This window comes from Setaria viridis, chromosome 4 (genome assembly GCF_005286985.2).
Source record: "Setaria viridis chromosome 4, Setaria_viridis_v4.0, whole genome shotgun sequence".
Lineage (NCBI taxonomy): Eukaryota > Viridiplantae > Streptophyta > Magnoliopsida > Poales > Poaceae > Setaria > Setaria viridis.
Genome location: NC_048266.2, coordinates 32,268,179 through 32,382,671, shown reverse-complemented (window position 1 = coordinate 32,382,671; position 114,493 = coordinate 32,268,179). Strand labels below are relative to the sequence as shown.

At 47.0% G+C, this 114,493-nt stretch overlaps 15 protein-coding genes and 1 pseudogene across 18 annotated transcripts; 7 read left to right on the top strand and 9 right to left on the bottom strand.

The window, feature by feature from the left end:
• Window positions 1-3,839: 3,839 nt before the first annotated feature.
• Window positions 3,840-6,979, bottom strand: LOC140222651 (zinc finger BED domain-containing protein RICESLEEPER 2-like). The gene is made up of 4 exons (XM_072293474.1): window positions 6,785-6,979; window positions 4,060-6,196; window positions 3,936-3,977; window positions 3,840-3,862 (listed from the first exon to the last, which is right to left on the bottom strand). The coding sequence occupies exons 1-4, from the start codon at window positions 6,977-6,979 to the stop codon at window positions 3,840-3,842; spliced, it is 2,397 nt and encodes a 798-aa protein (XP_072149575.1).
• A 2,300-nt stretch (window positions 6,980-9,279) lies between these two features.
• Window positions 9,280-11,241, top strand: LOC117851219 (uncharacterized). Its single transcript, XM_034732989.2, has one exon. It carries the CDS (start codon window positions 9,896-9,898, stop codon window positions 10,271-10,273), a length of 378 nt encoding a protein of 125 aa, XP_034588880.1. The 5' UTR covers window positions 9,280-9,895; the 3' UTR covers window positions 10,274-11,241.
• Window positions 11,242-20,316: 9,075 nt separating this feature from the next.
• Window positions 20,317-20,992, top strand: LOC117851979 (protein GLUTAMINE DUMPER 4). Its single transcript, XM_034733897.2, has one exon. It carries the CDS (start codon window positions 20,393-20,395, stop codon window positions 20,735-20,737), a length of 345 nt encoding a protein of 114 aa, XP_034589788.1. The 5' UTR covers window positions 20,317-20,392; the 3' UTR covers window positions 20,738-20,992.
• Window positions 20,993-25,899: 4,907 nt separating this feature from the next.
• LOC117853316 (phytosulfokines 1) lies at window positions 25,900-27,312 on the bottom strand. The gene is made up of 2 exons (XM_034735710.2): window positions 26,807-27,312; window positions 25,900-26,305 (listed from the first exon to the last, which is right to left on the bottom strand). Exons 1-2 carry the CDS (start codon window positions 26,978-26,980, stop codon window positions 26,165-26,167), a joined length of 315 nt encoding a protein of 104 aa, XP_034591601.1. The 5' UTR covers window positions 26,981-27,312; the 3' UTR covers window positions 25,900-26,164.
• A 3,991-nt stretch (window positions 27,313-31,303) lies between these two features.
• LOC117852257 (uncharacterized) lies at window positions 31,304-32,799 on the top strand. The gene has a single exon (XM_034734271.2). It carries the CDS (start codon window positions 31,989-31,991, stop codon window positions 32,523-32,525), a length of 537 nt encoding a protein of 178 aa, XP_034590162.1. The 5' UTR covers window positions 31,304-31,988; the 3' UTR covers window positions 32,526-32,799.
• Window positions 32,800-37,659: 4,860 nt separating this feature from the next.
• LOC117852256 (uncharacterized) lies at window positions 37,660-39,024 on the bottom strand. Its single transcript, XM_034734270.2, has 2 exons — window positions 37,822-39,024; window positions 37,660-37,741 (listed from the first exon to the last, which is right to left on the bottom strand). The coding sequence occupies exon 1, from the start codon at window positions 38,886-38,888 to the stop codon at window positions 37,968-37,970; it is 921 nt and encodes a 306-aa protein (XP_034590161.1). The 5' UTR covers window positions 38,889-39,024; the 3' UTR covers window positions 37,660-37,741; window positions 37,822-37,967.
• Window positions 39,025-39,379: 355 nt separating this feature from the next.
• Window positions 39,380-42,754, top strand: LOC117852255 (amino acid transporter AVT6A). The gene is made up of 6 exons (XM_034734268.2): window positions 39,380-39,622; window positions 40,290-40,736; window positions 41,166-41,318; window positions 41,417-41,620; window positions 41,701-42,166; window positions 42,252-42,754. Exons 2-6 carry the CDS (start codon window positions 40,313-40,315, stop codon window positions 42,382-42,384), a joined length of 1,380 nt encoding a protein of 459 aa, XP_034590159.1. The 5' UTR covers window positions 39,380-39,622; window positions 40,290-40,312; the 3' UTR covers window positions 42,385-42,754.
• Window positions 42,755-56,440: 13,686 nt separating this feature from the next.
• Window positions 56,441-61,385, top strand: LOC117854235 (uncharacterized). Of its 2 annotated transcripts, XM_034736537.2 has the most exons (7): window positions 56,441-56,958; window positions 59,013-59,049; window positions 59,174-59,410; window positions 59,481-59,528; window positions 60,257-60,690; window positions 60,802-60,883; window positions 61,027-61,385. In XM_034736537.2, the coding sequence occupies exons 1-6, from the start codon at window positions 56,630-56,632 to the stop codon at window positions 60,869-60,871; spliced, it is 1,155 nt and encodes a 384-aa protein (XP_034592428.1). In that variant the 5' UTR covers window positions 56,441-56,629; the 3' UTR covers window positions 60,872-60,883; window positions 61,027-61,385. The 2 variants fall into 2 exon arrangements, with proteins under 2 accessions (XP_034592428.1, XP_034592427.1); XM_034736536.2 differs by having other exon boundaries at window positions 56,442-56,958; window positions 60,802-61,385.
• Window positions 61,386-62,000: 615 nt separating this feature from the next.
• Window positions 62,001-65,679, top strand: LOC117853192 (uncharacterized; annotated as a pseudogene).
• Window positions 65,680-66,658: 979 nt separating this feature from the next.
• On the bottom strand, window positions 66,659-69,529 carry LOC117853191 (nuclear intron maturase 4, mitochondrial). Its single transcript, XM_034735570.2, has 2 exons — window positions 69,329-69,529; window positions 66,659-69,220 (listed from the first exon to the last, which is right to left on the bottom strand). The coding sequence occupies exons 1-2, from the start codon at window positions 69,405-69,407 to the stop codon at window positions 66,849-66,851; spliced, it is 2,451 nt and encodes an 816-aa protein (XP_034591461.1). The 5' UTR covers window positions 69,408-69,529; the 3' UTR covers window positions 66,659-66,848.
• Window positions 69,530-73,031: 3,502 nt separating this feature from the next.
• On the bottom strand, window positions 73,032-76,856 carry LOC117852673 (nudix hydrolase 2). 2 transcript variants are annotated; one of them, XM_034734871.2, is made up of 9 exons: window positions 76,560-76,856; window positions 75,659-75,870; window positions 75,085-75,150; window positions 74,666-74,803; window positions 74,407-74,484; window positions 74,261-74,311; window positions 74,114-74,148; window positions 73,657-73,765; window positions 73,032-73,512 (listed from the first exon to the last, which is right to left on the bottom strand). In XM_034734871.2, exons 1-9 carry the CDS (start codon window positions 76,786-76,788, stop codon window positions 73,303-73,305), a joined length of 1,128 nt encoding a protein of 375 aa, XP_034590762.1. In that variant the 5' UTR covers window positions 76,789-76,856; the 3' UTR covers window positions 73,032-73,302. The 2 variants fall into 2 exon arrangements, with proteins under 2 accessions (XP_034590762.1, XP_034590763.1); XM_034734872.2 differs by lacking the exon at window positions 76,560-76,856 and adding an exon at window positions 76,350-76,497.
• Window positions 76,857-78,012: 1,156 nt separating this feature from the next.
• LOC117852672 (protein STRUBBELIG-RECEPTOR FAMILY 8) lies at window positions 78,013-83,753 on the bottom strand. Its single transcript, XM_034734870.2, has 16 exons — window positions 83,176-83,753; window positions 82,958-83,090; window positions 82,273-82,344; window positions 82,117-82,182; window positions 81,973-82,044; window positions 81,809-81,880; window positions 81,217-81,288; window positions 81,068-81,133; window positions 80,906-80,971; window positions 80,501-80,820; window positions 79,947-80,212; window positions 79,470-79,741; window positions 79,227-79,362; window positions 78,965-79,104; window positions 78,714-78,870; window positions 78,013-78,507 (listed from the first exon to the last, which is right to left on the bottom strand). The coding sequence occupies exons 1-16, from the start codon at window positions 83,267-83,269 to the stop codon at window positions 78,361-78,363; spliced, it is 2,151 nt and encodes a 716-aa protein (XP_034590761.1). The 5' UTR covers window positions 83,270-83,753; the 3' UTR covers window positions 78,013-78,360.
• Window positions 83,754-85,809: 2,056 nt separating this feature from the next.
• On the bottom strand, window positions 85,810-90,451 carry LOC117852518 (plant UBX domain-containing protein 4). The gene is made up of 4 exons (XM_034734627.2): window positions 89,779-90,451; window positions 87,451-87,739; window positions 86,507-86,602; window positions 85,810-86,410 (listed from the first exon to the last, which is right to left on the bottom strand). The coding sequence occupies exons 1-4, from the start codon at window positions 90,372-90,374 to the stop codon at window positions 86,051-86,053; spliced, it is 1,341 nt and encodes a 446-aa protein (XP_034590518.1). The 5' UTR covers window positions 90,375-90,451; the 3' UTR covers window positions 85,810-86,050.
• Window positions 90,452-91,076: 625 nt separating this feature from the next.
• LOC117852519 (uncharacterized) lies at window positions 91,077-94,026 on the bottom strand. The gene is made up of 3 exons (XM_034734628.2): window positions 93,019-94,026; window positions 91,741-92,047; window positions 91,077-91,642 (listed from the first exon to the last, which is right to left on the bottom strand). Exons 1-3 carry the CDS (start codon window positions 93,913-93,915, stop codon window positions 91,506-91,508), a joined length of 1,341 nt encoding a protein of 446 aa, XP_034590519.1. The 5' UTR covers window positions 93,916-94,026; the 3' UTR covers window positions 91,077-91,505.
• A 5,331-nt stretch (window positions 94,027-99,357) lies between these two features.
• Window positions 99,358-102,630, bottom strand: LOC117852974 (triacylglycerol lipase 2). Of its 2 annotated transcripts, XM_034735303.2 has the most exons (9): window positions 102,360-102,630; window positions 101,361-101,604; window positions 101,145-101,285; window positions 100,957-101,070; window positions 100,738-100,881; window positions 100,607-100,647; window positions 100,187-100,266; window positions 99,979-100,074; window positions 99,358-99,889 (listed from the first exon to the last, which is right to left on the bottom strand). In XM_034735303.2, the coding sequence occupies exons 1-9, from the start codon at window positions 102,380-102,382 to the stop codon at window positions 99,567-99,569; spliced, it is 1,206 nt and encodes a 401-aa protein (XP_034591194.1). In that variant the 5' UTR covers window positions 102,383-102,630; the 3' UTR covers window positions 99,358-99,566. The 2 variants fall into 2 exon arrangements, with proteins under 2 accessions (XP_034591194.1, XP_034591193.1); XM_034735302.2 differs by lacking the exon at window positions 102,360-102,630 and having other exon boundaries at window positions 101,361-102,297.
• A 239-nt stretch (window positions 102,631-102,869) lies between these two features.
• LOC117852975 (oxygen-evolving enhancer protein 2, chloroplastic) lies at window positions 102,870-104,095 on the top strand. Its single transcript, XM_034735305.2, has 3 exons — window positions 102,870-103,178; window positions 103,279-103,562; window positions 103,653-104,095. Exons 1-3 carry the CDS (start codon window positions 102,941-102,943, stop codon window positions 103,911-103,913), a joined length of 783 nt encoding a protein of 260 aa, XP_034591196.1. The 5' UTR covers window positions 102,870-102,940; the 3' UTR covers window positions 103,914-104,095.
• The last annotated feature ends 10,398 nt before the right edge of the window (window positions 104,096-114,493 follow it).

Here is a 114,493-nt window from a genome sequence, read left to right as displayed (position 1 = left end):
AGGGGGATCCAGTTCCCCCTCAGACACATCAAAGGGGAAAACAAACCTCCGACTTGCAGCACCAGGAACATCGCCGGAGCTGCACCGGAATATAGACATCCTCGCCGCCGAACGCGGGAAGCCGCCGCCGCCGAGGAACAAAAGGCCCCACGCGAGCTCGTCACCATGGGGAAAACCTAACTACACCTAGAACTAAACTACCCTAGGCTAGTATAGACAGCCGGCGGTCGATTCCCCGCTCCCCTTCTTCTCCGGCGCCGGAGAGGTCACCGGAGAAGAGGGGAGCCGCCGGAATCAACCCCGGATCGGGTTTCGCCTCTCCTGTCGCCCCTCTCGACTGTAGCTTGCACATAGTTTCCTCTTGTACTTGGCTATAGAATCAGCTTTGTATGAAAGTACTAATAAATACAAATCAAATGGTACTAAATTTGTATTGTAACTACTATGCTATTACTTGCATTGGTCAGAGGTTAGAATTTTAAATCCGCCAATGCGTTCGCGCCTTAAAAAACAAACCGCTTTGTTAGAATTTTCTTAAATAAACAATATCTTTTGAGTGTGCATGAGAAATTTCTAAGGGTTTTGTACCAACTAAAAATCCCAACGAAAAAGCCATCGGCCGTTCTCGGATATAATGTCTTAATTAGGCTTAAAAACACTTAGTACTAGATATTTGAAAAAAAAATCTTAATAAGACAAGTAACTGTCGACCATCCGGAGCAGTAGTGTAGTGATAGGGCTTAGCTGTACACATTGGAAAGTTTAATTTGTGTAGTGGTACAAAGTTTTATGCAGGATATTCCATAGCATAATTCAGAGAATTTTGCAAAGTGACAGAAAGATCCGTTCCTCTCAGTTCCTTCTCGTAATTCTCTTCCACATTGAACCCCCATAGCAGTAGTGCCAATATGATAATGCAGGTCAAGCCACGTGGACCCGACCTGCCCACTGCTTGCGACCGGCTAGCCTGGAAGCGGCGCCTCGACCGCGCGGAGAGTCGTCGTCACGCTCACGCTCGTCGCCGACAGGAGTGAGTGGAAGCCGAGTCATGAACCAGGGGAAAAATTGGGTAGCTTGTACTCCCTCGATACCAAATTACTATTTGTTTTTGTTGCACCTATAAAAATCAGAACAAATAGTAATTTGGGATGAAGGGAGTAATGCCCAATAATGGTCATGATTACCTCCACTAATACACAGTACAGAGTAACCAAATCCCTTCTTTCTCCACTGCCGTGCAGGATATCCTGGAGCATATGACTCCCCAGTAATGACTCCGATCCGTCCAGGTCGCAACTTTGCGGCTGTCAGCCGTCTCGCCCACGGAGAAAACATTTGGACCCTGATTGGTGTTCGTGTCTCCCAGGGTCCGCGCGGCAACGATGTAGGATTTTCCTGCTTGGTACTAGACGTTACTTTTTACTAAGCTCCTTTATTCAGCTTGGAGATTGTAGCTTTTATAAGATAAACGAGCAGCCTTTCTTGTATCGGCCGGGTTACAACAGTCCATCACGGGCTATAACTGTTACAGTACAACGATTTGCTTCTCTTAGCTTATGTAGATTGATTGAGAGAATGAAGTTGCCTTAGTGCAGCTAGTCTCTGCGCGCAGCAAGCTGTTTTTTCTACGTAGCACAATCTTACAAGCATGTCCTACGTGTTTGATCTCCACCTGTGTACTGTCAAACTGAGCACCTGATGAGGTGCTTCCTGCCAAGCAAGCCGACACGGAACACCTTTTGGAAAAGGCCCTCGCGCGCCGCACGATGGGGAGAGGTTTGATCGGTTCACACGTACAGTGGACAAAGCCAGGTGCCGCATCGCTCTCACGCACTCCCGGACGCTACCCATCGATGCTCATGCGTGGCACACCATACACACGCATCGCGTCACCAACCACGTCCACTGATCGCCGCTGCAGCAGCATCCATGGATAGCTGCTCATCCTGATGACACAGGGTGATCAGGCACACATTTATCACGTCAAAAACGCGCCACCGCTTAACTAATATAAAATGGCACAAGAAACTAGCATGGAAACTTCCCATCAGCTCTCTGCTAACATTGACCTCATCATCATGCGAAAGATCTATCCGCGTAGGCCCACGCACAGAGAAAGACAGTGTGGAACGCGACAGGGATGTGCGCTGCGATTGTTAGCTCTAGTGCTGTTGTTGTAGTGCCCATCGATTCACCGCATCGCAACGACCAGATCCCCTGAGAATGACGGTTCCTCGATTTGTCAAAACATATACTTTCAGGGGGCTGGTGGTGGGCACTAATAAAGGGTCGTTGGCTTTTGGCCGAACGCAAATAATGAACGGAAACAATCAAGAAGGGGGCACTAGCTTGATTTGATTATGCTGCCACGGGCCACCCTGCGCAGGAACATAGACCATTAGAGCTGCTCCTTCCATTTCAGATTATAAGTCATTTTGACTTTTCTAACTTCATAGGTGTTTGTATGCATGCTATTCAAATCAAATTATAGGTCGTTTTGATTTTTCCAGATTGATAGGTGCTTGTATGTCTAGAAAAACTAAAGCGATCTGTAATTTGGGATGAACAAAGTAGTAAAGTGCACGTCCACATGTATTTTACAATGGTATGTATGTACATGCAAAAGGTTGTTGATAGCGGGTGCGCACTGCACCGGCCGCTAGGCTATGTTTCAGTACTATATATATTATGTAGGTTTCAATCTCTCACACATGATCCAACAAATTTGAGCGCACGATGTAGACCGCTGCTTTTAGGATTGAGTTTGACATTCATGTTTCTGTTTATGAACTCACAACAATTATTGAATGAAATTGGATGTACGCAGGTTAAGTGAAGAACCAAAATCACCGATACAACGCTGCTACTGCTAACACACAACATTTGCAAAACTAATCACCCAAGAGTAACAAAGGGGTATCAACTGTCACGATCTAAAATTCTGAAGTCTGAACCTGCAAGTCAGCATATCGGATTCTATTGCCAAAAGCAGTACAATTACTATAGAAATTATCTAAGATACTATAAGATTTGCCAAGGAAAACCATAAACATTAGTACCATATGTGATATGTCTCTGCAGCAATACTTGGGCACCTGCATTACAGCTGCAGCCAATACACTGCCATATTTACTAACTGCTAAAGTTTTTTATCTCTCCCGCCTCCTTCCTTCCTTTTTTTAGTATTCAAAATCATCCAGTATAACCTGAAATAGAGAATAGTTTGAAGACCATTCATTGCATGCTAAATAAATGATATGTGACATGCTTCTAGAAAAAGAATGCTGCCATGAAGATATACTTCCAAAATATCATTGTAAAGAAAACTGTTACCAAACTAGCAAAGAAAAAAGAGCCTGTTACCAAACTAGCAAAGAAAAAAGAGCCTATCATGTCATGAACTTCTTAACCTAGATAGCATGCTTACTTTTAGCAGATAATTCCACATAGCAGTTCCACACTATCAGTTCCAAAAGAAAAGAATTGTGTATGACGTAGTTATACTAATTTAGCGTTTCAACAGACACTAGCAGCAGACTTTAGTAGCCTGAACCATTCACTAGCAGCAGACTTCAGCATTGATACTCATCGTTTCAGTTCCACAAGCTAATTTTAACATACTTAAGTACACATGGACCATTCATAGCTTGCACTAGCAGCAGCCTGAAATTTACAGACCATTGCACGACGCTGGAAGAATCAGTTTACCAGGTCACTGCAATCTCAAGACAAATCAAGGCTTATTGAAAAAGTGAACCATCCATCCTGTGTTAGATTCAGACCCTACAGACAATCACCATACCTTGTCAGAAACATAGTAGGCTTCTTTTCAGAAATTGCTATGCTTCCAACTCAGTTAAATCTGCAGCAAAAGTCAAAGTTACATACCAATGCAATGGAGCAAAGGAGCAAAAGTCACAGATAAAGGAACGTACCAATGCAATGTTGATTATCTGTGCGGTCCTTTGAAAGAAACTCTGTATAAAAAAGGAATAGAATGTTGCGAGCAACTTTAACAGACTTAAGGTGGCGTTTCTACTAAACTATGAAAAACTTTACCTTCTCTAATCTCCTCATATGTCTGAACCTCTTCAGCCGCCTCTCTTGCACTTACTTTGCTATGAGATGTATGTAGCCAGCTTTGTGCGCAGATTAAAGCTTCTACTGTGCTAGTCGATAGGCTACAGCGAAGTGGATCTATAATGCGTCCACCCGTGCTAAAAGCTGACTCCGAAGGCACTGTGGAAGCAGGAATAGCTAGCACATCCTTTGCCAAGAGCGACAGTACAGGATACTTATTTGAGCTCATGTTCCAATACTCCAGTATGTCAAACTCTTTAGCCCTCTTCTCATGCTTCTCAGCTAGATAGCTTGTTAATTCTGAATCATTTGGTTCACTCTCAATCTCTTCCATGTGTTGCTCAAATTGAGATGCTAGCATGTCCCATGGGTTCTCTTCATCCTCTTCATCTACACTTATGTGAATTGGAGCTTGATTTGAACCTCTGTTGCTAGAAGAGGCATTAACAGTTTTAATATACCAACAGAACAATTCATCAAGAGTTGATTCAATCTTCTCAGCTAATTCCTTGCCCTCATATGGTCCATACAGAATATCTAAGCAGAATTTCAGATACTGAAGCTTATACCTAGGATCTAAGATGACAGCAATGAATAACAAGTAGTTCAGATTGCCTTCTTCCTCCCAATACTTCTGAAATTTTAGTTTCATGTGATCTGCCATTGAAGACAACATCTGGTCCTCTCCTCCAGCAATCTCAATTAGTTTTGCACGCATCAGCATTATATCATGAAAAACAATGCTTGATGTTACATGCAGTGAAGCGGACAGACGAGTGGTGACCTTTTCAAATAGTTTCAAGAAGCACAATATGCGCCTTGCTATTCGCCAATCGTCTGTATTGGGTGGATCTTTGTTTGGGAAGTATACTTTGAATGGCATGTACTCCTTTTCTAGTCTTGCAAAAGCTCTCTCAAACTTTTCTGCACTCTCAAACATTAGAAAGGTAGAGTTCCACCTGGTCTCTAGATCTAAGGTTAAAAGGCTCTTGCTTGAAATTTTCTCCAATTCTGCACATTTCTTGAATACCTTCAGTCTTGATGGTGAAGATCTCACAAATTTTACTGCTATTCTGATTTTCTCAATAGACTCATTATGTTCTTCAAGTCCGCTCTTCACAACCAGGTTAACAATATGGGCACAACACCTCACATGTAGAAATTTGTTATTTAGCACGACTCCTTGCCAATTCTTGCATACACCCTTCAAGTATCGAATTAACTTATCATTAGAAGATGCATTATCAACTGTCACTGTGAATAGACGGTCAATGCCCCAGTCCAATAAACATTCTTCAACCCTTTTGCCAAGTGTCTCTCCTTTGTGGTCTGCTACTGAACAGAAATTAAGGATCCGTTTTTGCAGCTTCCATTCATCATCAATCCAATGTCCATTGAGACACATATAGCATAAATTTTGCTTAGAAGTCCAAGTGTCTGTTGTTAGGCAAATTCTTTGATTTTTCAATACTTTCTTCAACTTGGGTTTTTCTTCAAAATATCTCTGCATGCAGTCCCTTGCTACTGTGACTCTAGAGGGGAGGTCAAATCTCGGCTGTAACACTTTAGAATATCTTTTGAACCCTTCACCCTCAACAGTTGTGAAGGGCATTTCATCAATCAATACCATCTCAGCAAGTGCTTTGCGACAGTCTTCAATGCTGTAAGAATGCTTGGGTGTTCCTTGGTTCTTCCTTTGCAACTCCTGACCCTTTAGTGGTTGCTGGGGGCATAATATCCTTAGGTGGTTCCATAAGATGCTTGTCCCATGAGTTGATGGATCACAATTATATTCTTGACCACAATATCTGCATGTCGCAATAGGATGTTGACCTCTTAATCCCGTACTGAAATGCTTCCAAACAAGTGATTTTTTTGAACCGGTTCTTTTATTTCTCTTGTGAACAGGAGAAACTGGAGTAGGAGAGCTAGCTGACTGAACATTTGATGTATTAACTGCTGAAGTTAGTCTTATTCTCTTTCTCACTTGAGTTGGCAATGCTTCCCTAGTTGCTTCTGATAACCTTTTCTGCATAGCAATTAACCTATTCAATCTCTCACTGCTATCTTCAAAGGGTCTTGCAGCAGGTACCTCCAAAGATTGGTCTTCACCATCCTGAAATAGGTCCAGGTAGATTAAAAGATGACAACAATTATCAGCTGGACACAATCCAGATTGCTCAAATTGAGATGCTAGCATGTCCCAGATATAGCTGCCAACCCAGTTTTTACACAGATAGTTGGCCTATGTGAAAGGAGTGTTTGCACAGATAGCTACAGATATGTCAAATTTGTATCTTCCTATGACACAGTAGCACAAAGCTAAAAGATATTGATTCATACGATAGCTAAACTGCCAGTATAAGGCATGGAAATATGTGGCTCAAACAGAAAGAAAAGAAACCACAGAGAAATTTTCAAAGAAAATAATGTAACCTATTACTTTGGATAACCTGTCTGATAGATGACTTAAACAACCAAATCTGTTACTTAAAGCCACTGGGAGTTGCTATATCAGAATCCCACACCAACATTGCTAGTAAATTCAAAAGGAATCGAACCACACTGTAGCAAGCACACAGATCACAGGGTAGCAGAAACTGAATCTGAGCTAGGGTTCAAAGCTGAATCAATCCGAGAAATAAGCAACAGACATGGAAAAATAGAATGGAAAACAATGAAACAAGAAGGTATAGAAGGCCACCTTGTTCAGCCTGGATGGATTGGGAGTGAGGATTGACCCATCGCCGATGAGCTCCATGGTGAGAAGTGGCAGCGAGTCGACGTCCGTATTGAGGAACCCATCCATGGAGGCAACCGCTTCCCGCAGCCGCGATGCTGATTCGGCCGCCAGCACGGCCTCCAGCTCAAGGCCTTCAGCGACACCGTCGCGCTGCATCTTCGCCGCCGCCGACCGCCGCCCTATTTTCTTTTTCCCTCGGCCTCGATGTTGGCCTCGGTGGATTTTGACGGGTTAAAACCGGAAACCAGCTGCCCCCCGCTTCCTTCATCTGGGTCCACACGGGTACGGGTCCAACCCGCGCTAGGAACCGGATTGACGGGTTCAGCAGGATTGGGTGCGGGTTGGTTCCCGGTTTCCCTTGACCCATGAACAGATTTATTTTTTTTCCTTTTTGGCTCTTATTGTTATCTAAAACTTCAGTCATCTGGGCATCTATACTATTTCAGATATAAAAAATTCAACTTGACCATTGTAATAGAAATATATATGTTTCAAATAAGAGATTGTCTCCATCGTCTGAGCCTAAAAGAAAAACTACAAATTTATAACTTATAAATGTGGGAAAATATATCCGTGCCAGTTTTGTAGAATACACCGGCAAAGATAATAAGCAGGGACGATCTATCTACATGGAACTTTTTATTTGTTATTAAAACTCTTTCTCTCAACCTAAAACGTTACATCCTATTCCACTACCAGGATTTTTTTATTAGACCAAACCATTACGAATCTAATAGAGTTTTTTTATAGATATTCCTCCATTCTAAATTGTAGGTTGCTTTACCTTTTCTAAGTTCATAGATGTTTGTATGCATTAGACATATACTATATTTAAATGCATAGTAAAAATTATGCACCTAGAAAAGTCAAAATAACCTACAATTTGAAACAGAGTGAGTAGCCATATGTGCCATTGCGTAATACAAGTCCGCACAGATAGTCACTGTGCTGGTTTTATAATATAAGTATATAACACTAGCCTCCAGCTTCGGTTTGCATTTGAACACCTTTTTTTTTTTTGCTTTTCCTCCCGTCCACTCCAGATGATCACTACTAGTATGGTCCCCTTTGCGGTCAAAATGAAGTTTCTTCATCGCAGGGTGAGTGAAACTTTGGAGCTGAGAGCATCTGGCGAGCATCCTAGTGCAGGATGTTAATTTAATTGCCGCTCCACTCGCGCGCACCTAATCTAACTGTAACAAAGTTGTAGTGGACATGTGCCGTGGCTGATGTCAAAAGCTCAAAACCATTCCATGACGACGCATCACGAAGCGACTTACTGACTGACCCCGGCGGCTGCTTGCTGGACTTCACCCCTGCTTAACTTGCTCGGTTCCTATCCTATCTAGTCTCTCCACTTTGTTCCGTTCGGCGTTAAGCGTTGCGGGTGTTTGCACCAATGCAGCCGGCAGTTGGTAATACATAAGATACAAGTGAAGCACCTAGGCAACTAACGACCCTTTCGCACCTCTGGTAAGAGTGTGTTTCGGTGATAAATGACAACCGTTTACTTGTGACTAACCTGTGCGTTTTGAAGTGAATCATAATTGGTTCTTATGTCATAAGTTTATCGAAGTACTCGAGTCTTAGTGGCTTAGGGGAGCAAAACCCTTAGTCGGTGCTCCAACGTGGATTAGGGGGAGCATCAACTCTTTGATACCACGGGAAATAATCCGGTTGTCTCGTGTCCTCAATCTTTACATTTCAGCACTTTTTTTTAGCATTTACTTCCTGCAATTTACTTGTCTTTTTACTCTTGATCAAGTTATACTTGCTTTGCTCATATCTTGCCTAAGGAAATGATAATCTTGTTACTGTGCTCTCCTTGCTAGGTTCTTTAATTGCTAGTGTGCTTAGTTTCTAGACTTAAACCTTGTAGATTGGGCAATATTAGAAATTTAGGCTAAGATTTACTTTCTTTGTTCTAAAAATTTGAAAAAGTCCTTGTCCATCCTTGTTAGGCCACCGATATATCCTTGCAACAAGGCACGAACACGAAACATGCGTCAACCCTCTATCGTCATCATGGCCTGATGCACGTGCGTACGTCGGTGCGTGATATCTCTCGTACGTCGTCTCATGCATGAAATCCCGGGCTGCGCATGCCACTGCATGCTGCTAGCGCTAGCTAGGCCGCCGGTCGCCACTCGCCACGCGTCGGCTAGCAGCGACGTGCATGACACATGGACGAGATGACACGCCCATGACGGTTTCTCCCAGCGGCGGCGAAATCCGGCGGCTAGCTTGGAACGGAAACGGAGCCCCCGCACGGGCGGGCTTTGCTTGGAGGAGCACGCATGCGGGAAGCCCTTGCCTTGCGTGCCGTGTGCGCAGACACCTCCTAGCTAGGCTCCTAGCAGTAGCAGCCTGGCTGCTTGGTCTCCGCCGGTCGTTACCGCGAGAAGCTTCCACACAGCTAGCATGGCCGGCCGTGTGTATGTGGCGTCGATCGAATTGAGCGCCGGATGCAGCGAGTCGAAACGAAAACCGCCGCCGCCAATGGCCCGTGGTCAAATACTACCACCGCTCGATCAACCGCGCGATGTAACTGGACGTGCGCGTGACTAGGTTCAGTGAACCCACTCCGTTCCCCATCTGCTACCCTTCATCAAATCGTGTAACAGGGCACAGTACAGGTAGCATAACGCATCTTTTCGATTCGTCGCGACACCTACGGTGGGCTGGCGTGGCTCCCAGATCCGTTTACGTTTCCCCGGCCCGCGCTCCCCATCTGCATTCCTGTCCAAAGGCACAACCGGCAGCTACCGCTAGCGCCTAGCGGCTTCGTTCTTCACCATGCGTTAGAAGTTGAAACCCGGCAGCTGGTTTCCACAATTCCACCGCAGGGGAACACGCAGCCGCACGGCAAACCGCAGCACCTGAGACCTCACCGTGGGGAGGCGCAGGCAAGGCAAACTCTCCACTCGGCACAGCAAGCAACCCACTGCCGCCCCTATATATACCCGCCTCATGTCTCCATCCTCCTCTCATCACTTCATCAATAGATGTCAGTCAGGCAAGCAAACCACCATACCCGATCCACTGTAACAGGAGCGTGTGTGTGTGAGAGAGATGAGGTCGGAGAGAGGAGGAGGAGGCGGAGAGGCGGTGGGGCAAATGCCGGGCGGCGGCGGGCGGCCGAGCCTGTGGGCCACGCCGACGCCGTACCTCTTCCTGGGCCTGTCTGTCATCATGAGCGTCATCGTCGTTGCGCTGCTCGTTCTCCTCTGCTGCACGCACCGCAGGCCGTCGTCGTCGTGCACGCGGCAGCTCGAAGAGGCTGGCGAAGGCGAGAAGGCGGCGTCGGAGCGAGGGGTGCTCGTGCCGCTCGACCGGGAGGCGCCCAGGGTCGTCGTCGTCGTCATGGCCGGCGACGACGCCCTGCCGTCCTTCCTCGCAAGTGCCAAGCCGCTCGCCGTCGACCCCACCGGCGCCGCCGCGGCCGTGTAGGCGCGCGCGCTCGCGTACGTGTTGGATCAAGCGGTCACGCGAAACCAATTTTGCAGAAAGATTTCCTTTGTTTTCCATTGGCGGCATGTAATTAATCCGGTGATCTGTGAAACGAGAAGGTTTGGTTTGTTTGTTCGGGCAAAAGGCTCTTCCGACTTCAACAGACGCGCACGGCTTGTTTGGCTGCCGTGGGCCGTTGGATCGATCAGTGCCATTGATTTGGCTTCAGCTTCGAGCAATTTTGAGGTCGCATCATATGGCATCACTTTGACAACACGAGACCACGAGACCATGTTACGTAAAAATTAGACCTCAAGCTTCTACGTTGAACAACATGGAGGATCTAGGATCTAGATCTTCTTAACTCTAGTGTAAGCTCCAAATCTGCTCGTGAAGGTGCAAGGCGTGCCAGACAATTTGACCTGAAAATTGAGAAGGTAAACATTAAATTCATGAGCCGATCGACGGTGAAACCTTTCGAACGGGTAGACATTCTTGAAATAAACATCACAATGGAGAGGTATTCAATGTAATCATGCGGTGTGAATAAATAAAACATTAATGGCATGTGCCATAGGCTATATGAGCCAACGGGCTAAGATAGAAGCATCGTAAAACAACAGTCATAAAAGAAGCCCTTTGCTAACCATGTGCACATCAGATAGACTAATAGATCTAGTCAATATCTTGATAAGTGTAATTGAACTTAGACAAGGTAATACGAATGAGAGGGTATTGACATCAATTTATTAACCTAAAAGATTAGAACACAGTAACAAGAACCTCTTGCCTACCGCTTACAAGTTGATTAAGCTAATGGATCAGATCAATGTCATGATAAGTGTATTGAACTTAGACAAGGTAACACGAATGAGAGGATATTAACTTCAGCCCATTAACTTAACAGACATGCTTGCGTCAGCAAGGCCTCATATGCGTACCTATCGGCTCAACGACGTCATCACGCTTCTGTGAGATATGGATGATATCCAGCCGATGCATCGGCTCTCAACAGTAGCATTTTGACATTAAGGATCTGACAGCTAGCAATAGGAGGGGTAGGGGTAAAGATCTATCGGACCTAGCATATGTAAAGTATTAAAAGCATGCGAGGTCTAACCAGCCAATACGATTAGATAACTGGTGAACGCTTAAACAATGTCAAGGAGCCGATGAAGACAACCTAACCAGATTTAACCCATTCGATAACTGTGAGCGCTTGATAACACTAAGAGATCGATACGATGCAACTTAATAAAATCAAACAACTCGATAATTGTGAGCAATGTCGAATACAAGCAGAATATTGGATAAAGCCTAGAAAGTTCTACTTGAAATCTAAGATATCTCGATAACTAGCCACACAACTGAATATCCGAATATAAGACTTAACTTAGAAAGTTCTGATAGAAGTTGTAATAATCGGGTGACGGTACTTACGTCTAAGATTGAAGCCGATGCAACCATGTGTGCAAGAAGGAACTCGTCGAAACTAATCTACTCCTACTCCTAGGGTTTTGGCAGCGTGGCGCTGAAATGTTGTATTGATTGATTGATGATTATTCGTTACAAGGCTCACGGGTTTATATTTATACCCTGAAGGAAGCTAAAATTCTAGTCGATTACGACATGAACTATTACAAACTAATTAAATTACTAAAGATATACCTCCACGCTTTCCCTTATTTGGTGGAGTCAATTTCGCTTTGGATTGGACCTGCTCCGGTCTTCTATCGGCTTTCTAGACCCCTGGTCATCCGCGGCTAGTCTTGATCAACGCGGGTCATCAACGGGTTCTCTCTCTTCCATCAGCTATTAAAATTTTATCCACAACGATTGACTCTGGTCAAAAATTAATGTCACCATACCACCATATCTCGTCATCCGGAGTGGCGCGTGCACTGACTGACCGGCCAGGCGGCCACAGGGTAAGCTGCTACTGAGAGAGTTCAGTACACCTGCTGACACACATCACTTGTTACCAAACAAGGCGCCCGTCACCAATGCTAGCATCTAGCTATATATCCCTGACAGTGATGAACCACATTTATTAAGGCACAATTGAAACACGCAATTTTTCAGGTCACGATACAAAGTATAGAAAATCCCCAGCAACCTAGTTCTATCTTGGATGGTCCTTTTTGGAAAAGAAACTATTCCCGTACCATCGTGCAATAGAGCAAACACACGCCTCTCCACCAGGGCCGGTCCTAATATTTTGGGAGCCTAGGATGAAACTTAAAACCAGTTCTCTAATAATATTCATACTAAGCAGCAATTTATACATGCCGACTAATAATATCTTAAAAGCTTCTTATTAGATTGGCATAGAAACTTTTTCCAGCTTACTAAAAGGTTAGTCTAAAAATTACAAAAAACCATCTGCTATATAAGAAAACTGTACATGAATGATACTAGCCAAGGGAATTAGGCAATATTTGGATTGATCAGTATTCCGTAGATCGGCAGTGATTGGGAGTCGGGAGATGGTGATCGTGATCCAAAGATGAACGCACGGACAGACATGATTCACAATTCATAGAGCCACAGGGAGACAGCATCCTTGGTGAATTGTGGTCCCGGTGTTGTGGCGTCGGACGTCCGCGAGCCTCCGGCGGCCCGCCATGAATTTGATGTGTGGACGCGTAAGCGTTGTGGCGGCGTGAGCGCCTTCCTCCTCTAGCCCTGGAGTCACGGTTCATGAGAATTGGGAACGAGAACTCACCAGTTCGACCAACGATTTGCTGTTTACATGATCTATAGCAGGGTATACACGGACATGGACTTACCTGGTGGGACCCTCCAGCAATCGGGAGCCTAGGAGGCTAGGATAGCCGCGCCGCTCGCCCCCCCCCCCCCAGGGCAGTCTCTACCCGCCCCCCCCCCCCAGGGCAGTCTCCACCCAGTGACATCGGAAGAGAAGACCACCACCTCCCAAATGGCAAAATGGGCGGTCCGACGCTCACTCCACTATCATGCACTATTGTTTAATTGCGCCGTGTCATGTTGACCTTCTAGTCCAGACACTCACTATGCTATTTTCATATCACTATGCTATTTTCATATTGACGTGCTAGTACTATAGGCCCGGCGGCCCAACGTCCCCGGTCCTAACAGTATGCATCTATGCTCGTTATTGACACACTTTTAGTGTCATTTAAGTAGTGTTTTCATACATATTCTTATACTAACCCGCCACTTGGCATCTGAAATAACCCCGTTTTTCACATATGCATTGTATTTTGGAGGACGTTCTGTTTTTCAAGAAATTAGACCTAAAAGCATATTTTTGGATAAAGCGTTGAACAAGCAACGAACCTGTCAAAGACGAAGGCCAGCGGGCTCAGAAAGAGCCTAGGCCATTCGGCATGGTGAAGCCCAAGTCGATCAACCAGGGGTCTTCTAACCCCCTCCGACGCTCATTTTTGGTAAGCACTCCTCCAAGATTACTTAATGGCTAAGATTGTGAAGATATGACAAGTATCACTTCGGGATCAAAGAGGAATTAAAGAAGATTAAGTGGAGATTTCAAAAGTTATCAAAGATCAATCTCATCCTGAAGCTATCAACATGCCAGGCCCACATGCATACAAAAATAAGGTTCCAGAACATCAGAGGAGACTTGGTAATGAAGTTGGGCGCGAGAGGATAAAAGGAAGGGCCAGGCTTTCCTTGCTCCTCTCGCTTTAAAATTTCTGCCACGCCCTCTCTAGACCCTAGCCGCCATGGTCATCCCTGCGCGGCTAAGCCATGGTGGAGTTCTAGAGCTGAGCCTTGTGATCATCAAGGCTTATGTACATACGATGGTGATATCAATCTAATCTTGTGCTTACTTTGATCTACTATGATGCATGCTTATTCTCATATGTTTAGCTAGCATATATTCTTAGTAGGAATAGATGTAATCGTGGTAATTAGTCTATATCTTGCGGATACATCTTAGCAGTGCGTAGGAAGTCGGTGTGATTACCTTTGTGTGGTGACAGGATGCGGGGAAGGGAAAGGCCAAATGATTGTGTAATGTTGAGTAGGATCGATGGCGAGTATTGTGGGAGTCATTTGAGGTAAAACTTTGGGAAACCGGAGGCGTTAACACACACCTCGCAGTGGCGACCATAAGAAAGTAGGCCGCTTGCGAGCTACCTTTCTGAGAGGTGACTCTTTATCAAGGTGTTACATAGATTGTTACCACTTTGGTTGGAACTACAATAAGAAGACAATAGGTTCATGCTACCTTTAGTTGTGTTACCTCATATATATGGATGTGATCTATTTACCTTATCTATAATACTTATCTCACGATTGAGTTTACCTTTATATGCAATTCATGCTTCTTGATAGGATTAGATCCATTTGTGCTTCTTGATAGGATTAGATCCATTTAGCTAGATAGAGAACCCTAGTCAGTTCGTTGCTAATCCACGGATTGATAAACCTTGGATGGAATACTCCAAGGGAAAATCTACGATGATCCGTGCGCTTGCGATTCACAACTTAGCGTGTTAACTACCGTCAACAGCTTACTAGGCCAACGTGCATGCAGAAACAGGCCGAGCGAGCTGGGCCTCGCATGGGAGACAGGACGAAGCGAGGCAGAGGCGAGCTAGGCCTTGGCGGGTTGCGCGTGTGCAGTCAGGCCGAAATAGAAGATGGGCTAGTTATGAGGTTGATGGCGGGTGCTGCATTAGATGGTTTCTTATTTGTTTGAAAGGGGGTTTTAAGTTCAAATTTGAAGGGGTTTGAGATGTAGGTTTGGTTAAGACTTGAAAATGGGCCTTTGAAATGGGTTTGAGATTAAAAGCATGACATGACTAGGATCAATGAGGGTTTGTATTGGGGGTTTGATTTAGAAGTTAATATTTAAACTAGATTTGAATATTAACTCTTAAGATTTGAAAGAAGAAGAATTTGGAATTTCTATCTTCAGGTTTTAGAAGGGAGGTTCTAAGGAGAGCAAGCAAGTGCAACACTCATGCTAGGATTTATGCATGACTTATTTGTAAAAAGGATTTTAGATATTTCGGGAACGAAGATTATATTATAATTAGAGAAAAATTGTAAAAAGCCCATACTTTTAAATGTTCTAAAATGCGGGATGTTACACGTATGCATGGTGGCTCAAACACTACCCTATGCATAGGGTCGCACCACCCTAGGCACTATTGGCATGGTGTCGGATCGTATTAGTGCCGTGCTTTTTAGGGTTGTGCTTCTACCACCCATTGGGCCTGGACTATCCGGCAATCTAAACACGTCGGACTGTGGCAGAGTTTAAACTATAATTGAGGAGGAGGCAGCCGTTCGAAGACAATCCACTATACAAGATAAGGGCATCCATTTTTGTGCTTAAGCTGAATAATAATATTTTGGGGGGAGGGGTATATAGCCCCTATTAGTCCTTAGGGCACCAGCAATGTATAGGTGCACCCCTAGTTCTAAGGTGGGACCCAGCAATGATTTGATGTTACATGTTGTATTAGCTCCAATGTATAGAACCAGGTTGAATCTATGAACATGGGACCCGCAGCCCTCCATCTCTCTCTTCTCTCTCCCATTTTCCCTATATTATATTGCATGGGACCTGGTTCTATGTATGGAATCTGGTTCCATATAGAATAGAATCAGCTTCACAGTGTATAGGACCTGGTTCCATAAGAGAGAGAAAAACATAGGACCAGCTAAGAACCACAATGAGGCCCTTATTAAGCTCCATCCCTGCCTCTGGGTTAAGATATGGTACCGTTGGAGTCTAGAGTTGCTCTTCTCCACTAGACCTAGAATTCTCGGCAGCTACCACCACGGGGTGATACATGCTGTGGATTTGTTGGCGGGTGGTGTGATGAGCTGCTAGCCATGGCGGAGGCAAGCGAGGTGGAGGGAGGTGGTCAAGGGGTCACGAGATGTGCTTATCCCGCGATGGATAGCACGTTAACATGGTTTTCTTCTATTTTGGGTCTAATATTAACGCATGGTCAAGTTTAGGGGGTGTTTGGAATCGATTCTCCAGCCGATTCTCGTGAAAATAATCGTGCAAGATTCTCATCAAATTCCACACGAGTCGATTTTTACAGCAGCAACAAATGAACTGGGAGAAGGAATCAGTGCAGTTGTCGCTTGGGAGAAAATCTTGCCGATTCTAACAACCGGTTTACTGAATTGCCCCACAAGTTGGGACGAAACTACTCGCTCCTTGGCACCGTATAAATAGCGCATTTTTAGATTTCGGATCGTCCCTCCTCCCACAGCCCACCCTCATGAGTGCCGCCGCTCAGGGGCGCGATCCCTCCCCTCTAGGGCTCCACGCCCCTCTGCTCACCCCTCCCCTGTTGCAGCTACTTGCACCTCTGCGCCTCATCCGGCCACCGAGTCTGCCGGCCCCCGCGCCCATCCCCTTCACCAGGACCTCGTTTGCTCGCCCAAGCACGGCCGTTGGGAAGGGGGCTCCTTTGTCTGCTGCTTCGCGCCGCCCTTGGGCTCGACTTAGGCCGCTCTTGCGTTCACCCCTCTGGCCGCCACTCGGGCCTCCCTGCCCGTTTGCACCAGTCCTCCCCATCCCTCGGCCAAGCATTGCCGCTTTGTACCTCAACTGCAGAATTCAGATCTCGCATCCCTTCATGCGCCCCACTGATAATCGCATCAGAGATTTGCTACCATGTGCTTATCATCAGACTTTTCGATTCTTGTTTTATGTTTCGTCCTCGTCAGAGTACTAATTTTTGTGCTACAAATTATGATATGGATGTAATAAGAATAAAAATTGAATTGATTTCCCAGGTTGCTTGCGTTGTGAAAAAAAAAGAACTTGGTGCTAAGAATTGAAGGGAGAAAATATAATCAACTTTGTTATAGTCAAATTGTTTACTTACATAAATTAATACTACCTGAAATTTAAAATATCAACAATTTGTGCAAAAAACACCACACTTATTCAGCAAATAAAAAAGAATTGCCATAACCTTGAGGGCAGACATATCATCTTATACTTAGGACAAAATCTCGCTATAAGAATCAAGTTTGCCAAACGCCCAGATTCTCCAAACAACGATTCTTTAAGAAGCAGTTTCTTAGGAAATCCTAATTCTTAGAAAATCGATTCTCACATAAGCTATTTCAAATAGGACCTAAATTTGCTGCCCCTTCCAAGCAGCAGTCGGCTCAGCTCACCTGCTCTGCCTCCTTATCACCAGCGGAGCTACGTGGGGGCTAACGTGGGCCACGCCCCCCTGGCCAAAATAATTTTTTCACGCTTCTACATGAAAGCTGGAGACCCGTAACATGATAGCCTAGTAAACTGGCTAACAATTGGGAAAAGAGGTCCATGGTAGGGCATCCTGTAGTTCTTTTGCAATCAGTTTCGCTACAGCAGTCACCCTATAGTTGGCCGCTAGAGCATGTGGCCATATACGTTGCTGGCTCGCCGCTTCGCCCGCCTCCGCTGCTCTATGCTGGCTTCGCGCTCTTAGCCTGCCACACCTCCCAATCGAATCCACATTTCATAGTGTGAGCATATTGTTATTAGCTTCTTTTGTAATTTTGTTCTCCTCGCTTCTAGATCTCATGAGCAAGATGCATCGTTAGCCATATTAGAAAGCAACTTCCAGCTCTTGCATACTATAAGTTAGGTCCTGCAACCCAAACTGAAGAATTAAGGCTTCTAGATCGAGCATCAGTGCCATTTTCAATTCAATTAGTTTTTCCTTCTTGGTATGAGTGTTCAGAGAGCAGCCACCGTGCGTATTGTCTTCTTTTGTGATTTTGATGTCTTCACAAATCAAAGAACAAGGTTTTGAGTGATGGAATAAAGTTCATATTAGGCAAATTGGCCCCCTACGTTCCATTCCTAGCTCCGCCACTACTACTTATATTTCTAGAGCTACCGCACTACACATTAACCCTTCTAAGCAAGTTTTTCTCACATTCCTCCCCGTATTATCTTTGCCACCTTCGTCGGTGACGTCCTTGCCGCCTGCTAGTCTCCCGATGCCACCCGCCAATCGCTCCAATGCAGTGTTAGGCTTCCCTGTAAACCTCCAAATCCTTGACCCTAACTAAATCTGAAATCCTTAGATCCCTATAACTCTCTGGAGGCTTGATTTGGTGCAGTGGAAGGAGAGAAGGGGGTTAATAGAGTTGGGGATGAAGTGGGAATTGAAGTAAAGAAAAAGTTAAGGTACCTCGAGGCCAATACCCGAGTGTCACATACCGCAGCTCCAGGAGCGATCAAGATTAGATAGACCTCATGCATCGTTAGTCAAAGACCTACAGTCCTAGACTAGTCCTAGCACCAGCAGTAGTCATTGTTTTTTATGAAGTCGGAGTATCTTGCGTTAAGCATCCGAATCATTCTGCCCAACTCAAGCATCGTGCTTAACTACAAATACTCTCGATTTCCCCTACACTAGTGAACTTTGCTTGAAAAAAACACTTGTCTTTTTTTTTTCTCGGTTTGGCTTTGCCCGGCCCGGCTGGGCAGTGGGCACTACGGAGCTACTAGGACGAAACTAGCATCCGGCCGTTTCATATTGGCAAAGCCCCTGGTGCATTCTTTCTTTTTATATGCATATATATATAAACAATAATGTGCTGGTGGCGCGGTGATCTGCCTTTTTAGCTACTCCATGTTTTATGCGCGCTATTAGCTGGTAGTCCTCAATCTATATATCTAGAAGATTGAAGTGAAGATATACAACACGCTCCACGCGGAACGCGTGAGTCATGCGTGCGCGCGCGCGCGCGTACCCTCTGGCGAAATCCCTAGCAAAAATAACCTTTTTTTTAATGATGAAACTAACGTAACAAATTTAAACAATACCGAGTAGTATTCCACAGCCTCATGTCACTCATGCGTGGCAGCCAGCAGGGCGCAAGCCTCGCGCCGCCGCCCGACGCGCGCACGTACCTGCAGGCTGCAGCAGACCCCAGCAGCCTCGACGGGTAGGCTAGCTCGGACCCGATTCCTCCGGCTTGGTGACGCTGGGACGTGGGCCCGCTGACAGGCCTGCCGCGAGAAGTTTCGACGACGTAACGTAACCGCGTACGACATGGGATTGAATGCGTGACGCGGCGACTCGGAAACGCCGCACCCACCTGCCGCCGCGCGCCGCGCCGGACAGTGCTGCCAGGCTTGACAGCACCTCGTCCATCAATCGCCGCCGCCGCCGAAGTGACGCATGGCCCGCCTCCTCGCCTCACGTACACTACTCTGCTGCTACTGCTAGACTGCTACCCCTGAGGAGTACCCTAAACTAATTTCCTTGTATGCTATCAAATCCTTGCGTGGTTCATCCGATCGTCCGTAGCTCGCGCTAGCTCGGATCGAGCACTGTAACCACCAGCTGGATGCGTGCATGGCTAGGTTCGATGAACCACACCCACTTTCCCACGAACGCGTTCCAGGTTAGAAATGTCCATCCCAGCGGCTGGTGCGCGGTGAATTAACTTAACTGTTTAGCTCATCATCACGTAGACGCCGCCAAAACAATGTCGAGTATCCGCTTCTCATCCACACGTCCCTTCAATGGTCTCTCTTCTCTCGAGAAGGGATGTGTGTACAAGCACTACTAGCAGCAGACCAGCAGTATGCGCACCGGCACGAGCGTACTCCGATCCTCCAATCGCTTCCCATTTTTTTTCACATCGTCACGCTGGCATCAGGCTTTCGAAAGCTGTAGCGTGACACAATTCATTTGTTAATGATATGCCAAAATGACCAATGACCGAAGAGGTTAAAAGAAAACCTTCCAAACATGACGACAAATTCGATCGATCGGCAAAGTGGTGACTAAATGTTTTTTTTAAGGAAAAGAAAACCATGTCGATCTCCTCGATCCCTCTCGTGCGCATGCGGCAGCTGGCCAGCATGAGTTGATGTGACCGTGTGGGAGAAACAGAGCACCCAGGCACCCAGCCAGCCGCCCGCCGCACCATCACACAGCACCTGCTGGGACCTGGGGCGAGGCAGAGGCGCATCGGCAAAGCGAGCAGAGGTGGTCGAGCGCGGCTTCTTTTCCCCGCTGCCCCCCGGCCGCCTATATAAACCCTCCTCCCCGTCGATCTCCACTCGCAGCGCAGCCAGGCAACCATCGCAGAAGCAAGCTCAAGTGGCACTGTGGCAGAGAGATGAGGCCGGGGAGAGGCGGAGGCGGTGCGGCCGCGGAGCTAATGGCGGCCGGCGGCGGCGCGCGGCCGGGCCTGTGGCGGACGCCGACGCCGTACCTCTTCCTGGGGTTCGCGCTCATGATGGGCCTCATCGTTGTCGCGCTGCTCGTGCTCATCTGCACGCGCCGCAAGCACTCGCCCTCGCGGCGGGAGGCCGAGAAGGCGGCGTCGCTGCACGGGGTGCTCGTCCCGCTCGACCGGGAGCCGCCCAGGGTCGTCGTCATCATGGCCGGCGACGATTTGCCATCCTTCCTCGCCAGCGCCAAGCCGCTCGCCCTCGCCGCACCACGCGACGCCGCCGTGTAGGCGCGCGCGCCAGAACCCACCCACCCGCGCGGCGGCGACGCGCGCGGGCCGGGCCAATTTTGTTCGAGAGATTTTCCTTTGTTCTTTGTCTCGGAGCGAGTTCGTTCGGGTGGCGTGAGCCGTGAGAGAGCACCCAGCCGCCGGCGGTTGCGGCGGCGGCCGCGGGTTTGAAAATCTGTGAAACGAAGTAGTTTGGTTTGGTTTTGTTTCGGCAAAAGCTTTCCAGCTTCAATAAACGCGTACGGCCTTATTTTTCGTTTTGGCTGCGTTCAGTGATCAGCAGCAGCTCAGCTGGATCCCGTTCCCATCGATTTGGCCGATTTCGCACGCAATTTTCTGCCGCTCGCATCATGAATGCCTGTGTTTGTCCCTCCCAATAATCGTAGGCCGTCCATGAGAACACAACAGAACAGATCATATGACACCATCACAATTCACATCAGCGACGACGACGACGGGTCTCCTAGCTTGTTTCTCCAGCTGAGGCTGAGTCATTGCGCACTGACTGGCCGGCGCCCGGCGGCCCGGCAGCAATGATCATCAAGACGCGCGCATGCAAAGAAAAGGGGGCAATTTCTGCATTTCCTGAGGGGCTTGTTGCGAAAGTATCTGTGAAAATCCGCAATGCATGCTTGCTGTAATCCTGGCACTTTAGCCCCTACGAAAGAGAAACGATTATTCCTCCAAAAGGAATTAAAAAGAAACCATCACAGAAAAAATAGTAATTAAAATAGAAAATTTCACGTAGGCAATGCAAACCCATGCAGCCGCGGACATCCTATTTGTTTGAGATTATAATCCACCTAGATTATAAGTTGGATTATGAGTTATGGGTACTATGATCAAAGATAATTTTGGGACCATAAATAATCTGAAGATTATTTGTAGTCCTAAAGTGATCTTTTACCACAGTACCTTTTGACTATAATCCAATTTATATAACATATACCCTGAATCAACGTAGTCGTCCTCTGTACGAACGGCAGCGGCGGCTTGAGGATCGCAGAGTGCAGCGGCTTTCGACACGTACGCTTGTTGCTGCGGACGACTTATGCAGCTGGTTTATTATACGTGGTTCTGCTTTAGCAAAACAAGGGGCCATCAACTTGAGCTCGCGATTAGATTTTGTCTAAGTGAGAAAAATAAGTTTTTTTAATGTGCAAGTGCAAATAAAGCTAGGAACTTTCCTACCCCACTTGTACGACGACCAAGTGCTTCCATTTGCTTATACTAGGCTTGTACTTGTTGGTTGTTCTTGCTGCACCTGATTTGTTGCTAAATTCGGTGGATGAGTGGCAGCTCAGGGGCATCCACTAAAAATTAATAAATTTGCTAGGGTGGAAATGAGCTAATTAAACGCTAGCCGGAAACTTTTCTCGATAAAAAACCACATCTAGAACTTTGTTATATATTTTTTAAAATGTCATCTTCTGGCAAAACTACATTTTGAAGCCATGCATGCATTATTTCAAAATTCCTACCATGGGCAAGATAAGAAGGGAAAAAAGTTTCAAGCATGTACGCATCCAAAATTTGTAATAACGAGTTTGAGGCGTACATATATATGCAAAAGAGGATTAAATTCAAGCCATACGGATCAAAAATTTAATTTGCGCAGCTGATACCAATAATCATGCGTCCTGCTAATGAAGTTCTAGCTAATCTAATGCACTTCACCTATCCAGAACTATACTTATTTGGTGTTTGGTTCTTTAATTCAGACTAAACTTTATGTCATATCGAATGTTCGGATGTTAATTAGGAGGACTAAATATGAGCTAATTATAAAACTAATTACATAGATGGAGGCTAATTCGCGAGATGAATCTATTAAACCTAATTAATCCATCATTAGCACATGTTTACTGTAGCACCATATTGTCAAATCATGGACAAATTAGGCTTAATAGATTTGTCTCGTAAATTAGTCTCCAACTGTGAAATTGGTTTTATAATTAGTCTATATTTAATACTCCTAATTAGTAATATGACAGGAATTTTAGGAGCTCCTAAAGAACCAAAAGGGACTTTGGATATTGTCCACTTTACCAAAGGTGCTTTGATCAGCTCCTCTCTGTTTTGATGAACACCAAACATTCCTCAGGATAATTCAGCAGGTGAGTTTATTTACAAAGTGACAGGACGATTCCTTCACCGTGGTCCCCCTATATCTTTTTCCCTTCAAGAGTGAACAAAATCCTTCTTTATCAAAAAAAGAAAAGAAAAGAAAACGGAAGAGGGAATGATCGAGAGGTCCAGTAGCAATAGCAGAGCAGTGGCAATATGGTAATGCAAGTCAAGCCACGTGGGGCCGGCCTGCCGGCTAACTTTCCAAAAGGAGGCGCCTGTTGCGGCTAGCCTGGCCTGGAAGCGGCGCCTCGAGCGCGCAGAGGGTCGTGTCGTCGTCACGCTAGCTCGTCGCGAAAAGAGCATCCTCTCCTTCTTTACCACCAGGTTCTCATCTAGAGATCGAGCCAACACGTAGGAATATATGCTGCGTACGGCCACTACTCCTACCAGCAGTAGCAATGTGACTTTTGAATAAGGATGACACAATCTACTTTCTCCGTTCCAAGCTATAGATCGTTTTGTTTTTTTTAATTCATACATTTCGCTATGCGCTTAGATATACGCGACGTTTAGATGTATAATAATATCTATGAATTTAGAAAATCCAAAACAACTTATACGGAGGGAGTATTATTCCGACTCAAATGTGAAATTTTTCCTTGCCACTTTGCATAAGAGATCATTTGATCGAGTCACTGGAAGTGATTCTAGAACAGAAAATCTTTCAAATTAAATCAATAACGAATAATCCTGGAATAAAAGATGCATGCAAATATTTTTTTCAACCATTTCGTTAGTGGTGTATAGTAGTTTTTTTGTACCATCATATGAAGGAGACAAAATATGTTCTTTGATTAGCCAGGTGGAATACGTACAAGTACATCTGTACTCTCGCAAGCTTGTACGACAATTGTACTAGCATGAATGGCACAGTAGCATCCGTTGGTAGTGGAAGCGGCGCATCGTGAGTGCGTGCAGCAACTTTATTATGAGAAGTCTACAAGCTGTGGGCGGAGCTTTTTAGGAGTTGGGGCCTGAGTCATCCATCAACCAAAGGGCAGGGAGAGGGAGCAGCTTGGCCCCGGCCATGGCCATGATTGCCTCCACCAACGCATTTTTTCAGCACCAAACAACAAACCCTTTCCGGCTTTCGTTCTCCACTGCGCCGTGCAGAATATCCTTGAGCATATGACGACTTCGAAATGGTGCCAAAGATAATGGCTCGACTTTGCGGCACTAGCTCATCATCGTTTCCACAGAGAAAATCTCTAGACCCGGATTGGTTCGCGTGATCGTGTCTCCACCTAGCTAGGTCAGCAAGGGACACCATGCATGTGTGTGTTTTCTTATGAGGAAATTTGGCAATGAATTGTGGTGTCCGGCGAAGAAGATGCGCAGCGGGGGTGATGGTGGTCGATGTGATTGGGCTAAACATTCCCCATCAATCTACTAGCATCGAATGATTAGATCTCAGAAGGACGATGGCACATTCGCGGAGGATGGTTGGTATGTAGCTGAGGCTTGCTATGCTTATTGTGATCATGTCGTGTTCTGCAGCTAGCAAAGTCTAGTACGATCAAGCTCAAGTTCTCGTACCGTTATCCCAGGAACTTCCCAAATTTCGAATGAGATCCTTACTTTAGGACATTTAAGTTTTTTCTTTTGAGTACAAGCTAGACCATTTAGGGCGTCTCCAATGATATAAGTTAGCTGGTAGTTCATAATTGATACGGATCCCATATACATGGCAGCTTTGGGAGATCGTGTTGTGAGGGAGAGTTGCATCGAAAAGTGAGCGAGACTATCTCTTCACTCCACGTTAGCCTCATCGCACTGTTTAACTAGTAAGCTAGATCATTGGTTACTATTGGAGACGCTCTTAATAAGTGCCCCCCGGACTCATACGCAACGTGTGGCCGGCCTGTGCGGCGTTTGGGAACTTGGAAGCATTATGCCCACGAATATTCCGGCCCGTTTTGGGATCGTCCGATCCTTCGTTCAGCCTTCCCTGGCCTCTGCTGCGAACGAACAAAAAAGCCAGCCCTGCGAGCGAGTGAGAGGGTAGCTGCTAGGCATAGTTGGCTAGCGATAGCTGCCAGTTGGCGATCCTTCCAATGGCACTACGGCAGTAGTGGTGGCTAATGCTGTGCGACTGCTGTGAGGAATGAGGTCATGAGGATGAGAACGCCAGAACGGTGATGAGTATGCTGCGCGTCAGACCATCACCAGCTAGCAATGGTCGTTGCCGCCTTTCCCGCTTTTGTCATCTGTTTGACAGTGCTAGTAGCAGCTTTTCCTTCTTCAGCAGTTCAGCTGCAGGAAAAGCTATACGTACTATGTGCGTGCCATGATCGGCACTCTCACACCATGATGTCGACACACGCACGTTAACTAGTTGCCGAATCGACACCGGTCGATCGGCCGCCCCGTGCGCTGCAGCTGCAGCACTCAGACCGTCCGTTTCAGTTCGTTCCGGCCGACCCGCTTCAAGATCTCTAGTTCTTATCTGTCCCTCAGGTAGCTAAGCGACAGTATGGATGTGAAATTGACATCCTCACGATAACACTCCTCAGGCTGCTACTCTAAGAAAAAGGCACTGAAACACTGACTCCGAGTCGCTGATCACAGGTGAGGTGACACGGCGAGGCGGGGTACAGCGACAGCAGAAAGAACACAGGAAAAAAAAAAACGTGACATTTAGTGGGCCTCCTGGGCTGAAAACCTGAAACTGAAATAGTGCGTGGGCTGTTGGCATTGGGCCTCCTATAGCTACAACTAAGCGGAGTCCCACACTCCTCTGCCTTTGTAGCACTAGTAGCTGTTGTTAGTTCCTAATCAGTTACGGCGTCTCTTTCTTTCATGAAATCTTTCATGGAATGAGAGGGAAAGAAATGACATAACAGTGCAAACGTGACCACGATTCTTTTCTTATGAGAGCACAATAAAGATGCGCCCACTCAGCATATACTACTAAAACGATCCATCGATTAGTTGGTTCGCACCACATGCCAACAAGTTTATTTTTTCAAGATCGGCATGTCAACGTTTTGGACCAGGAATTTCACCATCGTTTCCGGGGCAAAAAAGAAAAATGCGCACTCAATATTCCTGGGAAATTTATAGAAAAAGGATAAGCTGGTTAAATTACAAGGGCATACATATTGTGGGTTGTGTACGCTGCCTGGCATAGGGACCAAAGGCTTACTGAAATACATGCACTATTTCACTAGCACATTCCTCTACTTACTACTGACTAATCATACACCCGTACGGCACTGAACGCAAAAAGCCTCCAAGCTAGGCTCCCAACAAAACTGACGTTCAGAAACTGCAGACGAGCCGACACCAGGTAGCAGTTCATGGGTGCTTGACGTCTTGGGTGTAGATGTAATCCGTGTGCATCTCTGCCCATCTCGCCGTCTCACACCGCGCCTCGCCAGTGCCTGCGCTCCCTCTGCTCCCTGCTGATCCCCTGGCGCCGCCGCCGCCGCATGGCTCCTGCAGATTATTCAGCAAACAGAACAGCAGTTATTTTATCAACTCTGTGCATAACTGCATATTCATCGGGGTAGTGTTTACAGTTGTTAAATACTTGTGCCATCCAATGGCATGTAAAAACGTGGAGGGTAATAACATGCCTGTGCTCCGTTAATCATATGGTTTTATACGCGGATTAGCGTGCGGAATCGTTATCGGCTGCATCAAGAATGGTGACACTGTTGTGGGTGCCACGCCATGCGTACCAGGGAGCTGCTCCCCATGCTATTGCCCTCCAAGCTCTCAACACAAGCAAAGGTTAAAATAGCAGCTGCAGCAGCTGAACGATGCATTTTTTTTAATGCACAGTGGAAGCGTATATCCCAGCAGGAAGCAGCGCTCTGTCCTCAAGGAGCAAAAGAATGTGCGAAGATACATGCATCCGCCTTGGCGCAGCAGTTGCAGAGAGATACTTTTAGCAGAGAGTAGCTTGCAAGGTTCAGAGATATGCTCATCACTCACCGGAGTTGCTGCTGTTCCAGCGCCATGGCTGCTGCCGAGGCTACCGGGGTCCTGCTCCTCCTGCCCCGTCCACAAGAGCTTCCTGGACTGAACACCCTGGGCCAGCAGCAGAGCCACAGCCATGCACAGAAGACAGGCCACCGCCATGGCCGCTGTTCTTCTCCCGTGCATCATCGTTGTGCCTCCACCAAAAAAAAACGAAAGATTGCCAGCTGCTCCGGTTTGATCTCCTTCCTAATCCTATCTGTGTTTCTACCAGGCTCTCTCACCACTTTCTCTGCGCTGACTGCTGCCGTGGCCAACAGAACCAGGAAGAACATATATATAGGCGATGGCAATGGAGGTTGGGGAGGGAGGAAGCGCTAGACGATTGGGGTTTCTTGGGAAGATATCTCTCATGCGCCATGCGCATGCCCTTGCCCCGATGAGATAGCGGTAAAACAAAAATTTGGTACGTGTGCATCGCCTCGGGGTGCTGAAACATCCACTGTACGCACTCTGATCCGATTAAGTAGCTTAGCCCAATAACCCATCCAATCCAGTAATCCGGATTAGTACAACTACTTCCGTCGTAGAGACTCTGACTGTGTCTGAACAAGTACTCAAATTGCGCTAAGAAATCATGGATTATACTCAAATCAGCATCAATAAGTTCCCGAATTTAAAATGATCCGACAGCCCATCTACCCGGTGCGCCACCACCGCAATGCTCATGTTTGACCTTTTGCAACGTTCGCATGCACCCGAGCATCTTGCCAGGACACGACCCGGGAACGAGGCTCCTCTCCTCCCCCTGCACGCCCAGCCCGAGAAGAAAATTTAACGCGGTTGACCGAGCGGAGGAATGAGCGAGGGGAGACACGAGCAAGGAAGACTGAGACGCGCAAGTAAATGGCGTCTCGGGGCTCGGCGGGCCTCCGTTCGCAGGGGAGAGGAGAGGAGACCTCTCCGTCGGGAGCCGCGCGATGAGCGGCTAATCAATGGGTTCCGATCCGAAGTCAAAGTCTCAAATCAGGTGCCGGCCGTGCGCGAGCTTCCATCCCCTTCTCCCTCCCAGGGATGGCAGCGCTTGGACATGGTTGGGGAACGGGACAGCAGTGCCCTTCCCACGGGAAACCAAATCAGCACATGTCTATGCACCCACACGTGTCATGGGTGAAGTGTAGGGCATGCATATGGTTGAAAGGCAGCTCTTTTTTATTTTTTTAATTTTTATTTACTATAGTAGGGTCAAGTTCTCCTTCTGGATGTAGAAATTGGGAGGCAGGATAGGGAGCAACTCAAATTTATGGTGTGCAAAGGTTTCATGCGGTTGATTTCCTACAGCACGACTTCCCACGTGGTGCGGTTCCCCGTCCATGTAAATTAATAAAAAAGTGATAACTTTTTGAAAAAAAGAGTTGGAAAACAAAGTTCGAGGATAAGTTTTTTTAAAAAAATTGGAAATAAAAAGTTTGTGAACAAAAAATTTGGAGGGAAAAAGATTTTCAAGACAAAAATTGCAAAAACAAAAATTTAGAAAACCAAAATAAAAAAATTACAAATTTTTTTAAAACAAAAAGTTTGTCAACAAAGTTTTGAAGAAAAAATTCACAAGACAAAGGATCTGAGAACCAAAAAATTGGAAGAAAAAACTTTATATAGACAAAAAAAATTGAAACAAAAAAATAGACAACAAAAAATTAAAGAAGGGGAAGATAAAAAGAGAGAGAAAAAAAGAAGAACACGGTCCCGTGTCCCTAGCGGAGTTCATCACGTCGGACAGGAGCAGCTCGCTGCGGTCCTGGTGGAGCTCGTCACACCGGCTGGGAGGAGCTCGCCACGGACCCGGTAGAGCTTGTCGCGCATGCCGGGAGGAGCTCGCTAGGATCTGTTGCCCTGTGCGCCTCATGGTCCCCGTGCTCCTCCCCCACACATGCAGATAATCCCGCCACCGTGCCCCTACGGGCGGAGCCTCGCTGCTCCCTTGCCCCACCGCTGGTGCGCTCACCATTGGTCGGAGCTGCCCCTGGCACATAGAACTCCCTCGGTGGTGGATCTCGTGGAGAGAGAAGTGGAAAAGACAAAAGGAAGGGGAACGGGAGGGAAGAGAGTGAGAGCGAGAGCGAGGGGAAAGAAAGTGAAAAAGGCAGGGCCCGCATGATGGGTGGACCGATGGTGTCACCCATGAGGACGAGAACGTTTGGTTCGGTCGACTGTAGAATTGACATCGTGGCAGGATAGTCTAGTGACGGATGGTGCTTCGTGGATGTAGCGGTGATGGCGTGGGATATTTACGGACGCGGTTGCGTGCCCGCTAGTGGTGGCTAGAGTCTGCAGGTCACGGTTGAAGGAAGGAGGATGCGGAGGGATAGATTGCTGGGATGGTGATAGTAGTGATGGCGGAAGGCGGGGCAGGTGGTATGATGCGGGTGGAGGAAGGGAAACTAGAAGATATGAAGATGGCAGCACGAGAAGAAGGAAGCTAACTAGAAGAGAAATTGCACGATCATTTCAACAAGGCTGCCGTGTTCTTATTTTATATCTATTTTTAATATGCATTTCTTATTTATAGCATATGTAAGAAAAGAAGTTCCTGCACGTCTAATACCATGATGTAAGTAGGAAAGGAATAGAAGAGAGAAATAAACAAACGTGACCCTTATGCTGCTTTAACTTATTGTAACCCACTATCACGTCCTTAATTTCCGTTTTATGCTAGATATGGCTTCCCTTTCAACTGTTAATGGACTGTTTCTCTTGAACTCACCACGCTAGCTTATCATGTTATGCTACAACGGGATTGCCCATCGCCATCCTATTCCTATATAGGTCACTGTACCTTTTGTTTCCCTTATTAGTAATCTTAATAACAAGGAGCAAAGACATTCTTAATGTCTCCACGCGATTGCTTTAATTTTAATTTGCTTGGTGATGACGTTTTGCAGTTATTTTGTTTTAATTTGACCTTGCAAGCGTCACAGATCGAAAACCATGGCTGTACTGAAAGCTGAAGGCACTAACAATTGTGGATGACAAAAGGCATTTAGCCAGCTAACCATATCCATATCCTGCCCATTTCTATATTGAAGGTCTCTCATCTATGGAAGGCATCAGCCATTGGCGTCACTCAGAACTGTTTCCCATCAGCTGAAAACCGAGGCAAGGAAGGATAGCAGGAAGCTACGGTAGTACTCCCTCCGTTTCAAATTGTAGATGTTTTAACTTTTTTAGATTCATAGATATTATTATTATTATGTATCTAGATGTACACTATATCTAGGTGTATAATAATATCTATGAACCTAGAAAAGTCAAAACAACCTATAATTTGGAACGGAGGGATTATTTTACTGTCAAGAGAATTTTTGCATGGTATATTTTCATGGCCAAAAAGATACGATTGAAGTGTAGATTAACGTAGGCTTCATTGGCGTCGGTAAAATGTTTTCTTCTTATTAATATGTGCCGGAATCTTTCCGAGTCTTTCGAAAAAAGAAGAAGTGCAGATTAACTGAATGATTTAGACACCAGCAACTGTCATTATTCCTGAATATCTGATGACGACTTCTTAGAAGCGTTAGTTTCTAGATAACATAGCTATCAATCAAAACAGCGTGGTGGTCGGCAAAGTACTAAAGCAATGTTTGGCTAAGACAGTAACCTGCTGTTGTGCTCATGGTGATGGTGGTCGTTGGGGAAATTGGGTAAGACAGAGCCTGGTGTTTCAAAAGTTGATGGTCAGCTTGAGTCGCCATAAACAACCATATGCCGTCTGATTTCTAACCTCTGCTTTAGATAATTGTATACATACTGTCCTAAACTTCTGTGGCACCTGCTCAAAAGAATTGTTTTTCTGTGGTACTCCATTCCACACAGTACAAATTTTGCTTTAGACAGCTCCAGTTGTCTTAGGCATACACCATACTGGACCAGAATTGTATATTGTCACTAATGGCCTTGGCAGGTAAGCAAATAAAAACTTATTAATTATGGTATGCAAACTAGGCCTAGGAGGCCTAGGAGATATCATATTTGTGTAGATTGTCGGTTCACAAAAAATACCATATGAATTGGCAAAAAAAAAATTGCTGCTGTTGGAATCATGCAGAGATTGATGTTGCAACCATCATTTTTCAGTCTGATGATGTCTGTCAGGGAACTATGCTTGTGTGTCTGTGACTGTGTGTAAGCAAAACTAGCTCTCTAGTCTTTACAAAACTGAATAAAATATATGAATCAAATTAAAGGTCCCTATGTGACGCCAAACTAAAGGATTGACCAAACAGTACCAGAAATATCACAATCATGCAGCATGCATGCACCCAAATCACCAAAGTGCGCCAAACAGTTGGCTTATTACTGGCATTATTTGGTTTTTTTATTTACCAAGTGTTTTCTTTGTGGCGTCACTATATGAAAACATATTGCTGTCATATCTTAACGCGAAAAGGAATAAAGGCAACGTCATCGCTGCCTTGTCACAACAAGTGCGCAATTCTTGTCCTCTTGCTTACTTGAGTAAAATGTAAGCTCTGAAACATGACTACATGAGATCGAGAGTTAGCTCACCAAAAAGGGAAAAAAAAGACGCAAAATTTGTCAAGCCCATGCTTGAGGCTCCATAAGCAAGATCATTTTCCAAAGCACTCGCACATACCTGAACCTGATTGAAAGCATGCATACTTTGCGTGCAAATTTCCGGTGAGAAAGTGGCAGGAATTGAGGTGACTTCATGGCAGAAATTTCCACCCGCGAGGAAGAAGAAGAACATTTCTGAATAAAGGCTTATCTCCTCCCTTTATCAGCCTACGATTATTGGCGTGTGGTACTTGTGACAGATAGAAATTTTGCCATCAGAGGACAATGACGTGTGCCGAAAAAATCGACAGGATAATCCTGCATGAAGACGCAACAGGACGCAAAAAGACAGGTTATCGCTCTCACCACAATGCCTGTTAGCTTTAGCGCCCTTTTTTTGAAGTTTAAAGGAACTCACTCACCTCAAATCTCCATTCTCCATACATCATCTCCCTCCCTCCATTGATCGAAAGACTCAACCTTTAAATACGGCAAAGCTCTTCCCAATCATCTCCTCCTCATTGCAACTTTTGCAGAGCTGCCTCCTTCTTAATACAACGTATTCTTCTCGAAAAAACTTTTGCAGAGCTGCCTGCAACCGCTAGAGCTAGCGCGTCCAATCATGCAGAGAGACATGGCGACGTTGGCGCGCCACCCGCTCGGCGCGGCGGACTTCGCGAGCTTCTACTTGCTGCCGCACGGCTACTCGGGCGGCGGCGGCGGCGATGGCCTGTGGTGCAGCTACAGCTGCCACGGCGCGGGTGCCGGCGGCGGCTCCGTGTCGAGCGTGGGCGTGGGCACGGGCGAGGTGGAGCCGCAGGCTGCCGGTGGCGCTGCAGTCGCGGCCGCCGCGCGCGACGGCGAGCGGAGGGCGAGGCGTCAGGCTTCGAACCGAGAGTCAGCGCGGCGCGCACGCGCGCGGCGGAGGGGCCAGCTGGACGACCTGTCGTCGCGCGTCGCGGAGCTCCGCGCCGCGAACGCGCGGCTGGCCGTGGAGCTGAACCGCGTGGCGGCCGCGCGCGCGCGGGCGGCGCGGGAGGGCGCGCGGCTCAGGGAGGAGGCGCGCGCGTTGCGGGAGAGGCTCGACGCCGCCGAGGCGGCGAAGAAGGCGAAGGAAGCCGGCGACGAAGGAGAAGCCGGGACGCCGCCAACGGACTAGACAAGCGTTGGGCCCGACGGCAGAAGAGAGGATCATCGCCTTTTGTGCATAGCTGACTATGGTGAGAAGAGACAAGTGATCGTCGAGCTCCTGAGGTTGCTCACTCTCTGAATCGATCTCGGAATCACCGTCCATGCTTTTGTTGGATATATACATGATCTGACCGATCATAAGGTCAGAGCCTAGTATGAGTTACTATAGCAGATAGATTTGGAGCCTTAGACGCTGGTTATTACACCAGTTTGCAATGCAGTAAAACTCTCTATTCGAATTATATATTGTTTCATCTGAAATTACCACGGCCATTGCGTATATATACCAGTGCAAGGATCGGATGGTAGTTTTCTGCAACACAGCATGAGAGTAGCCGCCGGCGACCAGCGCCGGCCGCCGCCGACCCAAAGCTTTCTCGAGGACAGGCGAGACAAAGCTCTGGTCTTGGACACCATTGGCCAGCAGCAGCTTTTCCCCCCCGGCATCAAAGGGCCAAGTGTAGTATCGTACAAACAGGGGCCATGACAGGAGATTGGTCATCCATGGCTCCATTGTTCAGAGTTCAGGCACTGAAACGTCACCGGTATCCGTCCATCTGCATTCCTATTCGTCATTGCACGGTGCAAAGTGCAGTGCAGGCATCGGTGCAAAGGTTGTGCAACAAAAAGCCACATAGCTCATGTCAGTAGATAGAGCTAGAATAGAGAGGCTGCGGATGCGGTGTATCCTCGCTGCTAGTCCAACCAAAAACCACTACTACTGGTTGCCAACCACCACGAGGAACACCTGCTGGAAGAATCAAAGCTGGACAGGCATGACACGACGCACCGCGGCACCGTGTCAATATCAGCTAAAGTTGGTACATGTATCAAAACGAGGCCGGTTCAAGTACTACCTCCGCCCTTAAATGTACTATAAGGTTTTTGCCAAAAAAAACCTATTTGTTCGAGATTCCTAGCAACTTCGCAGTATGAAAAATCAGAAGGTCAAACAAACAACGTATTTCTCGTGCAACTTCTGAAAAAGTTTATATGGAAAACTGGAAAGCTCAGTTTTAAAAGTTGATGTTAAACACATCTTCTAAAAGTTAGTGTTGACTTTTCGGGAAAAAAAAGCTAGCAGCAACTTTTCAAAAAAGCTCAAAAGCTGCAAGGCACCCAAATCAAAACTCCTAGCTGACCATCAGTCTGCCCCTTCAGAGTTCAGAGATTTTTTCAAGAGACGAACCACAGGAGGATTCACCTGATCACCACAGGCGGCTGCAGCTGCCGAGCCGTTAGCCATCGCTATTATTAGCACCAAAGGGAGTGAAAAAGATTTGCAGCAGTGTCTCATAATTCCAGTGTAACCATGCTTCATTTTGCTGACTGAACTATCGAACAAGGTAAACGCTTAAATATTGAACAGGGTAAGCTGCACAGACACACGATTCCTACTTGCCTAATTGCGGCCTTGCAGAATTTGTCGCATTTCTTTCACGGCAGTATATCATATCTGACCTGAGGCATGGAACTTGTATCAGTTACTTGATTTGTATAGCAGAAGTCGAGCTGCAATCTCATCCGCGGTGGTGAAACATAGGGCCAGTTTGGCAGGAATCCAGCTCCAGCTTCTCCTGCGGCTCCAGCTAAACCTCTACCAAATCGTTTGGTCAAAAACGGCTCCACCTTGGAGCACTAGAGGAGCCGGAGCCGTTTTATATGGAGAGCCAGAGAAAAAAAAAGTGGCTCCTCAGAAGCCGAAGCCGTACCAAACTGGCCCATAGGGCCTGTTTGGTAGAGCTCCAGCTCTGAAAAAATAGCTCCAAATCCATAGATCCAGCTAGCTCCGCCATAGAGCTGCTCCACCGTGGATCTAATATCTCAAAAAGCGTTTGGTACAGCTCCATTCTTATCTTTATCTCACTGGCAATTTGGGCCCATTCATCAGAATAAAAAAATATCTCCTTCCTGACGCTGTAGCACGCATGGTTGAGGTGCTGGCGGGCACGACCTCGCCGGCGGCCTCGCGTGCGCTGGCGGGCGCGGCCGCGCCGGCGGCCAGGTGCGGGGCGGGGCTTCGGCGGGCGGGGCGGTGCTCCGACGGGCGGAGCGGGGCGGCGGGCGGGCGCGGCCTCACCGATGGCCGGGTGTGGGGCGGGGCTCTGGTGGGCGGGACGGCGCTCCGGCAGGCGGCGTGCTGGCAGGCGCGGCCCCGCCGGTGGCCAGGCGGGCGGGTGCGGGGGGCTTCGACGGGCGGGCGGTGCTCCGACGGGCGGAGCGGGACGGCGGGCGGGCGCGGCCTCACCGGCGGCCAGGACGGCGCTCGAGCGGGAGGGGCGCGCGGGCCGCCGGCGAAGCGAGACGGCGCTCCGGCAGGCGGGGCGGTGCTCCGACAGGTACGGGGCGGCGGTCCGGCGAGCGGGGCGCGGCGGGGCTGCGACGAGCGGGGCGCGGCCATGGCAGCGCGAGAGGAAGCTGTGAAGAAATAGAACGAACCGGTCATTTTCCACTAATGAGTGGCAGTGGTCGGTAATTTCCTCCAACTCCACCAAATTTGATTTCGTGGAGCACACCCTGAGGTGCTCCACCAAATCCATGGATCTGGGGGTAGATCCACCGTTTTCGTGGAGCAGATCCGTGGTGGAGTTGCTGGATCTAAAACCATTTGGCTGAAAAATTCTAGAGCAGAGCTATTTTTGAGGATCTGGAGCTGCGTGGAGCACTACCAAACAGGCCCATAATATCACTGACAGGCATTTGAACAGGACCATCAGCAGAAAATAAGGGGAAATAACCTTCAGGTATACCTCAAGTAGAGCCCGAATCAGGAGAATACAGAAGATCCACTATCAGTTGAAAACTTGGAAACAAAAAGTGGAAAAGCTTGAAACGACCATTATGGAACAGCATGGACGTTTATAGATTTATAAACTACTTCTACTGCTACAATAGAAGTGGGAAAACATAAAGCCATAAAGGAGATCTAAAAGCCAGAACTATTGAATATAGCCAGCAGGATGATGTTTATATCAAGATTAGCAGTGATCAATAATGTTAACTTAAAAATGCTCACAGCTGGCAACTAGATTAATACTCAGTAGTAAGCATTAAGTTGTAATGTAACATCAATATTATGCCTCCTCATTTTTATTCTTGAGGCATATAAGAGAGCTTCATCTAATGTAATACTCTAGTAGCAACAAGACTGTTCTGTTCCAGCATGTTCCTACAGGTTGATACCATTGTGTGAAAAACATTGCATTATGGGCCTATTTGGATTGACCCCTGGAAAAGTTACCTGCTCCAGGCAGCACTCCCAGGCGCTTGATTCCAAGCGCCTGGTGCTGGATCGGTCTGCCTGGGCAAGTGCTCCCAGGCCAGGGAGACACCCAAACAGCCCCTACATGCTAGTTAGTAGTTACAGAACATATTGAAGTCAATAACAGTTGAAAATCAAGTATTTTGCAATAACTATTTTAAATTCAAAACAACCATCTACTGCAAAACACTGCTGCTATAACAAGTATTATTAAGTCACCTGATCTGACATTAGTTGTCTATTAATTGTCCAAACAGTCAGGGGGCACACAGATTACTGAACAGAATGGATGGCTACTAGTACTCTAGAAAAAGGGCACATTTGAAGGCAATCCAAAACTAAAAGACAGAACTATTGAAACAGTAAGCAGGCTGACGTTCGTATCAAGATCACCAGAGTAATATAGCTAGTAACTAAAGTTTCTTAAGAGCTATTCACCACATTGCAGATACTGAGTAAAAATGGTAAGCACTAAGTACAGTTTAATATATAATCAATGTTATGCCTCCCTCTCATTTTTTCCCTGAATAACCATAAGAGAACCCATCTAGTATTCTAACAATTTTTTTTTCTCCCAGCATCTAACCATAAGTCACCTGATCAGACATTAGTCATCTATTAATTGTCCAAATAGTCAGTGGGCACAGATCACTGATGGTTACAAAGTAGTACTCTAGAAAAGGGCACACATGAAGACAACCCAAAACCAAAAGCCAAAACTATTGAACAGTCAGCACGCCAAAGTTTGTATCAAGATCACCAGAATAATGTAGCTAGTAACTACACTACTACAGTCTACACTAGTGACTAAGGTTTATTAAGAGCTATTCACCCCATTGCAGATACTGAGTGAAAAATGGTAACACTGCCTCCCTCTCATTTTTTCCCTGAATAAGCATGAGAACCCATCTAGTATTCTAACAATTTTTTCTCTCCCAGCGTGTTCCTGCAGGTTGGTCTGCAAATCTGCAATAGGTATCCAAGTACCAAAAAAACATAAATCAAGCATACCATTTTAAATTTCTGACAACCATCTACTGCTAAACAGTGATTGCATACTTCATTTGCCTACTTTCCTTTCAAAACACTTGTAAATTGGTTCAGATATCTTTTGGGGGGTAAACTGAATTTTTAATACATCAATTGGGATTATGCCTATGCGAGAATTGTACCACCTAAGAGTGGGTCAAATGAGTTCACATAAGAAAACTAACTTTGTATCAAGATCACACAGAAAAACGTATCTGGTAACTAAGGTTTCTTAAGAGCTAGATTCACCGCAATGCAGATACTGAGTAAGCACTGAGTACATTTTAATATAAAATCAGTGTCATGCCTCCCTCATTTTTTCCTGAATAAGCATAAGAGAACCCATTTAATACTCTAACAACACTGTTTTCTTCCAGCGTGTTCCTGCAGGTTGATCTAGTTGTAATAGGTAACCATGTGCAAAGGACACTGCAGAAAAAACATAAAATCAAATGTACCATTTTACATTTTTGAACAATCATCTACTGCTAAAGTGACTGCATACTTCATTTGGCTACTTGCCTTTCAAAGCACTTGTAAATTGGTTTCAACTTTTTTAGAGGGTAAACTGAACTTCAATACATCAACTGGGATTATGCTAACTGGAGAATTGTACAACTAGTAGGGCAGCCTCTTTTTTTTTTTTTTTTTTTTTGCGGCGAGTAGAGCAGCCAAGTTCACATAAGCAAACAATTACATAAAAATATAAATAGCAGTCTAAGCAAATCTTAGCTTAACATACACACTGTTGTTTCAGTTGAAGCCAACAGATAGGCTTGGCTAAATTGAGACCTCATGCACAGAAAACAAGTAGCTGCAATGTTTATTCTGATATTATGATGGATGGCACTCGCCGAGCAAGCAACTACCAGCAAACATTCTACGATCAACCTCTGAAAAACAATAAGAAAGAGTTTGCTATATTATTGGAGCAACAAGATGTATTTACAAATGTTACGACAATTGTTCTTACCATTCAACTCCCAAGAACAAACAGCTAAATCCTGAAAAATCTCATACCATACAAGTACTGCTATTGGCGTGCAATCAATGAGTGAGGTTTCTCACTTCTGTGAAACAATGGAATTGCATCCAACACCTACCACAAATCCACCTTGTTCACATTTGCATCAGGCCACCCAGCTGTGCTGTTGAGATGGAACGGCGCCTCGCCCTCCGCCGCTCGTACTCAGGGTCATCAGTGGGCAGCTCGTACCGGCACACCGGGCACGAGTTCCGTATGGCAAGCCACGGCCCAATGCAGGCTCCATGGTAGAAATGCGCGCACGGCAGCCGCGTGGCGAGCTCCCCCTGCGCGATCCCGTCCTTGCACACGGCGCACCCCTGCGCAGCCTCCTCCCCTCGGACGGCCACCACCTGGAGCCGCTCCACCGCCGCGCGCGCCGCCGGCGGGGCTCCACCCACCGCCGCGTCCGCCAGGTGCCCCGGCAGCACCTCGAACTCGTCCTCATCCAGCGGCACCGGGAGCAGCTCCCAGCCGACACCGCCCCGGAAGATGCCGTCGAGCTCCGCGTCGCCTTCGCCGAAGTCGAACGGCGGCCCGTCGGAGAAGATCGAGTCGTCGTCCCCGCTGTCGATCCCCTCCATCACGCCCAGCATCTCCCGCTCGTCGACGAACCCGAACACGTCGGCGTCGAGGTCGATGTCGACTCCCAGTCCTCGCCCTCCGCCTCCACCACCGCTAGCAGCAGCTCCACCCCTGCCGCCGACGCCAGGGGCAGCGTCGGCGATGTCCTCCCACTCGAATCCGTGGTCGGCGAGCTCGGCCTCGAGGCAGTCCCAGAAGGGCGGGGAGGGGGGCTGCGAGGGGGAGAGGCCGCTGAGGTCGGGGTCGGAGTCGAAGGAGAAGGGGGAGCCCGGGGTGGGGGTTAGGGTTCCGAGGTCGAAGCCCCCGGGGGAGGGGAGGTTGCGTGGGCAGGCGAGATCCTCCTCGATGGACTGGGAGAGGGTGACGTAGGAGAGATCGCCGAACCCGTCGTCGCCGACGTCGAGGAAGAGCTCGTCGCCGAAGTCCGCCATGGGAGGCGGGCGGCGGCGGCGGCGCGGCGGTGGGGAGGGGAACGGATGGGGTGGTGGTGGTGCGGCCGTCGCCGTGTGAGGCGTGGCGTCCCCGTCTCGAGTTCGGTGTGTTGGGTCTGCCCACTCCTCACGCCGTCACGCGGACCGCGGACGCGGTCAGACGTCTCCGCCTTCGAGGTGCCTTAGCAATACGTCTTCCTGCTTTGTTTACGTAAACGTTGAATACGTCTTCAGGTTGCGTTTGCGTAGGCCAACTGGCCAAGCCTCGCAGGCTCGCAACAGCAACCACATCCACACTGTAGGCGAACTGCGCGCGGGAGCGAAGAGCGACACGGCGACGCGGTCAGGGAGGAGGGGAACTGCAGGCCAGTCGATCCAATCACCTGACGCCACCTCGTCCGCAAGGTTCCAAGGGAAGGGGGGGGCCAGGCCAGTCGGTTCTTGCGTCGACATCGACGGGGGGAATCACCGCGGGCGGGGGGAAACTGTAGCGCGTGGACAGTGGACAGCGACAGGATCTGATTGGATCCATTGTTTGGCTGGGCTAATTGCATCACCTGGATGCAGCTCTGCGTTTCCTGGCTATAAAGCGAGCTGGTCTGTGCAGACCGGAGAGAGGGGGAGAGAGGTCTCCCCAAATTCTGCCTGCTTGGCTCTGGTTCAGTTCAGTGGTTCATTGTTTGGCCTCAGATCCGGAAGGGATCTCATAATTCAGAGAATTGAGTTGTGGCAAGGTTTGGCCTTTCCCTATCTCTTTCCATGATTCCATCCTCTGTGCGTTGAGTTCGTGGTGAGGAGCCGATGGTTCTTCTTGCTTGGGTTGGATTATGGGAGAGTCCATTTCCTTCTGTTCTTTGTGATTGTACTGGGTTCATCTGAGGTGAATTCGGTAGAGGATGAAGGTTGTTCTTATTTCACTAGTAGTTTGTAGGTTCCGTTCGAGTCCGGCAATTTTAGGCCAATAATGACGGTGTATTTGCTAGTTGCCATGGTGGGTTGTCTCGAGTTTTTTGTTGATGTGATTATGTGAATTGTGTTGGAAAGATTGGAATTTGGGGCATGGTTTAACTGGCCTACTACTTTTGTTTTAGGAAAGCTTATTTTGTCTGCTTACTCTGACTATGAACTGAAACTTGCTATCAGTTTTTTTTTTTCTCAATGGATCTGTATTGATTTAACAAAACTGCACATCTACTTAAGGTAATTAGTATGGCTAAATAACGTAAGAAATGGAAATGAAACTGAGTGTCCCACTCAAAACAAGATAAATTTTTTTTTTGAAAAAGAACAAGATAGATTTCATTATAGGAAACATATGAGCAAAAAGACATGTATATAATTGGTCATTTAAATCAGTAATCTATTGCACTGAATTGCTGACTGGAAATATTTCCCATCCAGGAGAGTCACAGAGATAAAGAAATATGGCGATCGGAGATGGATCATCAAACGGGAACCAGCAATCAGCGCGTAAGGAAATAAGAGATGAGACCACACCACTTCTTCCAGTCAAGGTGGAGGAGGATGATGGGTTTCATGAGTTCAATGGTGCTTCATTCTCAGGGGCAGTTTTCAATCTGTCGACCACCATAGTTGGGGCTGGAATTATGGCCCTGCCAGCAAGTATCAAGATGCTGGGCATTATCCCGGGAATTCTGATGATCATCATTGTGGCACTGCTCACAGAGGCATCCATTGACATGCTTGTCAGGTGCAGCCACCAGGGCAAGATTACATCATATGGGTGGCTGATGGGTGAGGTTTTTGGACAGTGGGGGAGAATCGCACTGCAGGCCTCCATCATCATAAACAATGTTGGCGTGCTAATTGTTTACATGATTATCATAGGTACTCTTAAACCCAGCATTCGGCCCTCTACTTCTAATATTACTTTTGAACATTTTGAGACGTACAGATGAAATGACTAGGTATGAGAAATGTAGTTCTCCAGGTACACTTAGTAGTCCTTTTTAAATGAGATGATGACACAGCACTTTTTGGGCATGCCTTTGGAGCCCATATAATTCCAATTTTTACTTAAAACTTTCAGATAGAATGTATTTTCAAATTCATGTGACCCAGCTTTTGATATGTGTTTCCTTAGTATATCGCTTTCTGGTTAATTCAAGAAACTTAGTTACCGCCTTGCTGACAATAGTTTCTCTCCTGCTGAAAAAACAGAGAAGGAAATTTTCCTGTTGAATAACACGTTGTTCCTTAAAATGAACTTTATATGCAATGAACCGCAACTGACACTGGTTCTTAAACTTTTGATAGGTGATGTATTGTCTGGAACAACATCAGCCGGTGTTCATCATCGTGGCATATTGGAGGGCTGGTTTGGAGCTCATATGTGGAATTCGCGTCCTATTGTTCTTCTTGCTACAGCTCTTTTGGTGTTTGCTCCACTGGTGAGCTTTAAGCGTTTGGGTATGTGTACATGTTTGCATGTTGTGAAAAATACCCTTCATCATATTCCCTATTTTTAACTGCATGTTAATAAAAATAAATCTTGTTATTTCCCACAGATTCATTGAGATACACATCTGCGCTATCAGTTGCCCTGGCAGTGGTTTTTGTTGTAATTACTGCTGGAATTGCCATCATCAAGCTTTTCAATGGAACTGTAGCAATGCCCAAACTTTTTCCAGAATTAGATGGTCTAAATTCTATCTGGAATCTTTTTACAGCTGTCCCTGTTCTTGTTACTGCCTACATCTGCCACTACAACGGTAAGCACTACCATCGAACAGATACCTTTCTGATTCTTCAAAAATTCAGATTCTAATTCATCCTATTCATGATTCTAAAGTTCACAGCATTGACAATGAACTTGAAGACAGAACACAGATCAAACCGATCGTGCGAACATCGCTGGTCCTGTGCTCCAGTGTTTACATTGCCACAAGCTTTTTTGCATATCTCCTGTTTGGTGAGGGCACACTGGATGACGTGCTTGCCAACTTTGATGCAAATCTTGGCATTCCGTTCAGCTCAGTCTTTGATGATATTGTTCGAGTGAGCTATGCTGCACATGTCATGCTTGTCTTTCCCATTGTCTTCTTTGCCCTTCGGCTTAACTTAGATGGATTGCTCTTCCCCACGTCGAGGCACATTTCTCATGACAACAAGAGATTTGCCATCATCACCATCACTCTCCTCACAGTAATTTACCTTGCTGCCATTCTTATACCAAGTATCTGGGACGCATTCCAGTTTACTGGTGCCACAGCCGCCGTCCTTATCGGTTTCATCTTTCCTGCCATGGTTATACTCAGGTAAATATATGTGTACTCTTGTGTATATTGCCTACTAGCTGATGCATTTTACATGACACATAATAACATGGCTTAATTTTTGCAGGGATTCTTATGGAATTGCTACCAAGCGTGACAAGATCCTTGCTGTGACCATGATCGTGCTTGCTGTTCTCTCAAATTCCGTTGCCTTATACAGTGATGCGATGAACATCTTCCGTAAAAAAGAGGTAGCCTAAACTGCAGACTTAAAAGGAGAACTGTCGTCGATGCAAGAAACATGGCTTCAAATTGCAAAATTCAGATTTTATGAAGGAAGATGATGATGCACTTGGATGCATGAACGAATACGGTCTCTTTGTCCGCAGTTGAGAATCCGATCACTTGAAAGAATGGGGTGCTTGAAGTTGGATGGTCTTCTGTACACAAACCGGCTCAGTGTCGAATTGAGCCACTTGCAATGTATGTATACGTTATGTGCTTGTATTAGCAGAGAAGAGAGTATGGTTCGGGAAAAGCTTTCTCCACAATAATGTACAGTTGTGCCAGTTTAGTTGAAATTTGTCAACGTGGATGTCTTGATTAAGAATAAAATGATTACCGTTCCCACGTTGCCATCTTTTCATTTATAGAGGAAGTTGCAAAATTCCTTAGCTGCCGGTGATGTTGCTGAAATTGCATTGCCGCCATTGAGGACCACTACTGAAACATACAAAAATTGTTATTTTTCTTGCACAGTTCCTTCCCCCTTCTGCAAATAAAATCTTCTTCTGTTGCGATTCTTAGCATCCAAGCCGGCCAATGGGTGCACTGGTAGAATCGTTGGGATCTCTGATTTCGATAGGCTTATCTTTCCGTCACTGTCAACCTGCTTTTATCCTAAAGAAAAGATGAAGAAGAAAGAGACTAGCAACTCGTCTCAGTACCAGACGAGTACCCCTAGAGGCCTAGTGCACGAGTAGGATTGATGTGCTGCCTATTAGTTTTACGGTAATCCTAAGACTCTGACGGTCCGAAATCTAAAAAAATCGGACAGTGAATCATTGATATTGCAACTCTTATTTCCGTATGTGTTTCACAGTGAATGTTGCATGAAACATAGTGTTTATATTGCGGAGAGAATTTTTCAATATTGCAATTATAGATTTTCGATGTTGCAGATGTTTTATTTTCATGTTGCAACGGAATGTCTGATAGGAAAATTCCCGTCCGGATGCTAGCAGTGCTGTTAGTTTTATTGCTGATTGATGAGTTTGGTTTGGAGAAAACCCGGCACATAACGACAGTCCATGAGTCCAATCAAACCAATGACTATGAATATATGATAGATTAGTTGCAAATGGGGCTTGATTAGAGCCGCAACTTGAGACGCTGAGACAGGAGTCAACAGAGAATGATTCGCTGATGGACCCTGATGGACCCAGATGTGATTTTCAGCTTTGGTTAACTTTGTGATTTGCAAGGAAGCCGTGAATTATTTGTGGTCCATAATTCTTATAACTCCACAGTCTACAGCAGTTTAGTTGGTGAAAAGATTATACGGGCTCGCTGATAGGAGTAAGTCGCTTGCACAAACAAATGCTCGCCCTCGCCCACTTTGCCCACCCTTGTCGGTATGACTGTGTTTTAGCGCTGGGTGTTTGTTTTCGAGATACCAAGGTTCATCGATCATATGCCAAGCTTCTTTCATAAAATGAGCCAACCTTGAAGAAAATAGGTAGTTTTTCATTAATTAAGAAAGAAAAATAATAGGTACCTAAATTCACGCTACAGAGAACTCAAACGTGATGGTTAGGATGCATGACCATACTTCCCATCCTAATTAATTGGACTAAGTTTATTCCGGTATCATTAAAAAGATTGAGCTAGGCCCACTTTTTCATGTCATAAGGAATGGTGCCGACCTGTATTGTGCTCAACACAGTCCACAGCCCTATACCAGTGGAGCGCGTCGTCCTGATACTATGTCAATAAAACATTGATGAGCCCACCCATTTCCCATGGGATCCACTGGCAGGGGACGCCGCCGCTGCAGATACCGCGACGGTGACAAGCGGTGCAGCTATGGACAGCTGAGCAGACCGGCCAGCGACCAGGGAGCATGCGTCCCGGTCGGCAACGGGGCAAGGTAGAGAGGAGTCGTGTACTCGTGTGTCAGGCCGCTGTGTGCGATGAAGCAGAAGTCGAGCGTGTGGAAGATTGTACAACTGTGCACCTGATGAGTTTGAACAGGTTGGAGGCTTGGGCCCACCAATGCATTTGCTTGCGAGCACGACGGGAACAACCTCATGTTTGATGTTTTCTCTCAAAACAGTTTCGTCGGTGAAGCAAAAAAACCTATTCTTACCTATAGTTTCTAGTTTATTTTCATCTTAGTTTGCAAAATAGCTTCACACTATGATATCTCAATTTGTACAAAGCCGATAGAACTCCTCCCAAACAGGTCTATAGTTTGGTTGTGGCATAAAAAAAACTTAGTTTAGTTGTTTGTATATCACTATGCCGGAAAACATTTTCATTGGCGGCCAAAACCAATTTGTGCTGGTGGGTCTGACTGCCAGCAGAAATGGTCTCTTTGCTAGCGGGTGGACACCCGCCAGCACAGATACGATTAGTATTGACGGGCAATTAGAAATCTGCTAGCAATGATATTTTAAGAAAAAATTAAAAAAAATGGTTGTAGCAGCTCTCCGGCAGCACCGCCGCTTGTGTCGCCTGGGCTGCCCACGCTGCTTGCTACAATCGCCCGCACTAGGCCGCACCCACCGCCCAAGGCTGCCCCGCCGGCGACGACCATCCACAACTGTGCCGCAGGCCACCTGCACCGACAGGCCGCCCGCGCCACCCGAGCCGGCCTCCCACCAAGCATCCCACGCCGCCTGAGGCTACTCCGTCGGGCGCCCGCACCGCCCGCCCAAGCCCCAGGTGCAGTTGCCCTGCAGGAGAAAGAGATAAGGTGAGAGAGGAAAGAGATAAGATAGAGATGTGAGGGTGCAGAAGAGAGACAGGAGGAGGAAGAGATAAATACCAAGGGAGCTGGGTCCACGCGTGCGTGGGGCATGCCGCGCCACCCGCGGGCCACCCGAGCTGGCCGCTTGAGGCTGCTCCGCCGGGTGCCCGTGCCGGCATCCCGCGCCGCCCGCCCAAGCCCCAGGTGCAGCTGCCCTACAGGAGAAAGAGATAAGGTGAGAGACGAAAGAGATAAGATAGAGATGTGAGGATGCGGAAGAGAGACAGGAGGAGGAAGAGATAAATACCGAGGGAGCTAACTCCACGCGCAAAATGCATTTGTGCTGACGGGTGACATAACCACCCGTTAGCACAAATGAGGCTATTTGTGCTGGCGGGTGGTTATGTCACCCGTCAGCACAAATACATCTGTACTGACGGGTTATGGGCTGGCCACTTGATCATTTGTGCTGGCGGGTGGTAATTTTACCCACCAACACTCAAAAATCAAGGTGCTAGTACAAATCATTTCTGGCGTAGTGTATACAGCTAATTATATTCTTTCAGTGGGCAAGACATCTACGAAAACCCAATGTTAGCATTGAATAGTCTAGTATGCGGTTATAAGAGTAGGGTATGTGTATATGAACATCTATCTATACCGTGTTTTTTAGCATTGAATAGTCTAGTATGCGGTCATAAGAGTAGGGTATGTGTATATGAACATCTATCTATACCGTGTTTTTGAAAAGAAAAGTACGTGAGCTAGTGCAACAAGAAATCTGATTCTTGAATGAGGGCAACATGGCTATGACACATGAATGCTTTTTCTTCCTCTCGACCCCATTTCTCTCATAGCCAGCCATTCCGTGCCAGTGCCATAACGTAATATATCTTCACCCATGACGTTATTGAACTAATATATCTCCTTTTGGATCCCCACCCTAGCACCATCAACCACCCTCACCTATCTCAAATAAATCATATGTATGTGTCTATTGTGTTCGTTCCCAAAGGGGGATTGTGCCCCCGTATCAGCATGTTTTATTCAGTAACGTAGGTTTCACGTGTAAATGGTATACTTCACATCCCATCACCGTGGCAATAAAACAGGTTGATTGTGAAAACTGACATCAATAAAGTATTGTTTAAAGGTGGTTAAAGCATTGATGTGTAAGCTGACATCAAACAAGCGGTTTTGCATGAATCTGGTCTATGGGATCTTGCTAACAGCTGAATTTTGATTTTCCGCTAGAAATACGCCTTCCTTCCGTGTTTATGGCTTACTATCAGCACGTCTTGAATTTTGCTCTGCTATGGTTCGGTTTGAGATCCTTGATAATACCTTCTTCAAGTATCAAATGAACATGCACCGCCTGTTGTCCAATTGATGCACCATGCTCGCAGCCGATCTACCTCCTCACCGTACTCAATGCTCCCAAAGAGGTGATTGAGGAGCTCGACCAAATCCGTAAGCGCTTCTTCTAGGCTGGGGATCAGGCTCTAACTAGCGGAAAGTGTAAGGTGAATTGGCCAACGGTTGGCCAACCACTGGAACTAGGCGGATTAGGAATTCTTGATTTTCACCTCTTCGCAAGAGCACTTAGACTGCGTTGGCTATGGCAGGAGAAAGCGGACCCAAACAAAGCTTGGGTGGGGCTTCCCATCACATGCTCAGACAAGGATAAGCTGTTGTTTGTTGCTTGCACGACCATTCAACTGGGGGACGGCGCCCGCACATCCTTCTAGCACTCTGCTTGGGCACAAGGAAGACGCCCTAAGGACATTGCACCTAAGATTTTTGCTGCTTCCAGGAAAAAGAATAGGATGCTAAAAGAAGCCATACGACACCACAATTGGGTGAAGGACCTGAATGTGCTTGAGTGCTTAACGGTGGGCCACCTCCAGGAATTTTTGGAGATATGGACTCCTGCTCAAGAAGTTCATTTGCAACAAGACACATATGATCAGGTAGCATGGAAGCTGTCACCCTCGGGCCTTTATTCAACAGCATCGGCTTACCGTGCTCAATTTATGGGATCCACATCCTGCAATCTCCGACAACTGATCTGGAAACCGTGGGCGCTGCCCAAGTGTAAATTGTTTGCATGGCTAATAATTCGCAACAAAGTATGGACGGTAGACCGACTGGCTACACGAAACTTGCCAAGAAATCAAGTCTGCCCTCTATGTAGGAGTCGGCCTGAGACAGCCCACCACATCCTCGTTGACTGTCGGTATTCTAGACGGATTTGGTCCATGGTGGCCTCCTTGATCTCCTATAATCAAATCAACCCAAACCAGTGGGCACACACGTCAACTGTCGAGTGGTGGACACACATGGGCGCCATGCTGGGAGTTCCCCGAAAAGGACTGCGGTCCCTCCTCCTGCTCGTCCGATGGCATGTTGTGGCTCGAAAGAAACGCTAGAACGTTCCAAAGAACCGAGCGTCCTGCCCATGCTCTGCTATCGCAGATAAGGGATGAAGTTCGTACCTGGAAGAGTGCCGGCGCGAAACACCTGGCAGACTTACTTGTGGGGGTATAGCCTTATACGGTATACATAGTATAGGCGGGCGCTTTGCTGGCGCCGAGTTTTCCTTTACCCTTGTTTTTTAAATAAACCTGTAAATCTCTTATATATTAATAGAAATAGCACAATCTGTGCCGTTCGTTCAAAAAAAATTGATGCACCATGCATACATAAATCATCTAGTTGATGAATTTGCTTAGAAGCTCTTCACCTAGGGACACTACGAATTGATCAAATGCTAATAATCCTATTCTTGAACAACAATTTACCTCTACGTTGTGTTTCTGCACTCTGCAGGATTGATCCAACCGGCATTGGACGATGCACTTTCTGCGAAGCTTGAAAGAAACCATTTCCCAGGTGCTCGTCTCCTGTCTGAAACTGCTTGCTAACGTTTGGCAGTTGAAGCAGCTGCAGTTGAACTTGAACTTTTCAGGTGGGTGTTTCAGAATTCAGATGTATTACCGCGCATTTCGCACACCAAATTTCATTTACCATCCAGGCATCCAGCTTAAGCTTCACGTTTGCACTATCTTTGAGATCAACATCTACAGGATGCTTAGCTGAGCTTGAGCTGTTGTTTTGCATGTGTTCGAGACCAAAATTAGCATCATAGGAACTTGCTATCTGAATCTGGGCAAGCCGGTCTATAAACCGGTCAGACCGGTTCTATTAACATTATCAAATCTCTGATTGGACTTCACCATTGCGTATATCTCGTTGAGACGATTAAACTGCATATGTAGAATGTCCATTTTGGAGTCCGGATGAGAGAGTAATGGCTCTGGCAAGATTCAGCCCTGTGCTGATCATTTAGATCGGTTTGGATGCGCAGTCTGACCGGTTTGACCATCCTAATCTAAGTTAGGAGTTGTATTTTGGCATGGAATTTGTATAACCTTTGACTCCTACTGGGGCAAGACCTCATCACCCTATAAATATAAAGGGCCACGGCCGATTGAGGATATCCCAATCGAATCGATTTACTATGCATTTACTTTTTATCTTCTAAACTCATTTTCCAACCTCCATTCTGTTTGTCTACTGATCTCCACGACCAGAGATGGTGTCCTAGGCTTGCTATTCAACCTAGGGCACGCCGGTGATGTCCAAGCCGTGACGGGGTCCCTCCCGGGCGAGAGCATCGACGGCCTTTGCTAGTTTGCTCGTAAACTAGTCATTCTTCATCATGTAAGTGTGTTGGTTATCTTTTTGCTAGTTTGCTCGTAAATCTAGCCGTCCTCCATCACATAAGCGTGGTAGTTATCCTCCCGAACGATCAATTTAGGCTAAACCCTAGGAAATCGATCTGACCAGGTTGCTGGACCGGTCTGACCGGCCTATGCAGCATCTTTGCTATTCGGTCTATTCGTGACCCGCACGCTTTAGTGCTTTTTTGTGTTGGCACTAAATTTGCACCAACACATTTTGGCGACTCCGCTAGGGAAGAAGATCTGGTTCCTAAAAACCGTTCTATCAAACCCTAGCTATTTACTTAATTGATTTACTATTTTAATTCGCCACTATTGTTGCATCTGGTCTTTTTGGATCGATTGCATCTATAATTGTGATATTGCATCATGCTACTCAAGATGATTGCATTGTGTTTTGCTTGCTCCTGCATATTAAAAATTAAAAGAGAAGCAAAGTGTTGGTTATTGATTGCTTGGATTATCAAGGATATCTGGATTTGTTCCAGAAGATCAGAAGCATCAAGACCTATCATGGTGGGCTATTCTTATGTTCCACAACAATATCACTACAGCGAGCCCAAGGTACAAGTTGCAAATACATTATTATTTTGCAAGTACCATGAATCCTCATGTTGATGTTGCTAGATATGATACTAGTAGGCATATTGCATCGGCTAGTAATTGTTCAGATGGAGTTACTTATGCAAATTATAATTCTGAATGTTATACACAAAAGCCATTGTCAAATAATATGCATGCTTTAAATTTTAATGCCACTAGCAACATACATCATTACTCTCACACATCGGCTGTATAACAAGTTCAAGAGCCGGTGGGCAATTATCAAGGCCAAACTAATATGGTGAGTTTGACCAATTATTTTGAGCCTTGTATGCAGCCTCAAACCCATGATCAATTGGCTAGGACCGGTTTGAAGTAGAACTAAGGGGCATAAAATATCAAAATCCATACCTTGAGCATAATTCAGTTTTGTGGCCCTGGTTTTAGAATACCTAATTTTGTTAAATTCTGTAGAAAGGATGGAAAATTTGTACAACATATAAAATAATTTGTCATACAATGTGGAGAATCTAGCTCTAATGAGATCTTGAGATTAAGATTATTTCCTTTATCATTGTCTGGTGGTGCTTATGTTTGTGCTACTATGTCACCAAATTTTAGTCGCACATGGTCTCAGTTAGAGCAGATTTTCCACCACTGGTTTAGAAAGGCTAATGAGAAAGATTGTGACATAAGTTTTGTGTACAATACCATGGATTATAATGTCAATGCTCGCAATTTGGCTCCTTACTCTAGCAATAGTTATAGCCAAATTAGTGAGACTTCAGCAAACATGGTGGTAAATGAGAAAATTGGCCATGCTAATTCTAGCTATTCGGCCTGTTATTCTCAACCATCGTATGCTGCACAACATGCTACTAGGGTGGAGGTTAAACCTACAATTTTAGCACCATATACAAATGCTAATAATCATAATTTGGCTCCAAGTGTTATTCATAACTATAGCCGAATTAATGAAAATTCAGCCGAATTAATGAAAATTTAGTAAGCGTGTATTTATCTCCACGTGTATAAAATCATGCAACAATTGTCGGATCGGGATGTTCTGTTTTTGAAACCAAAGAATCCAATTTTCTAGATGAGATGCACCAAGAATTGGAGATGATTCTTGCACAATTCTGACAAATTTTTCTTTCTCAAAGGGCGATCACTAAGGGAAAGCAAGATACACCACCAATCATTGGGAGTGGTAATGGAAGTAAAAATAATTCAGATTTGAGCAATAGTTCGGTTATTACAACAACTGAACCAAATAATGTATATTCTGAGTTTGTTACACCAAAAGAGTCAAGCTTAGTTGTAAAAGAACATGTTAAACATAAGAAGACAACTCTATTTATTTTTCCTGAAGCCGAAGGTGTCATGCGTTTTTCTAGTGATTATCGCACCATTAAATGATAAGTTCTGGCTGAAAGTTTAGAACATCGAACTATTTAAGAACATCACAGTGGAGGCAAGAAGGAAACATTGGCATGTCAACACAAGGTGATTTCTAGCAACTCTGGAAGCACCAGTCTGACCGGCCCTATAAACCGGTCTGATCGGTCCCTTCAGAATATGAATGTGGGCTACCATCAAGAGGAGAAGTATGATATCATCCACATCAAGGTTTCTCGCCTCTCCAATATATTTGACAAGGTATGCTTTGCAAGTAATTCACAATCAGATCATATATCTTCAGTTAATTCATCTATTAGTGAAAATTTTGTGAATGATTCCAAACGATCAATTGAGGATGGTAATTTACTTGCTAATCGTAGTATGCCTTCAGATTGTCTCAACCAATGCATTGTGAAAATTAGAAAGGCAGGTAATAGTAATACTTTGGCATTTAAATTTTCTCCATGTTCATTGCCAAAGTTTTCTCTACATGGTTTGCTTACGGTCATTCTGGATTTAAAAGTAAAAGATCAAAATCGAAAGTCATTATGAAATCCGATGCTAATATGGTGATAAGCTCTAAAGCATGGGGTATGAGAAGCACAAGGAAAGGTATACATGAATGGATCAGTGAGAAATCTGAACCATTTGCTTGCTTGACCTTAAAGCCTTCTCCACAAAAGCAGCGTTAGAAAAATAAAATATATTTTTGATTTGACTTCTTGTGATGATTTATTTGATATCTTGCTAGAGAATAATTTTATTAAGCTATTTGATCACAAAGTTATTCCATCACCTCTTGAATTAGAGGATCAAAAGTACTACAAGTGGCATAATTCATTTGATCATAATACTAGCAATTGGAATATGTTTCGCCAATTCATACAATCAGCCATTAATACCGGATGATTTAGATTTTCTCAAATACAAGAGGATGACTAGTTGACTACAATTGGTCTTGAAGACAAAGGATCATTAAATCAGTTAAAGTCAGCCGGTTCATTTAAAGATCCAAACTTAATTGCCAAAGAGGAAGATTTGAAGCTCCCAGGTGATGAGAAGGACATCGTCCATGACTTGCAAGTTCAAGAAATTATCGAGGATGATGAGCTTATCAAAATTCTAGAAGTTACTTGTGGGCAAATGGATTTTTCTCCATCGAATCAAGAACCTGTTACTCCTGCTGTGTTGGGTGAACAGGTCAGACCGGTTGGGCAAACAGGTCTGACCAGTTTGGACCAACAGATCACACCGGTCTCCCAAACCGGTCAGACCAGTTCAAGTCTGAAAAGTTCAGAAATGTTGAGACCTAAGCGTCCTGTAGTGAATGGAGGTAAAGATCATGTTAAGTACAATGGTAAAAAGCTGAAGCTCACTTCGATGAATTTCTGGCTAAATATCAAAAAGATAATGAGGCAAAGCGTGCTAATCGGTCAAATAATATTAAGCCATCAAGTTTACCTCGTAAACATAATTCTAGGGATTGGAATTGGCAAGGAGAAAGGTTTCATTCAGCAGCATCATATCCACCTATTGGGCCACCAATGCCAGTTCCATATGCTCCACATCCCACTAGTTTTCATTCTTACTCATCATGGGATGGAAATGATCCATGGGCACATACTCCTTCATATTTTAGACCATATCATGTAGAGTATGCAGCACCAAGAGAACCATCATGTGCCACGCAGCCATATGTTGAAAATGACCGTTTTGAGCAAAAGGATCGGTCTAGTGTTCAAAAGAAGAAAAGGGTTGTCAAGCAAGTTTATCAAATGAAAAAAGATGGTTGCAAAGATAAGAGTTTAGATCTGAATTCAGTCAGTAAAAAGCCAATTAATGTGTTAAGCACTTTGGCTACCAATGGCAAAGGAAAGGAAAAATCAGCCATTGATCCTCCAAGTGCTAAATCTGAACAAAATAAGTTGAAAGCACCAAAAAACAAAAAAAAAAGAGTGCTGCTGTCCAAAACTGAAGCAAAGCCAAGCCATCCACTTGGTTTATCAAATTGGTAGAAGAAGAAGCTACAAAAGTTTGGTGCTCAAGAGCTGAGAAAGAAGGGCATGGCATGGGTTCCTAAAGGAAGTATTCAAATTCAAAACAAGAATGATGTCCAAGCAAATGGTGCAGCACAGTTGAAGGGGAAGAAAAAGTCTGAGAGACAATCTTCAAATATGAGGTTTGTACCAAATCATCAGAATTATTGGTCATTACATCATCCATTTGCTTTACAAATGTCATATGTGCCTATGTCTTTGAATTCATTCTTAGATATGTTTGGTTATCCTTCATATTCTTATTTTGATCCTTGGATGCCACATGGGTCTTTATATCATGGAGATTTATCACCAAATTATTATGCATATTGATTAATTGCAATAGATGTTGCTGTTAGTTTTTAAAAGCCGAAATATGTAGATCATAGAGATGATTTTTTGTTCTTTCATATGTATCATTCTCTAAAATTTACTTCAGCTATACATATTTTTATGGATGGATTCATTATGGATGCTGCTTTTTTATTGTCCTTGGCAACATATATGGTTGATGAATCTCTTTGATCATTGTCCTAAAGCGATAACTTCCCGATCAGAGATCACTTATGACCTTATTGGTTGTTTCAATGCTCAGGGGGCAAGATGTAGCAAAGCATCGAAATTCAGGATCAGCGTTCTGGAGTGAGGAGTATCAGGCTGCAATGTCCAAAAAGACATTTACATGAGAGAGGTTGGTGCTTAGCAAATATCGGAGGGCACATCCTGGACAAATCGGTCTGACTGTCATTGAGACCGGTTTGACTGGTATGGCTACTACTTTGGCTATTGAAATTTTAGAACCTGGTGAAGCCGAGGTTAGTAGTTAGAAAAAGTTTGTTGTTGGATATTTGCATAATCCAAGATGTATCAAAAGAGAAGGGGAAAACAAACAAGAGGGGTTCAAGAGTAATCTGGCCATCATCAATTCCAAGGTAATTGTGTCATATTCACCTTTTGGGCTGATTACTCACCTACTTTATTCATGGTCAAATAATCTATGGATGCAATTTTGAATTGTTCTATATTTCTTCATTCTCATTTGAGAAGTATTGCAATGACCAATTGACATCATAGCAATTTGGTCGCTTTATATATCCACAATAGATTACAAGTGTGAGAATGACTTTGAATTAGTATCAAGAATCTACAGTCGAGGCAGTATGTACTTAGGCTTGTCTTACTTACTCATACAAGATGTATAAACAGCAGCAATAAGCTGAATTCTTTATATTGGGCAGGATCAAGTAATATGGACGATAGACACTATTATCCTTAAAAGTGGAACATGGTTGATGCACTTGTGCTCTACATTATTCCTATGGAGTTTTGGTTCTAATAAATGTTTGTGGTACACAAGCTTTACCAACAAATAGGGGGCATGTGTTCGAGATCAAAATTTGCATCATAGGAGTTTGTTGTCTGAATCTGGGCAAGCCGATCTACAAACCGCTCAGACTAGTTCTACTAACATTGTCAAATCTCTAATTAGACTTGACCATTGTGTAGATCTTGTCGAGTCGATCATGTAGAACGTCCAGTTTGGAGTCCGGATGAGAGAGTTATGGCTCTGGTAAGATTCAGCCCTGTGCTAACCGATTAGACCGGTTTGGATGGGCGGTCTGACCGGTTTGACCAGCCTAATCCGAGTTAGGAGTTGTATTTTGACACGGGATTTGTATAACCTTCGACTCTTACTGGGGCAAGACCTCCCCACCCTATAAATATAAAGGGCCACGACCGAGTGAGGATATCCCAATCGAATCAATCTACTGTGCATTTACTTTTTATCTCCTAAACTCCTTTTCCAATCTCCATGCTGTTCATCTACTGATCTCCACGACCAGAGATGGCGTCCTAGGCTTGATGGTCGACCTAGGGCACGCCGGCGACGTCCACGCCTTGATGGGGTCCCTCCCAGGCGAGAGCATTGACGACCTTGCTCGTAAACTTGTCGTTCTTCATAACGGAAGTGTGTTGGTTATCCCTTTGCTGGTTTGCTCGTAAACCTAGCCGTCTTCCATCACGTAAGCGTGGTAGTTATCCTCTCGAACGATCAATTTAGGCTAAACTCTAGGAAACCGGTCTGATCGGGTTGCTAGACCAGTCTAACCAGCCTGTGCAATATCTTTGCTATTCAGTCTGTTCGCGACCCGCATGCTTTAGTAATTTCATGTGTTGGCCCTACCTTTGCGTCAAAAGCATGTGAAGCGTCGTCTTATGCCGTTGACAAGTTCTTGCATTTCCGATGAGATGTAGTATTAATATGCAACCCCGTGCCTTATGCTTCACATTGCGTATTTATATATGAATTGAAATCTAGCTTCCGAATCAAACTCCTTTTCTGAACGAAATGCGCAGCAAGCGAAACCTCGTTGCCAGCCTGACATTCTTTCCAAAAGACACAAGCTGTTCCTGTTTCGGAGTTCACATGAGACGATAAAAAAAAAGGTGAGGGAAGAAAAGAAGTGGCTTAACGTAAGCTAACCAGGCGTCTCTCTGAAAACAAAAAAAGGCGTCAAGAAAGGGTACAAAGTTAGTTAACCTGTCTGCCAAAATCAACTTCCAGGTGGGGCCCAGCGCACCCTGGCCCCGCTTGCCAGTGGCAGGCGCCGCCCGTCACCTCGAGCCATCAGCAAAAGCGGAGGACGCGCTTTTCCCGAAAGCAACGGCGTCCCTGCCGCCGCCGGCAGCGCTAAAGCGAGCGGCGAGCCGCTTCACATGTTAGCTTTCCGTGTCCTTTAATGAGGTGGCGCCAAAAACTTTTCTCCCCCGTTTCCGTGAGGATGAATCCAAATTTGCCCCGAATTTAGCGCGGCTTTCAGTTTGGAAATTCGAATCCAGCCAGGCAGATGGACCCATGTTCGGATGGAAAGTTACGTGGGTAGGACCATCCCAATCCACATGAATACCGCAGCAGGATTGCGCACACGGCTGGCGCGGGAAGAGGTAGGGGCGCGTGGTCGCTGGCGCGATGGGAGAGGTAGGGCGCGCGGCCGCCGGCGTGGTGGCCAGTGCAGGGGAGAGGCAGGACGAGTGGCGGCTGGCACTGGGGAGAGGGAGGGGCGCGGGAGGGGCGGAGGTTGGGGAGAGGGAGGGGCACGCGGCGACCGGCACCGGAGAGCTCCGCCAATGGCTCAAGGTGTGGGGGGAAGGTAGGGGCGCGCGGTGGCCAGTGAGCTCGTCCACCGGCAGGCGCGACGGGGAGGAGCCGGGCGGCGCGTGCGGGGAGGAGCCGGTGCGTAGAGCAGGGCGGCGCGCGGGAGGAGCCGGTGGGCAGAGTAGGGCAAGGCGAGGAGGAGCTAGCAGAGCAGAGCAGGGCGCGACGAGGAGGAGCCATCTGGCAGAGCAAGCGGCGGCATAGCGAAGGGAGCCTGGGGAACAGAGGAAGAAGATAAGATTCGTGAAAAAATAGAGGACAACATATATTCCTCACATATGATAGGTGGGATTCATTAAAAACTGATGCTAACGGTGTTAAAATAACATCCACATTTCTGTAAATTCGATATTTTTTAACCAAACACGAGAGGAGTTGGATCAACTTAACAATCACAACCACACAATGTAGGATGGAGCCTCTTGACGACGGGTCCCAACTCAGTTGTTTTGTCTTAACAAACAAACCACCACCCCCCGCCCGCTGCTCGGCTGCTCCGCTCCGTTTCTCCCTTTCCCCTCCGATCGCGGCGGCAGCTTCCGCGAAAGCCTCCACTAAAAAACCGAGCTCGCCACGCCACGCGCATCTCCTCCTCCTCAACCTCGAGTCCCGCCACCCGGAGCCCTACTTGCTCCCAGCCTCCCAGCGCTCCCGATGGGCGCGGTGGCGTCGACGGTGGCGGCGCGGTTCGCGTTCTTCCCGCCGGCCCCACCGTCGTACGGGGTGGAGCCGCCGCCGTCGCCGGCGGCCGCGGCGGCGGACTCGGAGGTGGTGGAGCTCAGTGGGGTGCCCGTGGCGCGGGGCCGCGGCGTGGAGGCGCGCCAGCTGCCCACCAAGCGCGGCACGGAGGTGGTGGCCATGTACGTGCGCCAGCCCGGGGCGCGACTCACGCTGCTCTACTCCCACGGCAACGCCGCCGACCTGGGCCAGATGTACGAGCTCTTCCTCGAGCTCAGCACGCACCTCAACGTCAACCTCATGGGGTACGTGCCCGCTCTGTCTCGCCGCGCCTTTGCTGATAGGACTGGATACTCTTCGACGAGATCCTGCCTGTTGCGTGAGCAGCTTATTTTCATTATGATGTTAGTATCAGGCTTCTTGATTTGATAAAAAAAAGGAATACATCTTGTTAGGACTGTAATTACTGCCAGCAATGGGAGTCATGTATGTTCTAGTTTAGAGCTTGCCTGCTTGCTTTTGATTATTCAGGTACATTTGGGATCTTGCAATCGATCGAGCAATGTTCGACTCTGTAGCTGCTTCGTAACTTAATTAGATGCCTTATTTTCACTAGTAGAAATCTGTTATGTCATTTTGATAGAAATTGTAATCTAGAATTGAATTTAACTTGATGGGGAGAATAAGTGTTCAAGGTCGCCCACGCAGTTGGATTGTATATCCGTGGAAGGTTACTGTTAGATTCTGTATATGTACTTGTTTTGGAAGTTATGCCATGGGGCAAAGGGTGGGACATTATGTGGTCTTAATTGTTATATTGGTGGGAATGTCCTGGGCTGCAATAGTGCAGCTTATCTGTATGTGTGGTTCAGAAAGTTAGCGGTTCTGAGCACAGTGGGTGGGTTTCATTGAAGTTGGTAATTGTTTGATAGTGCATACTTAAGCTGACTGGAAAGTTTGGATGTTGATGTGCTGTACTATTGATTGAGGGGCACGTCTGCTCCATTGTCATCAGTACCAGAGTTGTTTGGAACTTCTTGGATCCTGGGAAGGAAGACCGGCTATATTGGAGATTTTGGTTGTGAATCTTGTTTGACTTGTTGTTGAGTGTTAAATAATCCCGTTGGTACTACAGAACTGCTACATTAGTTGTAGTTGTAGTGGGACCCATGTTGCCTAGGTAATCTTTGGTTAGAATTTGAATAACATCACTAATATATGAATTCTAGCTGTGCCTGATTGAGATTGACTATCCATTCACTTAACAGAGATACTGGAAGCTGCATATGTAGGGATAGAATCATGCTTAATGCTTACTTATTACTCCTTGTTTGTTCGCGCTCTACAAAATTTACTAGCTATTACCTCCCCATGGCTTGCCTAAAATAATCTAACATAAGCTGCATTCTGCCTCGCTGGTCCCCATGCTGACACACTGTCATTGACAGCATGAACTTCAACTTTCTCTGTCACCCATCGTATTGGGTAAAACCCTTAGTAACAAATTCCTTTGTCCAAATGAAATGTACTACGAGCATGCTTTCTTGTTAGCGGTGTCTCTCCTCTTTCCCCTTGACTCCAGCAGTTAGCCACTGTTGAAATTTGTCGACATTGCCCAGCTAAAGTCCATTTTCTCAATTTAAAAGTTTTATACGTTCGAGTTGTAGGTTTGAAATCTTTGTAGTACTTCCTATTTGGTTACACTTTGGCTATAGTAGTTGTCCACTGGCTTCTCTATATCCAAGTTTTGCTATTGGATTTAATTATGGAACTTTATTGTAGCTTTTGTTCTATAGAGACATTTTAGTTATCAGGTTTTGCTGAGGGGATTATGATTTCTAGTTTGCTGGCTATATTTAATAATGAGTTGGGATGAGCTGTTGATTTGGTTGGCTGGAACCATTGAGTTGTACAGTTGATCTAACACTTCATAACCAATTTGAAATCTTTTTTTTTAACGAACTAACCGATTGAAATCTTGTGGTATGAAGTATCTGGTCAGCTCCTCCCACTTAAGTTTTCTTATTTTTCATTTGGTTTCTTACTGGATCAACATCTTTTTTTTGCTATATTAGTGCTTTTATTATCCTAGTTTACCTTTTCTGCAGTAGTATGGTAGAGACCTGGTTACAATTTGATATGTAGTTTGACTTTTTAGCTTGTCCACCTATCAGACTGTTGCCTTGACACAATGAAAGTTCAGTATAATTTATTATTGTGCATTATCTCTGGCTTGTTTTGAACTTCCTATTGTGCTCATGATATATTTGCTTCTCATTTTGATGCCTCATCAGCCATGAACTTTGTGTGCCTATTTCACTCCACATTAGTAATTTCTGAATTGTACATTTTCCTGCAGTTACGATTATTCTGGGTACGGACAGTCATCTGGGAAGGTATAAATTCACATTTTTCTAGGAAAGTACTTTCCCTTTGCCCATTTTCTTTCATGCTGTTGTCTGAGTTCCAGCTCCCCAAATATAGCATGTCTGACCTGTTTAATTCCATTTTATTCTGCAGCCAAGTGAGCAAAATACTTATGCTGATATAGAAGCTGTTTATAGGTGTCTTATAGAAACTTATGGAGCCTCTGAGGAAAACATCATTTTATATGGCCAATCAGTTGGAAGTGGCCCTACTTTGGATTTAGCATCCCGTTTATCTCATTTGCGAGCAGTTGTACTACATAGCCCAATATCATCTGGTTTAAGAGTGATGTATCCTGTGAAACATACATACTGGTTTGACATATATAAGGTCATTACTTTACTTTAGTCCTTCTAATTTGATTATATACCTGATCTAATCACTACTAATTTATTTACAGAACATTGACAAAATTCCTCTGGTCAAATGTCCCGTCTTAGTAATCCATGTGAGTATCCGTCTGACAGCATATTTTAAAATAATGTTCAACTCCATGTGCGCACATGCATGTGTGTTTCTGTTGTCATTAAATTCTGTCTTGCAGATAGGGAACTTGGGTTCAAGGCTTTACATTTGATGATTATTTATCATTTTCGTACTGTGTTATTTTCAAAACATGTTCCAAGTTCCAAGTTGTTACCACTGATGTCCTGACATTTTTATTAAACTCTGCACATTTTGTGCATCTCAGTGGAGAGAACTAATGCAATTTTGTGCATACGCAAAGTTACTACACAGGGCAATGATATACTTTTTTGGGATCAATTAATTGGTTTACATATTACACAATCTCTCTGTACCACCGTACCTTCTCCCACTGTTGACTTAAGGAATACATTATTCTAGCACTGTACTTGAATACTGTTTTTAGTTTCCAGAGTTCAGGCCATAAGGTCCTTTTGCCTGGAGTCTTGACTGAGATGTCACAAGTTCCTGCATATAAAATGCTGGATATTGGTGTCATACACGAAGGACATAAGTATTTCATAATATTTCATCACTGTTAGAATGTCCTTGTGCTTATGTGATTGTTAATGCCATTTAGAAGGCAATTTTTCTTTTTCATTTTAGGAAGAATAGTTGGTCCAATTACTGTGTTACAAGATGTTCTGCCGATTGGCTACATAAATTTTTTCTTTTTACCACTTAAAGGCACTAAACGTATCTCATGTGCAGGGTACAGCTGATGAGGTTGTTGACTGTTCTCATGGGAGGACACTGTGGGAGCTATCTAAAGTGAAGTATGAGCCTCTGTGGGTCAAAGGGGGAAACCATTGTAATTTGGAGCTATATCCAGAATACATTAAACACCTGAAAAAGTTTGTCACAGCGATAGAGAAATCACCACCAGTGAAAGATGAATCTCTGGAGAGTTCAGGTCCCTCAGATCCTAGTGAAACAGGATCCGAAGGCACGGAGAGCTCAAGGAGAAGCACAGATATTAGGGACAAACCGAGGTCAAGCATTGACCATAGACCAAGCACGGATCGACGGGAGAAACCTAGGGGCAGCATAGACCGGAGAGATAAAAGCAGAAAAAGCGTGGATCAACTTGACAAACCACGGGCTAGCATGGATCAACCTGACAGGCCACGGAAAAGCATTGACCGGTTTGTCCATACGCTTCTATGCATTCTGTTTTATGTTTTATTGTGGATTTCTGTCCCAAGAGCTGTTCTGTTTTATGCCCTCTTGACTCTTGCAACGCCTTGATGTGGCAGATTTGGAGGGATGATGAGATCAGTCAAATTGTGCAATATTGACTGTTTCACTGCAGCTTCTGGGAGCTGAAAGTAAGGGAAGGTTAGTACCTGGTAGTCATCTGTATGTATTACATTTTGTATACTTTTATTCACTTGGTGTCTTTAGCGTGACTGGAAAAGGCATATTGGTTTGAATGAGGGTTTGTATTCTTTTTTTGTTTTCCCTGAATTGTTTCTTGAAAGGTTTTTGGAAGCCATTCACTTCCTAACTGATGGTGAAAAAGTTCGAAGAAAAGCCCAAGGCCATGGGGGGCACTCCTTTTGCGTAACTGTAAATATTTTGTACTATTGCACTTTTTATTTCTGTTAAACAGAAACGGCGTTCATAGAACTTTATCGAACTTCAATTGGGAGTTTTGTTTTCCCTGCGTGGTCAATTACACTATCCTGACCTGAAAGAGCGTGGTTTTCTGTTACTGCTTTGCATCATGTACTACCGTACCATGGTAAGCAAGCTGCGCAGGGATCACGCTGACATGTATGATGTAGTGAAGACTTGGAAAACTGACCATGAATGAAAGATTACCTTCCACCTTTACTCTCATCACTGTTTTTTATCTGATCCGAGGGATCCGCTGTGTTTCTAGCAAGTTTATCAACCATATTAGTGTCGGTGGGACTGGGAGCCTGGGACGGCCGCGACCCACGTGGGGTGGCAGCCTGCCTGCCGCCATGGCCAACAACGGGCTGCCTGCCTGCCCGCCTAGCCAGTTTGCTCATCCATTCGGCCCAACTAGCTTACCCAGCCTCTTAATTTGGGCTGGTCATGGTCGAGCTTTATAGGCCGAATGCAACTGGGCTGAACAGCGCCTGACCTGCTGCAGTTTTTCGCTCGGGGAAGAAGAAAAAAAATCTGTTTGTGAGTGTGATACGGACACGTAGGGATGGATAGTAGGAAGCTGTACTAGGAATAGGATCTGTGCCCAACAAAAACTTGAAAGTCACTCGTACAACCCTCGATCCGAGCCGCCGGCTGCCGCGAGGAGGAAAATGTGTCGCCGGCTGCTGGAGCCACGATCGGAGCGCGGGGAGACGGGAATCGGACCTCGCACGCCCTCGTGCTCCTCCCCACACCCCAGTAAGCAAATGAATGCAAATGATGATGCGCCCGCCGGAGCCCGAGGTCCCCGGCGCACGTTCGCCCGCTGCGCCACCCGATGCTTCTTCATCGGTTCCCTCACAGCTGCCCGGACTCCGGCTGGGGCCCAGCCGGATCGGACCCCGTAGCCGACCACCGGCGCGTCCAAACGCTGTTCACGCTGGCGGCGCTATGGCACGTTGCTCCGTTGACGCTCTGCGAGATGGCGACGGTTGCTCTCTCACTCTGTCGATTTTTTTTTTCTCACAGTTTCGTCGGGGTGTGTCAGACTGCCATGCCTTCGTTTGATGCATTCAGTAACAACCAGTGTATGTTCAGTTAGACAGTTACTGAGTACAGCCCTTGCATATGAAAATATGATGGTCTCCATTGTATTGTATTGCAAGAGTTCTGCTTTCTGGCTACATCATGCAGTTGCCGGGTCGCTCTTGTACGCAAGCATCACCTCCGGCACACGGATCCAAACAGACTGCAGAGCAAATCTGCGTCCATCCTTCTTACTAATGATTCAGAAACTTCTATTACTGGAAACTTCAAATCTACAACAGTTTATGTATCTCCGTGAAGGGCCCAAACTTAGAGCTCTTCACATCACAGTGCCTAGAAGGAAAACAGAGATTTCTTCAGTTCAATGATTCTATCACAAACACAGCATGACAAGCAAATCGCCCAACATCCGAGTTCGGATGGCCTCGGCCTGGCCAGCTCTGAATCATTTCACTTCAGATGCGCGAAACAGGCGAACCGCAAAGCCGAGGCATGGGCCACGCAGCTGGTACGACTTGAGTCTCGGAAGACCGTGTTGACTGTCTGAGAGAGTACCATTTCAGGTACAGTACCATTTGTATGAATCTTCACACCAGGCGCAGAGAGGCCTAGGACCTGTGTTCCCCAGCTCATGCGCCCAAGCTGCCAAGCAGCGGAACCGAAGCTCGAGCTGGCATCCTGCTCATGCTTTTCGCGGCCACTTGTCATGGCCAACACCTGAAAAGAGGAAAAACCGTCTTGTTAGTTTACGCTCAAGTCATGTGCTAACTTCTAAGAAGCGGAGCAAATTCAACCAGCTGAAAATGAAGATGATTCTCCATGCGTTCACTCTCCCAAGTCCCCCTAATTCATTTTTCAAAAAAGTCCCCCTAATTCAATCCTACTGACAGTGGCGGTCATTGTCGAACACAAGGCGTGCCCTTGCATGCCGAGGGCGTCTGGTTCACGCCCACCAATTTACCACCAGTTAAATTTTAGGCTACCACCTAGGAGTCTGATGAATCAATACGGTTTAAGGTACATATGGGGGCACCAAGAGCATTACTTAAGATCAAAGGGAGGTGAAACTCTAGGTTCCGGCCTTGGTCACCGGAAAACTTTCTAGTTGGCCACTAATTTTTGCCTCTTCTTCCTCACTGCATGCATTGGCAGCAGCACTGCGGGCAGAGGGCCCAAGGCACTCCAAATCTTCTATCCCAAGCAATTTGCCGATCCTTGGAGCACTTTTACAATGCATTAGATCCTTGGAAACTGCTGCTTGGCAAATGGCAATGGACAAACTTTGAGTAGTTCCAAGCTCATGAATATACTCAAGCCAATAAGAAAATGCTGAGGCCACAGATTATTGTATGGATGAAAAGTACAGGTGCAGCATTCTATGGACAGGAGATATTGCAACTCTACTTTGACCAATGGAGGGCTCATGTCTCTGCAACCCTATAAATCTAACCTTCCTTTTCTCCTTCCCTTTCTCTTAGTTACAAGACAGACATACCTAAAAGCAGGGCTAGACAGTTAGTTATGCAGCCGTTAAACTGTATAAGCTTCTTGCTCGGGCTGGCCATCCTCTCGGCCACCCTCGGCCCCTTCGTCACCATTGCACATAGAGGTAGATATCAACACTTCTCCTTTTTGTGTTTGCTTACTCGAGCCAAGTTTTTTCCTCCCAGCTCATTCCATTCTCGGTGTAAGTACAGATGTTTGACAAACTGACACACCTACTGCCTGTTCTCAGAATTGCTGATGGTAACTGGCAGCAAGAGCGGAGCAGAAATCAAGCTGGTAAGAATCGTAAGCACTGTGAAGTTATAGAATCTTGTAGCCTCTAGCCAGGACTCATCCCTGAATACAGTAACTAATGATGTGTCAAATCCAGGAACTTAGTGTCGACAAAACCAGCACACACGAGGAAGTTAGAAGCAATGTATTGACAGGACGAAAGCTGGCTTTTGGAGACACAGCCTGAAGCAGAAGGATGCACAGAATTCTGGAAGCAAAACAAGCTCAGGTGCAAAACATTCTGTTGGAAAATGCGGGCACGGAGGAGGGAAGGATTTGAGTGTGAACTGTTATTTTACAAGTAGAAAACCTCCACCAAAGGTTTACTTTGATGGACACATTCCCTTCACTGCTGATTACCGTTCACCCCGGAAACACCCTCCCAAGAACAACTAGAAGTAGATAGGGTACAGCCAAGTAACTATAACTAGCTTTTTTTTCATTTCTCTTCTGGTTTGCCATCATATATGTCAAATATGGCTTTCCTTGTTAGATACACGTGTTTAGTTATGATAAAACAATAATTTGTTGTCTTTTTCCTTATGTCATGATAATGAAGTTTATGCTCCTTTTGGGAAAAGGTCAGCATTTATGCACCATTTTATTCAAGATATACTAGTAATTTTCAATTTTCTAGCTGTTACAAGCTTTGCAAAGAAATAATATTTCTATACCAAATAAACAAATAAAACAAGGAAATCCTACATCAACATTTTCTGTTCAGTTTGAATATTGTTACATTCTTAATGCAGGAGAAATTAAGAATTACTCAACTAATTCAAGTGCGCCTTCAAACCTTAAGGTGATTTCTTCCTCCTTCCCAACATCCTATATATACATGTTTTCTTGGTCAAAAGCTAGCATAAATTTATATTTTATAGTAGTTACATGAAATTTAAACAAAAATGCAATTTCATACTTCCACATTTGCTGGTATCGGAGTATTCTTTCCAGCAATATATGGACATGAGCATGAACATGTCAGATAGAACAAAACTCTACACAATATTGTCAGATAGTAAAATACCAAAGTAATTTTGAGGTATTACATCATAATCTCAACTTTGAAATTCATGAATACAGCTTTATAGCAGAAAGATATTTTCTAGGAACCACTGTCCAAATATAGACAATCTGTCCCAGAGAGCCATCATGGCAATGACAATCCATCCAGATTTTATTTTCCCTGTTTTTCCTTGATTAGTGGATTATGGTCCGATACTAATTTCCTAGTAAAATATCTCAGGATAGTAGTAGCTCCAGGATTCAGGCAGGATCATCCACGAAAAGAGTAAAACTAGAAGGAAGCACATCAGTGATAGCACTCAACATTCCAAATACTCAACATATCAGAACATTGCATTCCAAGCATTCTTCCAGGAACTCAAAGGCAGGGTCCAAACAAGAGCTGAAGGATTCCATCGTTCGCAGCACATTATATAGAATTAATGAGGATTCAAAAGAGAAAATGCTAGAGGCCAGTGATGAAGTTCTGAAATTTCTTAACAAGGATTACCATGCCTCTCCCCATAAGAGGAGACCTGTTTATAATTAAGAAAGGGCAAGGCACTTATGCCAAATCCTAGTCTTTTAACCTAAGTTATTAATGCTCTGGTGGTGATCCAGTATGGTCTACTGCTGTTTCCCTTTCTATTGTGTTGTAAGGAATAATATGCCCCCATTCATGCTAATCCACGGTGTGTCTTTTCACTTTTTTATATAAAAAATCCAGTGTGCCCTCTTGAAAGACAACATTCAGAGATAAAATGGCATAGTCACGCCCACGAAGTAACCATCTTATGAAGAGATCACACGTGACATATATAGTATAAGAAGTAACTAACTCATGATTTAGAGGACAGGCTAAATAAAGAAGCATGCATGAAGAAAACAATGATTCAGAAGAAAGCTACCTTTGCCAAGTATATTGCCGACCGGAAATGCAAGTATGCAACATGTGTTTGCAACCGCATCTTGTGAACCTGAGTGCATTGTGCACTTCTCCAAATCAGGTTCTCATTGGATCAGATCAAACCAATCCACGTTTTACATCAGTTCTATTGTCCATCATTACACAGTTTGCTGCCTGATTCAGTTAGGAGCTTATCGCAAAACAACTCTGAATACAAGTTACAATCAGTGAGCCAATCCAGCAGGGAATCCAATGCAAGTCTGTCAAACAAACTTGAGTTTTAGCAGTCACATATGTATATACCGGAGAGCAGCAGAACTTTCTCAAAAGTAATTGTCCATAAATTGATTGGTTTCCTGGTGGTATGATAAGAGATGGTAAAAGTTTGACATACAAAGTGCCCATCACAACAACCAGAAAGCACCAGAAGCGCTCAAAGCAATTTTACGTTCCGCCACACATGAATGCACTAGAGCCGTTTCTATTTTCTTTGAGAGAAAAGAGATTTAAAACTAACAAATTATTTTGTCTAAAATAAGTGCAACAAATTTGCACAAATTTTAGAAATGCTATGATTAGAGTAAAGTTTAGCAGCCATCTAGCTTATCTAGCAATGCCTACCACCTAATCACCATCTAGCCTAGCTATGCAGTGCTTAGGCGCCACCCCACGGTTCGCCTAGTGCTACGCGCATTTTATAAAGTTGAAGAATTACCAACTAAAACTGAATTCTGTAAGTCTGAACCACTCACCGAAAAGGAGCCGCTTCAAATTGTAGGCTCATTTTCAATTTGAAGTAGTCCACAAGCATACCAGGTAAGTTATCTCTCACCAAATGATACTACGATTAGCAACAACCATGTATTGGTTTACAAGCACTGAACCTACTGCTCTGTGAGTCAGTAGAAAGCCCCTGACTATTAGAAAACCACAGGTATCATCTTCAAGTCATCTGAGCAGGGAACCAAAATCAACTGATTGAAGGGAGATGTGTCCCAGATATAGATCTTTAACATGCTGGGTGCACAATCCAATTCGTTTACCATCCAAACTCCCATGAATTGATGACGAGAAACCTGTCCTCCATCCAGGAAAATGTTGTTTCTCCTTCACATGAAGCACATACATACTTGGTGATGCAGATTGGCAGCCCATGACAAAGCAGTTGAATTGTCGAGTAGGGACTCTAACCCTTGACAGTGTTAGCACAAATAAACCACTACTAGAAATGCCATACATCAAAGCTTCATCAGTGGAAGCCAAAGAATAACTAGATTCTAAAGGTTTAATTATTGCCTCAAAATCCTCAACCCTTGGAATGCCATGATCATCAAGTTCAAACCGCTTTTCGGTCAATTTTTCATACATCCGATACTTTGCAGATAATGTCCTGATGCAGGATTTTCTGACACATTCAACAAACATAAGCTGAAGTTCTTTATAATTGTCAACCTCAGAAAACCATCTTATCCAACGATGAATTATTCCTGCAAACCAACTTACTATTAACTCATCATCTTGCAAGACAAGGGCTGAAACATGCCTAGGGAAACCTTTGAGATTAATTAGACCATAGCGATGAAGGCACTTCTGAATATAGCTAAGAGGAGCATGAATTTTAATGATACCACCATCAGTGCAGGTACTAATTGATTCCTCGCTCTTTAAACTGGACAACAATGCCTCAGTAGCAGCAGTTTCTGATGAGATGTAATCTTTAGCTTGCTTCTGAAAGTTGTAGAATGCATACCTAAGGTCTTGTGCAAGTGCTGGTTCAGCAATGTATTTAGATAGGAGAACATCCTCATTTAGCTCTTTCTTGGCATTGACATCCTGCATCCATACCTTTAATAAAGTTTTGAACCAGTGATCTGTCTTCATGCCGTCTTTCCTATATTGTGCAATGTGATCGAGTAATGGGGTGCTAAGGCCAAGTGGCTTGATCTCACTCTCTTTTATTCTTCTCAAACCATATGCCAACCACTTCTTTCCTACTCTAAGATTCATAGCGTCCCAAATCTCTTGCTTCTGAGAAGCAAACAAACCAATCTTCTCCTTCAGTTTATGCACAGCTTTCAGTTTGGCGTTTTCCTTTGTTTCGGCTCTGACCACAACACCGCAAAACTGTAATCCCCGCAAATTCCTTTTGACTGGCATCAGACGCAACCTATTATCAACTTCCAAGTAAAGTGATTTGCTTAAGTAAGCAACAATTTCAGATTTCAAATCTTCTGCAACATCTCTGGATCCAGAAACTGCAACAAAAATCTCATCCATATATCTACAAGCATATAGCTTTATCTTTGTCTGACAATCTGTTTGTTCTTCACTATTTTCATCTCTCCCCTTCAGTTGGCTCCGAAACCAGCGACGCAAATTTGACCCATGGTCTTCTGAAACGTTTGTTGCCTCTGAACCAAGGCCTTCATGTTTCAAGCAAATCCTGAACACCTCATGGTCAAAACTGTCAAGATATATGTTCATCAGGATTGGTGCAAGTACGCCTTCTTGGGGCAGCCCATGGCCCTTTGGGTACCCACCAAATACCAAATTGATCACCTTGGCATCAAACATATTTTGCATGAATGCAATTAACTGGGTGTCCTCAATCTTCTCCTGTATCAGAGAAATAAGCTTAGAGTTTACATTGCTATCAACCTCTTTGTGCAATGGGACAGTAAAGCACCAATCTGGAATCCCAATTTCATCTGATATGAACCTGAGGGCTGAGTGATACCCTCGCCCACTGCGGCAACCATGTGATATCTTTGAGAATTGAGGCCTGTATACAACCTCCAACACCACCCTTATCGCTTCCTGAACAACTTTCAAGTTCAGCCTAGGAAGAACAAGGCACCCTTCTCCCCGTCTCTTCGCCACCACTGAGAAAGCATTTGCTCTGACATCAAACTCCCCACTCCTCAGCTGCTCTGCCAGCGTAACGAAGCAGGCATCATCCTTCGCAGACGCTAGATCAACGTTCGAATTGAGACGGATAATGTCGTACGCGTCCTCCAGCGTCTCGACGGTCGCCACGACCTTACGCATGAGGTCGTAGAACCTGCCGTTCAGGTACTGCGCCTTGACCCTCTTCTTGATGCGGAGCTCCGCCAGCCGCCTCCGCTCCATCCGCATGAGGGGTTTCCTCTGTCTCTGGACGGCCTCGGCCGACTCCTCGGCGAGAGAGGCCAGACTCTTCGCCAGAGAAACCGGCGGCGACGACGGCAGTGGCGGTTGGACGGCTTGCTCCGCGGCGTCCTCAACTCCATCGAGCGGGAAGTGATGCGCGCTGAACCGCCGGACGAACGCGGCGTGAACTCCTGGTTCCAGCAAACAAAACGACAAAGACATTAGCAGTCGGCAGCCGTTTCGGCTCGGTCGCCGGGGTTGGCGTTGGGCGGTTCGGGTGAGGGAGAAGTGAGGAGCACCTCGCCGTTGAGGCGGCGGCGGGCGCCGATTGGAGAGCTCACGGAGGAGGCGGCCGCGACCGAACGCCAGGAAGGACATGGCGTCGGGCGTCCTGGTCTAGTGGGGCATTCCGTCGAACGGCTGATGTGCGCTGCGGAGATGAAGCGTTGTATGCCTCGGCAGCAGAATGAATTGTAGGCAGCTCCGCGCGGGCCTGGTCGCGGCCTTTCGCCCTTTATAAACTGGTGGGCCCTGGTGCGGAAGAGAGGAGAGAGAGAGGGAGGATACGGCCCGGTTCAAATCAGTAGTTCAATCGCATAGTAAATTAATCATATATAGCCATAGAATAACTTGTCGTTTCCAAGTAAGATCGTTCACTGAGGCATAAAGTACAATTAAAAAAGTAATAAATCTTTATCTTTACCTGATATTTACCTAATATTAATATTTACCTAATATTAAAGGGATTAACGCTTTTGCTAAAATAATTTCGTCCGTCCCGACAAGCCACTTGTCACAGGGCTTCCATGCCGCCCCGAACAAGCCCCGGCCGCGCTGCCTCGGCCCCGGCCGCCTACGCCACCCGCCACGGCCGCGTCGCTCGGCCTCGGCCTGGGCCACGCCCGAGCTGCCTCGGCCGTGCCGCCCGGCCTGCGCCCGCCGCTTGCCTCGGCTGGGGGAGAGGGAGGAGGAGCCGAGGGAGGGAGGGAGGGATACGGAAGGGGACGAGGCGGGGAGCGGGCGTAGAGGATGGAGGCCGAGGAGTGGAGATGCACGGCCGTGAGGATGTGGATCTCGGAGCGGAGGTGGGCGGGGAGGAGGGTGTGGAGCGGGAGCAGGAGAGTGAGGGGCTAATTTTTAGTTCGGGTCACATCGGATGTTTGATACTAATTGGAAGGACTAAACGTGAACTAATTATAAAACTAATTGCATGAACGAGGGCTAATTCGCGAGACGAATCTATTAAGCCTAATTAATTTATAATTAGCACATGTTTACTGTAGCATCACATGAGCTAATTATGGACTAATTAGGCTTAATAGATTCGTCTCGTGAATTAGCCATCATTTATGCAGTTAGTTTTATCATCATACTATATTTAATACTTCTAATTAGTGTGCAAACATCTGATATGACAGGGACTAAAGTTTAGTCTGAGGTATCCAAACATCCTGAGAGGGAGATGAGGTACGGGAGAGGGTGCTGCGGCGCGCAGGAGGAGGTGCAGGGCGCGGCGGACGGATGGAAGGAGACGGCGGGTGTAGGGTTTCGATCGGACGGGATATTTATTTGATGAGCGGATCATCTCAGCCGTTAATTCCATCCAATGGCTAAAAGTTGTGCACTGTTATGGGTCGAAGGAGTTAGACGGCTCAAAATCAGGCTTGTCTCAGCAGACTTCACTAGACTGGTCGTGCGCTACTTGCTACTTGTACGAATAAACGGATCCACGCCTACTATGTGCACCCACCATGTTAAGGCAGTAGCGGTGCTTGTTTATAAACTGTACCATGTGTGAACATAGTCCTCGCCCATTCCAACCAGATGGTACAATTAGAGATGTGGTCGTGTTATATGGTATAATATGATTATAACTATTTTTGTCACTAGCAAGTCTCTTTCTTAAATAAAAAGGTAGAAATGTAATGAGTATTTGAGCAGAAGGAAATATGTTAAGTTAAAATTCTACTGATTTTCTAGAGTATAATAAAAATTGAAAACTTTATAAGCTTTTAAAATATAGTAGATTTCACCGTAGCAACGCACGGGCATTGCTAGTACAAAATAAAATGCTTGATGTTCATTTTAGTTCCACCCAACACCTCTTTAAGATTGAAATCACATAGTCATGTAAAGATGGAATACTAGCATACTTAGCAAACAAAAATTTAGAAGACACACAGCATACGTGCCGGATTTAGTGACTGACAATCCACCAGGGGTTACCCAAGTGGTAGATTTGTAGCCAGGGGAGATCGTAAGATCAAGAACTCGAATGGTAACACAGGACATAAGGTTTAGAAGTTCGGACCTCCGGAGAGTAATAACCTACGTCCTGTATTCTTGTGGATTGTATTGCTGATTACAGGTGCGAAGAGTTAACATGCGGTACCCTCAGGGGGAGTCCCTAGCCGCCTTATATAGGCTGACGACCTAGGGTTATAATCGGATAAGATCTAATCCTAGTTGGTTGTTACATGGAAAGCAATCTGAATCGGTTTACAACAAGTATCACGTGATATCCGAGTAGAATTTGTTTGCCCGGCTTCCGAACTTATGCTCTACGTATCTTCATGCCTTGACCTTACGGCATGGTTGGACGGGCCCACCTGTCAGAACCGACCAGTATCCTAGTCGGTGGGGACCCGTGGGTACCCTTGTCCCTCAATACGGTTTTCTACTTGGAAATAAAATCTGAAATTTAGTAACACCACTCATACCTCTTAGCAGTTAAGTACGAACTACTAATGAGGTATCATATCAATATTGGTAAACCTTGAAAAATTTTTTTGTTTGGGGGGGGGGTGTTATAGCCCCCGGTAGGCCCGGGTTGTCTCACTGGTTCCTGCTGGCCTTTGGTTGCCTCTGTCCTTGGTTCCGAAGGAGCTGGCATCGTAGCTGCAGATGTTTCTTGGAGCCAAATTATCACATTGGACATTGATGCTCTATCTCTCGAATTAACTTGAGTACATAAAGGTGCAATTTGTAGACACTTGCCATATAACACTCGGTAACACTCGACAAGTACATGTATTTTCGAGTACATAATTTGAGTGACCCTCGGTAGCACTCGCAAGTCCAAAAGTCTGATTATTTTAGAATCTGCCTCTAGCAATATGTTACTCGGCTTTTAAGTCTATGTGGATAGCTCTCAAACGACAGTTATTAATCTCGTATAATACCGCAATATTTACATAGACGAAAGATCCACATATGGCAGGGTGGGGCACTACCCCCACCAACCGGGGTAGAGGAGCCCCCTCCCTCCTAGCTCCAGCCTCCGGCTCAGCTCACTACAGCATCGGTGCTCAGCGATGACTCGTTGCAATCTCGCGGAGAAGATGAATAGCTTCCAGGCTGGGGGTGAGCTCCTACACAACTTATGGACTAGTTAAACAACATAATTTTAAAGCCCATTACACATATTTAGAAGATGAACTCAACATTTCGACAAAGTAGGTTCAACATTATTTAGAAACTAGATCAACATCAAAAATACCAAATTCAATATTTTCTAAAAATAGATCAACATTTTGCAAGAAAATATTGCATTCAACATTTCTATTGTCCAGTTCAACATCTTGACAAAATAGGTTACACATTTTCTCAGACAATAATCAACATTTCTAATTGTTTTTTTCCCTTCTTCGGCGGCGGCGCATGGGGCGCGCGCGGTGGCAGCAGCCTGGCCAGCGAGCCAGCGAGGAGGCGGCAGTGGGGCTAGCGCGGGGGCCGGCGGCACATGGGGCCGTGTGCGCGAGGTGGTCGGCGCGCCTGCAGCCGAGGGCCCTGATGGCTGCTGGTGGAGTCATTTTTGGAGGTGGGCTAGTAGGCCAGGAAACAACGGTCCAATAATCAATCTCTTCACTCATTCTGTTTTTTCTCCTTTCCTTTTCTAAACCTGTGACACATCAATCATCTGTGGATCGATTCATGAGTCATGACACTGACACATATACCATATGTATGAATCAGGAGTCAAGAAAAGTGACACGTTAGTAATTCTGTATAAAATTTTCTAATTTCAACAAAAGTCTCCTGTCAAGCCCAACCAACATTTTATTGTCTGTAAACCTACAAATACAAATTCATAAGTGCAACAGTTTCAGCTATACGTTTGCGTTGCTATACCTCCTTTGAATCATAGACACGTCCGGCAGACAACGTTCGGTCAAAATCAAATGCCCAAGGCCCCAAGCTACCAATTGGTGAACAAAACAATCAGGTACTGTATGAATGATTCAGACCCTTTTTTCACAGACCAAAGTGTGCATTACTGTTTGCTTGATCCTGAGGCCCTGTCAAGGTCCCTCCGGTTCAAGTAAAACAAGGACAGTTTGTCTGTGAATGCTGATTTTATGGAGATTGGCGAAAACCCTGCATATTCCTTGTCAACTTTAGCCAAACTGACTTCGAGGATGTACTTCACGAGTTCGTGTTTCTGGACGAATGGTTGTGCTGCAAATTCCTCCACTGGCATCCACTGCAATTGAGAAGTAGAGTGTGGACAAAGCATTTGGTCAAATGCTGCTAGAAGAACTGAAATAAACCCTTTAAGAGGTGGGGGTTTTGTTTTTTGTTGAGATAACCATTAACAATTCAATGTTGGAATTTTGGTTCCAAGTACCTGGCATGCCTCTATTTCCGAGTCTTGCTTAGTAATGTCATATGAAAGTGGTCGTAGCAGGCATACAAAAAATAGGTCCGATTTTTCAAAAAAGGATTTGTGGCTCTGCCTGCAAATGATAGAGAGATGCTTTATTTCAACTAAACACTTAGCCATCGCGCCAGATTGCATCAACAGAATGAAAAGAAAGGAAAATAGACTCAGGTAAATTTCATATCAAATGGAAATGCAAGCTATTTTTTCTTTTTTGGTTCTCTAGGATCACAGCAGCAGCAGCAGCTAGGAACTAAAAATATCTGCACATAAGTATGTTGAACAATACTTCTCTTTCTTCGTGTTGGTATATATATTGGATAAATGGGAGTATGGGACAATAAAGCTAAGTGTGACAAGATACCTGGTAAGTCTGTACTAGATAAATATAGGAAAGAACTGGGATCAGGAGTACAGTCGTTACCTGAAAGCTAGCACTTCAACAAATTCTGCATCAATCTGAGATGTGATCCAGAGAGGAAAAATAAATGAGTATGAGCAACCATGGCAGCATTTTACAAGACAAAGTCTACTAAAAACAACTTGAACTTTAGTTTACACTAATACATACCCCTGTCTCTTCTTTTACTTCTCTTACAGCACCGACATTTATATCTTCCCCCTGTATATACCAATATCTTGTGAATTATAATAGGACAACTTGGTAATGAATGTACTATGAATAATATCTCTGCATGTTCAGATCAGAATTTTTACCGGTTCAACTACGCCAGTTGGAAATTTCCATACACCAAGGCCTCGAAGTACACCGCTCTTTTCTTGTACAACCAAGACCTGCAAAAGTAAGAATTTCAGGGATAAGGAAGATAGAAAACTGTCTAAGGATGATGCTTAATAGAATATCCTGTTGTCGTAACTGATAGGTAATTGATTAACAATGTTTTTTAGGATCCGTAAAGGAGGTAACAGAACAACAAGAAGCTAAATCCTTAAAGTTATCACATTCATTTTGTACCTCTCTTTTGTCATTCATTATAAAGGCTCCAACACCCACACGGTGGGTTGCATTTACTGGTAGCGTATGTGTTGTATTAGGAAGCCAGTATGCAAGCATCAAGTATGTTTCCTCTGCATGATGGTACCAGAAACCTTCCTACATACACAATGAAGTAAAAGCATTTCAGAGATAAAATCAAAATGAATCCTTCCATACTGTTTCAGTATAGTACACAGTATGATCCCCTCAAACTATTTCTCTTCAAAAGATAAAAGGTCATGGGAAAAAAGAGTTATCAAACTGTGACGGTTACCAGCTACTATAAAAAACAATTGAATTAAGGTGACTCAAATATTGTATTAAAATACTTCACTTTTGAATGTACAAGTTACATCAAGTGATACAACTATAAATATTGAAAATGTGAGTTTAATTACCTCCACAGCTGGTGTAATAAGGTTGGAAAGGGTGATGGGCAGTTTGATCCATACACCTCTTATTCCCTATAATAAAAGAAGTACAAAATAAATTACAACCATGGGGATAATAAATGTAAAGCCCTTACAAGAAATTCTATTTCAATGACAAGCAAGTGCAGGATATGCATTGTAGCTGCATCTCTCCCCCTTAAGGTACCCATGAATAACTAAAACTATTTTTTTTAAAAAAAAATTGGCTGGTGTTGATAATCTGCAAGTCCAGTAATGTCAGCATGTCTATGTCAGATGCCTTAGATATGGTTTGTGGCTCCTCAGCCTCATAGAAAATATACACTGTACTTAACCTTTAGCATAATCGTTATGCACGGCACCAAAATTTTTTTTAACTTCCTGATCCTACTATACACAGTTGCCACCATGGATCTTTGCAATAGAGCATCAACAGTTCAAAATTTTAAATGTTACGATATTTATTTGACACATACGTTGTCAACATGGAGGCTGATGGATTTTTAACAAGCCATCACAGCATGAAAGAACACATGGTGAACACAGAGGTTGAGGGGGTCACCTGCTCCCTCCATTTCGCCAATGCTGCTTTCAGTGAAGCTGAAAACACTCCAGGATCCATTGGCACCACCATCTCAATAATAACACCCCCATGCTTGTCATTCACAAAAGGCAGCTGCTCGACAGGCACCGTCAACTCCGCCGCTACAGTTGAGTTCGTCGAACCTGACATAGCTCTGCGGACTAGCTCACCTCTCCGTCTTCTCCCTGCACCTGCGAAAGGTTGATGAAATAAAATCATGAACTGCAGCATTTTAGCATTGACAAACAAAGCTGGGCGATTTTAGCACAAGCACAGATGGGCGAGATGGACGGTGTGAACAGTCTTGGTGATTTTGGCTCCTTAGCCCGCCCCGTACCATGCCCAAGCGAATTGACAAGATGAAATGAAAGGCGAAGGCGACTAAATTGTCATCATGCCCTCTCTTTCACTGTCCATCATGGTCACCTTTTCTCACCCATCCACCCGTTCTCGTTCCCTTCTCCTAGAAATGTAAAAATTCCCGTACCCCAGAATATGGGAGTGGCGCGGTCCACGCCTACGGACCCGTACCGTACACCCATCCCATTTTGTCAATCTCCGTGCGAGCTGAGGAAATTTCGCGTCGTGGTATCAAATCACATCAGGTAAACAAGAAGAAACTAAGGCACCAAAACTAACATGCGTCGATGATCCAAAAGTCAAAACTAACATGCGTCGAAGCGATCGTTCGGATTCGAAGCGTCGAAAACGCTGACCGATCCAGCGCCGAGGCTATCAGGCTCCCCTTCGTTCCCTACGGAGTACGGGTACTGAACACCACGGCAACCAGGCGGCCGGGGCATGGCCGCATGGGCCGCGGCGGTGCTGGGTAGGTGGGTGCCGTGCCAGGGTGGACGGGTCGAGAAGGAAAGGAACGCACCTCCGGTGCCAAGGAGCGCGGCGCGGGGGCGAGGCGGGCAGCCGGCGAGGCCGAGGGCCCGCGCCCGGGATGAGGCGGCGGCGGAGGAGAGGCCTCGGTTGGTCTGTGGCGGGGCGGCGGCGAGGCGGCACGGGTTGAGGAGGAGGAGGAGGAGGCGGCGGAGCGCGAGGGGCGCACGCGAGCGCGTGATGGGGAGGGAGAGCGAGAGCGAGAGCGAGTGGGCGGCCATCCGGCTCAGCGCATCCCCGGCCCGCTTTATCCTGCGCGAGGAGGTGGTGGCGTGGAGCAGGTGGCAGCAGCTGCCCCGACCCCGAGGGAGGGAAGGGAAGATACCTGCCGCCCTGCCGGCCGCGGGCACAGTGGCGCGGCGCGGTGGAGGCCAGGAGGAGAGTGGGGGTGGGGGCTCGTCAACTTGCGCGGCTGCCGGCTGGGTTGGCTGGTTGGTTTGCTACGAGCCAGCCAGTCGACGCCTGCTGGTGTACGGCCCGGCGTGGTCACTCGTGTCTGTGTGGCCCGGGTGGAGCGTCCGAGAGCCAGGCGCGTGGGGCGCGGCGCGGCTGCCTGCGTGGGAACGGTTTGGGCAGGTGCGGCGGTGAGTCGGGGGTGGGCGGGTGGCGCCGCGCCGGCGACGCTGCTGGCCGGGACCGGGTGGGACGGGAAAGCGACGGCGGCTCGGTGGCCGTGCTTCGCTTGCGTGGCCGCCGTTCATTCGCCCGTCCGCACGCCGCGGCGGCGGCGCCACCCTACGCGTGTAGGTGTACCCAGCGGTGGGAAAGGAAAAAGGAATGGCTACCCTACGCTCTTCCGAGCATAGTAGGCTTTTTCGTGTGTGTGCAAGCTTGGCTGACGGGACGTCGAACCTCTCACTCTCGCCTGTCCGGTCCGGACGTGACCATCTGACTTTTGATCCGTCGTTACGCGCCACTCCAATCCTCCCCTACCAACCCATCACGTTCCATTATTCCAACAATAAACGGAAAATGCCCCTCCACCTCTTCGTGTCCATCTCTCGGGTAAGCCACGATAGAGAGAAAAAGTGGTCTTCATGAACCTATACGGCCTGGCTCAACATTACGAGGGTGGTCCATATAGTTGTCAGTAAAGGTACTCGTATCTTTCTCCTCTCTGCCGTACTTATGTGGGCAGCGGAGACGAATAAATGAATGATGATGAAGATGATGAGGTGATGATGACAACGACCCCAACCAATATCCCAATACCATCGGCATCGAGCGGATCCTATCTTATCTCGCGTTTGACATCGAGTCGGCGTCGTCCACTGGACCCAAGTGCTCCAGGCAACAGCGCAGCCGGAATCGCCGCACCGCCGCGAATGAGAGAAGCTTGCCTCGCCGGCAAGCAATGCAACCACGCAGCGCGTCTCAGGTCGCCGTCTGCACCGGAGAGGTGACAGCATCAGCCAGTTAAAGAGGTCCAAGCACCAACAGTCGTCTACCACAGCAAATTCCACTTCTTTTCCTTTCTACACACACTAGTATATCTTATCTACCAATTGCCCGAACGCACACTATAGATACATGTCCCACTCCCAATAGACAGACAGACTCTTCCTGTACTGTACATCTCAATAACACAGCACAACTGTAGTCTGTAGAGGACACGAGAAAAATAAAAATTTGATGAATAATCCAGCACCCAAAGGCCAAACGTGGCCAGATCGACCCTGTTCTTGGCTTCTTGCTGAATGCTGATGGATGGGGCTCTGCCTCGGCAACAATTTGCCTTTCTTTCTTCCGAGCACGGTACACCATCTGAAAAAAGAGCTTTTGATCTCTGTCCCTCAGATGGCGTCGCCCGTGCCGCCTTCGGGCACCCTGTACGAGTACCCCAGATCATCGGACTGCCGCCGGATGATGCTAGCCCTCTGCATCAGCCGCACCAGCTGCTGCACCACCTCGGACATCGGCGGCCGGAACTCCGGCTCCGACTGCAGACATGGCATTGGTGATCTTAGTCTACCTCCAAAGGGAGTGATTTGGCTCGTATTGGCAGGCGTTTTAGCCTATTTTATGACTGACTTGCTGGATGACTGGACGGGGTGGTTGCTAAATGCTAACTTTGGTTGTTCTTGTTCATACCTAACCAATGCAGATAACGGCGAGATATGCAGAGAAAAACAAGTAAAGAATGTACCTGGACGCAGATCGCGATGATGTCGGCGAAGCGGGAGAGGGATTTTGCAGGGTACAGCCCGTCCATGGCAGGATCCACCATCTTGGCAAGCAGGTCGATGTCGTGGAGCTGCGGGGTCGCCCATCTCACTAGGGACTGCTCTGACCTCTCCCTGGAGCTGCAAAACACAGTTACCCCAAATCAAAACAAGAACAAGTTGAATTGTCATCTTGATTTCAAATTTACCAGGTCAGAAATGGCGAGCACATTACCTATCCAGAGGCTTACGGCCTGTCAGCAGCTCCAACATCACCACTCCGAAACTGTACACGTCGCTCTTGGTGGTGTATGTTCCTGACATGGCGAACTCGGGGGCGCTGTATCCGAAAGACCCAACCACCTCAGCTGAAACCTGGCGTGTTTAGCATTGCAGAGCTTTCTTTAGACCAAGTATACTAGCAGCTAGTAAAAGTTAAAGATCACGTTTAGGAAGTAATTAGCGTTGACGGACTTTGCCGCTACGTCGCTTGTTACCTCTCTCTCAGGATTTGGTGACAGAGCAGCAAGGCCACAGTCAGAGAGATGTGGACTGTACTCCTCATCAAGCAGGATGTTGGACGACTTGAAGCTCCTATGGACGACAGGGGGCATGCACACCTCATGCAGGTACCTAGAGAATTTGATGTCAGTACATGGTGGTATGATATGTAACAGATTACCAGAACAACATGGGGTTCTCATGGAATGAAAATGTTAGATTGCTAAGAACAAACATACTCTAGAGCGCGGGCGGTGCCCAGTGCTATCCTCACACGGGTGTTCCATGTGAGTTTCTTGCTCATTCCATCAGAGAAGTGCAGTATATCGTGCAGCGTTCCGTTTCCAATGTACTCGTACACGAGAAGCCTTTGCCCATGTTCAGTACAGTAGCCTGTAAGAGGCACAATGTTTGGATGTCTCAGCCGGGAAATGTTCGAGATAACCTCAAGGAAATTTTCTTCTTCGTACAGAGACAGTGAGGCGCTGTCTATCTTCTTGACAGCAAGTACCTGTTATCACAAAACACAATTCAGTTTCAGGGTAACGATGAAACAAAAGAAATAAAAAAAATAGCATAAAAAAGGGGGATTGCATGGCTATGTCAGCAATGCTCTGTGAACAGATTTGTATTGGGCCATATGTAACCAATGATGCCAAAAAACAAATGACAGCTTACAATTTTCAGTTAAGTCAAATATTCGAATATGCTATTACCTTCCCATTGGGAAAATCAGCCTTGTAAACACGACCAAGCGAACCCTCGCCTAGGAGAGAGTCTTGACAAAAGCTGTTCGTAGCAACTTGGAGAGCAGCAACTGTATATGAAGTTGCCGTCACAGGGACCTTTGCATTCTTTGCAGTAGAACCATTTGTACCATAAACTCTCTCTGGAGTCATTTTTCCACTAGGTTGGAGATCTGAAGTTGCTACAACAGCATTTTCATGGATGTTATTCGGGATCGGGGTTTCCCTATTAGATGCTGCAACAGAGAAACACTAAGGAGTGTGAAGATATGAATTACAGAGTAGCGATAATTTAGTAATTTAAGTCGGGCCTTCCTCATCTGGACATTTTTACGTTTTAGTAAAAATCCTGATGACAGCCAGATTCACATTTTCTAGAAGTAGATTTTTTATCATTTCCTATTCATTAACCAGCAATAAGAGAGCAATCTCATGATTTTTATCGATGAATTATGAACAACTAAATGACAAGAATGCTAATATGATAACAGAACGCTACAATGCACAAAGAAATAGGAGCATACCTCTCTCTATGTTTACTGCAAGGGAACCTAAAATATCTTTTGGTTCACTGCTCGCATCATCATTTCTTTTCCGGGTCTTGTGAAGGCAGAATACCAACGCGAAAAGTACGCATGAGCCAACAGCTATTGAGCCAACAGCTATCCCTACAAGAGGACCTGTTTGCAGCTTCTTGTCGTCCTGATCAATAGGAGTCTCAGGGACAATTGGAGCACTTATAGGTCCTTGAGGATGGTTTGGCTGATCACGTGTATTCTTTGGAGGTGGCGTGAGAGTTGGCGGTGGGGAGGCAGGCATATTGGCAAATGAGTTTCCTCCAACTCTATGGTACAGTTGCACTAAACATCAGCATGCAATTTACAAATGATTTCCATAAAGAAAGGGAAGTAAAGCATATTGGTGCATACATCAAATTTGGAATCGAGCTCAATTCTTGTGGTATCGTGCCGCTGAAATTGTTGTTTGCAATATTTCTGTTTGAAGGTATATCACAATACATTATAATTTATCAGAGAAAATACTGTGAAGGGAAAATTAGCAGTCATATTGATATGTGGGAAGTCACTTACAGTGTCGCAAGGCTTAGGTTGCTGAGGACATCAACTGTGCCTGATAGTTGATTATTTTGCATGTAACTACATAGCAGGTTAGAACATAACTATCAGAAGTTCAGAACCATGAAACTGAAATACAAATGATGGAAGATCTGAATACTTACAGGCTAGAAACTTTTGACAGAGAGCCCATTGAAATTGGAAGACTCCCCGTCAGGTTGTTGAAAGATATGTCTCTGAAAGGATATTAAATATCATAAGATAAATTCATGAAACTGTGGGAAAGAGCATATTAACAGTAACAAAATGCTCATCATCCACATTTGGACAATTTAAATGATTCTGAATGCATTTCTTAAAAAGCTAAAGAGTCAGATATTATCTTAAAGCTCTGTATATTGTAGATACTCCTCACTCACTCCAGTCAAAATACGAAATTGCATTTCAATTATTTGCGAAAGGATATCAATTGCTAGAACCCTCGAAAGTGTCACCCTACAGAATCGATGCATTAAAACTACTTTAAATTTGACCAAGAATGCCTCTATGATTGTCAGATTGGCCATATTAAAATGATATCAGTATTTATTTGATTCTGCAAATATGTTACAATTTTAATCAGTGGGTAAAACTATATTTGAATATTGTATTTGCGCTAAAATCTATACCTATTTGATAATGAACAGGACATCCAACACTGAATAACTGAAATAGGGTGTCCATGACTAATAATTTCAATGGCTTAGTAGACCTTACAGTTCTGAAAGTGAATTGAGGCTTCCAAACAGTTCACCAATTTCCTGAAATAATGAGTTGTGGCTGAGATTGCTGCATGCAGTGGTTCTCTTGCAGTTAGATTGTGTCAGCTAAAAAAAATCATTATAGAACGAGTTACATCTTTGTAACGTGAAGCAACTTACAGGTACTCAAGTGAAACCATGGTGGATATGGAGTACGGAAGATTACCAGAAAGGTTATTTTTCGCCAAATTCCTGTAATCACTTTGAGTCAAATTGCTAGAACCAAAAAGAAGGAATCAACAAGTACAGGTTGAGAGAGTTTACAGATAGGTAAGGTTTGATGGCAACTGGTAAGGAATTGAATCATGCAAGAAGTTGTTACTTAAATCCCTGCAAGTTAAGAAATGAAAGACATAAATTATGAAAATGACACTAAACGCTGAAGAGTTGTAATCGCAACTCTTGAGTGTTAGATCATACATTGTTTTCAGTGCCTGTAGACTGGACAGTTCGTAACCAAGAGTACCATTCAGCTCCATACCAGAAAGCTTGCTGCAAAGCGTCGAAAGAAACAGAACAATTCAGTGTGCTTTTTTCTCATAACTTTTTAGATGCAATTGTGGTGAAAAGGTTATGAATTTCAGTTACAAAGTTATGCTGGACAACATTTACTATTTTACCAGAGCAGGGTTACACATTCTACAATCATGACTGCCTTCATAGCGACATGGAAAGGCAGTGTACACTATATCTATATTATCCCATGGACCGATTCAGTATGATGATTGCTCTTATAATATTAGTTTGGCCATAACAGCTGCTGAGCTGCAGCAGCAACCCTTCTTTTTGGGAAAAAAGCAGAGTAGCAGCAGCAGTGGATGTGCTACTTCTAAATGCTAGGCAACAGTAACGAACTTTTCAGCAAGCATGAGAAAAGAAAAGAAAAGATTCAGATTCATCAGAGCCTTTCCGCGCCCATTGCAAGGCACTCACTATCTGAAAACCTCCACGGATGGGAATTGCAGTTGGGGGAGAGAAAAGACCAAAAACCGACAGCTCGGATTTCATCAAATCCGAATGTGCCAGAACATTTAGTCGTTTTCATTGCTATACAGTTTTTAGACTCAGTGAGTCTGTGAGATTATGTGAGTGAGAGTATCTTTACATTGAGGTGACGGCGGTGCCCGAGCAGGTGACGCCCGCCCACGCGGCGCCGCAGGGGTCGCCGCCGGCGGCGGACCAGCCGGTGAGCTGCGCCGGGCTGTTCCAGGAGCTGTAGAGGTTCCCCAACGCCGCGACTGCAAAGAACCAGAGCACCGATCAGACACGATCCGTAGCGATTTAGCAGACGCGTTCCAGGAAACCAAGAACGCTGAGCATTACCGTCGCCGGCGTCGGTGTCGGCTCCCGCCACCGCCAGAAGCGCGAGGAGGAAGAAGAGGCCGGCCCAAGGCCAAGAGGCAGCCAGTGCCGCCATTCCTGACCTCTCCCCGCTTACTTCTGCTCCCCTTGTCTCTCTACAGGAAACAAAAAAAAAACTCTTCCGGCCACCGCGTGCTCCTCTAGCTAGAGCATCACACGGCCATGGCGACGATCACCATGGCCAATGCCTTCCCCCCTTCCCCGCTCCACCACGGCTTTATCCACCGGCGACAGACAGCTCACGCGCGCGCGGGCTGCGATGCCATGCTTGCTCCAGGTACCCGGTGGGAATGGGATGCAGTGTGGTGTCGGCAAAGCTTAATTCCTCTCCGCGCTGCTGGCCGCAGTGTGGGTACACGGTGGGTTCGGGGCTAAATGCTGGGGAGAAGGCAGAAGACTAGAGAATGAAGAGGGGGGCGGCGTGATGGGCACTACCAAATGTGGAGTGCGACCCGGGTCTCGCATCCACTGCTCGTGCATGCGCTGCCGGATCGAGGACGATCGCGAGCTCTAAACTACTGGGAAAGAGTGGGTGTGGGCGCTCTGAACGACGGGGTGCCGGATTCGTTCGTCCGTCGGGTGGCACATCAGAGAACCATTGGCCAAGCATGCTGGGTCCGCTTCCAGCCCAGAAAAGTTGTTCCATGGCACGGGGGGGAGCCAAGGCAAACCGACAACTCTTTTTTCCAGCAGATGGTGTTCAGTCCGTTAAAACTACTGTCGTGCTAGTAAATGTTTTCTCAGCTTAGCATAATGAATGCAGCCTCTCTGCGTTTTCAGGGTGGGGGAAGAAAGCCTACTGGCACTTTGGAAAGTTGGTAGCGACTGGTGGTAACTGGTAACCCTCGTGTTCGGCTCTGGGCTCTCGACCTGATTTCCCCGTCCATGATGGTAATAGACATGCCATGTGCTGGGGGAATTCTGATTTGTACGCCTAAGCTCAGCGCGCCAATCAGATCACTGCTTAAGGGAAGGGAGGTAATCGAGCGCGCCCGTGACTCGTAACCTGTATGAGTACGACGGTACGAGGTTGAGGCCCAGGCCGTGCTTTCCAAAGACAGAGCACGCCAAAAGACGTAGCAGCGACCCCAAACAGACAAAACGCGGCACCAAAGCAGAGCAAGCTTCCGGTTTGCCCAACTGTCCTGCCGGGTGCGGGCTGCCACTGTAATCAATTCAACCAGCAGCCTGCAGCGAGACGGCCAGAAGCCACACTTCCCGATCCCGTCCCGGCGTCGTCGTTACGCTCTAAAATGAGCAGCGCTAGGATCCGCGCGTCCGCTTTGTCGGCGGCCTCTGCCCGGCGTCGCGGCCTCTGCCCTCTGGGGACGTAGGAAACAGGAGGAGGAAATGCTCGGCGGGCACGGCGCGAGGGCCGTGATACAGGATCCCGGATGGGGCGCCATCATCATGCCTCAATGCCTGGCTGACCACACAGTGATGGGAAGCGAGAAATCATTGGGTTTCTCCGGCGCTGGGGCAACCGAGCCGGAGCGGACGCGGCCACTCACCAGTCACCTACCTGCTGTGGGAGGTGTTCGATGACTGGCTGGACCGACCTGGGTCGGAGGCGATGCCGATCTGCTTCGATCGCTGATCACTCTCTCCCCGTCTCATCACCGGTGTTGATGCTTCAAAAAGCCAGGCCACGTCGCAGCGACTTGCACGGTGACGGGACGGCGCGGAAAAGGAAGGGGTAACGGAACAGTGATGGCGACGATGATCGATGATGCGGCTCAACTGGATGCAAATGGTTTTCACTATTCAAAGTCCGGATAGCAACGCGCAACTAGAAAGGAGACGCGATCCTCGTACTTATGGCTCGCTCCAAGGCCACATGAAGTTGAGAACAAAATCATTGAAAAAAAAGGATAATTCCATACATGCCATTACAATTTTCAATAATTTGAAAAATGCCATTACCAGTGACTGAGGTGGCTCCCAGCTGCCAGTGACACAACCGATGGCAAATTTTCAATTCTTGAAAATTGTAATGGTATGAATCAAAGCGTCTCGGTTTCGCTGGATTTTTAGATCGTGACCGGCAACAACTGAGCTCGACGATGGGTACCATTTTAGATCGTGACCGGCAGCAACTGAGCTCGACGATGGGTACCAATGACGAAAATACGAGCCAAAATTTTGAAACGAAAATTTGATGCAGAAACCTCCGGCGATACGTTCCGGCCACCAGCATCATTCAGGTTTAACCGCCCCCAATTGAAAAGATTAAACGAAAAGGATACAATGGTGCCAAATCTCGTGCGCAGTGCTATAATAAGATTTGGATTCTTGATCAAGCAAACATGCCAACAAAGGAATGGACATTTAGCATTAGAAAAGACTAGCTATCGACCAGATTCGATCAGACTGGACCAAAAGGGAATCACAAAATTAACCCCCAACATGTTATCATATGCGAGCTAGACCAGAACTCACCTCGCAGGGTCGCAATCGTGCGGACATCAGTAACCGCAATCAGGAATAAATTGGCCATCTGGTGCAACCAACCTTGTCCACAAGTGCCGACATTCGACCAACCAGGGGGGTCAGATAAGAACAAGCGGGCACTTTAACCCACCAAACGCTGAGGGAGACATGCAAGCCAAGTGATTAGTATTAAGCTATAGATGAATAAGACGGGTACACCCAGGTGTGTTTTACACTCTCAATACCTCCAGTAGCTACTGAACGACGAAGCCATAGAAGGTTGGAAGCTAAATTTGAGAAACAATATGGGGCAAGGGAAAAAAAAAAGCAAGGAAGGTGCTAGCTTCAGATGCCTAGCATGTTTCACGAATATGGTCGGCACCTGTAGTGCCGAGCTACTGAGCTACTAGACTGACTGAATGATCACCGAGTTGGCCACGCCAGCTTCCTCAATGGTCTTGGTCACGTCCTCGAGCGGCTTAGGGGGGAACCCGGCCTGAAGCATGTATTCGCTGGCTTCTGGCCTTGTTGCGTCGATGAACGCCCGCACATCGCTAATTGTGTGGCTTGTGTTGAAACGCGCGACCAAGCGGCTGCCATCTGCAAACCTGATTTGGAGGGAGGTTGATGGCAAAGAATCGTCCACTGTGATTGTCCTTGGGGCAGCGGTTGTACTGGAAGCAGCAGCACTAGATGTGTTATTATCAGAAGGGGCAGCGAGAGTTCTTCGTTCCCCTTGAAATGGAGCAGCAGGCTTGACTGGCTCCTGTATCAAGGCAATGATGGATATTGCTTAGGAAAAGGTTAAGCACTTTGTGGAACAATTGAATCAGTGGAACATTCTTAGGATAATGATACTTACAGTAAATTCTTCTTCCTTCCGGATAAGATTCACATTAACCTTAGATTTCCCATCAGCTGGCTCAAGTTCAGTTGGGCAGTCAGAATTCTTGATGCTCTAGTAAAAGAAAAAAAGAAGACGGTTAAGATTATTAACATGCAGTACAACCAAATTCATGCACGGAAAGGGCAACAAAACCAAAGGAGAGAACAATACAAGACACAATAAAACTAAACGAAGACATTTCAAGGATATGCAATTTTATAGAGAGAAAACACAGTGGCCCTCTTCCACTATGTCAAATACCTGGTGGAGCTTTTGTATGTGGCAAGCGTTCAAGTATAACACTTGCTTAACAGCTTAATGTTTTGCTGGACTAGCTGATTCATATAAGATATAACTTGGTAAACATAAGTCAAGTGTTACTTCCATTTGGACATTTGGTTAAGTGGTTTTCCTTCCCATACTCCAAATTCAAATGTGAAATAGGCCTTCACTGAGAAATAGATTTCTCAAACCGAAACAATATGTTCCCTAGTACGGAAATCTGAAGCTACTAGTTATTAAAACTTCCCTCTTACCTACCAAACAGATCCTGCAATATATTAAATTAATAGGGGACCAGTCCAAAAATAAAACAGTTGCAAGACGTTATGGTGAAACCAGCTGAGAGGCAATAGTGCAAATGCCGGGCTATGTGTCTTATTGATCTTATTGATTCACCTCTGTCAGAAATCTATGTCAATTAAGTCTGACACACCGCAAGTACAAATGCCGGGCTATGTGTCCACAGGATTTTTTAAAAAAAACATAATTAGAAGGTACTATTCTGGATTCAAAACAAAAGGGAAAGGTAAACAAAAGTTATATGTAGAATTAAAGAAGGTGGGTGGTACCCACCATAAAAGCAGGCATAGTAAAGCAGAAATATGATATGTGAAGTTGGACAGTACAAAGTTCTTTACCTCTAAAAAGGATGCATTTGCTGGATCGTCAAAACTTCTAAGTGGACCGTCATTTACTGTAAAGCCATTGCTCCAGAAGTAGATGTTGTGAACAATTTCTTCTGGCGGCTGTGGTGCATCACGCTGTACAGTTTCACCTGTCAGAAGTCTGCCAGTCCCAGTAAAGTTCCTTGAACTAGATCTCCGGCGAGACTCAAATGGGCCTTGCTTAGCCCCCTTCGTTTTAGCTTGCTTGAATACCTCATCTGCATTGTTTTTACGTTTTGATCGATCTCTAACGACCATTCCGCTGATGATAGAAACAAAAGTTATTAAGCATAAAATATTAAAAAACAGCGTATTGGTGAAATTACTGACAGGGACAGGTCAAAAAAGTTGGTTACTAAGTCTTTTTTTCATGCTTCCCAAAGTTAATAGTTTACTACAAATAGCAGAAGTAGGCTTGCTTACAATTTGACGATTTTACTAGTCTAGTCAAGATGGCCCACGATGAAAATGTAGAAAACATCAGATACAAGCAGCCAACTGATGATAGAACTCTCTACTTCATGTACTATTATCAGCAGTGCAGCCCTACACTATGACATGGAAATATAACTCCTCCGAACAGTTCAAAAAAAGCAAAACAGAAACACATCACTATTACAAACTGGGACTAGCATGCAACAGAACTCGTACTGTTCCAATTTCCTGTTCAGATGAGGCAAGCACAAAAATTTTAACAGGTTATTTGCAGATGCAGTATTAAGACAGATTCCATGACTCAACTAAGTGCCAAAAAAGGGCTGAATACAAAGCCACCAAGAACCCACCATCATTCAAAACTCAGGTGTGGTTCGTTTGCCGTATACTATTTTAATGGCAAAAAAATCAAATTAAGAGGTTATACTTAAGCAAGTATGGCCAAAAGATGCCAACTAACTTTGAACCCGATAACTCACCTTCCAACACATAATAGATTGCTAATCAACAAGTTAACAACCCACTATCATCAGTAACTGGTAGTCATTGTAAAAGTTTCCAGAGGTCCATCTCTGACCATGGTTTTCAGCCATCAATAGCCCAGCTATGCACTAGGCCCTACCCTCCTAGCTGGTGCTGAGGACTAGCCTGCCTAATCAGCTATCAGGTGCAGGTGGCGGCCCCCCACTCACCAGTCACCTAATGCTTCTACAGCAATGAAGGCATGCATTTTAGAACATCAAGAGTATAATATACTTCTTAAATACAAACCATCCATATTATTAGGAGTCCTGACTGTATCATTCTATGGGGCACTCACTGTTGCAGCTCATGCCCTGTGCTGCACAGCAGTTGTTTTTAAGCTGCTCTAAAAAGCAGTAAGTGGAAAGTCCTATAGTTTGCTCAGGAAATAAAATAAAGTTAAGTTCAACCATACAACTCTGAACTCTTGGTCCTCATTGGGGTCGCTTGTGAAAATTGATCAACATTTTGCAATTCATTTTAAACGGAACACAGTTAGCCAAACACTTATAAATATCTAAAGGCGGCTGAACAGAAAGAGATCAACATAATCCAACCCCAATGCCATCCAGAGTTTAGAACTTATTCTAATTACTAGAAACATAATTCATACATCCAAGAAAATCATGCAACAAAACAAAAGGAGAGGGGAAGTATCATTCATCCGCATCCTATGCAGGGATTAGAAGATTCCATAAAAAAACTGGAACAACGCTTGAATGATTTCAGAACTACAGGCTACTGCTAGAAATAATGAAATCACTATTATGACATCTTTGGGTTCCCACCAAATTTTGGAAATGTTTTGAGACCCTTAGCAAATGATTGATCTAATATTTTTCTAGCTAGTTTGGGCCAATGGCTTCTGAGTGCTGCATATTACGGGACAACAACTTCAGAACTTCACAACGAACACATAGCCCTCCAGCTCACTACTAAGCAAAACCTCCAGCACTTTATCATAAGAGCATAAACTCCTAGCCAATGCAGGGACATTGCACCATTGTCAAAAGGGTTGCAACATGGTTAGATACATCGTCAACTGTGGTTAATGCCTTGTGATAAGAACAGATCAGGTCATTTAGAGGAACTAGAGTCCAAAGCAACTATATGGAGCAGAGCCTGAGCAAGATTAAAATTCACCAAAATCGGTATTAATCAGAAACACAAAGACTACCATACCATCCTATCAGCAGCACGACACCCCTTCAAACCTCAGCATGCAATTCCAGAGAAAGGTAAACAAGACAACCTAAAACCCTAGAGATCAGTGCCTCCTCTATCTATGATCTAATTCGGAATGAGACAATCATCCCAGAACCCAGTAGAACAAGTAGAGATCACCTCTTCTCGCCGCCGGTGTAGTACTCGGGTGGTGGTGCCCACTCATCATCCTCTCCGGAGTCCTCGTCGGACCCCGCACCTCGCTTGCCCCCACCGAGATCGGAGAGCGTCCTCACATTCCCCGCGCCATTCGCACGCCCACCCGCCCTGCTGCCGCTACCGCTCGCGCCCCGCGCGTCGTGGCTCCTCTTCAGCCTCTTCGACGGCCTCCTCCTCTCCTCCGCCGCCGCCGCGGCAGAGGCGAGCGCGGCGTCCTCATCGTCGCCGTCGCCGTCATCCCCGACGTAGTCCTCGTCGTCCTCGTCCTCGTCGCCGCCGCCGCCTGCCACGTAGTCCTCGTCCTCCGAATCCGCGCCGCCTGCGTCTGCGGGAGGGGCCGGGAGCGGGGGCGCCGGATCGGCCGCGCCGGCCTCGGCGCCGGCGTCGCCGTCCGCGGAGTCGTAGAAGGACTGAACCGCGGATTCGAGGGCCCAGTTGTGGCCCTCGAGGAAGAAGGCGGCCTCCGCGGGGGTCGCGGAGGTGATGCCGCAGAAGGACTCCACCAGCGACTGCGCATCCGCCGGCATCGGCGCGCGGCCCGCGTCTCCGGCGGCCATCTCGTCTGCGGCGGCCGCGTGTCGAGCTGGTCTGGCGGCTGGCGTCTGGGGCCGGGGCTTGGGGTTTGGCCGTCTGGTTTTCCCAATTTTTTTCCTGCCCTTTTTGACCTTCTCGGGATGGGGAGAAGAATAGGCTTTAGGCCGAAATGGTTGGGCTTTCTGTAGGCTACTGGGCTCGATAGTTTTACAGGGCTTTTCATTTCGGTAGAGCCATCGAGCCAACCTAACCAGAAACTAGAGCTGTGGTGAACAAAGAAGAAATATGTCAGAATCATGTGAATGTAAAATTTGTGGTGCTAGCATAGATGTCATGGTGTGTTTGGGCCTTGATGGATGAAGATGTTACAGAAATGTTTGCTACACTGAATATCTCTAATTCGAAACAATGGGTATTTCATATGTGTGCCAATATACCCGAAGCAGATGGAAAGCAGGAAGAAAAGCAATACATGAAGGAAATTTTCAAAGCCCTTTAGCAACTATGGCAGCAGACCAGCAGATCGGCTCATCAATGAGTTGCAAATTTCAAATGAAATTCATGAAAGGGGAGGTGTCGTAAGAAGAAAAATGGGGAAGAGCCTCGTAGGTTGATTCCATCCTAAAGGGGTTTGCATAAAATGAATGTTTGCAGAGACGAGGAAAAAATTGTTGCGCTAACATATGAGGAATCTTCGTCATATGAGGCTGAAACAGTGAACCATATTAAAAATCTTCGTATGAGTATGTATGTTATATACTAATAAAAAGAACCCAAGAATCATCACATCCTAAAAAATTTCTCTACGCTTACAACACGAGATTGTAAACCCGCAACGCCAAGCTGCAACCTGCACGCATGGCGCGCGCACCAAAATAGCCATGCAATCCTGCAAACCCCAACAGATACTCTACAACCCCCATTTACATGGCAGGGTGGCCGTGGCATGGGTAATCAACACGCAATTTACAGATGGCATACAAATCGCTACTATACAGACATCCACAACAGGGCCTTACCCATTTCACAGCGATCAAACAAATGCACAACTCATCGATCACCAAAAAAATTGCACCCAAAACTCGTTTCAGCTTCCAAGAACGAACGACCACCTGGACGACGTGTGTATCTGCACCTTCTTCTTCCTTTCCCCTTCAAGAGAAGCCGATTGTCTTGCCGAGCAACCACAGGAACAGCGTCCACTCGAGCATGAATATCGTGTGCAGGTACGACCGGTCCAGCGTGAAGCCGAACACAGTGATCCCGGCTCTGTTGTTCTCCAGGTATGTCACTGCAATGCGCACGAAGCCGGTTGTCAACAACATTTAGGCCAGAAGACGAATGGTGAAGGAAGGAGAGCAATTAAGCCAACAATGGCAGGCTGATTACCTAGCGCCTGCCTCTTCTGGAAGGAGATGACGTGCGCGTGCGGCAGATGGATCTTGGTGTTCTCCAGCAGGTCCTCGTCGTCGCCGGTGTACTCGTCGGACTCCGTGTCGCTGTCACTCGAGGGGTCCTGCTCGATCATGGAGTTCTGGTTGGACCCGGGCTCCCCTTCCTCGTCCTGGACGGGCGCGATGGTGCAGCAGGCGTGCCACTTGGTGGTGTGGCCGGTGAGAGCCTGCGCCTGGTGGGTGATCTTCGCGGCACTGTTCAGGATTATGATGAGCCCGGACATGAGCACGACTGAACATAGCTGGAAAAAAATGTGAAGAAAAACGTTAGAATATCCCCGTTCAGCAAGGAGCAAACGAAAGCGGTAGAAACATTGAACCACTGTTAGGATTTTGAAGCTGTCGTTGAGATAAAATCGTGGTCTTACTCTAATATTGTAACTGTTCTTTTGCCAGTAAACGACGGGATTGTTGTTGAATGAATGCGCACGCATGTGAGTACCAGGAATCCCACTCTTTGACTATGGCATGTTCGAAACGCTCCTAAGCATCTCTTTCAGACAATTGCTATCTTGTCTACCGAGTAAATGACAACCTGTGCTGACTAAATCGCATTTGGTGGCTGCAAAATTCAGGAATGAATAGCTGATTTATATCTACAACAGGGATTCCAAGTTGTATTCATCAGTTGGCTCCCGGTAGCATCAGCATGAATAGCTGTTGTGATGTCAATTACATGCATCCTGGCAGAGGGGTTTTGCCACTTCGGCTCCAGAGATGGAGGAGGACATATCTTTTCAGAATTAAGATCCAGGCACCGGACAAAGACAGATAGCTAGTTGAGCATATCACGTCACACCTCAGCTTTGCTGTTTCTAGCACCACACTATCACTAACTAACTAAAAAGGCTAGGAGGTTACAGTACAACCATCGAGGATTTGCAGTCCAATTCAGCGTTCAGACCACCTGTTTTCTCGATTTGGTTAGGCCCAAATTCTTGACCCCCTCTTGTAGGCAATCCATCAATCAGCTGAATGATTCTATATGCCAATTGCGCTTAATTAAACGTGACACATCGGCAATTATTGGTTCCGTCTAAATTAAGAAAGGAGACGCCGCAAAGTTTTCCTCTCCTCGATCAGGAATTCAGGGTTTGCCGTAAGAACATGAGCGAATTTGGGAATTTAGCAATTGTGTCTAATTAATTGGGTGCAGGGCTTCAAAACAAAAATTGGTCACGGGGTGGAGCAATTAAGCAGTAGAGCGACTCACCGCGAGCTCGCCGGTGGTGAGGAGGTTGTCGACGGAGTCACGTCGCGTGGTGAGGAGCACGGATGCGAACTGGCTGGCGGTGGTGATGAGCAGGGCGGCGACGATGAACTTCCTGAACCTGTGGCTGATGACCTTGAGCTGCCTGCGGATGTCGAGGTGCTCCCTGAGGACGCTGGCGACGCCGGTGCGCCCCTCCTCGACGTCCTCGAGCAGGGACCCCGCGAAGTCCTCGAGCCGGAGCCCCTGGAGGTGGCAGATGAGGCGGAAGAGGACGCAGGTGAGGAGGTAGACCGCGCTGCGGTACATCCACGACGCCATCTCGAGGGAGCACGCGAGGACGTCGCTGAGGACGTCGTTGGCGAAGAAGGGGACGCGGTCGGCGGAGGTGGCGTACCACCAGGCCTTGTACGCGGCCTCGGCGACGAAGCATGGCGCGACGAGGGACGCGAGGAGGCGGAAGGAGAAGGCCAGGCGCGCCGTGTAGTGGAACCGGACGCGGTCGCTCTTGGTGCGGAGCTTGTCGAGGTAGAGCAGGCGGCGGAGGCCGATGCGGCGGAAGGAGGAGGAGAGGCAGAGGAAGCCCGCGGCCGAGGCGGCGGAGAGGGAGAGCTGGACGACCGCGGAGATGGGGCGGCGGGAGGCGCGGAAAGCGAGGAGGAAGTGGGCGGCGGCCGGGACGACGACGGACAGGGCGAGGAAGAGGAGCCAGGAGAGCGCGGACTGGCACGGGCCCGAGTGGTCCATGCACACCCAGCGCAGGCAGGAGCGGAACCAATGGAGCTCGTCGTCGGGGCGCGACGCGCACCGCTCCATCACGCCACGCTTCAGCGCCGACGGGAGCAGAGGCTCCGCCGACGCCACCGCCGCGGCGTTGGAAGCGCTCGGCCGCCGCCCCATGGCTGCGGGCCTGCTGAGGAGGATCGCGCGGCGCTGCTCTGGTCGGGCTCTGTTTCGCTTGTGCGTGGCGTGGCGCGGGTGGTGGTGGCAGAGTCCAAGTGGAATCCGAGAGGGAGGAGAGAGAGTCGGGGGGCGTTATATAATGGTGGCGGTGTGCTGGCTGGGAACGGGGTTGCGTGCGCAGTGCGCTCGGGATCTAGGCATCCGGCGCGGTTGGGATCGCGTGCAGGTGCGTGGCGGGGGGACAGAGGACGGCGGAGGAAGTGGGAGTGGAAGAGTTGGATGCTTCCATTTCCATCCTTCGGCGCCAGAGGAGAGGGCGGGGCGGCGGCGGGTCACAGGGGAAAACGGCGATTTTTACCAGTTTTCTCACGGCAGGACGGGCGGCGAGGGGTTTTGACGTGCAGACGCTGGAGACTCGGCGGCAGCCAGGTCTCGGCTGTCTTGCATTGCGGTACTCTCGCTGACGAGTCTCGCCGGCGCCGCCGTATGGTATTCGTAACCACCGTTTTCAGATAATCAGATTGGTATAGGAGGGTCATATGTTAATATGTTAGTATGCTGGAGTGTTGTGCCTTTGTCTAGACCTGCCCACTTGCATCATTTGGAAGTTGGAACTGGACAAGAAACTAACATGGGTCATACAATACCATATCCTCGAGGAACATGGGCCCAATATACAACAATCTGGAGTACGGTACTGGTTGCCTCTGTCCACGACACGAGACACATCCTTGAATCTACAACGCACAATCGACCCAAGCACCGGCATGGTTCAGTAACTGCAGAAATGAATGGACGTGAAGGACACCAGCAGGCAGCAGCCGGACCAGCCGCTCTCGACCCACTTTTGACACACTTTTGTGCAGGAACCATTCGTGGACAAGTGTCGGAGAAGTGCGCCGGCGTATATCCCACCCGTCTTGACGCGGACACGCCAGCCGGGGCCGGGCGGATCGGCGGCGTCCCGGACAGGGCGTGGTGCGCGGCAGCAGGAGGATCTCGCACAGTCGCACGACTTTTCCCGGTTTCCCCTCCCCACCAGCGCGCGCGTCGCGCTCAGGAGTCGTCGCGGCAAAGGCATGGTGTCGCGTCGCGCGCGTGGCTGACACCCGGCTGGCCGGCCCGTCTCCCGTTCGCCACCGGTCCCTACCGCGGAAAGGGACCGTTCCCCCGCCTGCCCGGCCCGTGTCGCCGCCGCCGCCGCTTGGCCGACGCCAAGGGGAACCCGGCTGATTTTTTCCCTCCTCCTCTTCCCCGGAGCCCGGAGGTGACGCGTTCTTGAACGGTTCGGCGTGGGCCTTTCCAGTGATCTGAAGGGCCCTGCGCGCGGAGGGCGACGGGGAGCGAGATGATGATAGGCCATACTTGCGATCAGGGGTTACGATCTTGACAGGGGTTATGATTACTCGAGCGTTGAGAAATTGTCCCGATCGTGATCGAGTTCGCGTGACTACAGGAGCTTACGAGTTCAGACGTGCCGCGTCTAACTTTTGGAGTTCCATCGAGGACTATTCAAACAGGATCAAACAATGAGTGCCGCGTCCAATCAGTATATTCAGCACTATTCAGTGCTGTGCATGGCACCGACCCTCTGCAGTGTAATCATCACCGAGTGCCGCGATCTTGACCAATGATCACGCACGGGTTTGCGGTGGTGCGCGACGCGAGGATGGCTGTGACTCCACCGCTCACGGTCACGGACGGAGCTGTGGCGGGTCTCGGCGCCGCGAGAACCCCAGCAAATGATTTGCTTATTGCAGGCGGAATCAACGCACGCACGCGCCTCCCCCCACGCTGACGGTGCGCCGCGGAACACGGCCAGCCCCGTGCGATCGATCCACTCACCCGCTCAGCCATCATGTGTGATCCAGCCGGGCTCGGCCGCTCCCCGTTTAAAATTCACATCATCACATGACGCACATCTCACTCGATTTTGTTTCGTTCGAAACAAGAGTTATTTAACTTTTTGTTACCGGAGGCGAGATTTAAAAAACATTGTTACAAACGCAGCCGAATTCTTTGCCATTTTTGCTGAGTTGAGTGACACGCGAGCAGGCCAGCGTGGCGGGGGCACGCGAAAAGACCACGCTGCCCCCCGCTTTATCCTCTTCTCGCTGCTGCTTCTCGCCGTGACGGGAAGGGGATGCATCAGATTGGGAGCGGGATGTACGTGTCCGGCCCGACGCCGGACAGGAGGCGGGAGCGGCGGCTCTCGGCGTACACGGCGGCGTACTCGGACCTGCCTCCGCTTGCGGCGTACTCCGCGGCGCGCGCGCCCAGCGCGGCGGCCTGCCTCCGCCATGGCCTCGCCGCCGGGAGCCGCCGCGTACTCGGGGTCCCCGGACACGATCTCCCCCGACGCCAGGACCAGGCCCTCGGTGGTGGCCAGCATGATGAGGCGCATCACCTCGTCCTGCTTCGCATCCACCGCCTCGCGCCGCGCCAACAGCTGCAGCAGCTCCTCGAACGCCATGGATGGATCAGTAGAGGCGTGCGTGCTTGTGCTGATGATCTGTTGGCATTGGAAGCGTGATACGATCGATGCATCATGAATTCCAGGGCCTGGGGTCGCTTTATATGGATGAAGAACGGAACCAAATTGCCGCGTGCGGGCCTCGTGTTCTCTCGCCTCAGCCGCTCGTCCTCCTCCTCCAGCTTGGCTACCGAGCCGCTCACCCCCGCCGAGGCCGAGCCGTGGGGCGGCGACGAGGAGGCTGGCTCCCCGCCGGAGCTCGTGGGCGCGGACGAGATGGCTCCTAGCAGGTGCTTCTCCCCTTGTCGGAAGCCGTCATTGGCGCCGGCATCCTCCTCGCGCCGGAGATCCGGCCCGCTGCCCTGCCTATCGCCGGCGTCCGGCCCGCTGTCGCAGCTCTCGCACTCGGGGCTCCTCGTTGGCCCGTCCCCGTCCCCAGCACCCTCGCCGGCGAACGGTCCTCGAGGAAGGGGAGCTGGCGGCGTGGCGGTGGCGCCGCCGGAAACTGCGGGCAGCGCCGTGGCGGCGCGTGGGAAGGCCAGGCTGGGCGTCCCGTTCGCGTGCTAAGTGCTGGCGGCCGCGGCCGCGCTCAGCGCCGGCGTGTTCTGCCTCGTGTCGTGGCGGCGGCGGGAGGTCATCGCCGCGGCGGTCGGCGCTGTGGCCGCCGTCAGGGCGGTGTTCGCGTGGAACACGTGGCGGAGGGGCGCCGAGGCGGAGCGGTTCGTCCGGCAGTTCCCTGACACGGACGGCATTTGGCCTGGCGAGCCTTATGTGGATAAGGCGGGGGCAGCGTGGTCTTTTCGCTGCCCCCGCCATGCTGACCTGCTCGCGTGTCAATCCAATGGCAAAGAATTCGGTTACGTTTTGTATGTTTGCAAGCACGTTGCTTACATACTGGTGATGATGGCAAAAAAAAGTTAAATAGCTCCTCGAAAGAAGATGCCCTCCGGAACGCTAACCACTGCCACTTCCAGCGAATCCAGAAGCTGGCTGGCCGCGGCAGCACAAGGTTCCCGACTGCTCGCGACGTGTCGTCACGCGTCGCGGTTTCACTTTCACCCACGCAGTAAAGAAACGGCGGGGGTGTCGTTTTGCCGGTGGCCTGAGGCTTCAGGTTCCGGGGCTCTGAAGTCGACGGCTCGGGAAGTGACAAAACTCCGGGGTGCTGAGTCACACATGATCCACCAGTAAAGAAACGGCAACCTCTTTCTATGCTGGTATTTTTTTAAAGTTCGTGGAATCGTGGCTTCGTGCTCCGTCCCATTCCAGTTCCATTGATCGATCGATTGACGATGAAACACGGAAGCCAGGTCAGACCAGGTGTTTTCTTCTTTTCCCTCTCCCTCTCCCGCTCGTTGGTTGGCTTATCAGGCATGTGCAACATGACTAGATACATTCGTCTACAGCTTTTTTTCTTTTGATAAAACATTCGTCTACAGCTTGGTGCTTATCAGGGGAAGAAGTTGACACCCCCACTGCAAATCCCAAGGGCTGCTTGACACGAACCAGTCAGAACTCAGAACGGCCCCTTTCTCTCAGGCGAAGACAGGCCAAAGAAAGATGCTGGTCAAAGGGAATCATCGGCGAGACTTGTGTCAATAATTGCAATTCTTTTATTTTGGTTAACCGGATCGGTCTGGCTGAAAACCGATTGACTGAGCTGATTCCTAAGGAAAATGAAAATAAAGAAACAATTGACTGGGGAATTATTGGGGGCAGAATATTCTTTTTTGAAACGAGGGGCAGAATATTCTGGGGGTCAATGTGGAGCACTATTCAATAATCAAGACCATTTCCCTGCCCCTTTGGGCGGTCGGTCAGATAGCACAGATAACTCAGTTTGGAGGCAAAGGAGCAGAGCCACATATCAAGGAACAACTGGCTCGGTTTGCGGAGCCAAATTGTGTAGGGCAACTCTTGGTGACACAAAAGGAGGGAATGAACAGTTGGACCGGAGAAAGGGTTCATTTGCTGCTTCCAACTCGAGAAAAGAAATGCAGTGGGGACAGTTTCTGTTTTTATTTCCTTTCCTTTCCTCTTGTTTCCCGGCACAAAGAATTTTACTAACGAAATTTACGAAAATTTGTTTCCTATAGAAATGTTCATGATTCATAAGAGAAAAAAGGTTATAGCACCATAATGCGATTTCCGGTTCTAATGAGACGTCGGAATTATGAGACGGCAAGCACACGCTGACACGCATCTCCAGTTCACAACAACCTCACGCCGTTAAATATCTCTTCAGGTCCCATCAAGCTCGATGGCAACAGTTACGGCTCCCAGGGAGAGGACATCGGCGATTCTCATGAGGCCGTCTGGCTAAACAAAAGGTTCAGGTAGGCAGGGCAGAAGGACACCTGGGCACCGTTGGCTCTTCTGCCGGCTGTAGCGCCAAACTCTCAGATACTGCTTCCTAAGCCCTCTCTAAATTCTGGTTTCTCATGGGAACAACACTGAACACCAATGGAGTAATGGGATTTTCTTCTGGCTTTGGTCGCCTACTCTCCATGGACCAGGCCAACTTAAAAACAGAAGAAAAGAGCCAAAAAAAGAAAAAAAACAGAGTATGTGTATCTGTGCTGAATTGGGCTCATACCTGGCCCAGCCCGAACCTACGGTGTATCAGGCTGGACTGGGCTCTAAATTTATGAACAATAATAAGAAGTTGGTTCAAAACAGGCCTGCCCTAATATGCTCCAGTTCAGAAAGTCAGATCCAATCTGCTCTGCACTATATAGTGACATAACACAAAAGGAAAATTAAACAGCCCCTCCCTTATGGGGGAGCAATAAGCCAATAAACTAAAAGTTTAAAGCCTTCAAACTGGAGCATTTTCCTTCTTGCACCTGGGCAGTGGGTATGGTTTGGGCTACATCTCAGTGTTCAGAACCAAGTGGCAAACAGAAAGGAAATGAGGTTCGAAGTTCAAACCCAATGGTGAGAAGGAAAAATTCATACTTTTGAGATAGTGTGACAAGCTATGAATTTTTTATTTACTTAAGGCAATATATAGCAATCGAATTGGGTAAATGAGACCCTAGCATGGCCCGACAAGCTTCATCTATGAGAGCAGAGACATGTGTGATTCATACAATCATAAACCGAAAGCTGACCTGAAACTATTGCTATTTACTACAGCTCATGATGAAGTGACCTGTAGTATAGGTTTTCAGTGTCAATGGCGCTTGAAAAATTCTACCATGGGCTTGTATATGAGTTGTGGAGCATTGTAACCCATCACAAAGTCACCATGAGCGTAGTCTGGCATGTACAGCACCTCGATGTCATCACTGTCGTGCTGCCTGACCAGAGTCCGCAGGAGGTGCCTGGTGTCTGGGACATCACCCAGGAAATCCTGGCCGCCATGGGTGAGGAACAAGGGGACATGGGGCGGAATGGACGAGAGGTTGTACAGCGGGGGCTCTGGCTGGTTGTAGTGCTTCATGTTCTCCTTCTTGTTTCCGTAGTCGTACTTTCTGATCCCTGCTTTCCTGACCACTTATGACACATAAATTGAGAAAAAGAGAAGTTAGCGCTGCAACTGGGCTTTGGGCAATGGTTCCTTAGTTTCCGATAAAGATTCTTACACTGCGACATGTGAATCATATTTTTCACAGAGCTTGATTGTGGACCATGCTGTAGGAAGATGCACGTAGTCGAAGTATTGAGGCAGCAGTCCGGTCCTTTGGTCACCAGATCAAATTCATTGAAACCACAGTTAATACGATCATGGCCAAGCACCGGGATCACATATATTTTTTTCGGAATTTAATAAAGTGGATGTAACACCGGTACCTGCTACTGCTGAAAATATATCATAACAATCAACTTCAGGGTCGGTGCAGACTTCACCCAACAGTTCTTGTGCAACTGGCCTGTAATGCAGCAGACCATTCGTAGCATCAACAATCAAGTCTTGATCTAACACACTCACAGATAAGATTTGAGATGGGTTACCCAAAATAACAGCACACACTATCTGCACATTTTAAACAAGTCACTGGTAGAATGTTTTTCCCCTTACAGCAAAGGACCCCTGTTAGGCTATTCTACATCATAGTATGCTTCAGCTTCTATGAGCTCATCAGAGAGCTTTTGAGCACACAACTACACATAAATAGTACGTGACTGTGATGAAAAGCAATGTTATTGAATCCCGCGTACTTTATACTCTTCGTAATAAGAAATACAAGAAGTTGTAGCAGAGATACCTACCCAACAGGATTAAACTCATGATAACCCAGCATGTGAATTGTCTGCATGATACAAAAAACAAATATAGTTAAAACATCGAACATGACCATTATAATTAACAATAAGAATAAGGAGGTTTCTACAAGCTTTACTTCTGCAAGGAAGATACGAGCCGCAAGCCATATGAGTCTGGATTTCATCCTATGCAGATAAGCAATTGGGCAGAGTAACACAGCTGATCTCACTATGTCTATTAACTTGTGCTCTGAGAAGGCTGCAAGAATAATCAAGGTTCCCTAGGAAATAGCAAAAGTTTCAGCATCCTCCCAAGAGCCAACCCATTAGTATATTAAATAGGGTCATAAGAATACCAGGGAATGACCGACATAGTGGACTTTCTTGCCTCCTGTTTGATTATAGACAAACTGAAGTACTGCAGGAAGATCATAATCAGCAAGTTGGTCCCATGTCCAGTCCCAGAAATCCTGCAAAGATATGCAAGTATTCTTTTAGTGAAATATATGACATGCAGTTTCTTAATCAAGCTAGAGATGCAAACCGGGTCTTCTGGGGTGAGGGAGGTATGTTTCCGACTAGACTTTGTTCCACGACAGTTGGCAATCCAAACATCATAGCCACTGTCTGCCAAAATGAAGGCAAGTGATTGTTTTGGTGTACTTAGTACCCAACAGAAACCATCCTGTCCAATCAACATATTCATTTTAGTCGCAAACAGAATCCATATAGTATGTGTTATGTTCAACAATGTCCTTACCACCAGCAGCCCATGGAATAGAAGTACTGGTGTCCTATCCTCAGTCGAGTTATCAGCATTAGAAACACCATGTGGGATCCTCTTTAGGCTAAGAATATAGCCATCTTCTGTTGTGACCTGATATTCTTCACATGGATAGCCATAAGCTGCTACTCGTGACTTGCACATACCTAAAGGATGGGGCTGCGGAGGGCACTGATCACCAATATTATTTGTAGAATTCTGGATCCTCCACGAGAGAACACTTTGCAGGTTCAAGGCAATGAAAAAAATCAGGAAACATAGTACATGGAGATTCTGAGCCATCTCAATTGAGAACTACGATTTTTGGCACTAGAACTGATATATCTTCTTGTATCAAGCCAGGATGTAAGCTATAGTTTTGTGTGATTCCAAGAATAGGGGGCGGAGGTTAGCTGCAGGGATGGCCTCTGAATGAAACTGAGCTTCTAGCTTCATCACTAATGGGGAGGAATGCTAATTTATAGAACAGGTTGTGCTATGTACGGGAGTTTAGTTTCTATTTATGCGTTATTTTTCTCTCTCTCAGTCTCACAGATGCATGAGCATGAGATAAAGTATTACAGTAGTTCATGTAATTTTAAGTATTGAATGTAAGATTGCATAACCATGAGCAAATCAGGTGAAACAAACAGAACTAGTTGTCATAATACCAACCATGCAATCTTGATGATCAGAAATGAATATGCATAGATCTCACTTCACAACAATTCTGTGAACCCAAATTCTGTTCATGACCACTAGGAATGTTGTACACGAAAAGGTAACATTCTCTAACATACGTATGGAATCAATTTGCAATTTAGAGACAATAAACAATTAAACATTCAGGTAGCATCAGTGGGGCACGCTATCAGATGCCCCGCATATACGCCAAATTCATCAGTTCAGCATGAGCAAGATATGTAATAATAGTAGTATGCTTACTTGCCAAACAAAAAGGAGAACATCTCTGTTCGGTCTTTAAACAGAAATTACCTTTGCGACTGGGGCGGGCACATTTACGCTGGGGCGGACAATTTTCTTTCCTGCAACTTTGCGAGTAGAGCTGGCAATTGGGCCACCATTTGACATGACCCAAAGCTCGAGGGTTGGCATGGTTAACTTTGAGCCGTATCACGCTTATGATGATGATTGCTGAAATCCGATCCGCTGTCCGGTGCAAGTCGAATCGGCCCACTAAGGCCCATTACGGCTCAGACTATATTAACCAGTTCTGAGTTCTTGACTACTCGATTTTTTTTCCCTCTCCTCGTCGTCAGCTAGCTGTGGCTGTTTCTTCTTTGTCTCTGACGGGGGGGATTCCCGTCGCCATCGACAGTCCGCCCAAACATCGTGATCCGACGTGGCCCAATGACGCCTCGCGGAGCCTTATCCCCTGATCCAAACTCCATCCGCGTGCCGCCGCACACCAAACGAAGCCTCGCCGTGCCGACCCCACCGCTCCCTCGGTCCCTCCCCTCGTTATCACTCGTAGCGTCCGGTGCATCCACAAGTCTTCTAGAGGAAGATAGTAGCAGCAGCAGCAGGAGCCAGCTAGCGAGCAACGAGCGGCAGCCATGGCGTCCACCTCCTGCTTCCTCCTCCAGTCCACCGCTCGCCTCGGCGCCGCCGCCGCCTCGGCGCGCCCCCAGGTGCCGCGGGCCCAGCTCGTCTGCAAGGCGCAGAGGCAGGACGCCGCCGCCGAGAGCGGTGACGCCGCCGCGGTCACCCGCCGCGCCGCGCTCACGCTCCTCGCCGGCGTCGCCGCCGTCGGCGCCAAGGTGAGCCCCGCCGCCGCCGCCTACGGAGAAGCAGGTAACAACACGCGCTTAATGTCTCAGCTCCTGGGTAGCTTGATGGATCTCGGTCGGTTATTGAATCTTGATTGCAATCGCGCTTGCTTGCTTGGTTGCAGCCAACGTGTTCGGGAAGCCCAAGGCGAACACGGACTTCATCGCCTACAGCGGCGACGGGTTCAAGCTGCTGATCCCGTCCAAGTGGAACCCCAGCAAGGAGCGCGAGTTCCCCGGCCAGGTCCTCCGCTACGAGGACAACTTCGACGCCAACAGCAACGTCTCCGTCATGGTCCAGCCCACCACCAAGAAGACCATCACCGAGTTCGGCTCCCCGGAGCAGTTCCTCGCCCAGGTCGACTACCTCCTCGGCAAGCAGGCCTACAGCGGCAAGACTGACTCCGAGGTTTGTTCTAGTTCTACTAGTTCACATGCTGCATCTAATTAATCTCTGATTCATTCGGCGACGGCTATTTACCTGTGCTTGCGCGTGCAGGGCGGGTTCGAGACCGACGCGGTGGCGACAGCCAACATCCTGGAGAGCTCGGCGCCGGTGGTGGACGGGAAGCAGTACTACAGCGTGTCGGTGCTGACGAGGACGGCGGACGGCGACGAGGGCGGCAAGCACCAGCTCATCACGGCCACCGTCTCGGACGGCAAGCTCTACATCTGCAAGGCGCAGGCCGGCGACAAGAGGTGGTTCAAGGGCGCCAGGAAGGGCGTCGAGAAGGCGGCCAGCTCCTTCAGCGTCGCATAAGCATTCTTTTCCTTGGTTTTCAGGGGTGCACCGTGTGTACGCAGATAGAGAGGTTGGGCTGGGCATGCATGTGTGCTCCTTTGATTGTACATGAGAACAAAGGCCAAGGAGAGCAAGGATTCATTTCTGCTCTCATCCACGATGTCTAAGAACTCTTAGTATCTTAATGCTTCGTTTTTGTATCTTGCTGTGAGCTCTAGGTAGGGGGTGCGTCATCATATACCAGTACTTCTTTCCATCATCTAAAAGTAGATACTAGTGCTTCAAGTTTTTCCGGGGGGATTTCGATTCTCCTCCACATTCATTTTACATGCTAGAAAACCTAGTTGAAGGCCCTGCTTAGCACAGATTATTTTCTAGCTTTCTCACTGATTCAGCCGAAGCTCTATCAAACGGCAGGATTCTTCAGTCGATTATCACTTATCAGTAAGCAGAATCCAAGAATGTACTGAATAAGCACAATGTTGGCTTTTCGCCAGCTTTTCCGGAAATGAAGATTATACACAATCACAAGCTTTTGTGACCAAGACGACCTTTATGTTTTGGATCTAGATCAACACCACACTAAAGTTTAACTACCAAAATTGGGATTGATTTAGGTGGATGCTTTTGCTCTATGCCTAGAGCATGAATCCCCCCAGATTCCAACATAAACAAATAAAGGACTATACCCTCGAGCTTTCTAGTCTTTTGAAGGATGTGTATACACTCCAGTGTCCCTACCGTTCAGATTACTAGGGAAAAAGGTACAAAAAAAAAGTTGGAAGGATGTGTATACACTCCAGTGTCCCTACCGTTCAGATTACTAGGGGGAAAAGGCAAAAAAAAAAGTTAGCACCCTTTATTGTTCCTACATTTCTAAAACTAGGCTTTTGAAGGATGTGTATACACTCCAGTGTCCCTACCATTCAGATTACTAGGGGAAAAGGCAAAAAAAAAAGTTGGTACCCTTTATTGTTCCTACATTTCTAAAACCATGTCCTATATGGCCATAAACTTTTGAAATGATGATATTACTAAGGAATGAGTAATAAGATTTTTAGAGAATTTTTAGTTTGATGCCGAGTAGTGATAGGTGTGCTCGTCGGGAGCCATTAGATAGGGCGGCACATAAGCAACAAAGCGGAGGGCTCTTTGGAAATTGTCACAAGAGGTTCCTTCAAATTGCCAAGGATTGTCGTCACGGTAGCTTCATCTCCAATCTTGATTTCAGTGGGATTCAATTGTTCACAAAACTAGTGGAGTTTAGATAAAAGAAAAGGGTTATAATTGGAGAAGTTGATATTGTACTAGCTTGTAAAAATTTCAAGATCAAACATGACTTTGTCAACAATATATGAAATTGACAAACTAAAAAGATCAAACACGGGTAGTTATTTCTTCTTATTCTTTAAGAAACAAAGAAAAAGGACTAAATTTAGTGTTTTCATGTTATTTTCACACATTACGTCATATTGAATGAAAGGGATATTGATCTTGTTTCAGGGGTGAAAAACACAAGAAAGCCATGAAACTCATTCTTCGCTTAACATGACATTGAATGCATTATATTAACAAGGACATTCTGGAGCGATAATGTAGACATCTTGCCTTGGGAAGTTAATAATGATCATGCAATCATAACATAAGGACACCACGGTCCGTAACATATATTTTTTTTTGCAAACGTGGTGAGCACATATTTTATTAACAGGAAGAGAATTACAGCGTAGCTTCGAGAGAACCCTCAAAACGCAAAGTTACAAAATTACGGTGTAAATGACCTTGGAACATGAGGTACTAGCTGGGTTGGGCCTTGGCCCATTTTGCTGGTGATGTTGATGGCCAAGAAAATAAAAAAGGAGGGAAGAGAGGGGAGTTTGGGCTGGGTCGGGATTGGGTTAATTTTAGTTTTAGATACATTGTCATCCTGGCACGTGAGGGGCGAGCAGCGGGACGAGGGCAGGGCAGTGGCGCGGTCGGAGGTGGGCGGTCGGCGGGCGGTAGGCGAGCGATGGCCGGCGCGAGCGAAGGCGGACAGAGGCGGGCGGGCGTGGGCGGACGGCGCGCGGGTGCATTTTTTTATTTTTTTGAAACTTTTTAGTCCCAGTTGGTGGATGACTTGGGACTAAAGGACACCCCCTTTTATCTCAAATAGTTAGTCCCGGTTGGATTTTCAGGATCTATAGCCCTATCCAACCGGGACTAAAGGTACGTTTTCCACTGGTGCGGGTAATTCAAATAGAAGGTCTGTTTTCCACCGGTGCGGGTAATTCAAATAGTTTGAAGGGAGGGAGAGAAATAAAGGAATATTGAAAAAACAATGGAACGGATATAATTCCAATAGGTCATTCTCTCATCTATTGGAGATTTGCACACAAGCCCTCATTAGGTTTGTGGAAACCAAAAGGAACATCAAAGGATGGTTTAATTTTCTATTGGAATGTTTCAACTTTCACCGTTTGATCCAACTCTTTTCCATTCCTCAGTGAGGGTTCACTTCTGGACTTTTCACCAGAAAGTATGCATAGAGTCCGATATAAATGAAGCAGATAATCATTGGTTCTCTCTCTAAGAACAAACCGTCTCCCTTTCTTGTTCGAATTTCTCATATTTCATCTGCTCTTCTTGCCAAAGAAAGAAAAGCTAGTAACTTTGTTTTTTAAGAAGAAGAAGAAAAGCTAGCAACTGCTGCCAAATAAAAAGCTGCTAAAACACCATGAAGATATTGTGTGGAATAATTGGCTGCTAAAAGGTCAAATAAAACCCTGCTAAAATGCAATGAAGAAGATATTGTGTGGAAAAATGGCTGGTAAAAAGCCAAATAAAAAGTCGCTAAAATGCAATGAAGAAGATATTGCGTGGAAAAAAAAATGACTGCTAATAAAAAACATAGGGCTATGGTACTAGCACACGAAAATGAACATGCTAAGATAATGGTATGCAGTTAGCTTTTTTCCCTTTTGTTTTTTGACTGCGAATGTGTGTTTATGTTTGCAATTAGTTTTTTTTGTACGCAGATATAGGGAAACTGAAATGAAGTTACAACTAGTTTCATATTCAGGAGACCAACATAAGTCTAGGCAAACAGAAGCATACATTATGGATAGATAGAAGATAAAGATAACATATTGTAACTTTTCATGGTCAGATGACCATCAGAAATCCAGGTAAATAGGAGCATACATTACATATAAATACTTCCTCCGTCCCAAATTACTGTTCGTTTTGACTTTTCTAGGTACATATATTTTGCTATGCATCTAGATATATGTTATGTCTATATACGATAAGCTATGTACCTGAAAAGCGGAGGGAGTACTAAATAGGATAACATGCATGTCATCAAAGGAACCGAATAGAAATTGCAACCGCTGTGCCCGCAGTCAACAGTCACGCTCGTCCCCTTCACCATGGCACACGGGCACTGCCTCCTTAGTCCTTACCACGCCCAGCCGAACATAGGCACAGCAGATGAGGACGTGCCGTCGACGTCAATGAAGTTGTCCCCAACCACGTACTACCAGGCTCGATGGCCATAGCCAGCGGGTTGGGCAGCTCGCAGCGGTTTGGTACGGGCGCGGCAGCCAAGCCGAGCTCTGTGCTGCTCAGTGCGCTGCTCGACGGAGTGTTGGGCATTGGCTCGTTGAGATCGAGTACGCCCGACACAAAAGGCAGGATGTAGAGTCCGCCACCAATGGCGATGGAACTTGGATGGTACGAGAGCCGCATGACCGGTGGCGCTACCATGCCCTGGAAGGGGAACGCTGGTGGTGCGGTGCGCTGCCGGGTGGCGCAGGTGCCCATCAGCGAATGAGCGGCACCTGACACCGAGGTGCCGGTTGCTGCTGGCGCACAGGCTCCGGAGCACGCCTCACCCGCGTGAGATCCGCCGCGACAACCTCCTTCACCGCCGGCCGCGGCGAGTGTCGGTGTTTTAGACCGGCAACCCGCCTAGGGGTACCCTAGGTGATCTTTTATGCGGTAAGGGTCGTTGAGAATCAAGGAATCAATGGTGACGCAAGGAACACGATTTAGACAGGTTCGGACCGCTAGATCGCGTAATACCCTACGTCCTGTGTGTTGGTTTGTATTGATCTTGGGGATTGATAAATTGGAGTTGTCCTGAGGGGGGTCCCTGCCCGGCCTTATATACGCAAGAGGGCAGGGTTACAAGTTTGAGTCCTAGTCGGGTACTATTACAGAGTTCTACTCGGTATTGGCCCGAGTAGTTTTCCATAAACATACAAGACTAGTCCGAGAAGGATACGCCTATCCTTGTTCTGATCTTTTTCGAGTACGTCCCTTAGTGGGCCGTCCAACAAGTTGAGCTGTGGCTGCGTTATCCTTATCTTGAGGCATCAATATCGTTAAAAGGTTGATTGAAGCGATAGCCGCGAGTGGAGTATTGTGCTCCTGAGCCTAGACTGCGTTGAAAGCCCGTTCAAGATTTGTAATAGGAATATTTGTAGCCATCGACTGTCGTCGCTCAGCTCGAGTGGCATTGCGCGCCCTTCGTTGGTTGCGTTGTTCGGAAGTTTCATTGTGAGGGGCGTCAGCTGTAGACTCATTTTCAGAGATGTAGTCGACTTGTGCTAATCGCCTGGGGGTTCTGTTCTGGCTAGTACCCGGGATGTTATTCTGAGTAATAACAAGTACCTCCCTGTCCGGGTAGTAGCTTCCGGAGCTTGATGTTGCAATCTCTGTGTAACTTTCTTCGCGGTTGGAAGTGAGTGGAACACCTTCTTGAAATGGTAGGTTGTCTATATGGGCGACAAGGTGTGAGTCGTAGTCACGGTCGAGAAGAGATGGTCGCAATCTCGGCCAGTGGACGAATCTGTCTTGAGATGTCGAAGTTATTACCAACCCTTGGGCTGGACCAGATAATGATATCTCTGGTGAGTAGGATGAGTCGGAGTCAACATCTTCATGCCTGAGGTCGACTCGGGTTTGAGCAAGAAAACTTTGGTGGACTTTGGTTGCGTTGCGGAGTTCGTGCGGGAACCGCGTTGAAGTCGAAACCGATTTGGATGCTGACTGGGGCCGTCGAATCCGAGGTGAGTCCGACCCTAAATCCTGGGGTCGGCGGAGCCCGACCCTTTGGAAGAGTAGCTCCGCCTCGCCTGACCCCGAGTGAGGCTCCGCTTCGCCCGACCCTGAGTCCTGGGGTCGGCGGAGCCCGACCCTTTGGAAGAGTAGCTCCGCCTCGCCCGACCCCGAGTGAGGCTCCGCTTCGCCCGACCCTGAGTCCTGGGGTCGGCGGAGCCCGACCCTTTGGAAGGGTAGCTCCGCCTTGCCCGACCCCGAGTGAGGCTTCGCTTCGCCCGACCCTGAGTCCTGGGGTCGGTGGAGCCCGACCCTTTGGAAGAGTAGCTCCGCCTTGCCCGACCCCGAGTGAGGCTTCACTTCGCCCGACCCTGAGTCCTGGGGTCGGCGGAGCCCGACCCTTGAGCGGGGAAACGGAGTAGTCCGAGGGGAAGTCAGATCCGACGCGTAGTCAAACTCGAACTCGTTGACTTTGAAATCTTGATTTTTTCTGGTCAAATCTTCTAGTTTCTTCTTGTGAATGTTGACGATCTGGCGCCGGAACGATCCCGAGCCTTCGGCGACGCAAAGCTAGGATCCAAAAACAAAGGTGGCACCGGCTTCGATGAAGAAGACGGGCCTGATGATGACTTTCACCATTGAGTTCACGCTGAGAAACTCGACGAGCGCCCCTACCTGGCGCGCCAGCTGTCGGTGTTTTAGACCGGCAACCAGCCTAGGGGGTACCCTAGGTGGTCTTTTATGCGGTAAGGGTCGTCGAGAATCAAGGAATCAATGGTGACGTAAGGAACACGATTTAGATAGGTTCGGACCGCTAGATCGCGTAATACCCTACATCCTGTGTGTTAGTTTGTATTGATCTTGGGGATTGATAAATTGGAGTTGTCCTGAGGGGGGTCCCTGCCCGGCCTTATATACGCAGGAGGGCAGGGTTACAAGTCTGAGTCCTAGTCGGGTACTATTACAGAGTTCTACTCGGTATTGGCCCGAGTAGTTTTTCATAAACATACAAGACTAGTCCGAGAAGGATACGCCTATCCTTGTTCTGATATTGTCCGAGTACGTCCCTTAGTGGGCCGTCCAAGGCCTACTCGTGGGCCTGGGGAGTATGCCCGACAAGCCCCCGAGTACTTTGTAGTCGTGCGCCATAGTCTTGGGCACTGCAGGCACTACCCGAGTAGTTTTGCAAACTGAAGTGCTCGAGTACTATCACGTGGCTGGAAGGTACTCTTTCTGCAGCTTCGAGTTGTCTCTGTTCCTGAGTAATTTTATATGGTAGTGCGATGTCAATCGCACTCCATATGGAGTAGCCCCCGAGCCTTAGTTTGAGTCGAAGAGTCAGGCTTAGGGTCAAACCAGCTTTTGTCCATTTTACCCTTGGAGATCTTGGGAAAAGAAAAAACGGATCAACGGATACGGTACCCGCAGCCCCCGAGCACTTAGGCGATTTCTGTCGTTGAAGTGGTCAGCAGTCCGTTGAATAGAGTAGCCGTTGGGTGTTTTAAGGCGATTAATACGCGATTAATCTGTCCGATGCGCAACTGACTTGTGGAAACCGGAGCTGGCGGAGATAAAACTGGAAGGTCCCCTTTCGGTTGCTGTTACGCCGTACGGTAGTCAAATCGCTTTTTCCTCCTCCTCTGCGCCTTCGCTCGGTGTTTCGCCGCCACCAGTGCCGCCGCCTCCACCATTGCCGCTTTTTGAGATAGATCCAAGTGGGAGCCCCTTCTTAACTTGAGGCTGAGTCCATCGAATGCGCACCAAGAAGATGGGCAAGAAACCCGAGAAGATCCAAGGCAAGGCTCCGGTGATGGGCAAGGTCAAATCCAAGAAGGGGAAGGAGTTGGTGCTGCCGGCGCCGAAGGTGGGCCGACGAACCAAACTGCACCGCCGCCACCTGGGGTAGCTTGGCGACACTCGGTGATGAAGGAGGAAGCTGTCCAAGCGCTAGTTGATGCCAAGCTCCTTCAGCCGAAGGAGATCCTTGAGTGGCGTCCCACATTTCCCAATGCGTGGCAGTTTGAGGAACATCCTGCCGAGACGGTGATGCTTGCTCATTTTGTGGAAAGGGGACTGGCGGTGCCCACCTCCGACTTCTTCAGAGGTATTCTCGAGTACTACAAACTTCAGCTTGTCTAGTTGAATCCCAATGGTGTACTGCACATGTCTATATTTATACATCTGTGCGAAGTTTATCTGGGAGTACCTCCAAGTCTCGAGTTGTTTAGGAAGCTGTTCCATTGCAAGCCTCAGCCAAGTGCCCAGCGGACGGGAGTCTTTGGAGGCGCCGGGTTCCAACTCAGGAACTCGGGCGCGTATATTGAGTACAACCTGACCGACTCTCATGGGGAGTGGAAGAAAAGGTGGTTCTATATCGGTAACTATGAACCCCGCTTGCCTGTGGTGACTGGTCACGCGCCCAAGCATGCAGAGAACTGGGTGAGCGAGCCCGAGGACACCCCTGAGCTCGATCACCTAATGCAGCAGATCACCGAGTTGAAGGCACTCGGTTTGACTGGGATCAACGTGGCAGCCAGCTTCCTAAAGAGAAGGGTCCAGCCACTTCAAAAACATGCTCACTTGGGAAGTGAGTACGTAGGTCTGAAGGATCCGTCGTGTATGTCTGATGAGGACATATCTGATGATGACGTAGAGGCACTGCTGGCTAAGTTTTTTAGGAACTATCAGGGAGTACCAGTAATCCCTGCAGCCCTTCATCAGTATGATGCCTGGTATGAGCCAGAAGTGGTAAGTATTTTCCTCCTGACTTGTTCTTCTTTGACTTGCTCTTCTTGTTGCTGATACCGATTTGTTGTTTGAAGTCCCGAGTTCTTGCCGGCTAGTTGGCGCAGTCGGAAGAAGAGTCGGAAGCTGTCGTCGAGAAGTCGGAGGACGAGCCTTCTCCTCCTGTTAAGAGACGTAGAGTAGTCCGCAAGATGTCTGCGGCTAAGTCTGCTTCAACCCCTGAGAAGTCTCGGGGTACCAAGGTATGTAGTCGGTAACTTGTGTGTTACTGATGAACTTGAAATTCGTTATTGATGTGGTGAATCTTGTTTTTGGTTCGTAAAGGCTGTAGATACGGTGCTTGGTGAAAATGAGGCTGTTTCTGATGAAATGGCCGTGTCCGACTCAGAAGTCGGTGATGCGGCTGTTGACACGATGCCAGAGAGGGTGCCATCAACAGAAACTGTGGTAGCCCCCGAGTTAACCGCGCCAACTCCATCGGCTGCCATGCCGCCCATTGCTGACCAGGCGGTCCTGGGGCTGCCTGCAGGAGTAGCGGGTACAACGAAGGAGGTGTCACCAGTACTTGCTACTGGTACCTTGCTGTCTAATGTGATCGCCAGTGGTAAGCGTTGTCCCTTCCGATTGTATTCATTTGAGTAGTACTGTAGTCTTGACTTCGGTTTTGTAGGTCTTGGTGAGAAGACGGTGCCGGCGGCTGTTCCCGCGGCTCCTAGTACTCGGCCGCCTGTCGCCGAGAAGAAGCGTGTCCGACTGCCGCCACGTTTAACCCGGTGAGCTTTCTTGTCTGTTTGAAAGACGTTGGGTTGTCTTAAAATTATGTAATGACGCTTTTTGGTGCAGAGATGCAGAGGATATTATCCCTGTAGAGACAGGGGTAGTACCGAATCCCTCGGCTACAATATCTGTTCCCTTGGAGGATTTGACTATTGAAGAGGTATCCGAGGTTGACGCCGGTCGTCTTGGAGCTACTATGTCGATGCTTCAAGACGTAATTCGTTTGGTGGAGGTTCCCGCCGCTGCGTCAGGTTCAGGAGGCGCTGCTTTACCATCATCTACTGGCAGATCGCTGGCCATAGTAGATGTTGGAAAAGCCAAACAAGTGACTGCTCCAGGTAAGTGCCTGTAGTCTGTTTATTGTAGTCGTAGTCGATAGCTGACATGCTAAATGTTGTAGGTGCTACTCTGGGTACGATTCCTCATCTTGTGGAGAGTACCCAAAAACCAGTACTTAGCCTGCCTTCTTACTTGGAGTTCCAGAGGGCCATCGATGTTTTTCGAGGCTTCCAGGTAGATTTTCCTGTTGATGTTGTTGCATGACCCGAGTTGCTGTGAGGCTTAAAACTCACCATACCCTACTTGGATGTTTTCAGGAAAGAAGCCATCAGTTGGAGCAGGAATGTGCCCAACTGACAGAAGCTCTTTGGGTGCATGAAGTCAGGGCGAAGTCCTTTGCCGTGGAACGCGCGGATCACGCGGTTCTGCAGGAAAAACTGGAGAGCCGCTACGAGTCCTTGAACAAGAAGTATCAAGGTAAGCATTGCGACTACTTTGGGTGTGTCCAACTGTAATTGGCTGTGGCCTGAGTTCTTTGCTTTGTAGAGCTCAAGAAGCAGGAAGCGGCTGCAAGGAGCCAAGTTATCGATTGGAGGAACGCTCATGACCGAGTGGCAGATGAAGCCGAACATCTTCGGGCCGCGCTCACGGAAGCACAGGCTACTTGCGAGCATCAGCGGGACCGAAAGATGCAGAATGGCGTGATGCTTGCCATGGCCATGGTGGCATGCAGAGATCATGCCCAGACCTTGGGAACACTTTGGGGCGAACTCCGAGAGCTGTCTGGAGCGGCCGAAGACTTGGTGAATGCCATAGCCCCCGTGGAGGAAGGCGCAGGACCGCAATTGCTAGTAGAGCGACTAAGGGCTGCCCCGAGTAAAGTGGCGGGACTTTGCAAGACTGTTTGCAAACAGGTTCTTGCGGTTGTGAAGTCCTACTACCCGAGGGCAGACTTGGCGGCAGCTGGTGATGGCGTGGCTCGCAACTGCACAGAGGAGGCTTATGCGCAGTACCTCGAGGAGGCGGAGCCTATTGCATCCAAGATGTCGGAGTTTGTCTCCTTAGAAGAGCTTTGAGCTGTTTGTGTACTCTTGTATTCGAGTACATTGATATTTTGAAATGCCAAGCCTTTGAATTTTTTGTGTCGTTGTCTTGCGAAGAGTAGTTTTTACTCCATTTTGTCGAATCCCGAAGTATTGCAACTTGGCTGGGCCCAACTCTCTGGGGAGGGGATTCGTCTCGCTCGACCTTGTGTTTTGGGGTGGCTAAGCCTGACCTCGTCGAGGGTGAAAACTCCACCTCGCCCGACCCTGAGGTCGGAGTAGTCGAAGCCCCCGACATGTGGGCCATGCTTGGCTTGTAGTAGTCCCGAGTGTCGAGTAGTCGTAATGCTGTTTGAGTACTCGTCTTTTGAGGGACAGGTATACTGTACTCCTTTGTCCTTTGTGGATGCACGGGTGTACTGCATTCTTTTGTTTGGTGTGGCATAAGTGCGGTCACGTGGGCAGAGTCAGGAGTTGTCAGACTTATTGGTCATGGGTGTGCAGTAACTCTTGGGCCGGTGGTAGTTGTGGCTTTCGGCTATAAATAGGGCCATCTGGTGGGCGAACCAACTCAAGTTCCTGAGTAGCGATGGACTGCCTTCGGTTGCTTCTGTTTGAGTGTAGAGAGCCATCAAATAATGCACCGGTGCTAGAAGATTCCTCGTAGGTTGAGGCCACCTTCGCTCCACGGACTCCTACGCTCGTAGGGAT

Bases quoted from the DNA above. Each gene is read 5' to 3' on its own strand.
- LOC117853191 (XM_034735570.2), bottom strand. From the start codon at position 69,407: ATGTCCTTCCTGGCGTTCGGTCGCGGCCGCCTCCTCCGTGAGCTCTCC. The intron at 69,221-69,328 runs GTGCTCCTCACT...TGCTGGAACCAG, and splicing joins GCCGCCGCCTCAACGGCGAG to GAGTTCACGCCGCGTTCGTC.
- LOC117851219 (XM_034732989.2), top strand. From the start codon at position 9,896: ATGAGGTCGGAGAGAGGAGGAGGAGGCGGAGAGGCGGTGGGGCAAATG.
- LOC140222651 (XM_072293474.1), bottom strand. From the start codon at position 6,979: ATGCAGCGCGACGGTGTCGCTGAAGGCCTTGAGCTGGAGGCCGTGCTG. The intron at 6,197-6,784 runs GTGGCCTTCTAT...GACCTATTTCAG, and splicing joins ATCCATCCAGGCTGAACAAG to GATGGTGAAGACCAATCTTT. The intron at 3,978-4,059 runs GTAAAGTTTTTC...TTTTTTATACAG, and splicing joins ATATGAGGAGATTAGAGAAG to AGTTTCTTTCAAAGGACCGC.
- LOC117852255 (XM_034734268.2), top strand. From the start codon at position 40,313: ATGGCGATCGGAGATGGATCATCAAACGGGAACCAGCAATCAGCGCGT. The intron at 41,621-41,700 runs GTAAGCACTACC...ATGATTCTAAAG, and splicing joins CTACATCTGCCACTACAACG to TTCACAGCATTGACAATGAA. The intron at 42,167-42,251 runs GTAAATATATGT...TAATTTTTGCAG, and splicing joins CCTGCCATGGTTATACTCAG to GGATTCTTATGGAATTGCTA.
- LOC117852672 (XM_034734870.2), bottom strand. From the start codon at position 83,269: ATGGCGGCACTGGCTGCCTCTTGGCCTTGGGCCGGCCTCTTCTTCCTC. The intron at 79,742-79,946 runs GTAATAGCATAT...TTGTGATAACAG, and splicing joins CTGATTTTCCCAATGGGAAG to GTACTTGCTGTCAAGAAGAT. The intron at 78,508-78,713 runs GTACATTCTTTA...CCATGTCTGCAG, and splicing joins TCATCGCGATCTGCGTCCAG to TCGGAGCCGGAGTTCCGGCC.
- LOC117854235 (XM_034736537.2), top strand. From the start codon at position 56,630: ATGGGCGCGGTGGCGTCGACGGTGGCGGCGCGGTTCGCGTTCTTCCCG. The intron at 59,529-60,256 runs GTGAGTATCCGT...TCTCATGTGCAG, and splicing joins GTCCCGTCTTAGTAATCCAT to GGTACAGCTGATGAGGTTGT. The intron at 60,691-60,801 runs GTTTGTCCATAC...TTGATGTGGCAG, and splicing joins CCACGGAAAAGCATTGACCG to ATTTGGAGGGATGATGAGAT.
- LOC117852518 (XM_034734627.2), bottom strand. From the start codon at position 90,374: ATGGCCGCCGGAGACGCGGGCCGCGCGCCGATGCCGGCGGATGCGCAG. The intron at 87,740-89,778 runs GTGATCTCTACT...TTCTATCATCAG, and splicing joins TACACCGGCGGCGAGAAGAG to CGGAATGGTCGTTAGAGATC. The intron at 86,411-86,506 runs GTAAGTATCATT...GCCTTGATACAG, and splicing joins GGAAGGAAGAAGAATTTACT to GAGCCAGTCAAGCCTGCTGC.
- LOC117852519 (XM_034734628.2), bottom strand. From the start codon at position 93,915: ATGGGGCGGCGGCCGAGCGCTTCCAACGCCGCGGCGGTGGCGTCGGCG. The intron at 92,048-93,018 runs GTGAGTCGCTCT...ATTTTTTTCCAG, and splicing joins TCACCACCGGCGAGCTCGCG to CTATGTTCAGTCGTGCTCAT. The intron at 91,643-91,740 runs GTAATCAGCCTG...TGCGCATTGCAG, and splicing joins CCAGAAGAGGCAGGCGCTAG to TGACATACCTGGAGAACAAC.
- LOC117852256 (XM_034734270.2), bottom strand. From the start codon at position 38,888: ATGGCGGACTTCGGCGACGAGCTCTTCCTCGACGTCGGCGACGACGGG.
- LOC117851979 (XM_034733897.2), top strand. From the start codon at position 20,393: ATGAGGCCGGGGAGAGGCGGAGGCGGTGCGGCCGCGGAGCTAATGGCG.
- LOC117852974 (XM_034735302.2), bottom strand. From the start codon at position 101,666: ATGGCTCAGAATCTCCATGTACTATGTTTCCTGATTTTTTTCATTGCC. The intron at 100,267-100,606 runs GTAGGTATCTCT...GCTGCATTACAG, and splicing joins CATGAGTTTAATCCTGTTGG to GCCAGTTGCACAAGAACTGT. The intron at 100,075-100,186 runs GTACCGGTGTTA...TGGTGACCAAAG, and splicing joins TATATTTTCAGCAGTAGCAG to GACCGGACTGCTGCCTCAAT.
- LOC117852975 (XM_034735305.2), top strand. From the start codon at position 102,941: ATGGCGTCCACCTCCTGCTTCCTCCTCCAGTCCACCGCTCGCCTCGGC. The intron at 103,179-103,278 runs GTAACAACACGC...GCTTGGTTGCAG, and splicing joins CGCCGCCTACGGAGAAGCAG to CCAACGTGTTCGGGAAGCCC. The intron at 103,563-103,652 runs GTTTGTTCTAGT...TTGCGCGTGCAG, and splicing joins GCGGCAAGACTGACTCCGAG to GGCGGGTTCGAGACCGACGC.
- LOC117852673 (XM_034734871.2), bottom strand. From the start codon at position 76,788: ATGGCCGCCCACTCGCTCTCGCTCTCGCTCTCCCTCCCCATCACGCGC. The intron at 74,804-75,084 runs GTAATTAAACTC...TTGTGTATGTAG, and splicing joins TTATTACACCAGCTGTGGAG to GAAGGTTTCTGGTACCATCA. The intron at 74,312-74,406 runs GTAAAAATTCTG...TGGTATATACAG, and splicing joins CAACTGGCGTAGTTGAACCG to GGGGAAGATATAAATGTCGG.
- LOC117853316 (XM_034735710.2), bottom strand. From the start codon at position 26,980: ATGATGCACGGGAGAAGAACAGCGGCCATGGCGGTGGCCTGTCTTCTG. The intron at 26,306-26,806 runs GTGAGTGATGAG...AATAATCTGCAG, and splicing joins CTGGAACAGCAGCAACTCCG to GAGCCATGCGGCGGCGGCGG.
- LOC117852257 (XM_034734271.2), top strand. From the start codon at position 31,989: ATGCAGAGAGACATGGCGACGTTGGCGCGCCACCCGCTCGGCGCGGCG.